Source organism: Lynx canadensis, chromosome B2, assembly GCF_007474595.2.
Source record: "Lynx canadensis isolate LIC74 chromosome B2, mLynCan4.pri.v2, whole genome shotgun sequence".
In the NCBI taxonomy this organism is placed as follows: domain Eukaryota; kingdom Metazoa; phylum Chordata; class Mammalia; order Carnivora; family Felidae; genus Lynx; species Lynx canadensis.
Genome location: NC_044307.1, coordinates 1,418,941 through 1,537,508, shown reverse-complemented (window position 1 = coordinate 1,537,508; position 118,568 = coordinate 1,418,941). Strand labels below are relative to the sequence as shown.

Sequence of the window (118,568 nt, the reverse complement as noted above, 5' to 3'; positions counted from 1 at the left end):
CTGGTCATATTTAATATAAAGACACTTGTGGTTGCCATCCACAAGCCAAGGGGAAAGGCTTTGGAGAACGACCCAACCAACACCCGATTGCAGACTACTTTCCTCAAGAACTGTGAGAAAAAAAATTCCTGTTATTTAAGCCATCGTGTCTGTGGGGCTTTGTGACGGCAGCCCTAGAAAGCTGACACAATTCTAAATGCGCCCAGGAGGCAGTGCTATTGTTACTGTCTTCACACCCCAGGGATAAAAGGAGAGTGTACATTTGTTGGATACGTATTGGCATTCAGCATGCATTCCTACTTTCTTCTGGTTGACAGTCTTTACTGGAGGGCTTGGAAAGCTACAAAGGATATGTCCCATCCCCCCTCGCACCTAGGGATCTTGATACAAATGATATTAAAACAACTATTAGGCACACTGCTCTGAGGTTTACAAAACAGGATATTATCCTGCTCATTTTGGCCATTTTCTGCTGGCAAGCCAGACTGTGGACACATGCTTTCTCTGTAGCAATGTTACAAGCCCGGCCTCTGTAGAACAGGAGAGAGAGCGGTGACAGAGCCAGTGCCATCATCCACGTTCCAATGTGCAGTCACAGCTCCTGAGTTTGGGAAGGGTTCTAGACAAGGCAGTCTCCTAAGCTTAACCTCATGGTTCGCAGACATGGTGGGACGTCCACGAGCTCAGCAATGTTATCACTAGCTTCCCTTGTAAAGCAGTTCTATAGATATGTGTATCCTTGTAATCAGGGGAAAGCACAAACACAGTCTTGTGGATATTTCTTGGACTCTTACTTGAAGGTCCAGTCTGAAGTCTGTCTCTCAATCACTTCTGCTGACTTTATACTAATCCAGTTTCCTGTTTTTAAATCCTTCCTGCTTAAGACATTTAGAGTGTTTCCTGTTTACTAAACTCAACTCTGAATTGTGCTTCAGGTTAAGAAATACCAAAATAAATACTGATAGTAATGGGCTATAACCTATTGGATACAATAACAACCTGTGAATCCGTACAAATAAATAAGTCAATGAAGAAGAAAGAAATCGTCTTCTTCTTACACTAAGAAGTCAAATTATAAATATAGAAAGAATGACGGGTTTAGAAAATCACCATTTGGAAATCATTACATTAATCATTGATTTAGGCAAGAATCATCGAGTGATAAATTAAATAGGTAAAAGTTGAATGAGAACAGTACCTTCACATAGCCTCAAAGCATGTCCTCAAAAGATACTTATTAATTGAAAAAAAAAAAAAAGAAAGTAGTTACGGAGAAATCTGGAAGACATCATCATAAGCAAGTGACCAGCATTAACATCAGCAAGAACGGGACAATATGGGACAGTTGACATTCTATGTCCACTGATGTGATGCACTGAAAAAGACACAACATCAGTTGTATTCCTGCCCAAAATACAGAGCCTAAATTAATTGTGAAGAGGCCGCAGACTAACCCCAATTATGCAGTATGTTACAACATAATTGCTCTGTACTCTTCGAAAATGGCCATGTCAGAAAAAGAAAGCCCACAGGTTAAAGATGAAAGAGAACGACAAACGAGTTCAGTACATAATCAAAGATTTTTGCTAAAAAGGGCATCGTGGGGGGAGGAGGACAGACATCCGCAACATGTCAGAGTTGGACCCTCCTTCCCCCAACAAGCGCACTATTCAGCAACAAGTCATCAATCTCTTCCCGAGAAATCAGGAACTATTGGAAAGGCTCCCGCACGCAGGACTGTAAACCAGATTAGAGCTCCAGACAGTAGATCTGAGATTGAGATTAGAGATGATTTCAGACTAAAAAATTGGAGTAAATGGCCAAAACCAAAAAGCTTTGCAGGCCCCGCTGGGAGTCGAACCCAGGATCTCCTGTTTACGAGACAGGCGCTTTAGCCAACTAAGCCACAGAGCCAGCTGCGCGGCGGGCGGAGGGACTTTGGTGATCAAATCGCGGTGCATTAGGGGGAAAGCCACTTCCGCCGGGTTCCCGCGCTCGCCCTAGCGGAGGAGGTCGCGCTCGCATGGGCGGGGGCTCGCGCGGGACACCCGGGAGCTCGGACTGGAACCGGCACGACAGCACGCATGCGCGCACCCTCCCCGTGCCGGGGAAAAAGCCTGGACCGGCCTCGCGGCGGGAAAGGCGGGAGCCGAGCGGGGTGTTGTGCGCGGGAAGGGGCTCGTCCGCGTGACGTCACACCGATCTTGGTCTTCGGGAACCTTCCGGTGAGAGGCCGGGTGAGGGGCCCGCTCCTCCCGCGAAGCAGGTGGGTGCGGCTTCCATCCCGGCGCGCAGAGGACCGCGCGCTGCGCTCGGACAACCGAGCCGAACCGAAACCAGCCGGGCGCCTAAAGGTTCCGGGCGGCTGTGCCCGAGCAAGTAGCGGACGGAGCAAGGCGGCTGCTCCGGGGTCGCCGCCCCGTCCCGCCCCGCCCCGCCCGGTGCCGCAGCCCCGCAGCCCCGCCCTCGCGGGCCCGAGCCCACCAGCGCCCCGCCGGCCGCGGCAGGTGCACAGGGGGAAGCGAAGCTTGCGGCGGCGGCGGAGGAAATTCCTCTTCGCTTTGGTGTTTCCAGAGGCTGCCCTTCTGTACTTTCCTCGTGGACTCTCGGCTCGTGGAGGCTAAACAAGCATCAGCTGACTGTGTAAATAAACATCACACAACCAAGCATTCATTCTTAAACCGTCAAGGACTGCACCCAGGTTTTCTGCCTTTAATTAGAAGAAAGTGCTACCAGGGAGGGGAGTGAAGTCGCCGGTTTAGAAGGTGACGCTGCGCGCCCGCCCGGCTCCCGCTGCCCGGTTAAAATGCAAGACCGAGGACTCCTGAATTCTGTATCCATCCAAGCAAGGCTAGAAGGAATTCTGCATGAGGAGGCCCTCGAATCGCAAAGTCGTTTTAAATTCCTTTCTTGAATCAAATGTTCTGGCCTTGCCATTTTCTATTCCACTCACAGTGCTTTGGTAGAGAGTGTAAACACATGTCTGCGAACCAGATGATCACTTTTAAACTTAGTCTGTTAGCAAACTTCTGTGGCTAGGACGGTGTTTACTGTATATTCCAGATACTGTGGGTTTACTGAGTGTGGAAACCAGCACCCCAAGTCATAATTGGGCCAGGGACCCGGGCATTTCTGAATTCTAATTAGCTGCATTGCTTATGATAAGGACTGAATAAATTTCAGTCACAAAAGTGCAATTGGGGGGCAGCTGGGTGGCTCAGTCGTTGAGCATCAGAGTCTTGATTTAGGCTCAGGTCATGATCCAGGGTCGTGGGTTTGAGCCCCCTCCGCCCCCTCCCCCCCACATGAGCTCTGTGCTGAGCGTGGAACCTGCTTAGGATCCTCTCTCTTTCTCTCTCTCTCTCCCTCTGCCCCTTCCCTGTTTGTGCCCCCCTTTCTAAAATAAAAAAATAAAAAAATAATTTTAAAAAAGTTCAATTGGAATGTCAACATTTTCAGTGAAGTATGGCCGACAAGAGTTGTACTACTGAGAACCTAGCATGTGTCAGGTGCTGAAATCACTTCTGTGGATACAACTAGGTACAAGATGGCCACAGATGGTAGGAAACGAAAGGAGAAATGTTACTGAACATTGTAAGTGTTACAATAAAAGAAATACAAGATAACAGATGAACGCCTAACAGGGCCGGCAACATAGTTAAGTACATAGTACTCCCTATGTACATGGCTCAGTACATTTTCTTGGTCATTGCTCTTTTTTAGATTTTTCTTCTAGAAAAAAAATATGTGTGTGTATAAATGATACAGGTAGCACTTAAAGACATCTGTAATACTTTCAAGTTAATCCCAGGCATTTAACCAAAATAGGAATCTGTGCTGAGGTGCAATGAAATAAACCTGACCAAGGTCCAGTGGTGGGAAGGTCTGGAAGGCACTTTAAATAAAATTATCATGAAAGCAAAAAGAGGCAGAAGCGGGGGAACCTATTCCAGCGAGGGTCTCCCAGAAGTAGACTTGCACAGGGAAAGGACTGTGAGTGAACTGAAAGAGCAAACACCATGAGACTATGGGCCAATTTGATGTAAAATCGCTTGACTAACATTAGACGCAAAACAGCTACATAAGGGAGCACGGATACTGGAGCCTGGAGATTTTTCGTGATTGCAGTGATTTCTCATGACCCTCTGAGTGCTTTCTCTGTTGAGAATAGGGTGAGTTGATGTACCACTAGCTAACAGGTGTTATCAGTGGAACTACGTCCCCCTAAACATCCATATGTTGACATTCTAACCCCCAGGCCTGCAGAATGGGATATAACTAGTGAAGATAAAGTCACCCTGGAGTAGGGTGGGGCTCTCTGATATATTATGTGTGTACTATGGATCCATATATACCCCTGTCCTTGTACAAGGGGAGATTTGGAGGCGGACATGCACACGTGTGAACATGAACACCAGCATCTGGGTGATGCATCCACAAGACAAAGAAGATTCCAGCAAACCACTAAACGCTGGGGGTGGGGGGAGCATAGAGCAGGAGAAACGACCCAGCCTGCACCTTGATCTTGGATGTGTAGCCTCTAGAACTGCCAGGTAATAGACTTCTATTGTTTCAGCCACATAGTTTGTGTTATTTGGTTATGGCTGTCCTAGGCATCCTCCTCTGAGGAAGAACTAAGTTTTTTCCTGTGTTTTGCCCCAAACTTAACTGAAATAAATTTATTTTAAAAGGGAACTACTGAATAAGGGGGAATGGGAGGAAAGTGCAAGAGGTTCCTATGTCCTAACTAAAAAGCTGGACAAAAATTCAAGTTCAAAAGCAAAAAGAAAAGGAAAGTAAAAAAGGAAGGAGAAAGGAAGGAAAGAAGCAAGGAAGAGGAAGGGAGGGAAGGAATAAAGGAAGGAAGGGAAGGAGGGAAGTAGGCGGGGAAGGAAGGAAGGAAGGAAAGAAGGAAGGAAAGAGGGAGGGAAGGAAGGGAAGAGGGAGGGAGGAAGAGGGAGGAATGAGAGAGGGAATGAAGGGAGGGAGGGAGGAAGGGAAGGGAGGGAGGAGGGAGGGATAGAGGAAAGGAGAAAGGAAGGAAAATGAAAGGAAAGAAGGAAGGAAGGAGGAGGAAGGAGGGAAAGGGTGGGAGGAAGGTAGGGAGGGGAGGAAAGAAGGAGGGAGGGAGGGAGGGAGAGAGAAAGAAAGGAAGGCAGTCAGGCAAGCACAAACAGAAATATATGTCTGATCAGTGATCAGGTCCAAAGTTCCAGAAAACAACCAGAGGTGGGGAGACATGGAAAGAAATATGGGGCACTCAGAATTGGAACCCCTGATGTGTTGGGAAGGGGACAGCTTCAGCCTGGGAAGGAAAAGTTAAGAACAGGGATACCATGGAGGCTTGGGGGAGAAGGATCAAATGGGGGTAACCAGGTAAGGGGCCATTACAAGGGGAGCAAAAGCAAAGACTGAGTGAGGAGCACACAGAGGCCAGAGCCTCCAAGGGGGGTTGAGGGGGGAGGCAAAAGAGCGGGGAATGTGGGCAGCATGGGTGAGTGAGATCTGGGACGGAGGTGGCGGGCAATCCGCACCAGGATACGTGGGGGTGCAGGAAAAGGCACTTTGAAGAAGACAGGAGAGGTGCAGGCAGTGCAGAGGGCAGAGTGGGCTGTTAGGGGGTCAGTACAACAGGCTTCTAGTGTAAGGTGTAGACTGCAAGGGTCCACATGGAGAGAGGAAGGGAAACGAAAAGGTAGGGGTCCATCATTTTCCTAGAAAAAGAAAGATTTGGATAATGAGTTTATGAGGTCTATTGTGACATTCTCTGTATTAATATCTTAAATATCTCATAATTAATTTTAATAACAGAATGTTTTGCATAAACTTGCACATGATCACATTAGAAGAAGAATATGGAAGCAGAGCTGGAGGCCAGCGCACCTGCAAACTCCGAGCATGAGCCTGGTTGCTTTACACGTAGTAGAGCCTCTTCCATAATCAAGTGTTGCTGCCATTTCTAGACTTCCAAGTCTATGAATCCAATGCCCGGGGAAAGTAGCAAAGGGTAGAGAAATGGTCTTTGTCCCTAAGTGGCTCCATTTAGATACAAAACAATGTATCGGTGGGCCACCATACTGTGGCTTTCCTAGAACACACGCCATTCTTCCTCAAAGTGATTCCTATTTCTTCACAAAGGTAGGGATCATTGCTTCCCTGGAGAATTGGCAGACTTTTGTTAGATAAAATTTTACACAAGAGAATGCCAGGACCTAAGAACAAAGTGTGACAGTTTAATTTTATGTGTCAACTCGGCTAGGCTGTGGTGCCCGGCTGTCCGGTCAGAACCCAGTCTCGTTGTGGCTGTGAACATGTTTTTTTTAGACGCGATTAACATTTATATTAGTAGACCTTGAGTAAAGCAGATTACCCTCCATAAGGTGGGTAGGCTTCATCCAAACACCTGATGGCCTTAAGAGTAGTTCCCCCAGGGAGGACACATTCAGCTTCTGGGTTGCCTCTGCACTCAAGACTGCCCCATCAGCTCTTGCCAGACTTTTCAGCCTGCCCGGCAGACTTCGGACTTGCCGGCTCCCCCAGCTGAGTGAGCCAGGTCCTTAAAGTAAGTCTCTCCCTCTCTCTGTCTCTGTCTCTGTCTCTCTGTCTCTACACACACACACACACACACACACACACACACACAGCACTGGTATATTTCTCTGGAGAACAGGGACTAGCTCACCCAGTAAGAAGATGTTCAATTGCTAAGAGAAAACACCTGTACAGCTCCCAGGAGACCAGCAAGACCTTCGGGCTCAAGGAACTCCTAGCTGTTAAACCTGACCCCAAGCTCTCCCAGATTTGCTGCATTCTGCTGACATCCTGGTGCCCAGAATGCAGTCTGGTTCTATGTAAATGTCTGCATGAGAAGTGCAGTTGGCTTGTCTCCTCATCTGGTGTGTCCTCTCTTCATACCTGAAGACCCAATACAGGCAGGAAAGAAAAGAGATTAGCCTTCTGTGCTATCTACATACCTGGACATACCTTATTTTCAATTACCAAGAGGCCCATGGTCACAATTTAAGATTAAACTGTGCGAGGATCGCCCAGTACTCCCATGCAGGTCAGCTATGTCTCATTCTCCTTGAAATGAAGAGGATAAGGTGTATTTCTTTTTCATGAAACGACCTAGGTGCGCCTCTAATTTTCTCTAGCCACAAGACTGTAGAAACTGCTAAATGGAGTCAAACTCAGTGTGGGCTCAGAGAAATTTCATTGTTCCTAAATAAAAGGAGTCCTTAGCCTTTTCAATGCTAAGGAATAAAGATCAGCAAATCGCATTTTCCCCAGATGTCAGCTCTGCTCCTTTCTGTGTTCTTAGAAAATAGCTGCATTGCTTTCTATCTTTGCTCCTCTTAATATTCTTTGGGGGAAAAAAACTACAAAAAAATGAGATCTGGCTTTATGCGATTAAAATAGTCATCTCCTGAGATATTGTTAAAGACATTATTATCTTCCTATCACATGACACAGTAAAACAAGCCCTCCTTTATGAAGACATAGCCCCAAGTTACCAATATCAACCCCCGCATTCCAGGAGTAATTTTATTTCAGGAAACTTGTAAGTCTATATCAGAGTCTCTTAGATCACGGAGAGATACCTCCAAATTTAAATCTGGGGAAGGAGAGTTTAGGGTATATGCCTTCTGTCCCAGATGGCCCTCAATGATTAGATGATCTCCTTTCTTCCCAATGACCAGCTTTGCAAACTAGGGACCTCAGGGGGAGAGAGGGGGAGAGGGGAGAGACAGAGAGAGAGGTGGAGGGGGGAAGAGGGAAAGAAGGAGAAAAAAAGAGAAGAAAGAGAGGGAGAGAGGAGAGAGAGAGGAGGGGAGAGGGAGAGAGTGACAGAGATGTGTGGAAGAGGGAGACAAAGGGAGGGGGAGAGAGAGGGAAGGAGGGTGAGGGAGAGGGGGAGAGAGCCCTCTTCTCTCTACTTAATGGAACTGAACGTGGAGAACTTAAGTTCCATCCAATTGGTGGCCTCCAGCTGCCCCTGACGTGGCCAGCCTGGGGACTGCTCAGATATCTGTGACAATCTGAGTGGCCAGTGGCGTCTCTAGATTAGTTTAGCCTAACTGAGAAAGGAAAAAACCTGCAGACGACCTGCCTTATCCCTCATCCCACCTTTGGGGGCATTTGGAGAGAATTTCAGTAGACACCGTTGGAGTCAGGGGGCCAGCCGTGGTGACAGATGGGTCTGACATAAAGGATGCTGGCCACGGTCACAGTTTAGGCCGGGCTCCTGCACCTGCTAGGAATCTGGGACGTTCAGGGTCGTGTCTGCGGTCCCTGGGACTCTAGGGAGGCCTGCCTGGGGGTGGGGGGAGCGAAGCCACAGAAAACCGTTCCCTAAACCCCCTGCTGGCAGAGGTGACAGAGGGTCCCTGGTGGAGAGGTGGAGGCTGAGGCACGAGGGACAGGACGCCGCGTTCGGAGACCCGGCAGACCCGGCGGTGGACGGTCCTCACCCGCAGGCGCCGCGTCTACGGGCATAGATTCTCCGGGTTGAGTCTGCAACCTGCACACCCGGTCCGCGCAGAGCACACTCGGACCCAGCCCTCCCGGGGTCGCACCCGGGGGCGAGAGGTCGGGCTGGGGAGGAGGGGGGAGGGCCTCCCACGCGCGTCCGCACCCCCACCCCGGGGAGGGAACCCCTCTCCCTGTCGCGCGTCCGCAAACCCCCACCCCGGGGAGGGACACCCCTCCCTGTCGCGCGTCCGCACCGCCCCACCTGGGGGAGGGACCCTCCTCCCTGTCGCGCGTCCGCACCCCACCCCCACCCCGGGGAGCCTCTGGCGGCCACGGCCTGGAAACTCAGCGAAGATACGGATTCATCCGCAAACCTTCTGGTGCAGACTTTGCACGGACAAACGTCACCAAGTCACCAAGGCTTTCTCCCTGCACGGGCGGGGGAGGGAGGGGGGAGCCGCTCCTGATTCGCTTTGTGGGTAAGCGCGGCCAGGCACGCAGTGGAGACGGTGGAGGGGTTCCGTGGACAGCCCCGCACACCGCTGCCGCGGGGGATGGGAGGGGGGTAAGATTAATCGGCTTCTGCGGGGATGGACCCGAGCCGGAAGCAAGAAGGAAGCCGTGTCCCCTGCGAGGGGACAAAAGGCTGGAGATGCTGGGGATCGAACCCGGGACCTCATGCATGCTAAGCATGCGCTCTACCACTGAGCTACATCCCCACCGCGAAGGAGCCGGCTTTTCCAAACTGTCTTCACAGAACGATACAAACTTACCCCCTTCACACTCTACATGCGTCTGTGGTTCGGGGAACTCGGGTTTCCATCTCTGTCTACGGGAACCCACTGCCCAGGAACCCTGACCTGCAAGCCGTCCCCGCAGTAACCGCGGGGACACGCGTATGGGGAACCTGTAAGAAACACGCTCCCACAGCTTCCCCCCGTCAGTGCCTCGCTCTTCCCTCTGGAGGCACGTGGGCCAAAGGCCAGGTGCTTCAGGGAAGGAAAAACCGCTTTGCCAACGGGACCCTCCAAACTGCCCCCAATTCTCCCCCCGCTTCTGCACCCCGCCCCCGGGCTCCAGAAACAGCCCTGCACCTCATTCCCGGGCTTCAGAAACTGCTCTGCACCCCGTCCGGGCTTCAAAAACCGCCCTGCACCCCATCCCGGGATCCAGAAACCTCCCTGCACCCGGTCCTGGGCTCCAGATCGCCCTGCACCCCATTCCGGGAGCTAGAAATCGCCCTGCTCTCCATTCCCGGGCTTCAGAAACTGCTCTGCACCCCGTCCCCGGGCTCCAGAAACCGCCTCGCACCCCGTCCCCGGGCTCCAGGAACTTCCCCGCACCCCATTCCCGGGATCCAGAAACAGCCCTGCACCCCATTCTCAGGCTTCAGAAACCTCCCTGCACCCCGTCCCCAGGGTCCAGGAACCGCCCTGCACCCCATTCCTGGGCTTCAGAAAGCGCTCTGCATCCTGTCCCAGGCTTCAGAAACCTCCCTGCACCCCATTCCCGGGCTCCAAAAACCGCCCTGCACCCCGTCCTGGGCTCCAGATCGCCCTGCACCCCATTCCGGGATCTAGAAATCGCCCTGCTCTCCATTCCCGGGATCCAGAAATAGCCCTGCACCCCGTCCCCGGGCTCCAGCAATCGCCCTGTACCCTATTCCCGGGATCCAGAAACAGCCCCCCCACCTTTCCTTAGAAAGCCGGGGCCGGTGGAGGGAACTCTGTCACAAGAACGATCTGCTTCCTCTCCCCTCGACTTGGGGAGCCAAAGGGCGGAGATATAGAGTGCTGCCCTCGGCTCATGGCCCCCATTTTATCCAAAGAATGCAACCCACATTCGGAGACTGGGAGTTCTGCGTCTTTGAAACAAAGGGCCTGGAAGGAGGTGAGAGAGGCGATACCGTGGAGGGCTTCCGTGGGGCTTTATTTGCTACACAGACGTGGTTCTCGGCCATCGGGGCCCCTTTCTCACCAAGGGTTGCGAGCCGAGGCTTGGCGCCCGAGTGCGCGCACCCGGTGACCCAAGAGCAAATCTGGAAGGACGGAGGTGACGCGGGGAGAAAGGAGCGCAGAGCTGAGGCTGCCGCGCTCAGAGGCGCGGACGTGTGAGCGGCTCGGAGGGGCCGGCAGCGCGCTGCTAGACCCCTGGCCCGCGCCCCGCGCCCTTCCTCCCGGCTGGGGGAGCCCCCGGCCCGCGCCCCACACCCCACACCCTTCCTCCCCGCTGGGGGGGGTGCCTAGCGTGTGTTCCCGCACTGAGGGTGGTGGGCCCACACAGTCTGCGCAAAACTGAGTCGTCTCGAGTTCAATGGCCCTTCCCTTCCCCGGGGCCAGTGATGGTTTTCAAGGAAGGTACCGGACCCTCTGGTGGACACACACACTAGCCAGTCCGCAAAAAGACCAGTTTTCTCAGGATAAAAAGAGAAACACGAGAGGGCAATCACGCGTCTTCGTTTAGCCTTGCAACTCGATTTTCCGGGAGTGTGGTTCCTGATAATAGTCTGCTATCTTAAAGGAAAGGATAAAAATTATTTTTTTGTGAGCCATTATTATTTACTAAAGAGAAAATGTGTTTAAGGCCTGCTGTGAGTATTAGTTATCTACTGTGTAACCTGGAGGTAGGCATCATTGCGCGCCTTCCTGAAGGTTGGCTAAGACACTGCTATCCCTAATCCTACAGTACCTGGCCCAAGTAATATCTGAGTCATTTTTTTTAAAAGAGTGAATGAGTGAATGGATAGACAGATGGATGCTTGCATAAATAAACCAACAGAATATTTCAGTGGCCACTTAGGAGATTTCAAATGGGAGAAATCATGAAATTTGCGTTCAGTCCCCTCAATTCCAACAGAGAAATGGAAAATGTATAAAAATGTACCAGTTATCAAAGCCAACCCAAGAAGTTACAGAAAATCTGATTCAACATACAGCCATTTAAAAAGCTGAATCGAGAGTTTGAGCAACATTTCCATAAAATATATTTTCTAGTCTGATATTATTTTATTGGCATGGGATATGAAATCTGAAAGGAAATGATAACCTCTGTTATACAAAATATTCCAGCAAACAGAAAAGCTTTATAAGTTATTCTAGGAGAGAAGTATAATATTGCCACCAAAACTCAATGGAGAAAACTTAAGAAAGAAAAATTACAGGACAATTTCACTAACAAACACAGAGGCAAAAACATAAATAAAAACCCCAGCCAACAGACTTCCAGTTTCTGATTCCATAGGTAAGGACTTTGGAAGTTACCACTGCATCCTACTAACCAGTAAAAAGCAAAACAGGCTGAAAAACCAGCAACTACTGCCCCCGAGTTTGGAAAGACAGATGGTAAGTACAGGGAGTAAACACACTCTGGACTTTTATCCAACACGGTGCTGGAAGTCCTAGCTCCTGCAGTCAGGCAAGAAGAGGAAATAAAAGGCATCAGGGGCCCTGGGTGACTCGGTCGGCTGAATGTCTGACTCTTGATTTCTGCCCGGGTCATGATCTCACAGTCGTGAGACCGAGCCCCACGCCAGGCTCCGGGCTGACAGCGCAGAGCCTGCTGGGATTTTCTCTGCCCCTCCCCCACCTGTGCTGGCTCATGCTCTCTCTCTAAATAAATAAATAAACATAAAAAAATAAAAGAGAAATAAAAGGCATACAAATTGGAAAAGAAGAAGTAAAACACTCACTATTTGCAGGTGACATGACACTATGTATAGAAAACCCTAAAGACACCACCAAAATCTAGGAAAACTAATAAATAAGTCAGTAAACTTGCAGCATATAAAATCAATGTACAAGAATCAGTCATGTTTCTAATAACAAACGATCTGAGAGAAATTAACAATCCCATTAAAATTTTTTTTTTTACATTTATTTATTTTTGAGAGACAGAGCACAAGTGGGGAGGGGCAGAGAGAGAAGGAGACAGAATCCGAAGCAGGCTCGAGGCTCTGAGGTGTCAGCACAGAGCCCCACCCCACGCGGGCTCGAGAGAGCCCCACGGGGCTCGAACTCACAAACCATGAGACCATGACCTGAGCCGAAGTTGGACGCTCAACCAACTGAGCCACCCAGGTGCCCCAACAATCCCATTTTAAAGAAGATGTGGTATATATAAACAATAGAATATTACTCAGCCATAAAAAAGGATGGAATCTTGTCATTTACAACAACATAGATGGAGCTAGAGAGTATTATGCTAAGTGAAATAAGTCAAAGAAAGACAAATGCCATATGATTTCACTCATATGGAATGTAAGAAACAAATGAGCAAAGGGAAAAAAGAGAGAGAGGCAAACCAAGAAACAGACTCTTAACTACAGAGAACACACTGGTGGTCAGCAGAGGGAAGGTGGGGGGAAGGGTGAACTAGGTGATGGGGATTAAGGAGGGCACTTGTGATGAGCACCGGGTGATGTATGGAAGTGTTGAATCACTAAACTGTACTCCTGAAACTAATATTACACTGTATATTAACTAACTGGAATTTGAATAAAAACTTAAAAAAAATTTTTACATGAAAAAAGAAACAAAACAATCCTACTTATAGCTGCATTGAAAAGAATAAAATACCTAGGAATAAACATAACCAAGGAAGAAAAGATCTATTTACTAAAAACTATAAGACATTGATGAAAGTAATTGAAGAAGACATTAAGAAAATGGAAAGATATATATCCATGTACATGGATTAGAAGAATTAATGTTGTTAAAATGTACCCATACTACCCAAAGCAATTTACAGGTTCAATGTAATCCCTATCAAAATCCCAATGACATTTTTTATAGTAAAAGAAAAAAATCCTAAAATTTGTATGGAATCACAAAAGAAATGGAAGAGCCAAACGATCCCAGAAAGAACAGAGCTGGAAGTTTCACACTTCCTGGCTTTAAACCGTACCACAAGGCTGTAGGAACCAACAGTATGATACTGTCGTGAAAACAGACACATAGATCAATGGAACAAAATAGCTCAGAAATAAGCCCTTGCGTATATGGCCAATGAATTATGACAAAGGACCCAAGAATATACAATAGGGAAAGGATAGTCTCTTCAGTCAATGGTGCTGGGAAAACTGGACAGACACATGCAAAATGAACCTGGACCCCCATCGTACTCTATACACAAAAATTAACTCAAAGTGGGTTACACACTTAAGTATAAGACCTAAACCATAAAACTCCTAGAAGAAAACACACAGGGTAAGCTCCTTGACACTGGTCTCAACAATGATTTTTTGGATTTGACAGCAAAAGCAGAGACATAAAAACAAAAATACAGAAGCAGGACGACATCAAACTAAAAAGCTTCTGCACAACAGAGAAAATCATTAACAAATGAAAAGATAACCTATAAAATAAGCAAAAATATTTGCAAATCATATATCTGGTTAGTTATCCGATAAGGGTTTACTATCCAAAATATATAAAGAACTCATACAACTCAATAGCAAAATCGAACAATCCAATTTAAAAATGAGCAGAGGAACTGAATAGACACTTTTCCAAAGAAGACCTACAAATGGCCAACAGGTACATGAAAAAGTGTTCAACGGCACTCATCATCAGAGAAATGCAAATAAATACCACAATAAGATATCACCTCACACCTGTTCCAATGGCTATTGGCAAAAAGTCAGGGCTGTAGGCAAGGATGTGGAGAAAAGTGGACCCGTCTACACTGTTGGTGGGAATTTGAGCAGCCACCACTAAAAATATAGAGCTCCTCAAAAATTAGAAACAGAGCTACTATATGATCCAGCAACTCTACTTCCGCGTGTGTATGTCTGTGATATTGTGCTTTATAATAAGAGAAAATTTGTATTTGGTTTTCATCCTGTTGCTGGCACACAGCTCCTAAAACCCACAGAATTTCCTAGGTCGTTAGGCTTCTGCCATTGGGGGCTGGGTGCCAGGAGAACCAGCCCGGCGGCAACGAAGGTTGGAACTTCTAGCCCCACCTCTCTAACTTTCAGGAAGGGGAGATGGGCTGAAGGTCAAATCAACTACCAATGGGCAACGATTTTATCGATCATGCCTGCGTAGTCGTGCCTAAGCACGGAGATTTCTCTGCACCGAAACCCTAAAGAACAGGATTTGGAACAAAGCTTCTGGGTTGGTGATCACGTAGAGACTGGGGGTGAGTGGCACACTTGGAGGGCAGAGAAACTCCATGCCCTTTCCCTAAGCAGTTCTTCCATCTGGCTGTTCTGAGTTATACCCTTTTAATCCAGTAAGTAAACTGTTTCTCTGAGCAGTGTGATCTGTTCTGGGAAATTAATCAAACCCAAGGAGGGAGGGTCATGGAAACCTCTGATTTATAGTCAGTCAGTGAGAAGTACAGGTGGTGTCCTGGACTTGTGACTGGTGTCTGAAGCAGAGGAGGGGAGAGGAGAGGCAGTTCTGTCGGACGGAGCCCTTAACCTATGGGATCCAATTCTATCTCCAGGTAGATAGCGTCAGAATACAGCTGAACGCTAGGACACTCAGCTGACACACAGAGCATTGCTTATTGGTTTGGGGAAATTCCCTGCACACACACACTGGAATTTGGCTATTAGAATCACCTTTTAATATTCAAAAGAAATTAAGATAGATATCGAAGAGATATCTATTCACCCATGTTCACTGCATCATTAATTGCAATAGTAATACATGGAAACAACCTAAGTGTCCACCAACAAATGAATGGGTAAAGAAGATGTGGCATATATATTCAGTGTAGTATTATCCAGCCACGAGAAAGAAAATTCTACCATTTGTGACAACATTGGTGGACCTTCAGGGCATTATGTTACATGAAATAAGCCAGACAGAGAAGATAAATATGGCAAGGTGTCACTTCTATGTGGAATCAGGGTGGGTGAAAGTCAAACTCATAAAAAACAGGGCAGAAAAGTGGTTGTCAGGGGCTGGAAAATGGGGGAAATAAAGAAGTTGGTCTGTCACCTTAACATGACTTCTGCCCCAGTTCCATGCGGAAGTCCCCATTGTGAAAGCCCCTTCATGAATATGGATGCACTCTTAGGCTAAAACTTCCCAGTTTTATTTTTGAGAAATATCCCTGGTGTTCTCCTTTATTTCTTGCAAATAAAACCCTTCCTTTTCCTACTCTTTGGCTTGGTTGTGTCTTTTGGCTGATGCCCCCCCTCCCCCGAGATAAACCCAGTGTCAGGTAACAGTGAGTCTGATGTGTTCCCCTCCCCACCCCCAACATCACCAAGCAATTCTCCAATTATCAGCGGACACTGACTGGGTGTCCTACAAATTTAATTCAGATCTGACTCTATGTACCTGGAGACACTATCAGATTCCATAGGTTAAGGGCTCAGTCCCACCAGACGGCCCCTGGGTGGCTCAGTTGGTTGAGCGTCCGACTCTTGGTTTCAGCTCAGGTCATGATCTCACAGGTTTGTGGGATTGGGCCCCTCATCAGGCTCTGTGCTGACAGTTTGGGATTCTCGCTGTCTCTCTTCCCACCCCTCCCCCACTTGCACACACACACTCTCCCTCTCAAAATAAATAAATAAACATTAAAAAAAAAAAAAGATGGCCCCAATTCAGATGCCAATCACAAGTCCAGGGTGTTACCTGTGTTTCTGACTGACTGGATATAAACTGGAGGTTCACACAATTGCCTCCTCAGATTCAATTAACTTGCTGAAGTAGCTCACAGAACTCTACTTACCAGGTTAGTACTTGATGTCAGGTTATCTACTTGACCAAGTCCTTATAAAAGATATAATAAAAGATGCAGGTGAACAGCCAGATGAAAAGACACACAGGGCAAGGTCTGGAAGGGTCCTGAGCATGGGAGCATCCGTCCCCATGGAAGTGGGTGCATCCCCCCCCCCCAGCATGTGGATGCTTCACCAAGACGGACAGTCATCAAATCTTGTTGTTCAATAGTTTTTATAGTGGTTAGTCTTCAGACCTTGTCTTCCCAGAGGCCAGTGGTTGAGGCTGAACATTGCAACACTGTAACCACTCAGATGCTCTGGGACCAGCGAATCCAAGGCCATGGAGGGGTCCCTTTCTAACCTACCACATTAGCATAAATTCAGGTGTGCTTAAAAGGGGCTCCTTATGGGTAACAAAAGACATTCCTATCATTTGGGAGAGTACAAGGGTTTTAGAAGCTCTATGCTAGGAACCTGGGACAAAAACGGAAGATATTTCTTGTTGTGCCACAAGGAAAAATAGCAATTATTAAGACAGGGAAAGCAAATGACTAGGGGACAATATTGGGATCACCAGGCAGCAGTGTCTACCCATTTAATATTTGTTTCTGTGAACTTAAAATGACTCCCATGAGCATGGTTAGGTGTTTTTCTTTGGAAAATTTTGGCTTCCCAGGCATTGGCATGGTTAGTTTTTTTTTTTTTTTTTTTAATTTTTTTTTTCAACGTTTATTTTATTTTTGGGACAGAGAGAGACAGAGCATGAACGGGGGAGGGGCAGAGAGAGAGGGAGACACAGAATCGGAAACAGGCTCCAGGCTCTGAGCCATCAGCCCAGAGCCCGACGCGGGGCTCGAACTCCCGGACCGCGAGATTGTGACCCGGCTGAAGTCGGACGCTTCACCGACTGCGCCACCCAGGCGCCCCTGGCATGGTTAGTTTTAACCTCGATTAAGGACCTTGCTAACAAAGCCCAGTGCAAGGAGGGAAGGGAAGTTGATCTGTGGGTGTTTAGGAGTTTGAAGAATGGCTGGAGATGCATACTAGAGTGAATGAGCAGGGAGGTAGCATATGGTTTTGAGAGGTAATAGAGAGTAGCACTGGGAGTCCTGGGTGATTGATTAGATACGTGTGGGCAAAACAGGGCACGGCACCCATGGGGCAGCTAAGTGGAGATGTGCTAGACTAAAGATATATTTTGAGAAGTGTCAGCTTATTGAGGGCGTTAGAGCCATCTAGTACACAAGAATGCTTAGGAAGGATGTGTAGTGTAGGAAGAAAGATCATCTAGGTCCAACCTTCGCCAAAATATGTCCATTAGATTTAGAGACAAAGGCCTCATTCGTGACTCTGGTAACCAACTCACTGGAGTTCTAGGGGTCAAGGCCATATTTGAGGGCTGAGAAGGGGGAGTGAGATGAGGGATAGAGACAGGGTGCAAAGACTGGCAATTCAAGAAATAGAGCTGGCGTCCAGAGAAGAGGAAGAGTGGGGACCATAAGAGAACATGCAGCTAGGGGAGAAACTTGAGCCCTTCTATTTTATTTTTTTAAATTTTTTTTAACGTTTATTTATTTTTGAGACAGAGAGAGAGACAGAGCATGAACAGGGGAGGGTCAGAGAGAGGGAGACACAGAATCTGAAACAGGCTCCAGGCTCTGAGCTGTCAGCACAGAGCCCGACACGGGGCTCGAACTCACGGACCGTGAGATAATGACCTGAGCCCCAGTCGGACGCTTAACCGACCAAGCCACCCAGGCACCCTGAGCCATTTTAGATAATAATGAGAAGAAGCCAGTGGAGAGGGAGAGATGTAAGAAAAAAGAAAGAGCGATTGACAGAACAGGGTCCCTGCAAACGCAGGACACGATGGCTTGAACAGTTGGAGGACTAGACCTGGGGGGGTTCAGTTCTTGCCACTAAAAGTGTAGTATGGAGACCAGTGACATTTGATAGGGTTTGGGGGTAATGGTGGGTTCTGGAGCCGACAGCCAAGAAAGAATTCTTGAAGATATCTTTGGTGCAAAGAGGTGATTTTATTAAAACACAGGGACAGGACCCATGGGCAGAAAGAGCTGAGGGTGACTCTTTATATGCTGTGGAGTTGGGGGAGAAAAAGTCAAGAGGAGGTTTCTTAAAGGGATTTCCATATGCTAATAGAAGACTCACAGATTACTGGAGGCTGAGCTGTTGTCAAGCAAAGGTTGTTTTTCCCTCTAGCAAAGCATCAACGTTAGGACAGTAGGAAGTTCCTGGAGATGAAGCTACCAAGAGATCACCCTTTTCTTGTAATTTACGAAGATATTTGTGAACTGATGGAGACTCAGGTCCTGTTGTCTCTGTCAGTTCAACCATAGTGTTCTGTCCTTTCCTTTGTCCTAGGGCAACCAGGAGACCCTGAAGAATATCACACATTATCCCACCTGGGGTAGGGGGGAGGGCATTCTTAGCTTTTGCTTGGCCCTCAGGCTGCCTTATGCTTCCTCATCAGCACTGACATCACTGGGAGCTGGTTATAAATGTAGAATCTCAGATCTCGCCCCAGACCCATGGAATTTTCTTTCTTTTTTTTTAATGTTTATTTATTTGAGAGAGAGAGAGAGAGAGAGAGAGAGAGAGAGAGCTGGAGTGGGGGGGAAGAATAGAGACAGAGGGAGACACAGAATCTGAAGCAGGCTCCAGGCTCCGAGCCATCAGCACAGAACCCAACGCGGGGCTCAAACTCACCAACCATGAACCACGAGATCATGACCTGCGCTGAAGTCGGACACTTAACCAACAGTTGCCCAGGTGCCCCTGGAATTTTCATTTTAACAAAATTCACAGGTGATTTTGTGTGGATAGTCAAGCTTGAGTAGCACTGAGACAAGGGATATTTCTTTCATTTTAGCAGACAGCAATTTAAAAAGGATGGGTACGCATGTTTTTTAAGGTAGTGAAGGAAGTTATGTGAACCTTCAGTTGATTGAATTTTTATGTTTAAAGTAGGAGGCAAAATTAGCAGAAGGGACAGAAAGTAGGGTTAGATGTTTCAAGGAACTGAAGCAACTACTGTAAATCTTACTAGGGAACTACAGAGGAAGAGTGGCATTGGCAAAGGTAACAGAAGTCACCTCTCTCTCTGCCTCAAAGATAGAAATTTGGACTGAAGTCCCCAACATCCTACTCGGACCCAAAGGGACAAACTTCATAATGATGCCATTGATCTTTGCTCCTTCTCTCCTCTCTGAAGATGACGCCAGCTTGAATCCTTACACAGGAGGGGACGGAGGTATGGACTGCCTCTCGGACCCCTGCAGAAGAGGGTCTGGCTTCTTTGTTTTTCTTCTGAGTGGGGGCGGGGGTGGGGGGACGCAACAGCAGCCGAGCTCCCCAGGCCTCATGCTGGGTGGGGACACAGGGGAGACTCTGGGTCCGGCCTTGGGGACCATGCACTGACGACCCACTCAATTCTCAGAGGGGCACTAACTTTCCTGATGGCATGTTCTCCAGCTGTACGCAGCCATCTTTGTGCAAACAATAAGAAGGTGTGTTTGGAGTCATCTACAGTCAGACTTCTGAGGGAGGGTGCTCATAGGAAACCAAGGAGTCTGCGGTCATTGTCAAAATGTGCTTGAAGGGGAGGGTCAAAGACTCTAGGCTGGGAGTGTGGCTTAGAGCGTGCAGGCTGCTGTAACAGAATACTGCAGATCGGCTGGTGTATGAGCAACAGAAATGCATTTCTCACAGTCCTAGAGGCTGGGAAGCCCAAGATCAAGGTGCAGGCAGATTCGGGATCTGCTGTGCCCTCACAGGGTGAAAGGGACGGGACAGCTCTGAGGCCTCCTCTACAAGGTCAGTAATCCTGTCATGAAGACTCCACCCTCAAGACCTAAGCACCTCTCAAGGGCTCCACCACCAAACACCATCACACGGAGGACCAGGTTTCAATCTGTGAATCTTGGGCAGTCACAAACATTCCTTCTATAGCCATAGGGAAAGAGGAAATTGTAGGAAGTGAAGATTCACAGGGAGAAAGAAAAGCTAGGGAACTGGGAGCTTCAATTCAGTAGAAAAACAGAAGTTGTGGAAGTAGCGGGATGAAATTGCCAGGAAGTAGATTAGAATTGGGTTGTAAGCTAGTGCAGTGCCTGGCGTAAGGGTCCCATACGACATACGAAGTGTGTCCCATACGAAGTGTCCTACTTCCTAAACCTGTGAATACTACTTGACACAGTAAATGGGACTTTGAAGATGGACTGCTTGAAGAAGCATCTTGAAATGGAGAGATTATTCTGGATGACCCATATGTACCCAGTGTAACCAGAAGGGTCCTTGTAAGGGAAAGAGGGAGTCAGGAGGATCAGACTCAGAGACCGATTGGAAGATTCTTTGAAGAGCGAGGGAGAAGCCACAAGCCAAGGAACACCGGCACCTCTAAGAGGTGGAAAAGCCCGGAGAACTGACCCTTCCTTGAAGCCTCCAGAAGGAACACAGCCCTGATGACAGCCTGGTATTAGCCCCATGGGACCCACTTCAGACTTCCGATCCTTAGAAATATAAAATAGTAAACGTGTGTTGTTTGAAGACACTACTCTCACAGCAGCTCTCAGGGACTAACGCAGATCTCAGTACTGTTAATAATAGCAGTTAATACTCTTGAGCACACACATTACTCCAGGGCATCATCACAAGTACTTTTACAAGATTTAACTCACTTAATCCTCATACTAGAGATTTAATATTCACTGAGTTTTTTTCCCATGAGTCAGTTATCACGCTAAGTACATTAAATATATTATCTTATTTAATATTTACTCAGCCCTGTGAGTTGGCATCATTATTCACCCCATTTTACAGATGATGGAACTGAGGCTTAAATCAGTTAAATGGTCTGCCTCAGATCCCACAGTAGCAGGGCAGCTGGGATCTAAACCTTAGCATTATGTTTCCAGAGGTCATGTTCTTAAAAAATCACTATATTCCACATGGACTTAGTATATATTTTTTACACTGGCTGGGACAGTCCTATTGGTCTTTTTAAAAAATGTTTATTTACTTATTTTGAGACAGAGAGAGAGAGGGAGGGAGGGGGAGAGAGAGAGAGAGAGAGAGAGAGAGAGAGAGAGAGAGAGAGAGAGAATCCCAAGTGGGTTCCATGCTCAATGCAGAGCCCGACATAAGACTCGATCTCAGGACCCTGAGATCATGACCTGACCCCAAATCAAGAGTCAGGTGCTTAGCTGACTGCACCACCCAGGTGTGCCCCTGGACTTAATATTTTAGCATAATCTTGATTCCTGCTCAGGTGCAGAGGATGGCCACGGAAGTGAGCTGCTAAAGACAGTAGAAGCAAAGGTGATTGGGAAAACAGAGATGGAAGGAGCCAGAAGCTGTTGATCTGGTGACCTGTCTACCTGGGCGCTGATATCACCAAGACCCAGTGGAAGAAGTGAGGCTCCAGTCTCAGTATCCATTCAACTAGGAAGAATCTTCTTGATGAGAAAAGTGAGATAATGGATAGACCATAGCTCCCAAGGGCCAGAGTGTTGTTGTTGTTTTAACGCAGATAGAAATGTAATGGTTCGGAAATTGGAAATGTGGCCTCAGGAAGGTCCCAACCCCTCCTGATTCTGAAGTTGAAGGATGTGCTGGATCTGCTTGAAGCAGCAATGTCATTAGGGTGAGCCAGTTTAAGTTAAAGCAAGAAGGTTTGGCTAGATGGGTTGTTAAGCATGGAGACTTGAGTTACAAAGAGTGGAGTCGAAGTATTCATGGGAGACAGACTGCACGTTTAAGTCATTAAACTGGAAGGACAGAGGGTATGTCTATCCTGGAAGGTACCAGATGGGGTAGAGAATTGGGGGGTTCTTGTCTTGAGTGGTGAACTGGGATAGCAAGAATGAGAGACAGTGGGTTAAGCGGTCAGATGGTTTCTAAGTCAATTAACTGTTCCCCACAGTCGAAAAGATTCCATTGGAAGTGACAACAATGGGTAAGAAGGCATGATCAATTAAGATATTAAAAGATTCAAACAGACAAGGCTCTTAGAATTTAGCTCCGTCCCAGAGATGGATCCCCTGCTGGACCTCAATCTTTGAGACAGCCAGCTGTGCCCACCGTCCAGGTCATTGGGAGCACACCAGCCTCTGGCTTTCTCACTCCTGGGTTCCTAAGGAATGGTCTCAGCACAGGTTTTGATGTCCTGAAGCTCACTCCTCAGTGCAGGTCCCCAGGCTCTCAGGACTTTTGCAATAATGACTGAGTTGTTTTCATCTTGTCTCACCTCCATTCCCAATCCATTTTCACATTTCAGAATTAACTTTGTACAATTAAAGTCCGATTGTGGCCATGTCTTGTTTATAAGGCTTCGTGGTCTCTGCATTGCCTACTGGCTCCTTTGGGAAGGCATCCATACATGGGGACGTGGTCATTGGAAACGTGGTGTGTGTGTGTGTGTGCGCTTCTTTATTATGTTCAGGGAACCTGACAGTTTTAGAGTCAGATGCTTGCTTCCAAGGCTGCTGGCATGGATCCAAACCTGGCCAAGCAGATATTCTTCTCCACTTAAGTGAACCATACGCAGTGTTTGCTTTTTGCAACCAAGAACACTGACTGACAGAGTCCAAAATCTCGCTGAGCCACACAGTCCTACATCTCCCACATTTCCCTGCTGAATCCTGTGATCCAGCCTCACATAACGACCCAAGTCTTCCCGCGTTTTCTGCCACGGCTTCATGCCGTGCACACGATGTTTGTCACGACTACAGTAACTCTATGATCCTCATTTCCCGCTGTGAACCTCGCACTGGTTCTCTAATACCCATCACCAGTCTCTGCTTTTGTGAAGCTTTGCCTGACCCACCTCCTCAAGAAGAATCGATCCGGCCCTCTGCTGTGTCCCAGTGTGTCTCCTACAAACCTCCGGTATGGTGCTTATAAGAGAGCTGCAAATCCGGCTTATAAATCGTCTCTTCCCCTCCTTTCGGTTCCATCCACTGATTCATAGTGCGGTTACACAGTAATAAACAAAAGCCACCCGACAAAGCCTCAATAAGTAAACTATTGGATTTCCTTATAATAAGGGCAGGCGAATACATGGTATCAGTTTACCGTATTTTTAAATGTGAACAGAAACGGTAGATTGTTGCTATTTATTATCAACAGTTCAAAGCACTGAGTTGAATCAAGGAATGAATGTAAGTGCAATCGGAAATCACATAAGCCTAAAAATCCATTTGATGAGAGATGCCAGATGGCAGCGCCACTTGGGCCCCCAGGACCGTCAGGCAATCTTTTATGGGTTTCTTCCCACCCGTGGGCTAATTCTAACCTTACTGCCTTCCCGAACCTCCTGCACTGACCAGACCTCCCCTGCCCAGAATCTTTAAGTAAAGCCAAAGAACCAGACAGAAATGAAATGGTAAGGACAGCATATGAAGAAATTATTCTAATGATGCTCGGGTGGACCCTTGAATACTGACACCCAATTCCCACCTCAACACCAGGAATCCTCCCCCCTCCCTCCCCTAAAATAATTACTAAAAGCTATTTTGCGTTTACTGATTATTTTCCAGGAGTAAATGGAATGGATGGGACCTCATTGAATGGAGCTAAATCACTCTGTCATACGCACCTGTATTCCCTCCTCGTGGACGCTTTCATAGGATGAACTTACTTTTAAGATGGCCCCTCTGGCTTTGCACCCCAGGAGAGTTTTCAGAAAGCAGGGAATGTTAGTTACTGTGGGTAGTTAATGAAATGGCAGTAAAATAAATAGGCAGACGGGAAATAGCTCGACCTAAAGAGAATGGCAACAGCAAAAATGAGAACAGGCTAAAAAAAAAAAAACTGTTTTCTCTGGCGATTCTAGAGCAGAGGCTGAACTGGAGAAGGATGGGGGTAAAATGCTACCGTGGAGATGCCGGGGATCGAACCCGGGGCCTCATACATGCGAAGCATGCGCTCTACCACTGAGCTACATCCCCTGGCGCAGGGCGCCGGCCGGGCAGCCTCCCTGTCCTGTTAAAAGCGCGGGTTATTCGGCGCTGGGCCTGCGCGCGGCGGTCGGCGAGGAGGAATCCCGTCTGCAGCCTCCTCGGGTGTCACCAAGGGCCTGCATCCCGCACGCGGCGCCAGCTTCCAGTTCTAGGCTGCAGCGAGCAGAGCTGCGGACGCCTGCTTCCCATCCCGCCGGCCTCACCGAGCACCGGGCAGGGCGCACGCGGGGGGCCTCGGGGACCCTGGCGAGAAGCCTCCACCAGCCAAGGACTTATGGAAAATGCGACCCACATGTTGGAAAGGTGAATGAATCTGGGGAGGTGCCGCCCCCGACCTGATCCCGCTCAGAGAAACACCTGTCCAGGTAGATGAAAACGTGGAAATCCTGCCCACATCTTCGTCCCCGGAGGCCACGGCTCGGCTCCGGCTGTCACCGCGGCGGACACCGCGAGCCTGGACTTCGTGAAGAGTCTTCCATTTGAGGAGCCGGCGATTCCTTGTTGCCCTCTTTTCTTGACCACGTGCCAGCTTCTGTTTGATCGCGTCCAGCTGAGACCCCGCAGGGCTGCGCGGAAGAGGGGGACCCGCACCAGCTCACCTGAGCCCCCCCCCCCACCGCAAGGCTGAGCGGAGGGAGCCCGCACCAGACCCCCTGAACTACCGCAGACCCCGCGGCAGCCACCCTCCAGGGTCTCCTCTCACCTCGGAAGTTAGACAGGAGAGAACAGCGACTGTTCAGAAGAAACTGTGACAGCAGCGAAGGCGCAGGACCCATAAAAAGAGTAAACTGACGAGTGGGACTTCACCAGACAAGCCGTAGACTGGGAGAAATACTTTCAAGGCACGGATTTGATAGCGGACCGGTATCCCAAGGGTACAAAAACTCTTAAAACTCAACAGTGAGAAAACAAACCTCTGATTAAAACCAAAGCAAACCAAACAGGCCCAATACATTAACACTCACCAAAGGAGACATGCGGAGTCCAGGTAAGCACCGGGAAGGATGTCCCACGTATGTCGTCAGGGAGGTGCAAGTGACAGCAGTAAGGAGACGCCAGGACACGCCTACTGGGTGGAATGGCCCAAACCCAGAACACCAGCACCACCTAGTGCTGGGGGCGTGTGGGATGAGGAAACTCGTTTCTTGGAGCCAGAAACCACTCTGAGTGATGCTGTGATGGTGCCATTAACCATTTGTCAAAACCCCTACCAGGCGCAACACTGAAAGGGAGCCCTAACACGCTTGGGGGGTAATGATGGACCAATGCAGGCCTTCCTTCCCTACACCCTTGACTTCTCTTTTTAGTGTCACTCTGTGAGCTGGTACTTCACGGATATTGGGGAGTGCTGAGGGGACCTCCTTGCCTTACTCTTGACTTTAGCCAGAAGCTTCGAGTGTCTCATGGTTAAGAATAACGTTAGCTACGGGATTTTTGTAGATACATACTCTTTATCAAGCTGAAGATTTCCCCTTCTATTCTGAGTTTGCTGAGAATTTTTATCATAAACGAAGTTGGATTTTTATCAAATGCTTTTCTGCATCTATTGATATGGTCATGTGATTTATCTTTAGCCTGTTGATGTGGTGGATTAGGTCATCTGATTTTCAAACGTCCAACTAGCTTTGCGTACCTGCAGTAAACCCCATGTGGGCATCATGTTTAATTCTTTTTTGCACATTGTTGGATTTGATTTGCTATTATTTATTTATTTATTTAATTTATTTTTCACACTGAGAGACAGAGCACGAGTGGGGGAGGGGCAGAGAGAGGGAGACACAGAATCTGAAGCAGGCTCCAGACTCTGAGCTGTCAGCACATAGCCCGATGCGGGGCTGGAACTTACGGATCCGTGAGATCAGGACCCGAGCCAAAGTCGGATGCTCAACCGACTGAGTCACCCAGGCGCCCCTGATTTGCTATTTTTTAAAGGATTTTTGCATTTGTGTTCATGAAAGATATTGATCTTAAGTTTCCTTTATAGGAATGCCTTTGTCTGGTTTTTCTGTTAGGGTGATGCTGGCCTCATAAAATGAATTAGTAAGTATTCCTGATGCTTCTATCTATTGGAAGAAATTGTTGAGAATTGGCATAACTTCTTCCTTAAATGTTTGGTATGATTCCCCAATGAACCCATCTGGCTCTGGTACTTTCTGTTTTGGAAGGTCATTGTTTATTGATTTAATTTCTGTAATATATATGCATGTATTTAGACTTTCTATTTCTTTTTGTGTGAATTAATTAGTGTAATTTTCCTTTCCTTTTTACTGAAGAACATTTTGACATAGATAAGAACAAAAAGGATGTTATAATGAATTTCCGCATATCCATTACTCAGTTTTATTAAATACCAACTCATAACCAACCCATTTGGTGCATAATCGGATTAGCTCTGGTGTCCAATTCTGTTCCGATGAGTTTGGGCATCTTTTCATAATTCATATATTTAAGACCCATTTCTATCTCCCTTCTGTGAACCATCTTTTTATATTCTTCGCCAAATTTTCTGCTAAATCTTGGATATCTTTCTAATTGATACATAGGCTCCTTTTATATGTATGGGGGCGTAGTAATTGGTATTTTCCCAAATACGTCTCTTCTCCTTTTCTGGGTGTACGTTCAGAACATGTTTCTCGGCTCCCTTGAAGTTAGGTGTGACCATTTTTTTCCCCCACCCAAATGAGTAAATGGATGCATGTGGCTTCTCTCTTGAACTTTAAAAGCAGGTGCCTAATTCTTCATAGCTCACTTTCCCTCCGAAATAGCAATGGACACTGTTCTAGATAGAAGCTGAAGTCTGCCACCCCAGAATATGCCATTTTGGCAAAACGATTATTTTTTAGTTGGCGGTAAATGAGAATCAGCAGATTTGAAAAGACGTTCCCACAACTTCCTTTATCTGAGTAAAAGCAGACACTTCTGAGAAATGAGGGCTGTCACAAATTCCCCCTCCTGGGGAAGTTTTCTGGCCGTGGAGAAGTAGACGGTTGGTGCTGCAATGCATGTGTACCAACAGACCTTCCCGCAGTTTGCTGCAGGAAAGTCCCAAACCCTTTTCCTCTATTTTGTCACTTCTCTACAGATGTGTTCTTCTCTGCTAAGATGCTGGATCAGCCCACGTTTTAGCTCCATCGTGAAATAGTGCCACATAACACAGGCTGCGTGCCTTAGCCCACGTCTGCTCACGTTCCCCTTGTTCGTGTGTTAGGTCAGTTTAATTTGCAGGGCCCCAGGCGGTGAATTTAAACTGGGTAGGAGAAAAAGACGTTTTTCCTCCCCTACACTGCTTTATCATCCTAATTCTCAATCCCAGACTGAGAATGCTGGTGAGGAGAGCCATCAGCCACCCACGGATGGGGGGGGGGATGGAATATGCCAGAAATAAGCTTTTATTGTGAAGTCACTGAGATTTTGCGCATGTTTTCTCTTACACCCTAATCAAGCCTACACTTAGTGACGTGTGGAAACTATCCTTTTTGCGATATGAAGGGCAATTCTATTTTCCCAGTGTGAGATTTCTCTTTGACTTTGCTTGTGGGTTTTCACTCTGTCCTACAGAAGGTTTTGTTTTGTTTGACTCCATGATTATTCTAATAGTACATATTTATTGTATAAAATTTGGAAAGTAGGAAAAGAGTAAATATACTGAAGAAAAACTACTATACTCTGACCAGTCTTTCAGATGCTCTCTTGAAATAAAATTTGTCAATATTTTTCTTTAAATAATTTTGGATTTTTGAATCACAACTGGAAACACTATTTGGAATTCATTCTGCTATACGCTGTGGAATATGGAATCAATTTTTTCTCCAGGTAACTACCCAAATTCTGTCTCTTCAATTATTAAATGGACCATCTTTACCCATAATGGAAGATTACAACTCACTGGCTTTGATGAGGGAGCGTGGGGCAAGCTGAGGGCAAAGTACAGGTTACAGCACCCGTTCCCCGCCCCCCCACCCCAGGTGGGACACGTGTGATATTCCTGGGACACTCCTGGCCACCCAAGAACTAAGGAAAGGGGTTTAAGTGCTGGCCATGGTGATGGGGGAAACTAAGGCAAATGAAAAATTAAATTCCCTTACTGCCTACAGCCATTGGCAAGTCCTTGAAACTGGCAGAGTGACCTCCCTCTAGGAGTTCAGCTGCCTCGATGATGGCACTTTGCTCTTTGCTGGGGGCAAAAGGGAACCTTAGCTTAACATTATCCTGACCGCCCCCCACCCCCAACCGAGAACCTGGTAAGTCTACCTTAACCTATAAAAATTCCTTTGGAAACTTCCTTTATTCCAACTGCCCCAAGATATATACTGTGAGTTGCTATCTTTTCAAATGTATGTCTAAGTGTCCTTTCAGATGTGAATTTCACCTTTTTTATGATAACTTTCCTTGTTGAAAGTACATATATCTGAATCTCTTTTCAAATATATATCTTATCTTTTTACTGTTACACATTTTGTTTTTAAAGCAAATACATACTCGAATAGCTTTTAAAAAGTATATTATCAACCTTCTGAATGTGTTTGTGTGTGTGTGTGTGTGTGTGTGTGTGTGTGTGTGTGAACCCAAGAATTTCTCTCCCCAGTGGATTGCAAAGTAATTTCTGGAATATTAGGGGATTCCGAGGGTTGTGGAAAATTTAAAGATGGGTTTCTGCCTGCAGGAAGTTATGGAGGGAATATGTACTGGCAGAAAGTCAGAAACCTCTTTTCAATCTTAACACACCCATTTTATGAGTGAATGATTTGGTTAGAAGACAATCTTAGATCATTCACAGAAAAAATGTATCAGCCTTTAGATATCAGAAAGAAAAAAGATTGTAGAAGAATATGAAATATGAAGCATCTTATCAGAAGGAATTCAGGAGTTCCTCTTCACTTCTGGAGGAAACACCACAACGTACCAACCAGCGGGAGAGGTGCTTTTCCTACAGCTTCGTAAAGGGGACCTCATCCGCCCCAGACGGGGCGCCACTCCTCGCCTTAATAAAGGGGACCCCATTTATCCCACACGGGGCACCTGAGTTCCGCGTGCAAGCGGCTGCTTTCGACACGTTGTCAACAAAAAAAACGGTCAACATCAGGCGACTGCCCTGACCTTTCCTAGGCGGTCAGAGGAGTCCCAGTACGGGAGCCCGAGTAGCTCAGCTGGTAGAGCATCAGACTTTTAATCTGAGGGTCCAGGGTTCAAGTCCCTGTTCGGGCGGAGAGGTTGACCTTTTTCCCCTCAATTCTCACATCCAATAAGTGTTTGAACAGTTCTCCCCTCCCGTGTCAAGCAGATTGGATCCAGGCGGGGGAGTGGTGCTCCGACTGGGGCGGATGAGGGCCCCTGCACCAAGGCGGAGAGTGGTGCCTCCTCTGAGGAGGGAGTGGGTTTGGAAAGGATCTCCCCGCCGCCGACGACCTCAAATCCCACAGTTTGGGTAAAAACGGGTGGATTTTCTCATGGGACAGAAGTGTCCGCCCCACCGGTCCTTCCTCGTACCTGGAGGGCAGAGAAAAGATGCGGAGCCGGCCGGGCCTCCCACCCACCTATCCACATCCTCCTCCCGTGTACAGATCCGCACGCAAACCCTCCGCGCCTTGTCGGGTGGCGGTTCCTTAGGCTCGAAGAGGAAGCCTGGAAGCCGGCGCGGAGGAGGCCGTGCCCAGCCGCGGGGGGGGGGGGGTGGCGGGAGCGGGGGTCAGAGGCGCGTCCGGGCCGCGCTCCCCGAGAAGCCCCGTCTCACGGACGGGCCCCGCGTGGCGGCGCCAGCACGGGAGGCTCCGAGCAAGAGAGGAGGAAACGTGGGAGACCAGGCCCGAGTCCTGAACATTCTGTCCCCCGGTTCCCAACCGGCGGTGAAACATGGGGGAGGGGAACCCAACCCCTCGGGGATGGCGGCTCGTCCTCGCGCGCTCACACACACACGCACACACACACCTGCTCTCACATCTGCAGACTGTACTATCCGCTTCAGTAAACGTTCCTGCTTGTGTCGCGTCTGTGCTGGATTCCTTCTCCTGAGACCCAGAACCTTCCCGGGCATCTTCGGATCCGGCTGGGTCGAGGCCCCCGGGCCCGGGTGTCCCCAGGTCACCGGGTGGCAGCCTCACCTCGCCTCCGCCCTCGTTCGCATCACCCACGCCTCACTCCTCTCTCCTTCCGCCTCCTCCCCCAGGAAGCCTTCCTAATTTCGCGGTCCACGGCTACCGGGTTCCGGGGTCCCAAGGTCTCGGAGTCGGGGCTTCCCGCAGCTCTGCTAGATTATCAGTCCGGGGAGCTTCTCAGTAGTGAATCTTTCTGTGCGGCCCCGCGGGGCTACGACACTCGGTGGCCTAAGGCGGAGAGCGTCCCCCGGGCGCCCGCGGGTCCGGCTGTGGCCGCGCCGCCCGCACGGGCCCTCACGTCAACCCCGCGCCCTGGACCCCGCTCCCGGATCCCCGCGCCCCACGCCTGGCTCCCCGAGCCCCGCGCCGTGCTCCCGGTTCTCCGCGCCCCGCCCCCCACGCCGCGCTCCCCCGCGCCCCGGGCCCTCTCCCTGCGTTCCACGCCCGGCTCCCCGATGGAACGGAAACGCTTTCTCGACGGATCAGTGGGACCCGGCGCCAGCCGACCGCCGCAGAAAGACCCTTGAAGCAGGAACCCCAGGCTCCAAAACCAGCTTCAAGCAGCCGTTCTTCTGTTTTCCAGAAATTCCTACCCCCCCGGTGCAGCGCTCAGGGCTCCGTCACTTCAGCGTCACCATTCTGCCTTCCCCTTACAGGTGGAAACCCGGTTCGCGACCCCAGCTCTCCGCGGACGCGGCCATCGCCCGCAGGTGGTGTTTCTTACCCGGTTCAAGTCCGTCGCGTTCCAGGACTGCCAGATACGTGGTCGTCCCCCCCACCCCCCGCCCCGTTTCCGTTAGTGGATGAAGATTTTCGGTCTTCTCTTCCCATCTGGACCCAGACTTCCAGAGACAACTGAGTTTTTCCCTTCGTACCCTTTCTTGCGCATTTTCTAGCGGGCCTCTGGGAGCCGGGAGCAGTGGGGCGTCAGGGGCCCCGCTATGACGGCGTGGAAACCCGCGGAACCACGGAGGTTGAGCCCGCAGGGACTGACCTGGAGGGCCATCTGCGTCACGTGGCCTGGCCGTGTGGGGGGGCCCAGCTGTCAGCCATTTCCCCAAAAGCGCGCCCAGCACGTGGATTCCCTCGGAGACGACACTGGCGGGGGTCCCAGCGCTGCAGGCGCTCTCGCGGCTCTGCCCCGGTGCCGAGCCTGAGGCCCTATAGAGCCTTCCTACTTAACCCCGGAGGTTACGAAAGTCACGGGAAGCACATAGGTGCTCCTGGAAGGGAAAACACCGAGTGCCAGCTCTCGTCCCTGCCAAGAATCACCAGAAGGAAAATTGAAGACAACAGCCAGGTCACTTGAAAAGGAATCTGAGAGCAGCCCTCGCGCCCTGACACAGACGCGGCGTCCGAAGAGTGTTTCTGAGCTGGGAGGGTCTGGGCGCCTGGGACGCCTGTGCTCTAGGCGGTGACAGTGACGGACACACAGGTGACAGCTGCTGTAACAACAGGGCCCCCTGAGCCCGTGTCTGTTCCATTTGCCTGTGAGCGGCCCAGCCTCACCCCTCCTGGCCCCGTAGCCTGGGAGAGGGGAGATTTTGTTTGTACTCAGGGGACAGCAAAGCTTGTTTTGAGACTCAGGTTTTGCAGAATTCCTACCCTGTGATACACCGACTAGCACCCGAAAGAAAATGAAAATGTAACGCATTGTGATACATCCACCCAACGTAGAATCATGTTTAGAAATGAAGGAATTCTGTAATTGTTACCCACACCTTGTTTGTTTCAGGAAACACAGGGAACTTACACATCTATCTATTCCCACCCTTCCCTCCGTGTGCCCACAACCACTCTTGCACACACACACACACAGCTCACACACACACACACACACACTGCCCCTCTGGGCTTCATCTCTCGCTCCGATCCTTGCTGGGACCTTAACACGTGTGTTCCCTTTTATGACTTTCCTTAGCGTTCTAGAAACAAGTGCTAGAAACGGTTGAAGAAGCCGGTTGAGGGGATGCAAACTTACTGAATCCGTCACGAGTGCGCGGTGACCTTCCAGAAGACCGCCAAGTGGGGCAGAAGGCAGGAAACTTCCAGGACAGCGACAGGTGGAAACTCTCGGATGGGCCGGGGCCGCGGGGACTTGGTCTGGGGCGGGAGGGCAGGGACCGCGGTTCGGGTCAAGCAGGTCACCCCGACAGGGACTCGCACCTGAGGAGCGAGAACCCCGTGCGCGGGTGGAGGCGGCGTGGAAGGGTTGCTCGCGGACACGCGAGGATTTTATGCCAGCTGCGCGCGTGCGCAGTTCGGGGGTTTCCGGCGCGAGGCCCAAGGAACCCCCCGCCCGGGGCCGAGACCCGAGGGAACCCCATCCCCCGGACGAGGCCTGAGGAAATCCGCCCCCCATTCCTAAGTGGGGCTTCTCCCGAGTCCGCGGCCCCCAGCGCAGCGGTTGGGTCGCGGGGTGTTTTCCGGGTCGCCCCCCAGCAGAATTGGGCTCCGGCCCCCGCACCCCAGCCATGCGGTGACGGGCGGTGGTCGCGCAGGGGTGCGCGCGCGGGGCACGCAGAGGCCTGGGGTCGCGGTGTGGGGTCAGACCCCCTGCTGTCACAGAACAGGACCTGAACGCGGGTTCAGGTTTCGTCTTCCCTGTCCTGTGTGCGTCCTGCCCTTTCCGGACGCCGTCCGTAATTAGACCCTGGAGGAGGTCGGATGGTGGGCGGGGTTCCTTCTTTCACCTGCTGCGGGCGCGGGGCGGGGGTGGTGCGTGACAATAAAAACAAACCTGCAGATTCCCTGATCCCGGAGAAAACTCGGGCTGGAGGTGCCGGGGATTGAACCCGGGGCCTCGTACATGCGAAGCACGCGCTCTACCGCTGAGCTACACCCCCCGGCCTGCGTCCCTCTCTCCTGCTTCATAAAATAGCACTTTTATTTTTCCTTTTTTTACCATCTAAGAACCGGCCGGCAGAGTCTACTGGGCTAAACTTCGCTGCTTCCAAACTCGCCAAACTGGAGAGCATTTAGCGGCTTGGTCGGAATAGCGCCCCTGCTGACCCGAGAGCCGCCCGCCCCCACCCGGGTACCTGCTCCGGGCCCGCTCCTCAGGGCAGGGTCTGCGTGGCCTCCGCCGGGAAAGCTCGCGTCTCCCACCCGGACCGCAGCGCCGACGTTCAGACGGAAGCGCCCCGCGCCCCGCGCCGCGGCGGCCGCAGGTGCACCTGCGTGTTCTGGCGCCGCGCGCTGGGAGACGTCCGCGTCCGCTCCGTTGTCCCTGTGGGTCCCCCCCCCGAGGGTCAGGTCCACAAAGGGTTGTACGAACAACAGACTCAGAACTGCCTCCACTTTAACTGAAGTGACTTCGTCCCGCACTGGAGGGAAGAACCGGGGCGCAGGGCAGGCAGGGGGCAGCCGAGCAAAGTTGGGGCACCGAGCGAAGCCGGCAAAGTCCTTCCCTGGGACACCCGCTGACCCAGCGGAAAGCCTGCTGTGGGTGCAGATATTCGAAAGAATAAAATCAAGGAACGCGGGGAGACCTCCAAGTGGTGCCCTGGGTGCTTGGGGGGGGGATCCTGGACCCCGAAGAGCAAGCGGGAGTGGTCTGTCCGGGAAAGACCGAGGAAGAGGCCGTTCGCTCGGCGGCCTGCTTACCGACTTGAGCCCCGTGGAGTGCTGACGGATGTCCTTCGGGGGGATCTGCGTTTAAAGACCCGAGGACGTTAAGTGTAATTGAAGGGCCCCGCCCCCCCCCCCTTGATTCTCTGCAAGATTTACCGGAGACACGAGCGCGTCTGGATGTTTGCAATCAGGTGACACGTAAGGAGACACCTGACCTTCCAAATGGGAGATCTGGGACTTTTAGACCATCATTCCCGGGCTCTCCCCGGGTATTTCGGCCACACCTCCACCTTCATGGACACTGATAGTTTCCGTGTTCAGAACAGTTCAGCAAGCACTGCGTTCCTCGAGAAATCCCTCCCTTGCTCCCTCTCTCAGAAGTTGGGGTCCATACCCTGTCACGATTGGTGATTGATCTGGACTAAGGAAAAGGAGGGGACGATCAGTGGGCACGTCTTCTGCGCCTCAAGCTTCACACAAGTGCAACTGAGAACCCAGAAGGAAATTTAACAAACATTGTGCGAGGGCCGTCCTCTTCTTTGGTCTTTGTTTTTCTCTCCGGTTCATTGGTGAGCTGCGCCGTGGGCAGGGGCATGAGCCTCTTCGTGGGGGCGATGGCACCCTTATTCCTCTCCTTTCTAGAGACCCCCGAGTGAGCGTGGTCTTTCTTCCTGCTCACTCCTTCTGGTCTTCCTTGTGCTGATGCTGCTTGGACGTGCACAACCTTGAAGGGGAAAGAGGGAAGCTGTGTTGAAGGAATCCAGGAACACACCCAGCCTCTCCTGCAGGTGAGCCCGAGCTGGGCACCTGGGTACACCCCACACTCCAGCAAACCCTCTACAATGGATGGTTGCCCTGCCTACCAGGTTATCCTAGGATCTCACAGTTGGTAGAACAAGGTGTGCTGTATTTAGCTTCGCTGGTTCACAAAATCTTAGCCTGAGTCTTTTTTGCGCCTCTGCAGTGAGAAGGGTATCTGAATGCTAGACCAAAGATCCCGCCGCTAAGATCCCCTGAGTGCAGCCGACTCCAAGGTCAGCCCAAGTACCAGGGGGAATCCCAGGTGGAATATTCACCTCTGTCTCCAGTTCCCTTTTCTTTCAACTTCTGTTGTGACTTCTAAGCGAGGAAGACCCTGTTAAAATTAAATACAAAATAGAGACCAGACTTGAAAATTGCCTGAGCAGACAGGACCACATAAGCCACATAAGCCACAGTGAATGCAGCCTATCTCATGAACACAAGTGTAATGTGGGTTGTCCCTTGTAAATGCCTGAAAAGAACCAAGTCATCTGCTTAAAAATGGGGTAAGCTAATCGCTTCTAACCAATCCCTGCCATCTGGAAATCACTGCAATACCCAATCCCTATAAAAATTAAACAGCTTCATCGGGGCACCTGGGCGGCTCAGTCGGTTAAGCGTCAGACTTCGGCTCAGGTCATGATCTCACCGTTAGTGAGTTCGAGCCCTGCTCAGGCTCTGTGCTGACAGCTTGGAGCCTGGAGCCTGTTTCGGATTCTGTGTCTGCCCCTCCCTCTGTCTCTCTTTCTCAAGAATAAATAAGCATTTTAAAAAATTAAAGAGCTTCCCCACTTTCATGTTAGAAGCCATCCTGTGATGTCATGCCTTGAGCTTTGTATCAGCTTTACATCTGAAAGCTCCCAGTTCATGAGCTATTATGTATGCACAATAAACTCATACTAAGTGTGATTTTATCGATTTGGTGGTTTTTAATTTTAATTTTCTGGTTTTTGATAACTGGTAAGATAGTGCAGAGGGGCAGATAGAAGATTAGCAGTGTGTCACCTCAGGGAAATTACATCCAGGTTGGAGAAAAGATACAAGTGGAATAAAGTAAGAACCTTGGAGAGAGACAAAGCATGGCGAGATGAGTGATGTAAACACAGATCTCAAAATCTAGGCTACTGTGGGGGAGATGAGACAGAAGAGAACTGAACTGGTCACAAAACTTGGTCCTAGGTGGAGAACAGTGTGTTATAATCACTGCTCTAGTAATCCCTGGTGTAGACCCAGTTAGTGGATGCTTCAGCTCTAGTTCAGGAGACCCCCATACAAAGACGAAGGAAGAGGAAAGGAAAAAAAGGCTACAATTTATCACAGAGCCTTGTTTGGACAGACTCTCGCCTAAATAAAGAAAGCACAGAGAGGCAAATACGTGAGCTGGGACACTAGGTTTTACAAAACGTTTGCAAAATCTAAGACCTTGGAAAACCTCCAGAGGCCTAGAGAAGTCTTCAGCTTCATCACATAGAACGCAGAGCCCTGATTGTGGATGAAGTGCTGGACACCATTGAGGAAAACCATCAGTAGTTTCCGTGACTTTGAAGTCTCCCCAGTGATTCTGGTAATCGGCCAGTTTGGGAACCATTAGCCTGGAAGGTCAAGCACCCAGAAATTGCATTCAGTTAACTTACTGGAAAAGTGCCATCATCCAAAAGGAGACGTGCCTACAGGTGGCCCACCACATCCTTCTCCCCATCTTCTGAATACAAAACAATGGGCAATGTCCCCTTTCTCCAGGAAAGAGAAGTGATGATGACGTTTGTCCCACAGGAAGACCCGACTTGTAGAGTCCAGAGCTGTCGTGGCTTGGGCAGTGCCAGGCTGCTCGTGCTGCTGCTGCTGGAGAACACTGTGAGCATGCGCGGGCTGGTGGGGGGGACCTCCTTGCAAGAGCCTCTGTTACAGGTAGCTCCTGCAAGAACCACACGAAGCCAGCTTTCCTGAAACCCCATGTGTCCCTGTGTGGGGAGCGTGTTGACTGCGGCATTCAGGCTTGAACGTCTCTGGTATAAGTGGGGGCAAAATCCACATGAAAACCTGGAATAAAGAAAAAGTACCAGGCAAAAATCCACTTGACTAGACATCAATGATCTCTTTGCCTAGGGAGTGGTATGGCTCTGTTGGTGAAGATTTAGTCTTTGGTGCGAGACTTCAGGATTTCAGGCCCTGTTCAAGCTACTCTTTCCTTTCCCCTACACATTTCTAAGTCTTAGAAGAAGCTAATTGAAACCTGGCTTTCTCTTAGGAAACTCACTATGGTGTTTATAGTGTGGGCATCTCTGTCCATACAGCCTCATCTCTTCTCAACTGGCTTCTGAAGTCAAGACTTTGAGGGGGCAAAGCCAGAGTTGCAGTAGAATGAGAATACCATTGTTCCAATGTAGGCAACCCACTAATCCTCTTTAGAGACTCTTACAAGATTTAGATGGGTGAACAAAAGAGTGGATGTAGGCGTGAAAATGGAAAGACAGATTTGAGAACAAGGAAGAGTGTAGACTGACACAGGATTTGCAGCCATGTTGGATTTGGGGAGTGAGGGATTCACTTAAAAGACCTCTAGGTGGCTTGACCAGACTTACAGTAAAACCTGGGTTTCTGAGCATAGGTCGTCCCGGAAACATGCTTGTAATCCAAAGCAAAGTGAATTTCCCCATAAGAAATAATGGAAACTCATGATTCGTTCCACAACCCGAAGATATTCATATAAAAATGATTACGGTGTTTAATGACAATACTGTAATATAATACAAAATGATAAAGAAAATACAAAATATAAAGAAAAACAAATTGACCTGCACTTACCTTTGAAAACCTTGGTGGCTGGTGTGAGGGAGACAAGAGAGGAGGATTATTGCATAGGACGACTTTCACTATCAGTAACGGAATCACTGCTATCTCTTGGTTCAATGGAACCTTTTCCTGCACGGGGGCCATTGTATATGCTTGCACGGATGTTGACTACAGCACAGTATTAATAATATAATACTTAAAATTAAATAATTAAAATACTCGTCACAGACTGTATTTAATGTAACTGGCAATAAGGCAGCAGAGGAAAGGGTCTACATCTGCAGGCAGCCTGACCTAAAATGAAGCAAAGGATTCCTAAGCTCACTCTTGGATGGAAAAGCAAAGGACTGTCCATAGGTGTTTGGAAGTAACAAAAAATACACTAGTGCCAGTTACGGGCACCTTCCAACGTGCTGAAAAATCACTGATTTCTGCCAAACACAGCAGCCTGAGACCCAGCATCTGAGCATGGGAGATGATCACCCACAATCCCAGAGAGAGAGAGAGAGAGAGAGAGAGAGAGCGAGCGCCATTGGCTCAGTTGTGATCACGTGATATTTGGTGTCACAGACGACTCATACTCCAGGACATCGCTTGTTTATCAAGTTAAAACGTATTAGAAATGTTTGCTTACCTTGCAGAACATTCACAGAACAAGTTACTCGCAATCCAAGGTTTTACTGTGTATTATGCTAGTAAGTACAGAGGCATGAACAGGATTTCTTCCAGGTTTTTGTTGTTTTTAGGTTAATTTGTTTCTGCATTAGAAGCAAGAAACAGAAAATTCTTGACACCGTTATGTGGCTTTAGGCTTTGTGTTAGCATCGAGAAACTTGGGCATGAATTAACAATGTAGCTTAGTGGATAAAATGTTTAATTCCAACTAGAAAATTAAGAGCTCACAATTGAAATTGGATCAATACCCTTATCTTCTGATACCAATGGATAATTTTGAGCCCTTCTTACCACCTAGTCTCCAAGGGCCCTCCTTTTCATGGAGGGCCTTAGGATCCTTAGGATAAGAGATATCTACAGAGTTCCCGACTCAGAGATTAGAGCCTTCTGAAACCTCTATAAATTGTTACTTAGATGTAGTAGGCTCTACAGTGAAAAGAAGTGTCATGCTTCCTGCCAGTAATGCCCACCTAAGTCACTAATATGGATGACCAACTCAGGGTTGAGATGTCTGACCCCAGCGATCAAGTCTGCAATGAAGTTTGTATAGATTATAATAGTAACAGCAAGGGGGCACCTGGGTGGCTCAGTCGGTTCCAGCCCCACGTCAGGCTCCGTGCTGACAGCTTGGAGCCTGGAGCCTGCTTCAGATTCTGTGTCTCCCTCTCTCTTTCCCCCCCTCACTCGTGCCCTGTCTCTCTCTCAAAAATAAATAAAAATGTAAAAAAAAAAATTAAAATAGTAACAGCAAGGACCCACAGGGAGTTCAGAAGTTCTTTTTCCTCTCTCAGGAAAGTTCTATGTTCCTTTCTCTTCAGCAATATTGCAAAATGGTAGCTCTGGTTGGAAAAGCTGATTAATCTGGTGGCTACTTGTGGGTTTACACTCATTTCTTTCTTATGTTGTGCCAATCACCCTGTGTAGGAACAACCCACTGGATCTTGTGACAAGACAGGGGGAGAAAGGAGACAATTCCCTATTTCCAGAGTCAGGGGAAGACAGAGCCGCCCTAGATCCATCAGGAACCCAAGCCAGAACTTTCACATATGCCAGAAACACAGCCTCCCATTGAACCATCTTTGACAGTGACAGGTTTTTTGTAGCATCCTGCAAAATATATGTATATTTCACTTATTTTCTGTGGTTCTTCGAAACCCTCACTTTTTAAACCAAAAGCCCATTCCGTTGGGGCATCTGGCTGGCTCAGCTGGTAGAGCATGTGACTCTTGATCTTGGGGTCATGAGTTCAAGCCCCGTGTTTGGGTATAGAGCTTACTTAAAAAAAATAAAAAATCAACTGGATTTAATAAGACTTTAACAAAAAGATGTTATTTTTTTAAGTCCGTTGTGTTAAACCCACTATATCTATAACCTCAACCTAGATCCATAAAGAAAGGATAATAAATTCTAGACTGTATGATACCATTCTGCTCTTACAACCTTACCTGCCTGGCCAGTCTCTCCCAGACACCCGTTCACTGGCCTAAAACCTCTTTTTTATATTATTTTCAAGCCACACCCACGAAACTCCCAAGATGGAACTTTCTCTTCCTCTCCACAGTTTCTTTCTCTCGTGCTACAAACCAGTTCCAATCCAGTCTCTCTTGACCATCTTGTCCACACCCACGTTCAAGTGTCATCTGTCTACAGTTGACTTGTGGCTTTATTTTCTATACCATGCCTGCCTTCTCCACCTGCAGTCAATAAAGCCCAGGAAATACCTCCTGGGAAAGAAGAACTTGAGCACCACCATATACAAAACAAAAATGTCTCCTATTTCCAGTGGTCTCTTTTCTCTCAACTTTGTAGTTATGAGATGGCTTCACGCTACAGCTGGTAAGACTGGAGAGTAGGTTACCAAGAATTCTTGTGGGTTTTGATGTAATTGCCTTCTAATCTTTTGTACTCCCAACCCCTTGAGGTCAGAGACTACTTCATTCACACTTTAAGTCAAGTGATTAACCCAATAATTGTTTCAATATAAGTAGCAGATACAAGACTTTGATTGAATTGTTGCGGCGTGTACTGGGGAGCCCCCTGGTCCTGGGGCCTCCAGCCAGCCCAACCCGAAGGAGTCCTCAAAGGTTCTGAGCCTTGTCAGGGGAATGAATTCAAGGACAGACATGCATCACGGTCAACAAGCCACACAGATGGGAAAGTTTATTAAAGCAAAAGGTACACACTGGAGATAGGTGAGCTAGTGAGAGCCCAAGCACCCCGGGGATGGAGTTTCTATCTGTTATTGACAGTTGTTAACAAGCAGGAGGAATATTCATTACCTGGGGGTGGGGATTTCTTGGAAGCAGGATCGTGTGCCTTCTCGTCCATACTTGCTCAGGGGCTTCCTGTCCTGGCTCCGCCATCTGGGGCCCGTCTGGTGTGCTGGGGCTTCTGGGGAGTGCGGCAGGACAGGCCTCTGACCCTCCCCACGACTGGGCACAGCCTCCTCCGTGCTGGCCTCCAGGCTTCCTCTTAGAACCTAATTAACTGCCCACTCTAACACAATGAGTGGAAGGTAATGGGTGCACAGCTGCTGTTTTTTGTTCTTCTTGGAGGGACACAATGAGTGCATAATATATTTTTTTCAAAATTCCACTAATCACCAATTTCTCTGGTCTGGGTTTATAATTCTCCTTTAGGGGCTGAGGAATGATGGCTTCAGACCTCGAACGTGCTGCGATAATTTAAGTACTGTCGAAGCCTCCACCACTAGAACTTAAGCAGCACAATCGGCTTCTTCTAAATCTAGTGTTGCCATTCCTTCTCTCGGTGCTAAAAAATCACCATTTGGATTGGAAGTTCTCCCTTTTCTTCCTCTTCCATTTGCTTCTCCTTTTCCTCTTTCTTCTCTCTTTTTTTAACTCCTGCTCCTCGTGAAGCCGCCTCAGCTCCTCCAGCCAACCAAATCGTCTTTAACTTTGAGCAAGTAGCCTTAGCCCATGTCATTGATGAACTTAAACATTTCCTTGTATCTTGATCAAGATCATGAATTCTTTCCTAAAAAGAACGGAGCCTCCTACCCATCACCAGGCTCTCCTGCACCACCCTGGGCACCAAGGAAGCAAACCCTCTTGCACAACCTTGAGCCCTGAGATAATGTCTGTAGCTGTCGCCATCAAAACTGTGCACGATCAAGAATTGCCACAGATCACTGCATCCCTTAACTGATTAACTAAGTCTCCTTAAAAACCCCATCCCTGGGCCAGGCAGAAACCTTGGAGGTGGCTTTTGGACAAGAGTCCACCTTCTCCCCAGGTTGCTGGGCTCCTGAATAAAGGTCATATTCCTTTCCAGTCAAATCTTGTCTCTTAAGTGTTAGCTTTTCAAACCAGGGGCAGATGAACTTGGGGTTCAGTGAAACATTCTCTCCAAACTAAAAAAGGTTTCTTTGTTTGGGTTTTGTTTTGTTTTGTTTTAATATTGGGTGAGTTTTGATGAAGGGAAGCCCTGTTTCTTAAACAATGTCGCAGCTTACCTGGCACCCTCACACACCTCTTTAAACCATATTTAACTTCCACACGAAGAAAACACAAAATCCCAGTCAGCCATCTTTTGGTGATGTTTCTATGTGTCCTAACAAATACTCCCTGGTATCCTGTTACTCAAATTCTGGGTCATAAAGATAACTACAGTGACTAGTCTTATGTTATGGGGTAGTTGTACTCAGTTGAAAGTTCCTCTTCCTCCAAATTCATGGGCGTCCTGGGACCTCAGAATGTCACTTCATTTGGAAATAGGGTCTTTGGGGGCGCCTGGGTGGCGCAGTCGGTTAAGCGTCCGACTTCAGCCAGGTCACGATCTCGCGGTGCGTGGGTTCGAGCCCCGCGTCAGGCTCTGGGCTGATGGCTCAGAGCCTGGAGCCTGTTTCCGATTCTGTGTCCCCCTCTCTCTCTGCCCCTCCCCCGTTCATGCTCTGTCTCTCTCTGTCCCAAAAATAAATAAACGTTGGAAATAGGGTCTTTGCAGATGTAGTCAGGTGCAGACGAGGCCATTAGGTGGGTGCTAACCCAATAGGACTGGTGTCCTCATAGGAAGAGGGAAATTTGAACACGGAACTCCAGAGACAGAGACTTGGACTGATAAGGCTGCAAATCCAGGAAGGCCAGGAGAGGGGGGTGCTTCTGGCCCTTCTAGTCCTTGTGTCTGCCGAGTATTGGTCATCATAGCCGTCCGCTCCACCTCTATTCCATATTTCCTTCCCATCAACAAGCACTCCAGCTGGCCGAGTGAGGTTCATCCACACTGCCAAAAGTTTGGTCACATTAGCAGTGCTCCCTATATCAGATTATTACAGTTTTCATTGACTTTTTAATCACAGTGCATGAGGTCATTGACAGGTACCCCTGGGAAATCTCCTTGAACTCTACACATATTCCCTATGTAACCCCATTGTATAGTAGTGCAACTCTCCTCTCTAGTGCGTCTGAAACAGCAGGGTTGTATGCAGTAGGTCCTGAATTGTCAGCTTAAATCTTGGCGCAACTGCAGATAATAGGCGCCACCAGTATGGTGGACACCACAGCACTCTACCAGGAGGGGGTGTAGCTCAGTGGTAGAGCGCGCGCTTAGCATGCGCGAGGCCCTGGGTTCAATCCCCAGCACCTCCACATGGCCATCCGTGAGGATAAGCTTTTGAACGAACTCCATGGGTTTGACTCCGGAAGGAGTTCCAACCTGACATCTCACTTTCTTTCCCTGGTGGCATTTTCATGCCGGGCACAGTGTGGAAGGATAGGGAAGAGCAGGGAATAGGAAAAAAGGGAAAGTTTCTTCTCTGTGTATTCACTTGAGGATAGTGAGAAAAAGAGAAGAAATTTGGTGCAATTTGTCCCAGGATTCTTACTCTTTTCTATCTTTCCTTTTCATGGTTGATAGTTTAATACTTAGTCATTTCAATTCCTAAGGGCTTGATTCCTCCAAACTGACTGCTTCAACACTGCGGTAATTATACCTGCACTAGGTAAAGACAACACGGCTATTCTTGTGTCAGTGGTATGCCTGTCCTGGCATTCAGATCAGTGTGGAGTTTGGTCAAAAGTGAACCTGCAGGAAGGAAGCATGGAGGTGCTGGGGATCGAACCCAGGGCCTCGTGCATGCTAAGCACGCGCTCTACCACTGAGCTACACCCCCTCCTGGTGGAATCCTGTTGTGTCCACCATACTGGTGGCCCCTATTATCTGCAGGTGCACCAAGATTTAAGCTGATAACTCGGGACCCACTGCATACAACCCTGCTGTTTCAGACGCACTCGAGAGAGGACACATTGCATTCCAACCTGCAAAGCCCTTAACACAATTAGCCTCATAACTGTCCGACCCTCAGAGGACTGCGGGCAGCCGACTTCCTGAGTGAAAGTTCCTGTCCACCACCAAGGAGAGTTTCAGGATGGAACATTCTCTTGGTTCTTCAGTTTCCTTCCCTCCTATCTGCAGAGCTCTCAGAAGAAAAGTGGTGCAGGGGATATACAAAAACAGTACCTGTATAGGATCAAGCGCTAAAAACAAACAAAACAAAACAGAACAGAACAAAAGAAAAGAAAAAAAGGACAAACCAGTAAAGGTGAGGCCACTCAGGAAAGTGAGGTCCAGGTTGGGAGACAATGTGGAGTAAGTACTTCACAATATTGGTGTGAAATGAGGAGCAGAGTGTATCTGTCACTTCTTCCCTAAATTGCTGTGCCAAACATCTGTGTCTAGGGAGGTGGGGTCCTCACTCTGTCTAGACGCTGCATCTCGTTCTGAGAGCCGGAAGGACAGAAGACAGGAAAGTAGACTAGAAAACACACTCCTGTGTACATAGAGCCTCTTTCAGAAGAAAATGCTCTCCAGGGGAACTGGAAGGAAGGAAACAAATGAATTTGCTCTTTATAAGCCCCTTCTTACAGAACTCATAGTGAAGTTGTTCAAGCCCAGAGTGTAGGTGGGTCGTCACTTGAACTCAGGGCCACTTCCACTGAAGACACATGAGGATCCGTGGTTCCACACGTAGTAACGCACAAACCATTATAAAGAAAGCTTTCTCTTCTCTCTCTTTCTTACCAGTATAGACTCAGGTTTTCTTATTGTATCCATTAGATTACATTCCTTCATTGTTCATTTTCCATTTTAATACTCAGGGCTTCCAACATTTCTCTAGAGGCCCCGTGTCCTTTTGAGCCTACCGTCATCTTTTGAGCACTTTCTTACATTCTGGCACAGAGACATGGTCTAGGGTCCCCTTGTGATTCCCCTGCCCCAGCCCTGGGGTGACAGCAACTTCCTCCAGCAGCCTTGGTTCCTGCTAGTGGGGATCTGTATTAAGAAATTAAGATAGAGCCAAATTATGGAAAGAGCCCAAATGTCCATGGACTGATGAATGGATAAAGACATGCATAAAGATGATATGTATACATATAAATAAGTCAGAGAAAAACAAATATCATATGATTTCACCCGTGGAATTGAAGAAATACAACAGACGAACATAGGGAAAGGGAAGGAAAAATAAGATAAAAACAGAGAAGGAGACAAACCATAAGACTCTTAAAGATAGAGAACAAACTGAGGGATGAGGGAGGGAGGTGGGTGGGGGATGGGCCAGATGGAGATGGACATTGAGGAGGGCGCTTGTTGGGACCAGCACTGGGTGTTGTGTGTGAGTGATGAATTCTTGGGTTCCATTCCTGAAGCCAAGACTACACCACATGTTAACTTACTTGAATTCAAATAAATAAATCTTCAAAGAAGAGAAATTAACATAGGAGACTAGCCCTCTTCGTTGTCACTAGGGCAGCACTGTTTCTGTGCTTCTGTGCTGGCAGACCTATGACCCGGCTCCCCATTGCCGTCTTCTCATGAAGCTTTGAGGGGCCCCAAGGTCAGGGCGGGCTGAGGAGCATGAGCGGGTCTCGGGAAGCACCATCACCTTCATCCTCACGCAGCTGCACAAGAGACGCCGTCTAGGCGGTTCCGAAATAAGGAGTCGTGTGTAAGGATGTCGGCGCTCAAAGCTTCGTGTCCTCAGGACGCCCAGCGGGTAGATGGCTGCGATGAAAATGCTTCTGAAAAAAGTGTGCCCACACCGGGGGTGTAGCTCAGTGGTAGAGCGCGTGCTTAGCATGCACGAGGCCCCGGGTTCAATCCCCGGCACCTCCATTCCCCAGGCTCCTACATCTCGAGGAGGGGTCTTTTGATCCTGGAGTGAAAAAAAATCCAGGTTTCTGTCTGCAAGTCTCCATCCTCCCAGGAGGAGGATGCTGTCTTGGCGACCTTCTAGCCACTTTGGAACACACGGTAGAAATTCGTGCTCCGTCACTCAAAGTCAGCCTTTTCATCCTCCACCCACCCTCGGCAACCAGTGCTGCATTCTCCAAGGTCTTCACTCCGCCATCACTAAGTTGGGAAAGTCAGAGTTCCAGAAGCAGGAAACCCTCTGACCGGAAAGGGCATCTGCGAAGACAGTGAAACCATACCCACCTGGTCTTTCCTGCACCTCGAACATCAGGAGCCAAGTCAACAGGGTTTTCCTGGATTTGAGGGAAAGTTTAAAATTAAAGGCCTAGAAAATCTGAAAAAGTCAACCTGCTTCGGTACCTTCAGAGGAAGGTTTCTGCTCTGTAACAAAGAACACGGGATTGCCCAGTGATGGAAGGTGGCCCGGCTGGCTGCATAATCTGCTGGGCCCTGGTCAGGGACTGCGGCTGGCCCTGATGACATGTCGGGTGACAGACCGGGGGGAGGCCAGCCTAGGCCGCTCCTTCCCTGAAAGACCGAGAGCGAGATGTTCAAGGACACCGAAGGTAGCCACTCATGGCAAGCACTTGCTCCTCTCCCTGCCCTGTCTGGATTCCAAAACATCCCCCTCGCACTGGTCCTGAGCTCAGACTCCGCGTAGCTGGCAGAGCACGGCCTCCTGGAAAGGCTGTAAGAGAAGACGGACGGCAGGTGCCATGAGCACTTACAGGAGAATCAGAGAAGCCACTCACCTTCTCCCCCGATTTAGGGCAATTGCTTTTGCTTGTGGGGCGACTGGACCTTTCTCCACAATTTTTCAATCCACGGTCCTGATAACATAGTAACTTTGGTGAATCCATATGAATTCGATCATACAACCCAGTTTATAAAGTAGAATAGTCTTTATGCCTGACCTAAACCAGGAGAAAATATTGCACGGAGAGACTTGAATGCGAAGCAAGAGATTTGAGGGAAAGAGCAGCTAACTTAGTTTTGAAGTTATCTCTACACCCAAGGTGGGGATTGAACTTACAGCCTGGGGATCAAGCAGCCCAGGCTGTACCGACTGAGCCAGGCAGGTGGCCCAAGAGCTTCTATCGTTGATCACGAAAGAGGTGATTGGTTTGCTGTGCGCTAATTCAGTGTTTGTCGCAGATAATGAACCACTCTCAGGAAACCAAACCACTGTATGAATCGAGAGGTGCTATGAAGGCTCTTCTTCAAGACTGTGGGAACCTTGTATCTCTTGCCCCGCCCCCCGGGGCCCCGTAAGTTCGGGCGACATTGGAGAGTCACGCAAAATCACCAGTTTTCTGTGTACTAACTCACATCGGCTCTAGCGGACATGCTCCACCCAAAGTAAACGCTCCTTTCCTGCAAGAAGGGCCCCCAAGCAATCCCATGCCTCCAGGTTGCACACAACATCCTCAACATCCAAGCCGCAGAAGACGTGCTGTCTGCTCTTCCCGAGACCTGAGGCCCGCTGAGTCCACCCATCCCGCACACCCGGCGATTCAGCCAAACATAGGTCCTAAGATCACGTGCATTTATTGATTCCTCCAAATGTCTTCATTAATTTTAATTCTGTACATATTATAAATGTGTAGTTATTCATAAGACAGAAATGTTTTTATGCCATACTACAGTCTGTAAATGCTGTGGATTTCTCAAATTGTTATAAATAATCGAAGGAATACTAAAGAAAATTCTAAATGACTTATATGTTTGTATCTATTGTGGAGTCCTGAGAAGATAATTTCCTTACGACAATGATTCTTAAACTTTAGCAAGACCACGTTCTTGAAATCTACAGTATAAATGAATTGTATGAAAGACTTTGTTTTCTTCTGATGGAGACGTCAGTTGCCGCTTACACATTCTTCCTGGAACATTCCTCCTGTGATCCTCACGTCTTCCTAATATCCTATCCCTGTCTCTCTCCCCTGTTCCTCTCATCTCTCAGGTCATTGTCTCCACCTTCATGGCAGAAGTTGGTCTCTGGCTCAGGTTTCTCCCCTCCAGATGCTTGAATACACACACACACACAATCATGAGAGTGCCATCAAAATCGGCTTGTCTCCCAGACTTTGTGATACGTCCCCCTTTCTAATAAAGAGCTTGTTACCAAAACTTGGTGATCCAAATGGGACAATCATACATCCTTGCACTGTGCTATGTTGCCTGATCTATTCTGATTGTGATTTCATTTAGAAATTAAAAAATAAAAATCTAAAGTGTAATTGGAAAAATCTCAAGAAGTGTGTGTGGGGGGATTCCAGTATGCTACTCAGCAACACCCTTTTTCATTCATTCCTACCTTGAATGTTATGTGCGTGTGCATGTGGGGTGATGGCCAATCATAGGCACAGTGAAAAGACCCAGAAGAATCTCTATAGTGTGTGTGTGTGTGCGTGTGTGTGTGTGTCACTGTGGTGTGCATGTTGTTATGAGAAACTACTTGGCATTAGGCCATCTTGGTTTCACTGGTGACATGGGGAAAATTGTTGAACATCACTGGCCATTTGCACAATGAACTGAGCCTTTTAATTCTCCCTCCTGCCAAACAGTCTTGCAGCGAACCTACCATTACTTGCAGCGAACTCTACCAGGTAGAGTTTTGTCCCTGTCTGGAATGTCTAACTTTTCAGGGCTCCAGGAAAGAACATTATGAAGCATTCTTAAATGAAGGATACGTTCACTACTGAGATTAGAATACTAAAAACGTTGACTAGAATTTAAATAAAAATTTGAGAAAATAATCAATAACTTAAAAATAAAAGTGGAAAGCAGATGACAACCAAGGTCATAAAGATTCAGATCTGAAAACCAATTTCATTCACTGACATCAATAACTTCCTTCTTGGTATTCCTTATTATGGATACTAAATCATTTTATTTTATTTTGCCATGTATTCATTCGACATTTCTAGGTCAATATCTTTGATGCAACATTTCGCTAATGTCTTGGCAATTACGGTTTTTAATAAAGTAGCATTTTATAAAAGTAGCCTGGATCACTAACGTTCTTATGTAAAATATTGAACATTCTGCTCCCATAGCTTTTTAATTCAGTCTTCTTTTCAAAGAGTTCTTTTTATTTTGAATTTATTTTATGTTTTGGTGTTAACATAACTTAAGTTCTAATGGCTTTGTTCCTTGATTAGCCAACACATTTCTGCAAATAACCCCATTAGCACCTCACCATCAATGAAAACCACAAAACCAAACTTAACCTATGAAAGATCACATTTCCACCTAAAACCAGAAGGACCAATTTTGGTCTGCATTTTTTGCAATCATTTCTATCCTCATCATATTGAGATACTACCACTTTTTTGACAAAAAAAAAAAAAAGAAAAAGAAAACCATCAAACGAACCTAATTTAGTCTTCAATAAATTAAATTTTGGGCGCCTGGGTGGCGCAGTCGGTTAAGCGTCCGACTGCAGCCAGGTCACGATCTCGCGGTCTGTGAGTTCGAGCCCCGCGTCGGGCTCTGGGCTGATGGCTCACAGCCTGGAGCCTGTTTCCGATTCTGTGTCTCCCTCTCTCTCTGCCCCTCCCCTGTTCATGCTCTGTCTCTCTCTGTCCCAAAAATAAATAAACGTTGAAAAAAAAATTTAAAAAAATAAATAAATAAAAATAAATTAAATTTTAAAAAATATATAATTTGGAGCCTGCTACGAATTCTGTGTCCCCCTCTCTCTCTGCCCCTCCCCCATTCACACACTGTCTCTCTCTCCCTCAAAAATAAATAAACATTAAAAAATTTTAAACATATGTATGTATAATTTTAAAATTCCAATTAGCTACTAATGTTAAACTATAAAATTTTTAAAGTTTTTAAAAAATGTTTAATTATTATTTTTGAGAGAGAGGGGGAGAGAAAACCCAAGCAAGGGAGGGGGCAGAGAATCCCAAGCAGGTGCTGCACTGTCAGTGCAGAGCTCAATGTGGGGCTCAAACCATGAACTGTGAGATCATGACCTGAGCCAAAGTCAGATGCTCAACCAACTGAGCCACCCAGACTCCCCTAAACTATAAATTTTTTAAAATAGACGTAAACACTTAAATATAACAAGATACGAAAAAAACATAATTTCTCAGGTTTTCATATGCTTTTGGGTTAGTTGACAGGTTAACCCTAAAATATCATGTGCCACAATATGGTCCCACTACACGTGACTAGTGAAGTAAACCAAAATATATCACCTAAAATATGCCACTTTGACATAAAAATTACTTTGACCAGAAGGCAGTTAAGAAGCAGCAAACACAAGAAAATCTCTCTCCACCCTTCCCCTTCCTGCCTGAAGTCAGGATCTAAAGTCTCTGTTTACAGAAGACGGACATGTACCAGCCTGGAGAGGCACCAGACGAAGCTGCAAACAGACCTTTTCCCCATTAGTTTCCTGCCATGTCTTTACCTTCCGCCTTGCTGCCCTTATCGCCTAAAACTGTCTTCCTCAGTCCCGTTGGTCCTGTTGTTTCTCTGAAAATTTCCTGCTCTTTGTAGAAGATGCTAAGAAATTCTAAGCTGATGTTTTCAGCAACTGTTTGTTGAGGTTAATCCCACACGATATATACTTCACATGTTAATAAACTGTTTTTTCTCTTATTCATCTACCTTTTGGTTAGAGTCCCAGTTGAGAACCTCGGATGGGTAGAGGTGAAGTTTTGCTCCCCTGTACTAGTCTGTTTCCCTCTCTTTGTTCTATTCACTGAGCAGGCGGACAGCCCCCATTAGACCCACACACTGTTAGGTGAGCCAGGTCCTCTGGGTATGCACGTAGGGGTCAAAGCCATCAAAAGATTCCCCAACATTTTTAAGTCCTTATTTCCACGTCTACACTCATTTCGCGAGGAACCAGTAACAACTAATGGAAGTCAGCGGAGACAGGTATGTCTCTGAACTTCTCGGATTATGAGGCAGTGTAGTTCAGCGGTCGAGTGCATTCCTGCCCTTCCCCTTCCGTCTCTTAAAGCACACACGGACAGCCTTTCCTCACTTTCCTCTCATTGAATTAATTTGCTCACTTTGTCCTGTTTACATCAGAGTTCGGTTCATACCCTGCATGGGTTGCCTTTGCTCCTGACCCATCTCAACGCCACGGGCCTCGTCGTTACTGATGATGTCTGTCTCCCCAAGGAATATTTGATTGAAGGAAACAAAAGAGAAGGATCTGGAACTGGGGACGGCAGAGTCACATCAAGCCTGAGGACTCGATTCCACTGGCAATATCTTGCAGAGGCATGAAAGAGAAAACAGAAAGAGAAAGAAAAAGTAACAGATGAGATTCTCAGTCAGTTATCTCTTAAAGGGCATTATTTTTTCAACTGTGCCTGGGTCAATGCACTAGCTGCAGGCCAAGGAGAAACAAACCTTCCCGGTGGCAGTCCCTTCCCCCTCCCTCCCCACCCTTCTGTCTTCAGCTGGAAACTATCCTGTACGGTCACCAGAAGGAGCAAGCAACGGGTCGTGACGCTTTCTAAACAAGTAAAGTGGGGTCCTCCACAGAAGAGAACTAATCACTCGGTGCTTCCAAAGGTGAGAAACGTGGGGGTGGGAGTCAGGGGGTTGGTGAATCCACAGTGTTCTGGTGCAACCAAAATAGGTCTCTTCTCCTTACTGGATGTAGGAGAAGTACTGTTTTTGTCCAAAAACATTCTCATCCCTCCGCTCTTTGTACACAACTTAACAGACCACGTTCTCCTTCACCGGTTCCTGAGGTGAATTCTTCAGAGCTCTGACATAGGGAACTTAGGGACTTCATGCCGTCAGGTTCTCCTCTGCATCCCTCACTAACCGCCCACCCCCACTGTTTTTAACTCTCTAAATAAGGTCATGCCTGTTATACAGAAGTTCCGATCACATAGAGAGCACTGGAAAAACATGTAAAGGCTCTGGAGTCAGAATGAAGGTCGTCAATGGCATAGACAGGAAGCAAAATGGTCCCTTGGCCATTAGCCATAAGAGCAAAAGGACTGAGTCCCATCTCCTCTCCCTGACTCCTGCAACCACGAATCCCGATGAGAGAGAGACAGTGCTACGTACTGGGTCAGAGCACCTAGCATATCCTGGATGTCATTACCCCAGCTCCCAGAAAACTGTTGTCACCTAGCCCGTACCATAACCAAGTACTTGGAAGGGCAGTCCACCATTCCAGTAGGCCAGCTGCTTCAGAGAGATGGCGAACTCCAGAACATTAGCCCACCGCCATACTCCATCTGCTCCTGAAATGGTTTCTTATCTCAGAAAGAATACTGTGCAATCACAGGACACTCAGCAAATTCATGGATGGTGGTTTGCCCAGAGCATTGTGAGAGGTAAAGGCAAATCTCCACCCAGGGTCAGTTTCTATTCCGGTGACAACATACGCCGACCCTGTAGTGTGAACTTGGTCAGGTGTAACGAACCCGACGCGAGGTGGGTAACTGGTTCCTCCGTGGAATGATAACATGTGAAGACTCAGGGTTTGTGATGTTGTGAGTTTGGTCACTCAGAAGAGGCTCGAACCAGATCTATTTTGCTGAGCCCATAGTGACCTCCCAGCTCCTTGAACAAGGACAGTGGTGGCAAGGACAGGAGAAGCTTACAGACTTAGCAGAATGGGTCATCTTGTCCACCTGCCCATTCAGATTCCCCTCTGAGGACAGTGCTCTTTGGAGAGCATTCACTTGGGGAAGAAATGCCCTTAGACTTTGTATTTTGGAGAAATCTAACCCTCGGCCTCCTCCCCAGACCTCTTTGTCACCACGTCCCCAATAATTTTCCCTCCAAGCCTCTCTGTAATCACCCAGCCAAACTGTGAGATGCTCTCAGTAATTACCGCGGACTATATATCACCTCTGTCCTTGCAGGCAGAGCCAGCAGGTGCCTGAGTGAAGCAATGCTCCCTGGGAAGATCTGCCTTCCCCACTGGCCATCAAGTACGCTGGAACCTGCTGGCTTTCGTGTGGTGCAGCAGAACCACCTGGAAGCCCGGCTGGTCTTTTCCCTTCTTCAGTTGTGGGAAACACCCCATGAGGCTGAGGGTGTGGGCTGAAAACGTAGAGAAAATGTCCCAAGTGTAAGAGCCAAGGGAACATAGCTGTTTTCTCTGCCTGTGGTCCGTGGTTGTCGGCCCTGCTCAGATACTCTGCTTCTACTTGTGATGAACTGATGCTGTCCACGCCCAGCGTTATGGCTGTGTGGACTAGAGAGACCTCCGTCATGACTGGAAGTCCCACTGTAACTTGGTGACTTGTGCTCGAGAATCCAAGCTCTCCTGGGCCCAGTAGCAAGCTACAAACTATTTTATTAAAGAGGATAACAATTTGTAGAGGATGCCATAGTCTTTCCTCTAAATCCCAAAGGTGCGTCCTGTGACTCACTTGTAGAAAAATGCATAAACTCCAAATACCATCTGCGTCTTCCACAGACACTCTGCTTTGCTGGGTCACAGAGGTCAGCTGTCACTGTGGCCTTCATACAGCCTGGAGCTGCTGCAGACTTCCTTTGTTCCGGGCTTCACACAAAATAGGTAGCTTTTCTAGACACAGAGAGGGGGCTGGTAGTTGCCAGAAGCAGGGGTGGGGGGCGAAATGGGTGAAAGGAGTGATTCCCATTCATAAAATAAATAGGTCCTAGGGATGTAAGGCACAGCACGGTGACTATGGTTGGTAATACCTTCCTGCATATTTGAAAGTTGCTAAGAGGTTACATCTTCTCATCATAAGAAAAAAAAACCATTTTGTAACAGTATACAACACGAGCAACGGTGCTGGTCATTTTACAAAGCATACAGATACCCATTATGCTGTACATCTGAAACTGATAGAATGTCATATGCCAATTATACCTCAATTTAAAAACAACTGGTTTAAAAAAAAAAACAAATCTGGTAGCTTTTCAAGTACAAATGACTCTGTATTGTCTCCGAAATTTAAGGAGGCTCACTGGACATTTTACTTCTTTTCTAGTGGGACGAGCCAGAAGCAACAGCTTGTTGGTCACCCCTGAAGGGTTATGTCAACATGGTCGACAGATAGGTCACAGAGATGACAGGCTCCTGAACTCTTGTGGGCTGTGCTTTCACACTGCGGCCTGCACGTATTAACCAAGGAGTCTACACCGGCGGCTACTTGTAATCAAGGACTCAAAACCAGGTCCAATAAGCGTGTTATTATCAATATAACGGACCAGCGCGGTATCCTGCACAATGGAGAGGTGAGCGGTGTCCCAGGACTCGATCGTTAAAGGCTAGGCACGCCCTGTGCTCCTAGGCGAGACTGGAAATAGCTCACCGGCCCTGCCCGTCGGAGGCGAACCATGCCTGATGGCTGTGTTACTCTGCCAGGGCTGCCGGAGCAAAACACCAGAGATTCAGTGGCTTCAACGACAGAAATTCATTTCCTCACGGTTCTGGAGGCTACATGTCCAACGTCAGGGCGTCAGCAGGTTTGGTTTCTTCTGACGCCTCTCTCCTGGAAGCGGCCCTCTCACCACGTCCTCACGTCTCTCCTCGGTGTGCGTGCTGTCTGCGTCCTCGTCTCCTCTTCTTGGAAGGACACGGTCCTTACCTGAGTCATACCGGATTAGCCCGCACTCATATGGCCTATCTTACCTTAATTATCTCTAAGTACAGTCACAGTCTAAGGTTGGGACTCAGTGGGTTGGGGCTTCAACACAGAATCTTGGAGAGACAGAAGTCAGCGCGGAGCAGTGGTCAGTTTCCATCGACGCGAAGAGTGAAATATTTTCTGCGGCAGTAGGTGCACACGAAGTACGAGTGGCCGCGACATTTGCTCCAGGAGGGAAATCCTACCGGACGTGGAAGTGACCACTTCGTTCGGCTCACGATACTATGCCATTTCTCACCATGACTCTGCTCTCTGCACAGGCCAGACAGGCAGCGGGATGGCCAAGTGCTAAGAATCACCGCCCTCTGCATCTTTCAAGTCCTTGCCGGTGGTTCTTGTATTTGGAATTCTTCCAGGACCGCAGTATCCTTCGCAAATATTATTTCAGCAAGTGGAGAGAACTCTGATGGCTCCCGACTGGCGTTTCCTAACTTAACATCTCACACGTCCGGAACCCGACCCAGATCTCCTCGAACCGAGAGGAGGCTGGCCCCACTTGAGCAGGGAACTTGGCACACAGCTAAAAATGTACACGGTAAGTATTACTTTTCTAGTCTTCCCCAAAGGAAGTCCACTCACCGAGGCAATTGTAAGAATGTTTGGAGATGACTGAACACGATTCTGAGCTGACGTTAGGTATTGGAACACATTAAAATGTCGCTGTGGTCTATGGTTGGTGGGGGGGGGGCTTATACAGGTCATGTGAACAGTAGAATCAGGTCTATTTTACTGCAGGCCTATTTGGATCCCTGAGTCTGCCCCATAGCTATTTCCAGACCCAGGATGCCTTGCTGCAGTAGACACAGCCACTCCTGTATCCCATCATCACAACTGGGTCCGGGAGCCATTGCAATTGTAGCGTCCATCTGTCCCTCCGGGCCTGCAGAGAGTAGACCCTGCAGACACTTTTACGAAGGATGCTGTTTTCTCCTCACCAACACATTCCTCAAGGACTCAGAGAAGAGAGTCCTCTAGACCAGGAGTTGGCAAACTTTGTGTAGATGGCCAAAAAGTAGATATTGTAGAATTTGCAGGTCACATGGCAAAATCAAGGCTGTAGATACTTATATAACGATTTTTAAGCATGACATTAAAGTATAGTAATATTTGAGTACAGTTATTATTACTACCAACAAAGAATGGAATTATCTTTGGGGGTGACATTTTGTTTAACTGGAGTTCCAAGTTAGTGTTCCTGATCACAGAAATTTCTCACCATTCTTGGAGATAATGAAACAACGGAAAGAAGAGAAAAATGAGAGACAAGATGTATTTCCTTCGGTTTCGTTTATTCTCTGAGTGGTGCTTGGGACACTTCACAGGACACAGAGGAGGGGGGAGGCCTCCAGGGTTTCCCTCATCCCCACCCCGTCCTGTCCCCTCCTCACTGACCACGCCGCCGGGACAAAGATATTGGGCAACTGGACAGTCGCACTTAGGGAATCCAAAAACACCCAAAGACACCCAAAAACTTGAAAACAGTCCAAGTACTGGCGAAAAAAAAGACAAGAAAACACTCCTAATAAGGAGCCGAAATAGCTCAGCTGGGAGAGCGTTAGACTGAAGATCTAAAGGTCCCTGGTTCGATCCCGGGTTTCGGCAGGCGCAGTTTTGGTTCCCGTGAATGAGCCACGTGGGTGTGTTCCAATAACACGTCACACGTGGACGCGGAGATCCGAATTTCTTACACGCGCCACGTGTCACCAAGCGCTGTTCTCCTTTTACTTTCCTTCCGCCTCTTACGACAGTAGCAGGTGCTCGCTGGGGTCGCACCTGCACGCGGTGCGCGTTGTCCACTGCGTGACCCGGGCTGGGGAGCCCTCCCTTCGCTCCCCTCTGCTCCCCTCGGCTAGGTTCTCATCCCCTCCGTTCCCCTCCCCTCCGCTCGCCTCTGCTCCCTCCGCTCCCTCCTCTCTGCTCCCAGCCGCTCTCCTCCCCTTCCCTCCCTTCTCCCTCCGCTCCCCTCGGCTCCCCTCGGCTCCCCTCGGCTCCCCTCGGCTCCCCTCCCCTACCCCCTCTGCCTCCGCTCCCCTCCCTTCCCCTCCTTACATCACAGTGACAGCGACACGTCGTCCACAACTTTGTCAGGGTCCCGCGTCCCTGTTCCTTCCTGTGACCAAGGTTCGCACAGCTGGGAACAACAAAAGTGCACTGCGAAAGCGACCCTGTTCCTGAGTGACAGCACAGCTTCTGTGCAATCGGCCCTTTTCAGTAGCCCAGTCGTCTGCATGAACACCTTGTTCACGAGAACCAAAACTGCGCCTGCCGAAACCCGGGATCGAACCAGGGACCTTCAGATCTTCAGCCTAACGCTCTCCCAGCTGAGCTATCCCGGCTCCTTAAGAGAGGCCTTTCCCCCCGCCCCCCCCCCCCATACTTAGACTGTTGAACTGTTGGTTTTTTGGGGGGTGTTTTTAGATTCCTTAAGTGCGACTGTGCAGTTGCCCAATATCTTTGTCCACCCAGAAAGACTCGGAGTCTGCGGTCTTCCTCCGTGCACGGTGCTGACTCTTGGCAGGGTGGTCGGTGAGGAGGGAACAGGAGGAGGGGAGCCCCAGCCCGGCTCTCGCAGTGGACAACGCGCACCGCGTGCAGGTGCGACCCCAGCGAGCACCTGCTACTGTCGTAAGAGGCGGAAAGTAAAAGGAGAACAGCGCTTGGTGACACGTGGCACGTGTAAGAAATTCGGATCTCCGCGTCCACGTGTGACGTGTTATTGGAACACACCCACGTGGCTCATTCACGGGAACCAAAACTGCGCCTGCCGAAACCCGGGATCGAACCAGGGACCTTTAGATCTTCAGTCTAACGCTCTCCCAGCTGAGCTATTTCGGCTCCTTATTAGGAGTGTTTTCTCGTCTTTTTTTCGCCAGTACTTGCTTGGACTGTTTTCAAGTTTTTGGGTGTCTTTGGGTGTTTTTGGATTCCCTAAGTGCGACTGTCCAGTTGCCCAATATCTTTGTCCCGGCGGCGTGGTCAGTGAGGAGGGGACAGGAGGGGCGTGGAGGGCGAGGAGAAGGACGGAGAGGACAAGCCGGCGCCCACCTCCCCGCGCTCCTCACTTGGTGACAGCCCCTGCTCACAGACTGCCGAGTCGGAGGGGAGGGTCTGCCCTGGGGCGGAGGCTTCGGGCATCCTCCCGCCTCGCCCCCGCCCCGCCGGGCTCCGTGCCTGGGTGCCTGGAGGTCCCCGCCTCCCCCACGTGCCTGATCCCGGGGCCTCTCCGCGCACCGGGTCCCTGCAGCCCCGCCGAGCGCAGGTCAGGTGGCCGCGGCCGGGATCCCAAGAGCAGAGCAGGGATCCGCGGCCCGCGGGACGCCTGGTGCGCAGGCACGCGGGGGGCCTGGGGACTGGGCGCCCACTCCCCCGAGGAGCTGAGACACCCCCGGGGCAGAGGCAGAGGGACAGGGAGAGGGCGTGAGGCCCCATGCGGCGTCGCGGGCCTGGTCCCCTGATAAAACGGGCGCACTGGGACCCGCGCCCCCCCCCCGCGGCCTCCCCTCCAGGGTCCCCGTGCTGCGGGAGGACGTCCGCGCGGAGCCCCTCCCGCCCCCTGCCCCAGTCCCCTGCTGACCCTCAGCGGTGAGCTGACCGCAGGCCCCTGCCCCAGTCCCCTGCTGACCCTCAGCGGTGAGCTGACCAGCACAAGGCAGCAGGAAGACCGACGAGCCCGTGTGCGGGTCCAGGTGGTCCGGGTGGCTCTGAGTGGGTCAAAGGCCGAGGGGACACAAGCCCAGGAAGGGGTGAGGCCCGCCCTGGACACCTGCTGGGCAAAAGCCTATTGGTGAGAGACCCAGGCTGGCCGGCAACGGGCCCCGTGGCTTAGCTGGTCAAAGCGCCTGTCTAGTAAACAGGAGATCCTGGGTTCGAGTCCCAGCGGGGCCTGGAGTGTCTGTGGGTTTGCCCCTTCCGCTGAGGGGTGCTGGCCCTTTCCCTTACACTGCGATTTCTGCAGCTTTTTTTTCTACCCCACCCCCCCCCCCACACACACACTTCCTGACCGTCTCCCCACCGCCCCAGACTTTGGACAAGGAGAATCCCAAGACTTTGGAAACAAAATGGAACAGACTTCAGAAACAGCCACACAACGCAGGAGTGTAAGAAAGCAAAGAGCTGTGCGACGATCTTAGCCTGCTACTCTGTTTTCTCGGGGTGCCTTTTCGTGAATGCAAGCACCATGCAGTGTATTCCAATCCTGATTTCGTATAAAGAGCTGTGCACGGATTAGCCTAAGTCCGGGGAGGGAATACAGACTGCGGGCATGAATCTTAATGTGGTGGCGGCCAGTGCCCTTGAGGTTATAATTCAACTGTGCTATAATTATAACATATTTATAGTCTACTATATAACTATGTTATAATTATATTTATAGTGTATTATATAACTATGTCATAATTATAACTATAACTGTATTATAATTCAACCCCTGGGGACCCTGGGGTGGCCGTGGAGGTGGGTGTACTGAATCCAAGACGTGGGTGAAAGCGTACTGTGAGTGTCGATTGAATGTCGGGCCCAGTGCAAGGAGACAATGGACAGGAAGCCCATCCTCGCTGCCAGCCTGGCCCTGAGCGTCTCTTCTCCACCTGCTGTACTCCAGCCATCAGAATTGCCCCCAACCTCGGCGGGCATCAAATCAGGGCTCATATCTGCTGTGCTCTAACAGAAATCCAGAATCTCTTCGTGCGTTTGAGATAAGAGTCTGGAGTATAATATGTGGTCATCCCAGGGGCAATGGTTTGTGGCTTTCTCCCCGACATGGATTCTTCCTCTTGACTGTACCCATCGTTCAGAAAATAAATAGATAAATAAATAAATACATTTTTTTAAGGAGAGGGAAAATACCATTAAAAGTGGTAATAAAATATAAACTTTTTTTCCTTTCTTCCTTCTCTCTCCATCTGTCAATGTATTTTTCGCTTGCTTTCTTAATGTCACTCTAATTAAGTAGAATTAACATTGTGAATTATCAGCATGAATTTTGTTGTTCAACTTTTTTTCCTACATCAGTTAACAAAATAGAAGTTTTAAGGTGTCATTATTATGGAGTTTCAAGATGGCCAGGGTGGATCTCGGGGTTACCGGAGTCGTCTGTGTTAGGATCAACAAAAGGCTGCACCTGCCGAAACCCGGGGTCGAACCAGGGACCTTTAGATCTTCAGTCTAACGCTCTCCCAGCTGAGCTATTTCGGCTGCCTGGAGGAGGGTTTCCTGATAATTGGTTTTGCAATACTTAGATTGTCTTCTACTTCCAATTTAGGAGATTTCAGATTCTTCAAGTGTTGCAGTCTAATCGTCCAATACATGTACCTATCCAGAAATCTGGGGGATCTCTTGTCTTCCGCCTGTATTAACATTGCATCCAATTCCTGGCAGGTGGGGAGGTGGGTGCGGGAGGAAGACAGAAAAGAGGCGTAGGGTTTCCTCCGAAAGCCTTTCTGCTCTTCTGCAACTTGGCTAATCCAGACACATCTCAGAAAATTAAGGAAACCAAAGAAGACACTTCGTGAGGTCCCTTACAGAGGAGAAAGTCTTTGTGACCCTGGGTCAGACAAATATTTTGTAGATACAGCAGCAAAAGCATAAAAGTTTGATAGATTTAACCTCATCAAAAAACCTTAAATCCTGCCCTGTGCAAAACTGCTTAAGAGAACAGCAAGGCCAGTCACAGACTGGGAGACAACCTTTGCAAACCACGTTTGCACCTTTATATCTTATAAAGGATTTGTATCTAGAATGTGTAAAGCGCTCTAAACAGCCAACAAAAAGAAAACACGATTTTAAATCAGACAAAATATTTAAGCAGATGCTTCTCCAAAGAAGCAATAAGGATTGCAAATAAACAAAAGGTGTTCCACATCGGTCATTAAGCAAAACATGAATTAAAACCATAATGATATACCCTTGCACTTATGACTTGCTAAAATTTAAAAATGCCAGGCATACTGAATGTTTGCAAGAATGCGGAGGAAATGAAACTCTCATATCCTGTTAGTGGCAAAGGAAAACAGCACTACTTTGAGACACTCTGTCAGTTTCTTAAAAAGTCAAAGATATACCTTCCCCGTGATGCAGCCACTCACATCCTAAGCATGTATCCAAAAGAAAAAAATAAAACTATTATGTCCATACAAATTCTGGGACACAAGTATTCATATGCTTGTAAGAGCCAATAACGGGAGAGAACCCAAATGCCTTTCCGTGGGTGAACTGATAAACAAATTGTGGTCTATTCATACCATGGAATATTCCTCGGCATAAAGTGGAATAAACTATTGATATGTACAACATGGATGAATCTCAAAATAATTATGATGAGTGAAAGAAAATCAAAAAAGTAAATATAGGATTCAATTTGTGTAAACCTTTAGAAGCAAACTAATGTATAGTGACAGGAATTAGATGACCGGTTTCTTGGGGTTGGAGAGGCAGGCAGGAGTATGACAGAAGGTGAACCCATAAACGTTTTCTTCCTCTCTCTCCCCTTCCCAGCCTCCCTCTCTCCTCCTCCCTCCTCCCTCCCTCCCTCCCTCTTTCCTTCTCTTTTCTAGACTTGCCAGAGAGCCGTGGGGTTAAGACCATTTCTCAAGATACAGAATGGAGGGAAGCAGCAGGATTGGAAATAAGTGATAATGATTTTCATTTTGCACGTAGGGTGTCAAAGTGCTTCCTTGATTTTCCAGAGCATGAAATCCCGGTCTTGAAAATGGCTGGTGAGAAAGGTAAGGTTCCATGTAGAGGGTGAGGGAGGAGAATGAGTACAGACCCTTGAAGAGGTGGGTGGGTGCAGACAAGATGGTCAGTGAAGATTAGGTACAATGATCTGTGGAGGAGGAAAAAAACGTGGAGAAAAAGAGAATGAAGTCAAGTGAAACTTCCAACTGGAGACTTTCTGTGGCAGTGGTTCTCAAAAACAAAACAAAATACAGGCATTAGGACGGTAAGATCTTAGAGAAGACTGACCCTGACAGGGAAGAACTGAGGAGCAGGAATAGTATCAATTTGGATTTAGAATTTACTATTCTTGAGTATAGCCAAAAAACAAATTCCAATTTAGAAATACAATTAGTGGAGTTAACAGAATGCATTTTCTGGTGTGCGTGCGCATGCACACACACACACACACACACACACACACACACACACACACAGCCTTGCCCAAGAATACAGAAAATAGCTGTATTTCCTAATATATCACAAAACAAGCAGCTCTCACCTGGGGGTGTAGCTCAGTGGTAGAGCGCATGCTTTGCATGTATGAGGTCCTGGGTTCGATGCCCAGCACCTCCAGGGGCACCTCCCTTTTTCCTATCCCCAGTCACCAACCAAATCTGCTTTTCTGCCTTTTGTTACTTTTTTTTTCTGCTCACATGAAAAGTAAACATGATTGGCGCAACATCAGAAGGAAGAAAGGGGGAATAAAGAGACTTATTCAACAACCCCGAATGCAGCCAGCTTTGTCACACAGAGTATCTTTTACAAAAGGAGGTAAGAAAGAGGAAGAGAGGGGGAGAGAGAAGGGAAGAGAGGAGGAGAGAAGGGGAGAGAGTGGGGGGTGAGGAAGAGGAGAGGGAGAGGGAGAGAGAGAGGAACCCAATTTCGTTAGCCTGAACAGCTAATCCTAAAGACCGAGGCATGGGAAAAATTAGGGTGACGCGAGCAGGATTCCAACTGTCTCTGGAAAAGTACTTTGGCCGGCAAACCAAAGCCTTGGACAAACCACTATTGGTGAAACTTCATCACATACCAGGAATAGAACACATGAATCCCAACAAGGACTTTTGTTTGTTTCTTCAGTAATAGCCTGAAAAATGACAGAGTAAGGAAAATCCCAACTCAAGCTGCATTAATTTTGGAGACAAAGTAATGTTCTTCCTCTGCAGCAGAGAATGCTTCACTTTCCGATAAATCCAGGGAATGGAGAGCTCTCGTCTTCTAAGAAGTCAACCATGCCCTTGTGTCCTTTCCATCTTCCCATCCCACTGCGTCTAAAGAAGGTGGAGGAGCCCTAGGTGTCCTGTGGAGGCAGGAGACCCTCCCTGTCAATAAACCGGCCCTGTGGACGGTATTTCTACTCAAAGAGTGTCCTTTGGGGACTGGTGGAACCGATGGCCTAAGTGACCTACACGTTCTGTGATTGCTTCTCTCAAAGTGGCCACTCCGGGAAGCCGCCCTGCAAGGCGTCCACGAAGGATCACCGTGCTATGAGGGAGCCCAAGCTAGAACCGTGAAGAGAGAAGGGAACAGGAAACCGCACAGGGTGGTGCCCCCTGGCACCTGTGAGGCCAGCCTTGCTACCAGCTCCGTGAAGAGCAGAGAATGGCCCAGCTGGTATTCCTCTGGGCCAGAGGAAGGCCCAGCAAAAATTTCTGACCCAGGGAATTGTGAGCAAATGTGATAGATGTCTGTTTAAAGTCACTCGATTTTGAGGAGTTTGATACACAGCATTGTATAACTAAAATCGTCCCAGACTGGCAACGATAGGCAAAGAAGACATCACCACCTTATCCGGAAGCTGATAGCAGGAGTGGGACTTTTACTGGTGTTCTCAGGAAAATGTAAGGCCATGATGAGAAGTATAAATGTTTTACAGATGAGACCAGTCTAGGAGCAATCTCATTTTTTTCCACAAATACCAATAAGTTCTTTACTAGTCTTTTAAAAACGTTTTAAGTTTATTTATTTAGAGAGGGGGCAGAGGGAGAGAGAGAGACAGAGAGAGAGAGAGAGAGAGAGAGAGAGAGAGAGAGAGAGGATTCCAAGCAGGCCCTGTGCTATCAGTGCAGAACTCAACTTGGGACTTGATTCCGCGACCCTGATCATGGCTTCAGCCGAAATCAAGAGTCGATGCTCAACCCACTGAGCCACCCGGGTGCCCAGGTGCCCCCTTTATCTTCTGGTCTTAAAGGACAACTTTAAGTCCTTACTCTACCCACTCCTAACCGGCACTCTCCTCCCAGACACAGGAATGTCTGAAATTCAGGTTCAGAGATGTCTAGAGAATTCCAGACTCCGCTTGTAATGTGTTTAAGAGACACCCTCAAGGGGCTATCCTGTAGATACTTGAAATATGCCTATCCAAACTCAAACTATTCGTTTCCCCCTTACCGCTGCACATACGCGCCCAAAGCAAAAGCAAATCAACAAACCAGTCACAACAAGGACAAAAAGAACAGAACTGTCTCCCCTCCTCCTATAGTTACTATTTTGTGCAGAAGGCGTCACTATCTGCACAATTCAAGCTGCAGGGCTCCCTAGGTGTAAGTATTTGCTCTAGGAAGAGCCCGAGCCCTGTGATTGGACCTCGTTCCTCGTTCCAGATTTCTCCCTTGCCTTTCATCCTTAAATTCTTGTTCAACTCGTCTGGATCCTCCAAGGAACCTCGGAAGTTGCGTGCCTAGATGAGGACAGAGTAGAAGTCGCTGGATTGTACACGTCTGGGCTGTCTCGTGCTCTCGCCCCCGCAGCGCCCTGCTTCTCAGAAGCCAGCTGAGCCCTCAGGCGGTGACAAGAGGAGGGACACGCTGGCGGTCGTTAGGCGGCGCCCTTTCCGTACAGAAGCTGGACATAATGCAGAGGAAACAGGAAACAACTCCTCCAGAGGCCGGAACTCCGACCCTCATTGAGAGGCTGAGACCCCCCTGAGCTGCAGACCTCGTTACAGCAGGTGCAGCCTGAACTCGCCGAGCTGGGCGCGTCTACTTTCTCCGACGGAAATACAACGTGAGCCGCGGATGCGGTTTTCACTTTACCGGTGATGCCGCCCCCTGCGGCTGGGGGTGTAGCTCAGTGGTAGAGCGCGTGCTTCGCATGTACGAGGCCCCGGGTTCGACCCCCGGCTCCTCCACCCGTGCTTTTGCCTCCACTATTACGTCGTTCCCGCTGCGTGGGATTTGGTGCCGCCCGGGACGCGGGCGTCCTCGAAGAAACGCGGGAGAAGAAGGCACGGCCGCAAGGCCGCCTGACGCCCCACGGGGACGTCTACCGCGGGGCTCACCCGGCAGAACCCCTGCAGAGCAGGGCAGGAAAGGGGAAGAATGCATCTGTGACGCTTCCTAGGTTTGAGGAGCACCAGGCGGTCCAAGGCGCGGGGGCCGGGCTCCTCTGCTTCCCCCCGCGCCCAGGGTGCCCCCCACCGCGCCCCCGCTTCCGGGGACGCCAGGGCCGCGGCGGTGCGAACCCCGCCAGGCTCCCGCGGGGCGGGCAGTGGGCGCCTCCCAGACCTGCGGGAGTTTAAGCCGTAATTTGGGAGCCGGGGCGAGCCGGTAAGGGACAGGTCCTGGGGTTGGCGGCTCGGTTATTTTCTATTTTATTCCGAATCGGCGCGACTCTCGCAAGTGTACCCAGAACACACCCTCGGAGACCCCAACTAACCCCACCACCCCCTCAACCAAAACGCCTCCTGGAGCTAAGTCTCGGGGACCCGGACATTTTGTTCTTAAATCTTTAGGTGGATTAACACCTCTCGGAGCACCACACCCACAGTCCCGCGGAGACGGGGCCGCCGGGGTCTTGGTGGGATGGGGCGGGTGTACCAAGGTCCTGTGTTCACGCAGACCAACACTTGTTACAGAGACGCGGACGGCGCGACCGGGAGCATCTCTGCGAGGCGCCCGTTTCCCGCGCGAGCCCCGTGGGTGAGCGCACCAGCCTTCGCCTGCTCCTTTTGTGTTTTCAGCCGGGGCGTCGAGAAATCTGAAAGACGGTGCCTAAATCCCCTCCTTTGGAAAAAACTAAAAGCACGTTCCTCATCGCTCCTCCAGGATCGCGAGAGGGAGCAGGGACCCGTCCCCCCCACCCCCAGCTGGGTTTCCTCCTGGGCTCGCGCCGCAGACGGACGGACCCTGTACCAGCGAGGCCACAGAACTTCCTGCCAGGGCCATCGCTGGGCTGTGGCCATCCAGGCGTGTTGGCGACACGCTGCTGGTGGAATTACCTGAGCAAAGGCTGAGCGAGCGAGCGTCCCTTGTGATTCTTCCTCCTGACTCCCGACTGGGCGCAGGAACCAGCAGGGGAAACCGCTGGGACCACCTTCCTCCATTTTGCCTGGCGCGGGTTCTCCGGGCACGATCCTCTCCTGCTCTTTATGGCCTTGGCCTCGCTGTGAGTGGTGTGGAGCCCTGGAACGGCCTCAGGGAAGCTCTCGGGCAGCTGCTAAACAAAAGTCAAGACAGACAGTAAGTCCCCCTCCGGCCATGTAATTCACGAGGGCATCCCTATTCGGGATACACTTTTTCCAGGGGGAGGGAGTAGCTGACCCCAGAACCTAGAAGCCGCAGACCCGGACATGCATGGCCCACCTCAACTCAGGTTGGAACCCCAAACGTGCAGCTCCTCCTCGGGGCAGTCTGGCTGTATCACACATTTCCCGCATCAGTACCCCAGGGCCTTTGCACCGCCAAAGCTTCTCGCTGTCACCCGGGCAGGAAATGCTACAAGAAGGGCACAAAAGGGCAGAACCCGAATCGTTGCCTCAGGGAACTTAGACCCAGATGGAAAGAGGGTACAGATCCCACATAAAAACCAGTATGTATATGCTGTCACATCGGGTCAGAACCCGGGCCTGGGCCTCACCTTCCGGAGACCCACAGCGAGGCACCTGGGAGGCGCTCTGGACGCAGAGCAAGGACCTCTTCTCGGCAGGTTCACAGTCACAACAGTCCCCCCCCCCCGGGGGTTGTGGACAAATATTCCAACCTCGATCACCACAGCGGCTTCCCTGCTGTTGTTGGAAGGGATCCCGGATGGTCGGTTCTCCTGTCACTTTCCATCGGGCTCTCTTGTCCCCGTGCGGAAACTGTACCTTCCTGACTCTCTCCATTAACTGCGTGTCGCTCTCCGGTTCACCCCTGCGCTCCTCTGCGCGGAATCGCCCGGCGAGGCTCCGTCGTCGCTGGGAAGTGGCCGGAGCGCGCGCCCAGAGGGAGACGACCTTGAGGAGGAAGGCGGTGAATAACCCCGTCGCCCCAGGTGACCTGTGGATCGGAGACAAGATGTTGGAGCAGGACTCAGCGGCTGCCGACCCCCTGGGGACCGTGCGGGGGGGGGGGGGGGACTTGGCGAAGGCGCGCATGCCTTTGTCCCCGGAAGGCTCCGGCGCGCGCTGAGCCCCCCCCCCCCACGGGCGGCGGGTGTAGGGAGGCGTCCATAGGATCGAAGCGCCTCCCCAGACCTCTTTGTCCACCGCGAAGGTTCCAGAACCGCCAGCCGGGAAAGCGCGGCCGCGGGAGCTGAAGGGAGCGGAGCTGCCCGAGGAGGCGGCACCGGGGCGAGCGCGGAAAGGAGGAGGGGGCGGCGGCGCAGGACTCGGAGAGGAAGAAAGGGGCAGAGGGGCCGCGGGGTGGGTCTCTGCACCCGCATCTCCACCAGAGCGCAGGCTGCGGTGCGGGAGGGGGGGGGTGCGGGGGGCGCCTCGTCTCTGTTCCCACCCGCAGGTCCCCGTCCTCCTGCGAAAAGTGGGCTCAACCCTGGGTGCCCTACGGGAACGCGTAGCCCCCTTTGCCCCGGCTGTCAGGGCTCTGGGGGCGGCTCGCTACCTCTGGGGGTAACGTTCCCGCTGCGGGTTCAGGGGGCCTCCGAGGCACCCGAGGCGCCCTCCCCTGGACGCAAGCCTAAACACCCGCCACAGGAACGAGCTGGGGTCCCAGCGCCCGGGGCTGCTGACCGGCCGACCTTTTGTTGCCCAATCAAGATTCTGGGGGGTGGGCGGGGGTGCAGGGGCGAGTGGGGACCGGACGACCGGCTGGACAGGTGTCTCCTGGGCCAGCAGTGTGTCCACGGAGGCAAGCACAGCTGAGGGAAACGGAGGGGGGGGGTGTCTGAGATAGTTTCTCCAAAGGCCTCCTTGGCTTTCTTCTTCCCACTTCTTAGTAATAATTACGAATAAATCTTAGTAATAACGAAAGCGGTCCCGTGCTCTCCCTTCGGGTGGATTCTGTACTGTGCGAAGCAGTCTGGTCGGGAGATCAAGGGACAACTAAAGTGCGCACTTTGCGGAGACGGAAAAGTACGGGGCCGAGCTACCAGGCTCCGAACGCTTGGAGGTGCCGGGGATCGAACCCGGGGCCTCGTGCATGCTAAGCACGCGCTCTCCCGCTGAGCTACACCCCCTCGGGGACGGGGGTTTCGGGAATGGCCACTGCACCGTCTGGATCGGTTGGCAGGTCCTTCCACCTCCGAAATCTTCGGACTGAATCCTGCCTCGCTGCTGCGCCCGGGGAGAAACGCGTCCGGAACCGAAGGCCCCCACCTTCCTCCCAAGGCGGCCTGCTGAACCTTCAGATCCCCCTTCTCAGAAAACGTCCTTCTCTGCCCACGAAGCCACCAGACAGACAAAAGGTAGCGCGGGGACACAAGGAGGCGCCCCGTGGGCCCCCTGGAGACGATCGGCTCCGGTGTGGACTTGGGACAAGAGGGAATTCATTCACAGCACGCGACCCGCCACACGCGACAAGGGTGTGTGTTGGCCACGTTCAGCACCGGCTTTGGAGACGCGACAGCGCCTCTGTTCGGGCGCCGCGGTGGCTCTGGTTTTGAGGACAACACACGAGAGGACACGGCCCTGCCCCGACCGCGTCCGCTGCACAAGCTTTCTGCGCACCGAGGGGAGCCTGGGGACGCTGGGAGCAAACTGCGACACAAACGCGCCCTCTGTGACCCCTCCCGAAGCCCGCGCGTCCCCCACTGTCCTCAGTCCCCGAGGCGCGGAGTCGTCACTTCCCACCTTTACGCAAAATTCGGTGCAAATGTTAACGCAGATGCGAGTTTTGGAGAAAATCCTAAACCTTCTGGCCGGAGAGGGGACGGGGAGGAGCGGACAGGTGCCCGCAGAGGTCACGTTGTTACTGCCCTGGAGAGGCCCAGGGCTTCGACCTGGACCGAGCTGAGGAGCGGACCCGCGGAGGGCTGGAGCAGGGCGAGCGCAGGGGAGATGAGGGAGGAGAGAAGAGGCCGCGAAGAGGAGAAAGGGGAGGAGGGAGGAGGAAGGAGAGGGGGAAGGGGAGGAGGGGAGAGGAGGCGGAGGGGAGCGGGAGGAAGAGGAGGGGAGGAGGAGGGGAAGGAGGAAGATGGGGGAGGAGTGGGAGGAGGGGGGAGGAGGAAGAAGATGAGGGGAGGAGGGGGAGGAGAAGGGGGAAGACTGAGGAGGGGTGGTTGGGGGATAGGCCTGGGGGTGGGGGGAGACCGGGAACATGTGCAGGTAGAAAATGACCGAGGCCCGGTCCCGCCGCGCGGTCTCCAGGCCCCGAGGAGGGAGGTTCGGAGAAGGGAAGTCCCTTCGCTGGTTTTGCCGAAGGTCTTGGGACCCTGAGAGTGTCCCGCGGCCTGTGTCGCAGGGCACGGAGGCCGCGCATTTCCAGGGCGCAGCCCGGGTCGAGGATCCGCTGGAGCCGGGGTCCTGGGATTTGGGGGGGGCGCCACGATGTACGCACCCCACGTGGAAGCAGCGCCGAGTCTAGAAACGCGTTGTAACCCGGTTTTCTGCTCGCGCATCTCACTGGCAGCGACGGGTTTTCAGCGCGTTTGGGTTTCAAACACAAGGACGAACGGGGGTGGGGGCGGGGTTCAGCAGTGGGGACGCGGTGCGGTTGGAACGAAGACTAGACACCGCCGCGCTCCCGAGCGTTGCCAGGTGCGCACAGGCCCTGAGCTGATACACTGCTAGCCTCGTGCGCTTTCTTTCGCTTCCCTCGACCTCTCGACCTCCCGAAACTCTTGTAGGCCGAGGGCTGAGCCCAGGGGCGGGGCGCTCTGGCACTTTTCCACCCACACAATCGCCGTTTTGTTTTACCCCGCGCTGGATGGAAGGACACCTGCACAGAAATCAGGGGCACCCGCGCCCCAAGTCACCCTCGTGTCAGTGTGGGCGCTGAGGGGGACAGAGCTCGGTTACGCGCGAGCATTCACCCTGCGGAGGAATCTTTGCTCTAAACCCTTTTAAACACTCTCTTCTCTTGGATGTCCCGACAGAAGTCATTTTTATTTTGTAAATGGCGTTTAATTTTAGAACAGTAATAGATTTTCAAGAAAAAACCCTTGAGAATGTTAGAGATTTCTTCTATCCCAGCATCCAGTGTCGCTTATGATTCTCTAACATTAAGATGATATATTTGCTAAATTAATAAACCAATTGATATATTTTATTAAATGAATTCCGTAGTCTATTCAGATTTCCTTAGTTTTTAGCCTAATAACCTTGGTCGGATCCACAATACACATTACATTTACTTGTATGTGTCTTCAGGGTTGTTGTTGTTGTTGTTGTTGTTTCTGTGACAGTTTCTTAGATTTTTCTTGGTTTTGATGACTGCATTAATCAGGGCTCTCCAGAGAAACAAAGCCAGTAGGATACATAGAGATTGTCAAAAATCCAGAAACAGTAAAAATCAAAGCCAAGCAGTGAAATCGTATTTAGTAAGGGCTTACTGTGCACCAGAAACAGTTCCTGAACTCAGTCTTCAGTTCCAACACTGATAAGAAGCTCAGGGGCATGGCATCACAAGATGGCTTATAGAGTGAAAAGGAGGACATTGTTTAACCTTTAAAATGACCGGTTATTACATCGGGGGATTCAAGACAGCAGGAGATGGTTAAAAGTGATGATCTTACACCATTTTAGGAAGATGACAAGCTTCTTTTACGATTATTAGAGACATTTACTGCAAATAACCTCCATTAAGTTTTACTTGTATTCATGAAATAAGCTAGATTTGGGTTCACTTATGTGGTTTGCAGGGTTTTGTTTGCTTGGGGGATTTTTGAGGGTATTCTCATTTTATTTTATTGTAACAAGACATATGTAAGAAGAGATTTCATGTGGGAATTGGCTCATGTAGTTGTGGAGGCTGAGAAGTCCTATAATCTGACATCTACATGCTGGAGAATCAGAAAACCCAGTGGCATCATCAGTCCCAGTTGGAAAGCCTTCCAACCAGGAGCTCAGGATGTCTGAAAATGTAGATTTTCAACATGTAGATTGAAATGTAGATTTCCCAGCTCAGGCCAGAGACAGTCTCCTCTCCTTTGCCCTTTTGTTCCTCTTGGGCCCTCATTGGTGGGGGCAGGTCTGTTCACTCAGTCTACTGAATCAAATGCTAACCTCTCCCGGAAACACTCTCAGACACACCCAGAAATAATGTTTTAGCACTTCTCCCGGCATCCCTTAGCCGGGTCAAGTGGACACACAAGATTGGCCATCACAATGACTTTGATACTTTAGAGGAACTCTGGTGAGGTATTCGGTAAGATGCTCTCTGCTGGAATTGTCTGCTCTTTTGGTCATGATTAGGCTGGGGCGCTGAGTTCTGGGGAGGAAGACCACAAGGTATAAATATTTATATATTTATAGATCTATCTATATATATTTTTCATCACATATTAAGGGTATATATGACCAGCATGACTTATCATTGTTGATGTTAAAGGAGAACTTTTAAGGGTGGCTCAGGTCATGATCTCACTGTTCACGAGTTCAAGCCCTGCGTCGGGCTCTGTGCTGACAGCTGGGAGCCTAGAGCCTGCTTCGGATTCTGTGTCTCCCTCTCTCTCTGCCCCTCTCCTGTTCTTGCTCTCTCTGTCTCTCAAAAATAAATATGTTTAAAAAGAGAGAACTTTTAAAAAATATTGTCTTTGGCATCTTCGAAGCAACTGCTGGACTACACCAAATATTTTTCCAACACTTTGTAGAGAAAAATCCCAAAAGTAATGAGCTGTATTTGCTGTGTCCCACATCGTTAGTTAGCAGAAAAATAATTGTGATGCTTTCTGTTACAAATTCCTTAGTTCAAAAGAGAACAAAAACCCAGCTAAGTTAATTATATAAATAATTGTATATAATTAATTATTACATATAATGGGTAAATGCTTTTTAATTTAAATACACTTTTTCTCGTAGGCTCCATGCCCAATGCAGGGCTTGAACTCACAACCCCAAGATCGTGAGTTGCATTCCCCACCCACTGGGCGAGCCAGCCCCCCCTAGGTGTTTTAATGTAAATATATTTGAGCTACTGTGTACAAATCTCATATTGGAGTGGGAAGTTTCTTGAATCAGAAATGCCAGAGAGGCTCTAGCTTAACGATTTCAAAATTAGTGAACTTTCTCTTGCCAATTGTTAGGTTTTTCAAAACTGCCCCAAAATGACACTGGTACTTTACGAAGGATGTCTGGCACAGGCTGATTTCTCTGAGCTTCAGTACCGACATACGACCCCAGTATCTCCATATGTGTTCTCTGCCATGTAACCAAACCTTTCTTGTACTTTTTCACTCGTGTTCTCATGACTCCCCTGCTCACCTCACAAGAAAAGCAATGATCCAATGTTCCTCCTTGTCTTTGCAGCCGCCTGGTCCTAGGTCCTACTCTGTAGTCTTTGCTACCACACAGGACGGTTGTTTTGCTAAAAGGAAGACAAGATAAGACAGAAAAAAAGGGCAGGGAGAACTCACCGTATTTCCATCAAGAAGCAAACACCTACCCAACACTTACAAGTTCACCTTGAGTTCTATTTTTCAGTAACATTGAAGAATGGAACAGAGAGGGAAAGATGAAAGGAGAGGAAAAATAAAGCGCCTAACAGACATAGTTGTTGAGTCTAATTTTGAGTCACGAAACGAAACAGACACTAAACAGAGAAGCAGAGATGTTCCAACGGAGCTCCCCCACCTCTCTCTTTTCTTCTGGCTCCCTCCCCCACCCTTCCATTCGGCACCACCAAAACCTGGATCCCAAATCTTTCTGGGTGAGTGGTAAGTGCGTGAGTGGGTGGTGGAAAACGGCAATGCTTAAGGGATAGGAAGTCGTCCAAAAGTGAAAGTTACAAATCATGTGAACGGTTGAAGAAGCAGTTGAAATATTGATCCCTCTGAGATTAGATCAGAAGGGACAGCCTGGGGCTGACTTGATCCCTGGTTCAGAACCAATTTTTGGTAAGATGACGCTGGTTTTGGTCAACATCAAGTCCGGTCCTTCACACCTTTTCCCGCAAATCACATGATGGAAAATACCAACACTGCGCTTGTAATAAAGACAAATAATGGAAAGATTAGAGAATAATTGACTTACTGGCTTTGACTAAATTCTCAGGGAAAGTTGGATCCCTGAGCCCGGATAGTTCAGTCTGAGAAGTAACAGACAGACACTCACTATGAGTGTTCAGATTTCAAGGGCCTCTTCTGGCCTCGGTATCCCCGACCCCTGGTATTTCTTACTCTTGCATAGAAGCCCTTTGAAACCCGGCTTTCCAGAGAAGCATTAACAGTTGGCTTTTCCACCCCTCGCCCCCTTTTCTGGGCCTTTATCAGCCAGTTCTAGTGAGGGGCTTTAAGCCGGGAGATCCAGGGCGAGACAATGTTGGTGACTATTCATTCACTAGCGCTTTACTGCTATCTTTACTGATTAGAGGTCGCTAGCAAAATGCAGGCTGTTGGTGACTCACTGGCACACAGGCTTGCCAGTTTCCAAAAGACTTCTTTATGTTTCTGAAGACTTTACAAAAAGCTTATAAAGACTAACTTTAGGTTTCTGAAGAAACTTTAGGTTTCCGAAGACTTTACAAAAAGCTCATAAAGACTAACTTTAACTTCTCAGGGGTCCGTCCCATTGCGAGTCAAATGAAAGAGTTACAGTTTCTTGTCCAGCAAGAAAGCAGCGACCACGAAGGGACTCGAACCCTCAATCTTCTGATCCGGAATCAGACGCCTTATCCATTAGGCCACGCGGCCAGCCCGTGGGGGGAGGGTTTCCAAACCCACAAGCTGAGAAGTCTCCCTTCTAAGATTTAATTTTGTAGCTGGAGGAGGATTTAATTATCAGCCTTCAAACTCCCCTCCCCCCCAAAAAAGGAACAAAACCCCATCCAGGATCCCTAACAACCATTACTTAGAACAGGTGCACGGAGGGGGACAGAGTGACGTGATTCCTCCAAGGTCTCTGCCTCAGTCGCTGGCAAAGACCACGCGTGGGGAGGGGGGATTTGCGGGGGGAGAAATAAGAGCCCCAGGGTCGCTGACCCCAGGGTGGGGGAGCGCCCAGGTTTGGTCGGCCCTGCCCTTCGGGCTTCCTCCGGGGAAAGGCGGCCGCCGCGTCCTGCTTTCGCGCGCTGGAGACACTTTACCACAACTCATTCGTGCCGGCGGCGTTAACAACCTGACCCTGCACCCTCAAGGGCAGGGTCGCCCCCAGTGGGGCGGGGTGCTGGTCCCCGATCTTGGTCGGAGGCTGGCTCAGGTGCCTTGGGCTGACTCCCGAAGTGCTCCAAGGTGGGGAGGGGGTAGGGCGCAAACCGTGTGCACGGGCGTCGGCCTCCTGGACCCTAACAGCCTAAGGGCTGCCCCGGTCCCGGCACCCCCGCGCATCGACCCCCCGGAACCCCCGGGGGCCACCTCGTGTGAAATGTGCGTGGCCCAGTTGTCGGGGTAGGACGAATAAGAACCCCCCACAGCCATTCCCCCCCCCCAAAGTAAAGAAATGACAGATCCTCCCCATCCCTTATCCTCTGGGTTTCTGGAAGAGTCCAGACAGACCACACTGCTCTTTCTTTTCCTGTGCCCAGCACCGTCTTTCCTCCACTAGTCCTCTGGCCTCTGCACCTGCCGGTCAGTTGCTGGATCCCCTGGGCAGGCAGGGTTAGGTCACGCTGAAGAACCACTTTAGGCCATGCTCGGGATGGGATGTTCTGTCTTACCGAACTTGCCAGGATGAGTCGCCATTTCTGAGACCAGAGGAGGCTAAGCGTTAAGGCCTGGCCCCAGTGGGTCTGGTTGGACCAAGGAGATGCTTCCAGATGTTTCCTATGCATCTGACTCAGTTGAACTCCTTTCTTTCTGGAGATGGGTTCAGTGAGAAGACTGCATGACGGTCCCTTGGATCCCCGTTTGGGGAGGCTCAGGGCACCGGCAGAAGGAACGGAACCACTTCACCTGCGGGAAGGAGGCCCGGCACCAAAGTTCCTGAACTCAGGCTCCTTCACAGGCTGGGAAGGGTCTCGGCCGCTGTTCCTCTAATTCTCCCTTGTGGATTTTGTGCTCAAGGAATAGCAGACAGAGACCTCAAAACGCCACCAAATTTTTAAAAACTGGAATTTTTTGTTGCTGTTCAGTTTGGGGGAAGAACAAATTCACGATCCGCATAAGCAGCAGAGTAAGGCTGGTGGGCTGGGCAAAACCGTCCACATTTCTTTCTTGCGGAGAAGGCGGCGACGTCAGGACACGAAGACTGCCACAGATGTTTTAAAAATGACACTAAACAGCCCGTAGGTAGCTTTTGAAAAACATCAGCTTTTCTTTCTAGGGATGACACAATTTCCCCCCAAAGCCATTCAGTGTTTCTTTCTCTGAGAGTTTTATCCAATGTGCTCCAGACAGCATTTCTCTAAAAATCTTAAATATTTTCCATGAACTATTTTGTGAGGAATCCAAGGAGGACTGGAGAGTGTGGAAGTCCTATTCTTGCTGTATCTGTCTGGATATTTTGCTCGAGGACGTGGGTGGCAGAGGGTGTCCCTAGTCAGAAGAGGCTTCTGTAGCTTTGGAAAAGGGTTCTTCCTTCCTCTTTATTTTTATTTTTACTAAATCAGAGGGCCTGCCAAACCCTGGGTCAAATATGAATTCACACCTTTAGAGCAAGAGTCTCCCAATTTGGTCATGTCAGCCACTTAATTTGGGGCCTATTCTTAAGTTCTGAATTCGGAATGCGCAGCATGCCCTGTGAGTTGTGATTCGAACCATAAGTTTGCTCACTCCCGCAGGAAGAACGTCTGTAGCCCTGGAGATCTGGGCACTGACCCCACGTGCTGTGTGCGCAGCGGGCCGACAATGAAGGAAGGGATAAAGAAATGTCAGGTTTTCTATGCTACCTGCCACCTGCTTGCTCGCTGGTGCAGACACAGCTGGGGAAACAGGGAGAGGAAGTCGCCTGTGGCTACCTTTTCTGAACCTGTCTCTTTTCTCTTTCTCTTTTTCTGATACCTTTTCTCTTTCCGCCTTGCTCTTTAATAAAGCTGAGACTGGAACCAAAGGTACAAGTGCTGGTTTACGTGGAGCTGGCCTGTTACTGCCTCCTGCTGGAGGGATCCTGAGTAAGCTGTATCTCTGTCCTCTCCTCAATCCAATACTCCCTGTGCTGGCTTCACCACAGTTCAGGGGTCCCAAGGCCCTTGGATACACCTTTATTTTCAATACGAGCAGCAGACAGTGAGAGAAGACTGAAGCAGGAAGAGATGGTGAATTTGGAGGGAGGAGAGGAGGAGGAGGAGGAAGAAGAGGGGGAGGAGGAGGAAGAAGAGGGGGAGGAGTGAGGAGGAGGGAGGGGGAGGAGAGGAGGGAGGAGGAGAGGAGGAAAGGGTAGGAGGAGAGGAGGAAAAGGGTAGGAGGAGGAGGGGGAGGGAGGGAGGAGGAGAAGGAGGGGGAGGGAGGGGGAAGAGGAGGGGGAGGAGAGAGGAAGGGGAGGAGGGGGAGGACAGGAGGGAGGAGGAGAGGAGGAAAAGGGTAGGAGGAGAGGAGGAAAAGGGTAGGAGGAGGAGGGGGAGGGAGGGAGGAGGAGAAGGAGGGGGAGGGAGGGAGGAGGAGAAGGAGGGGGAGGGAGGGGGAAGAGGAGGGGGAGGAGAGAGGAAGGGGAGGAGGGGGAGGACAGGAGGGAGGAGGAGACAGGGAAAAGTGGAGGAGGAGGAGGGGGAGGGAGGGAGGGGGAGGAGGAGGAAGGGGAAAATCACAGGAACGACAGGAAGGAGGACTTTGGTCCTGAAGGAAGGCCCCAGGTGCGGAGGATGCCCGCGAGGCCCCCTGCTTGCTGAGACACCCCCGCCTCCCCGCCCCCACTGAGGTGCACCGTCGCAGACACTCGGCGGTTGAGCGCGTGTCGGGACTGATCACCGCCCTTGTCTGTGGGTGTTTGGGGGAGGAACGAGGCAGGACGAGGTCGCTCTGTCAGCACTACTATTTCTGAAATCTTTGGGCCGCGACCACGCCAGGGATGAGGCGCTGCCTTCAGGCCGACCCCCGACAGCGCTCCGCGGCTGTCCCCGCTCTCTCAGCCCTGGGACTGCTCGCCCTGCGCGGGGGCGGCGGTCCCACCCAACAGCAGAGGGAGGGGTCCCTTGTGGAACATTGTCGTGCGCCTTCAAGCTCTTCCTCCTTCACGGTCGGCCCCTCCGACGTGTAAGGGTGCAAACAGGGGCCGTGTGAGCAGCGTGTGTGCAAATGGGAAACATTCAGGTGCCGGTGCTTGGCTAGAACCCAGAGCCTCCGCTCTGAAACCTGCCGGCTTCCTGGAGGAGACGGTGCATCTTTGGTTCTGAACAACTGGGGGGTGGGGGGACAGAGAGGAGAGAAAAAGAGGAAAAGGTCCTGGAGATTGTAACGTGTCTCTAAGGGCACTTTTTCCCAGTGAGGAGAATTCAAAGGATGTTATTTGAGAACCAGGACACGAAACGATAGGAAGTGCCCCAATGTGCAAACCAATATTAGATACGCACGGAGAGGAAGCAGCGTGTGAGCCTGGATAGCTCAGCTGGCAGAGCATCAGACTTTTAATCTGAGGGTCCAGGGTTCAAGTCCCTGTTCAGGCGTAGTCACTCTTGTTTTGCCCTGAGCACCCAAAGGGTGTAGGAGAGAAGGGTTTCGCTTGCACATTGACTGGAACTTTGTCTACTCTTTGATTTGTAGGCGCCACCTCTATGGAGATTGCTGGCCTGGAGACTCACACTTTTATGGGGTTTTTAGAGAAGAGTCATCAGGTGACTGGAAAGAGGAGCAACCAACACTTCTGAACCCTAAAAACAAGAAAAAAAATTGAAACAAAAATAATTTGAATGACAGTGGCAATTTCATCAGAAACCATAGAGGCCAGAAAGAGTGGCATATATATTTTTTTTAATTTTAGAGACAGAGTATGCAACAGAGTGTGCAAGCAGGGGAGGGTCAGAGAGAGAGGAGAGAGAGAATCTCCAGCAGGCTCCCCGCTCAGTGCAGATCTTGATGTGGGGCTTGATCCCACAACCCTGGGATCATGACCTGAGCTGAAAAAAAGAGTAGGGCACACTCAACCTCCAAGCCACAGGCATCCCAAGATGGCACTTTTTCAAGCGCTGAAAGAAAAGGACTGTCAAACCAAAATACTATATCCAGAGAAAATATCCTTCAGGAATGAAGGGGAAACAAGACACTCCAGGTCAAGGAAAACTAAGATAATTGCTCGCAGCAGAACTACCCTAAAACAGTGGCTCCAGTAAGTTCTCCAAACAGACAGAAAATGATAAAGAAAGCAATGTTGGGCATCAGGAAGGAAGAAAATACACTGTAAGCAAGAGACATGGCAAATATAATAAATTTTCATCATCTGGAGCTTTCTAAGTTAGTGTTTGACAGTTTGAAGGAAAAGGTATAACATTGTCTGACATGGTTCTAATGTATGTAAAAGAAATTGCTAAGACAAGTACATTACAAATGAGGAAGGGTAGAGTGACAAGAAGGGAGGTAAGGTTACTATAGTTCGGGCAAAATGGTGACACGAGGTGTCTGTGGGAAGGCAAATCCACATGATGTACGTCTTGGAGCAGCTGCTGAGACTCTATGCGAAGAGAGACAGTCCAAAATGCTATACATAAATGAATATGGAATCTGAAAGATGTACAAGTAGTCCATAAAAAAGCATAAAAAAAGGAACAAAAAGCGAAAATCACAGAACCAAGCAGAAGCAAAAAAATAAAATGCCAGACTTAAGCCCTAATGTATCAATAATTGCATTAGATATAAATAGTCTAGGTACACCAATCAAAACACAGATATTAAGAGGGTGGATTAGAAAACATGACCCTGCTGTCTGCAGGAAGCTCACGACAAATATAAATACAGAGGCAGGCTGAAATTACGAGGGGAAAACAGATATGTCACGAGGGACAGCCGGAGTAACTATGTCATCAGTAAAGTAAGCCTCAGGACAAAGATCATTAACAGAGACAAAAAAGGACATGATATAACGGTAAAAATTGTACATTTCCAAGATGGCAGAGTCATCCCTGATACGCACGCACCAAACCACAGAGCTGTGAAATATGCGAAGAAAAAACTAAGAACTGCTAGAATTGAAAAGAAAAATAGAGGGGCGCCTGCGTGGCTCAGTCTGTTGAGCTTCCGACTTCCGCTCAGGTCATGATCTAATGGACTGTGAGTTCGAGCCCCGCATCGGGATCTGTGCTGACAGCTCAGAGCCTGGAGCCTGCTTCAGATTCTGTGTCTCCCTCTCTCTCTGACCCTCCCCTGTTCATGCCCTGTCTCTCTCTGTATCAAAAATAAATAAACATTGGGGCGCCTGGGTGGCTCGGTCGGTTGAGCGTCCGACTTCGGCTCAGGTCACGATCTCGCGGTCGGTGGGTTCGAGCCCCGCGTTGGGCTCTGTGCTGACAGCTCAGAGCCTGGAGCCTGTTTCAGATTCTGTGTCTCCCTCTCTCTGTGACCCTCCCCCGTTCATGCTCTGTCTCTCTCTGTCTCAAAAATAAATAAACATTAAAAAAAATTTTTTTTTAAAATAAATAAACATTAAAAAAATTTTTTTAAAGAAAAGAAAAATAGACAAATCCACAATTATAGTTGAAAACTTCAAAACCTCTCTCAGAATAATTGATACAACTGAACAGGAAATGATCAAGCATAAAGAAGAACGCAAAAATACTATTGGCCAACAGAATCCATTTTTCTTTTTTCTCATTTTTTTTAAATGTTTATTTATTTTTAAGAGACAGAGCGTGAGTGGGGGAGGAGCAGAGAGAGAGGAAGACACAGAAGCCAAAGCAGGCTCTGGTTCCGAGCTGTCAGCACAGAAACCAATGCAGGGCTTGAACCCAGGAACTGTGAGATCAGGACCTGAGCCGAAGTCAGACACACAACCAAATAAGCCACCCAGGCACTCCCAAAACCCAGTTTTCTTATCCAGTTTTATTGAGATGTATGTGACATAGAGCACTGTATACGTTTAACGCATACAGCGTAACAACTTGAGTTACATGTATTGTGAAACGATTATCGCAGTGACTTTAGTTAACATTCATCATGTCATAGATAAAAAAAAAAAAGAAAATACGTGTTTCTCTTTGTGATAAGAACTCTTAGGATTTACACTCTTAATGACTTTTTTAAATATGAAATTTATTGTCAAATTGATTTCCAAACAACACCCAGTGCTCATCCCAACAGATGCCCTCCTCAATACCTATCACCTCTTAATGACTTTCGAAAATACCATACAGCAGAGTTGACTATAAATGACTTATTATATCCCAGTACTTATTTATTAGTAACTGGAAGTTTTTACCTTTTTTTAAAAAAAGTTTTTTTTTAAATATTTATTGGTTTTTGAGAGAGATAGAGAGCCTGTGAGGTGGAGGGGTAAAGAGGGAGCGAGACAGAATCTGAAGCAGGCTCCAGGCTCCGAGCTGTCAGCACAGAGCCCAACGTGGGGCTCGGGTCCAGGAACTGTGAGATCATGTCCTGAGCCTAAGTTGGCTGCTCAACTGACTGAGCCACCTAGGCACCGAAGAAGATTCTACCTCTTGACCACATTCATCAAATTCCCCCATTCTCCACCCCCCACTCCCTGCCTCTGGTGCCATAAGTCTGATCTCTTTCTGTTAGTGTCTTGGGTGCTTTACTTTTTATTCCACATATAAGTAACACCATACAGTATTTGTCTTTCTCTGACTTATTTCACTGAACACAATGCCTGCAGGGTCCATCCATGTTATCACAAATGGCAGCATTTCCTTGTTTATGGCTGAATAATATTCCTGTGTGTGTACCACAGCTTTATATATAAAATTTGAGGGGGGAGGGGCAGGAGAGAGAGAGAATCTTAAGCAGGCTCCATGCTCAGTGCAGAGCCTGACACCGGGCTCCGCCCCACAACCCCGGGATCATGACCTGAGCTGAAATCAAGAGTTGGAGGCTCAGCTTACTGAGCATATTTGTAAAAATACTATTGAGTCTATTTTGAAAATGACAGAAACTGATTCGTCTGGGAGAAATTCCCTTACCCGACTTACAGAGCTGCTAGAACAGGATGATAAGAAAGAAGGGATGGACTTCGCTGAGGAAGAATCTAGAAAAGTATCAAACACAAAGATCTTCGAGTTCTGACGTGTGAGTGTGTGTGCATGTGTGTAAAATGCTGGTGGTGGCAGGACAAGAAATGTACTGAGCTCTCTGGTCACATAAAAGCACAGTTAGGAAAGTCTCCAGAATTACCGAGTGATGTTTCTTTGCATTACACCAGGAAGAATCTGGATATTGGTTGGATTCACGATATTTATATTAAGGACGTGGGCTTTGTTTTTCCTGTTTGCCCCATGAACACCATAGGAACTGTTTATTGAATATCTATTACAGTAGCTGGACTGTGTACGCACAGTGCTATCGGAATGCCCGTGTTTGTAGAGGTATTGGACAGTTTCTCAATGGAGAATCTTTTAAAGATCTCAACATTGTGTTCAAGGCAAAGAGCACACTCATGCCCTGTTACATGTAATTCAGGAAGCCTACAGGTAACAAGACTGTATTGCACATATGAAACTTACTAACAGTAGATCCTAAAAATCCTCATCACGAGACAAAAAGCTGTAACTATGTATGGCGATGGATATAATAACTAGACTTCCTGCGATGATCATTTTGCAGTGCATACCAATATCAGATCATTATGTTGTGCACCTGAAACGAATATAGTTTTATAGGTCAATTATATATCAATTTAAAAAGAAATAAACGTGAAAGAATAGATTTAAACAATAGATCTAAAGTGTCACCATTGTGTCACCATCATGGTAATGATTGATTACCATAGAAAATTTATCCATCTATTTTGAAACTGTGGGTAAAAGGGGGCACCTGGGTGGCTCAGTGGGTTCAGTGTCTGACTTCAGCTCAGGTCATGATCTCACAGCTCTTGGTTCAAGCCCTGTGTTGGGCTCTGTGCTGACAGCTCAGAGCCTGGAGCTGCTTCGGATTCTGTGTCTCTCCCTCTCTCTCTGCCTCTCTCCCGCTCGTACTCTGTCTCTTTCTTTCTCTCTCTCTCAAAAATAAGTAAATATTTTTTTTAAGTGATGGATAAAATTTTGGTGAGGAATGAAGTACTTGTTTGACCTCAAATATTTCTGCCCATTTTACAAACTAACTGAATGAAGGGAAACATTACATTTAGTTAACCCCACTAATAAATGAAAAACCCTTATGTGATACACTGAGAACGAAATCGTTTGTATTTTTGCCAAAGTGTGTGACCCGAACCCAATCGTGAAGAAACACCAGATAAGCCCAAACTGAAGGGTCTACTCGACGACTGGCTTGAGTTTCTCAAAACCGCCAGCGTCGGGAAAGGAAGGAAGGGTCGAGGAGCCATCCCAGATTGAAGGACACAGAGAACAAGAAAGCCACCTGCCGCGCATGATCCTGAACCTGGCGGGGAAAGTCGCTCAGAAGGACCTTTTTTTCATGATTGGTGGAATTCAAGTACAGCTGGGTGTTACGTCGTAGTACGCTATTAATGCTAACATTTCAGAATTTTAACTATTAGAAATAAGACCTGACAATATGCAAGTTATTCTGAAATCAGAAAAAAATAGTAATTTGTGTGTTTCCATTTGGGGGGAAGAGAAAAAACAAGTGTGGCAAAACGACTGAAGTGGAGAAATCCGGGTTCGGTGGCGGTCGCTCCTGGCACAGGAAGCCGTGTCTGTGTCTGCAAAGCACCGACCCACCGACCACGGAGGTCGCGACCCGCGGGAGCGCTCCGCACGAGGGGCCCCGCGGGAAGTGGGAAGAAGGGAGTCACCGCTCCCGGCGCTGCCCGCGGACCGCAGGGGGGTCACCGGCCGTCCGGCCGCCGTCGCGGGTCGGGTCCCGGGTTCGCGCCGTCGCGGGTCCCGCCCGGGTTCGGGTTCGTGTAGGGGGCGCGACTCCGCGACGCGCGGAGGGCGAGACGGAGGGAGGGCGCCGGAGGGGGGCGGGGGGCGTCCCGGGCGGCCGCACCTGCTTCGGGAACCCGAGCCAAGGGCGCGCGCCCTTCCAGCCTCGCCCATAATGCGGTGCGACAGTCACTGGGTCTGTGGGGATCCCGGGTCCTGTGGGGTCGGGGGGTCGGGGACCCACACTGTTTAAAAGCCGCAGCTGATTCTGAAAACCAGAGGGTTTGCCAGGCCGAGGCCTGGAGACGTCGCCGCGGACTGAGGCCGGGCTGGGGGGGCGGGGAATGGGAGCTCGGCGCGGGAGGTAGGCGACGGGGCCCCGGGGGGCACCGGAAGCGGGCGGGCGGGGGTGACAACGGCGAGCGGAGGGTCGCGTGAGTGGGCACGACAGGCCGGGGGGGGGTGCGGGGGGAGAAGATCGGTTCCCGGTCCCGAAGGGAGCTGAGCGCGCGTTTTCCCCGGACGGTCGCGGCGTCGCACCGGAGAGGAGGCGCGCGGCGGAGTCGGCGGGGTCGGCGGGGTCGGCGGGTCCGCGCAGTCGGTGCGGTGGGTGCGCCCAGCGGGGTCCGCGGGGTCGGTGAGGTCGGCGGGGTCAGCGGGGTCGGTGGGGTCGGCGCCGTCGGTGCGCCCGGCGGGGTCAGCGGGGTCGGTGGGGTCGGTGCGCCCGGCCGGGCCGGCGGGTCGGCCGGGTCTGATCCCTGCGCGGTGACGGCCCGAGAGGAGCCGCAGGTGGGAGCGGGGTCTGCCGGCGTCCGCACGTCGGGCAGCGGGAGGAACGAGTGTTTCCTGGACGTTGAGTGTTGAGGTAGAAGCCGTGGCACGGACCCTAACTGGCGCCGGGACGGCGGGCACCTTGTGTGAACAGGTGCAGGGTGTCGGCTGGGTCCAAGGGCCGACGGCTCGGGACTGTACGTGAGCGGTGACATCTGTCGTGTAAGCAAGCCTCCGGAATCCAGGTGTCTGTCTCAGAATCTCACCCCCGCTTCTGCAGGGGCCCCGGCGTTGCCCGTGTCCGATTCTTGGGGGCACAGGGAGAGGGACCTGTCACGGCCCCCTCGTAACAGAAGCCTTGTAAGAGTTAAGGGGGACAAGCAGAGACTTAGGCTCAGTGGACAAGGGGCAGACGTGAGGGCAGCAGGGGGAGGAGGAGGTGCAGGATTTCTTCCATGGAGGGAGGAGTGGCCTGCGAGGCAACAAGTGTGGCCCGCTGCAGAAGCAGCCATACTGGAAGGAGATATTTTAATCACAATTCACTCATAGTATAGTTTTTAGCAACTTGATCCCAGACGAGAGAACTGGCCAAATTAGTTGGGACGGAGAGGACACTTCGGCGTTTGCCATAGGACTAGAAGTCCTCCAAGTCTAGCTTTCCGAGACCCCCAAATAGTTTGATAGAACCCCTGGCATTTTGGTAGATCAGGTCTCCCCGCGCCCACTGGAGCTCACCCACAGAAAACTCAGCGGCTGTGTGATGGGACCCACAAAGTCACCTAAATTATTGTCCGGGGGATTGGACCTGGAATCTGGAAGTCTGCTCAACAGCACCCTAATTCCACATGCCCTCTCCAGGTCCTTTCTCACTAACACCCCACGCTCCATGTGCTTAAATGCTAGAGAAAGCACTCAGACTAAAGAGAATGCATGGAATGACCACATTACCCCCCTCGAAAACGGCATCCTGGAACAAGTAATTGGCCCCAGGGAGCACCACCAATCAGCAGCCAGGCAGACTCCAGGCAGTCCCCCTCGGGAGTGCCCGCTGTAGATTTTGTCACTGGGGAAGGGAATCTGGAAATAAGGACATCCCAGCCTGGCGGAAAGTTAGACTTACAGACTGGAAACAAATTTAATTCCCTCCCAAAGACAAATGATCCAGCAGGAAATAAATCCACAGAGAGCAGCAGTTTTGAAACCATCCTGCATCGGAATTCTTGAAAAGGTGCCGTTAGGGACTGAATTGTGTGTCCCCCCTCCCCATCTCCAAATCCATATGATGTCCTCACCGCACAGTGCAACTGTATCTCAAGATGAGTCTTTAGGGAGGTAATAAAGGTTCAGTGAGATAAGGGTGCCTCTCATAGGAAGAGGAAGAGACACAAGGCGTGTGCACACGAAGGAAAAGCCACGCGATGGGACAGCAAACGGAGAGGGCCGCTGTCTGCTGCCTCCTGAAAAGGGCTCACCAGAAACCAGCCCTGCGGCACCTTGATCTTGGCCCCCAGAACTGTGAGGAAAGAAATTTCTGTTGCTCGAGTCTGTGGTATTCTGTTACGGTGACCCTAGCGACTAATGCAGGTGCCACCAGTGGGTCAGGAACTCCTAGGTGTTCCCTGGCCACACAGAGCAGAGGCGAAAGTGCAGAGGAAGTGGCCGCCCTTCACCCGCAGAAGCGGCCGACACACCTGTGTTCTTGTCACCTTTGCATCTCTTTCCCATTGTGACAGAAAAGCCTTTCCTACTTCCTCACCTGAGGGCCTTCTTTTGATGTTAACGGAGGCCTCCAGGCAATGTTTTGTTTCGAGATTTAAAACAATGGTGAAAACGGGGTGAGTGAAGAAGTGTAGGGAAGCAGATATTATGGAATATCGATTGAGAATGCGTTGATCCACCTTTATTTCTTTCATGTTTGGAAGGCCCCTATTGAGGTCCCTGGCCATCTCCACCCCCCCCAGTCGTCCAGCATCCTTCGGCTTGCTCACCCCGGAGGGCTTGGGGTCCGCAAGTGCTGGGGGTCTGTAAAGCAGCCAGAGGAGTAATGCTGCTCTCATTCTGCGTTTGGCCCAGAAAACAGAAAGAACCAAAGAAGATGTAGGTAGGGCGATGCTGTTTCTTCTCCGTTGTTGTATTTCCCTCTCTTTAATAATAGTGCACGGTGGGAACCACGGTGAACCGCTACCTCGTGTGCGCGCTTTTGTTCGGGTTCAAGGGATGTTGTTAGGGTCCCGTCCCCCTGGGTGGTGTGGGGGCTCACAGCAAGAGATGAGGGAGAATTCAAGACAACCCATTAGGTTTTTCCCTCCATGTGTGCAGGAATGGAACAAAAAGTTAGGAGTGCTAGATCAGTATTTCTTGAAGAATTAAAAAAAAAAAAAAAAAAAAAGCTATAGCTTGGAGGTGCCGGGGATCGAACCCGGGGCCTCATACATGCAAAGCATGCGCTCTACCACTGAGCTACACCCCCCTCCGCGAGGGCTCGTTGCTAACGGTTATCTGGAAATAAGTTTTGTTTTCTGAGGCCCTTGATTCCTGCCTGTTGTGGTGGTTCAGTGTTAACGAGGCTCCCGCGGCTGCTTTGAGCAGGAGGCCTTCAGGAACCAAAGAGGGGCACTGATTCTTCAGAGTGTAGAACTTGAGATGGAAAGGAAGACACTGGAAACGTGTCCGGTGATAGCCAAGAAGTGTCTCCTGTGGCTTCAACACGTGTTTACAGTTTCCTTCTCCCATTCCTGCCAAGGAAGTAACCAAGCCCCAGTTTTCAGCTCTTTCGCTTTCCTTCAGATGTATCTTACCCTGAGACACAAGGCTTTGGAAAGTCAGCATTTTCCAGCCTAAAATGGTTGATAATATTTCTTTTTGCTCCATTGGAATATTAAGTATCAGATTTAATAGGGAAAAGGCATCACGACCCTAAAAGGAAACCCTAGAGTGATGCATTCAGCATTTCACTTAAAGGGTCGTTTCTCTTCAAACTTAGGAGGCCCTGCCAATTGTCCAAAATCTCTTTTTCAAAAGGCATTCATTAGGCATGAAGGAAACAGCTTTGGGGATGGAGAGAAATGTTGGATTGTGAGAGTGAGACCAAAGGTAAAGAGACACAAGATTTAAGGGTCAAGGGAAAAATCATCTATTTATTTATAGGAAACATCATGCCATTATCAAACAGAAGAAGTGCAGAAAACAGGTTATAAAAATTCTTTTGGAGATGGAGGGAGGGGGGAGGATGGGAACATGAGGAACATGAGCTAGCTTTGCTCACATTAAATTCGAGATACATGCAGCGCACTTGTGAGGATGCCACACGGCCAACTCAGGATCACCTGGGCTTCGAGCCTTGGGTTTGTGAGTCACTGGGAGACCCAAGAATCAGAAGCCAGATAAAGACCAAAGAGTGTGCTCATTAGCGTTCACCGCTGGACATTTCTTGAACCCTGGGACTTATCCTGGTTAAGACTGTGTTCTTTGAACTACATGAGAAGATGCTGAGAAAACCAATTTCCTGGTACCGGATTTCTAGTGGTTAAGTGTTTCGCATTCTGGTTTCCCCATATATGAGCTTTTGCCAATATTCCTAAAATGACTGAGTCCTTTCTGAAATTGGAGGAATAAGATTTGTCTGGCAGACTAGTTCTCTCACTTGGCTCATGGAACTTTTATTTCCTTTATTTTCTTTTATTTCCAGTATGGTTGATAATGCAGTGTTAAATCAGTTTCGGGGGTACAATATAGGGATATGACATTTCTATGCATTACTCACTGCTCATCAGGACAGCTGTGCTCTTAATCCCCTTCACCTATTCTACCCGGCCCCCCACCCACCTCCCCTCTGGTGACCATCAAGTTCTTCTCTGTAGTTAAGAGTCTGTTTCTTGGTTTATCTTTCCCCCCCACTTTGTTCATTTGTTTTGTTTTCTTACATTCCACACTTGAGTGAAATCATATGGTATTTGTCTCCTCCAACTGACTTTGCCGTGCAATTCCTGGGTCGTAGGGTAGTTTTATTTTTCATTTTTTGAGGAGTCTCCATACTGTTTTCCGGAGTGGCTGCACCAGTTTGCTTTCCCACCAGCAGTGCGAGAGGGTTCCTCTTTCTCCACATCCTCGCCGCATCTGTAGTTGCCTGAGTTGTTAATGTTAGCCATTCTCATAGGGGTAAGGGGGTATCTCATTGTGGTTTTGATTTGTATTTCCCTGATGATGAGTGATGTTGAGCATTTTTTCATGTGTCGGTTGGCCATCTGGATGTCTTCCTTGGAGAAGTGTCTCCATGTCTTCTGCCCATTTTTTAATTGGATTATTTGGTTTTTCGGTGTTGCGTTGTATAAGTTCTTTATGCACACATATATCCACATAATAATGGATACTCTAGTTTTCTGGTTGCAGAGTTGTCCTTGCACATACACGAGCACACACCACACACATTCTACTACAACATTGCAGGGGTTCTTTCTCTGCAGATTCCCCCCTGCAATTGTTGTGTGGGTTAAAAACATCACACACACACCCATCAAGACAGAAATGAGTTGTAAGGGTAATGGCATGTAACATATTGGAATTTCTTAGGTTGTAAAACTTTAAATGAAATATTCGCTATGTCGGTTAACGTTTCATCCAAGACCTCAGTGAATAGGAACCAAGAGAGTGTGACAAAAATGCGCCCCCGCCCTCCCCCCACGTGCCGGGGCAAAAGCCAAGCTGCCGAAACCCGGGGTCGAACCAGGGACCTTTAGATCTTCAGTCTAACGCTCTCCCAGCTGAGCTATTTCGGCTGCTGAAAGGTTCTTTCTTTAGTCATTCTCCAATTGGTAAAGTCTGCATCGCGGGGCCAGGGTACCCCCCCCCAACGTGTCCGCTCCCACTTTGCTCGCAGGCATCCGCTTCCCCGAGAGTTGGGGGGGGGGAAGGGCTCCCAGAAACCCTGCGCGAGGAGAAGGCCTTCGGAGGCAGCGGGTGAGCTGGAGGAGGAGGGGCGGGTAGAAACGGGTCAGCAGGTGCTCCCTGCGTGGTCGCCTGGGGTTCCCCACGACGCGAACGCCGCTCGGGGATGCAGGGAATTCAACACGGAATTACCGAGTCTTCTCCGGTCCTTTCTCTGTCTTGCTCCTCAGGGGCGAGCAGCAGGAACTGGGCTAGTGGGCACGTGGGGGTGGTGACTGGCTTCTTGCACGGGGTTCAGGAAATCCGGACGAGCCGGTGTTTCCTCCCTGGCTTCCCGGAGCGGACACTGCGGGCGGCCGAGGGGAGACCCCAGGCGGGGACTCAGGTAGAGACGTTGGGCAGGGACCCAAGGGGACACCTTGGGCAGACACCTTGGGCGGAGACCCAGGGAAAGACCCCAGGGAGAGACCCTGGGCGGAGACCCCGAGCGGAGACCCCGGGCAGAGACCCAGGGAGAGACCCCGGGCGCGGACCCAGGGCGCAGGTTGAGGCCGATGAGGCCCTCCCTTGCGCCACAGCCTGCAAGACGAGTTGTTCAAAGGAGAGGAGTACTGGAGTGCCGGAGACAGACAGGTAGACGCGAGAGCGCGGGTACGAACCCGCTCACTAGGAAAGGGCGGAGCCCCCCTGAGCCACACCTCTCACCGCAGAAATGCCCTCACCCTCCGGAAACCTGAGCCACATTTCTGAGGAGTCTTCAAGGACAGAAAATCCACCGTGTCACACGCCGCCGTGCCCTAAACCTCTGAACGGGACCCCGTGCTAGAAGTGTAAGAGGAAGGCAGGCCAGATAACGGCGCTTCTGCTCGAGGACCACTCTCCCCATCAGTCCCTCCCAAGGCCCCCGCCCCGCCAAAGGCCCAGGGCATTTTTCCTGCACGGAAAAACCACAGAGATCTCCAGATGGAACTCTCTCCTGTGTCCTCAACCTCTCTCCCCTTCGTTTCTTCTTTCCCCTTCTTCGTAAGTTTGTCAAGCCCTCTCCGCGTTAGGAAGAGATGAGCCACAGTCTCAGAAGGCATTTCAATACTTACAAATTACAAATACTCTTACCTGGCATATGTGAAGCACTTCTACAAAACGCTAAGAAAAAGACTAAAATCTCGAAAAGAAAGAGCAAATTCAGACGCACTTCACAAAAGAGGATCCCCATATAGCCAGTAGGCGATTTAAAAGGTGCTCAACGTCTTTTGCTAGCAGGGAGATTCAAATTTAAAAACAGTGAAATACTCCTCCTCACCAGCATCAGGTTCTGCTGAGGGTTCGAAGCAGCTGCAAGTCTCAGGCATCTCTGACCAGGCTTTCCAGCCACCCGCACATCTGCGCTGGGAAACTGAAAAAATTTTTTTAAAGATTTTATTTCTAATCTCTACACCCAAAGTGGGGCCCAAGGTCACAACCCTGAGATCAAGAGTCGTGTGCTTCACCAACTGAGCCAGCCAGGCGCCCCCAGAAATATTGGCTGGAACTAAATATGCATATGACCTGTGACCCCGAGACCACACCTGTGCGTGTGCCCAAGAGAAATGCATGAGTATTTCCCTTGTGGAGGGGTGCAGAACTGCCACCCCGAAATCTGTCACGTTGGCCTCTTGATTACTTTGAACTAAAGGGACTTGAGAAACAGCTGGTGTGAGGACACTCTGATTCTCCTTGGTCCCTGAAAGCAGATGAGTGTCCCCTGTACCAAGAGGGCACAAAGCATCTCAGCACCAGAGACAGGGGATTTAGGGCAGAGAAAGTCAGATAAATGAACCTCGTTACTTGTCCACCGTTTACTACCCCAAGCCCAAACCCCTTTGTCTTGTCACTCCTTCGAGTTTCATGTTTCTATGGGGCTCTCACAAATAAAGAATTAAATTTGTTTTTCCCCTGTAATTTGTCTTACATTAATTTATGTTGTTAAATGCTGTTGCGTTTGCTCATGAACGCTAAAACTACATTTTTCTGTCATTTTCTGTCAGTGCACGACTCACATGTCCCACACCTGTTTTAAATCACAGAACATTAGCATAAACCCAGTTATTTGAGAAACTGAGAGAAGAACTTGAATTAAGAGTACAAATGTAGAATTTAGAAGCATTCCTAATTATCTTAGAAGTCTTACGTTAATTACTGGACCAGCAAAGAATCCAGAAGGGGAAAAGGGACAATTTTTCACCTACACTAGAACGACATGAACATGGACAGGAGTGCTTGTGCCCACGTTAGACGTTCAGCCAACACCCGGCGCCCTCCAAATGTGCTCCAGCAGTGAAGGGAATCAATACCTTGTGGTGTTATCTCATGATGTACAGTTTCCATCCGAAGGAACGCCTAGGGGGCGACGAAAACTTCCACGACCATCACTATGGATGAATCTAATTGTTTTAAAACTGGAGCGAAATACTCAAATGAGTACATATCATATGATTCTATTTCTGTTTCAGAACAGGAGAAAAACACATCTCTGGTGGTGGAGGTCAGAAAGCAGAGCGGATCGTGGTAAGAGGGGGAAGCTCTGGGAGCCTAAGAGTCTTGGGCCTTTGCCGGGGTGCTGGTTACTGTGGTGCTGGTTACCGTGGTGCTGGTTACCGGGGGTGCTGGTTATCGGGGTGCTGGTTACCGGGGGTGCTGGTTATCGGGGGCGGGGGTGCTGGTTACCGGGACGTCTGCATAGTCGCAGCCCATCAAGCTCGTTCATTAAGGTTTATGCATCTTACTTTATAATTAAGCCTCGATTTATGTAACAAGAGAAGAAGAAAGAAGGAAAGATGTCCTTGCGAACCTCCTTGCCTCCATTACCTCCTGTCTCCCCAGTGCTTTTCAACCTGCGGGCTCCGGGCTGCTGCCCTCTGTGAGCACTAGAAGCTCCCGCAACAACTCACAGAGCCAGGACCCGCACTCCTGTCAACCATCTCCGTGGTTTTCAGAATTTCGGGAACAGTTTTCTCTGGAACCAGGAAATACAGTGAAGGAGTGAATTTCAATAAAACCCTACGTGTCTGCATGGGTCCTCAAACGCCAGTCTCCACGTCCAGGCTTTTTTTTTTTTTTTTTTTTTTTTTTTTTTTTGCCTTTAGCCAAGAGTTGGTAGGAGCGTAAAATTTGGATGTAAGGTTTGGGATGATAATCTCCCCGACTATTTTGGTCCTTTTACCGATTGCTTCTCCCCAGCACAGAAAACATTACCTACTCAGGGTTTACCCGCAGCCCCGCACGTCGCCCCAACCAGGCCCGGGCTCGGCCTGAACTGGGAGCACAGGGAAGGAAGAAAAGTACAAAGCGATGTGGACGGGAGTCGGCACAGAGACTGAAGCGGGCGGGTAGGGACGCGGAGGGTTGAGGCAGGGAGGGGCCGGGCGCTGGGCAGGGCCGAAGGGGAGGAGCGCAAGGAAAAGCATCCTGGGAAGGAACAGCGTCTGCGGGCAGGTGCAGCGGCTAGTGGACGCCCGCACCTCTCCGCAGCTTCCTGCCGGTGTGAGGCCGCAGAGGCGCGCCTTCTCTCTCAAGCGACGCGGGCTTGTCCCAGAGGGGATGGGGCCCATTTTGCCTCGGACCTTGGTGGCTTCGGAGCCTCACCTCTCCTTGGGCCTCTGGCCGGACAGGTTGCGCGCTCTGAGGCCGCGCGAGGCCGACGTGTGGTCGCGGTTCGGGAGCTGCGGGGAGTCCGGGAGTCCGTGGACGCGGTGGGGGCAGGTCCCGCCCGCGCGCCTGGGATCGGCACAGCCAAGACGCTGCAAGCGTGGTGCTTTGTAAGGTTTTGCCTGACATGCAAAAGGTAAGAATGTTCTCGTTTGTTGGCCCGCTGATTTCCAACTCTCAGAAGCGTATTGGAACCCGGCTTTCTCCTGAAGAAAGGCTTCTGGCATTTGCGACGCGCTCCTTTCCTTCTCACACCGGGCCCTTGCCTCAGCAGGCGTCCCAAGAGCGGGGCTCGGCCTTGGGGAGCCCGGGGCCCCAACAGGGCTGATGCTCGCGGCCGCCACCCCGTCCTCGGGCCAGCACGCGGGCAGTGCGGGTGAGTCAGCTGAAGGTGGGTGACCACCCCGCGTAGACAGGTAGGAAAAGGTGAGGGAGTTTTCTGGAAGATCCCTGGTCTCTTGGCTTCTCTAGAGGGAGAAGGAGGATGCTTTTCTGCTCTCTGGATGCTTGGAACCTCGACTGCTTTTCCCTTCGGTGACTGATTTCCTTTTTTTTTTTTTTTTTTTAATTTTTTTATTTTTGAGAGAGGGAGGGACAGAGCATGAACGCGGGAGGGTCAAAGAGAGAGGGAGACACAGAATCTGAAACAGGCTCCAGGCTCCGAGCTGTCAGCACAGAGCCCGACGCGGGGCTCCAACTCACGGACCGCGAGATCGTGACCTGAGCCGAAGTTGGACGCTTAACCGACTGAGCCACCCAGGCGCCCCAGGTAACTGATTTTCTAAGACGGGATGGCGTGTCCTCCTGTGGGCTTCTGTTGAGGCGCCTTGACATCAGAATCCGGAACTCTGGAAAGTTCCAGAGACAGAGGGTGGCCCTGGAGACTCAGGAGATTGAGGCCGAAAAAGATGTATGGTGTTGCGGTGGGGAGAAGAGCTCCTAACTTCTGGGGGAACAAAGAACTGAGCGTCCCCTGACTGGTCCTGGCCCCAGGACCTCGGTGTCTGCCTTTTCAGACGGAAACGCCCTGGGGCGCCCCGATTTCAGCACAGGGGACCACTGTCGTGTCCACACTTATCATCCTTTGCAGTTTAACGGCTTTTCTGTCACTAAGCCCCAGAGTGTGAGAGTCTCTGACAGAAGCGGTGGCCACCTGCACGTCAGCCATCAACCGTTGGCCGTGAACCTAGGAAGGTTTGCGTGCAAGTTTCCAGGCCGTGTAGACTTGGCTTGTATAAGTCATCCGGGTTGGGGAGGAGGTAGGACTGTAAACCCACAGGACAGCGTGAGTGCTCAACTCTGATCCAGACCCACATGGCTCTTCCCTTGGGCCTCACAGACCCCATGCCGAGTGCTTCCAGCTCCCACAACCAGACGCCGTGCAGTTGGAAGGACTGCTGTTGTTAGACGAGGTTATTTAGGCCCTAAGAAGCCTGGAGGCCAGCCTGGAGGAGGCCATGGCTAGCCGTGGGGAGGGTCAGAGGCCTGTCCGGCCTCACTCCAGAGAAGCCCCATCACAGGTGGCAGAGCCAGGACAGAAAGGCCCTGGTCAAATAAGGAAGGGAGCCCCCAAACCCTACTTCTAAGAATCCCCGCCCCAACTAGTGGGTTCTCCACCCCCTTGTTAACAACTGGTAGTAACAGAAACCCCGACCCCTTGGGCTCACACGCTCTCACATCTCAAGACTGTACTCACCTCAATAAACATTCCTGCTCGTACCCCTCATCTACTGTGGTGTCTCCCCTTGAATGCGACATCTTTTCCATGGCTGGGTCAGGGCTCAGGGCCTGGGGTCTCCCAGGCTCACCTGACAACACTACCCTCTGGCTCCTGTAGCGCATTGATGGGGCCCAGGTGCTGGTGATCAGAATCAACAACAAATAACCTCAGTGAATGAGCTCGGCCACCTCCCTGCTTCCCAAAGGGGTTAAAAATGAGCGGCGGCAGCAAGTTGAGTTTCACGGAGATATTTGGAGCAGCGGTAGAGGTTAGAAGTACGGGTGGAACAAAACTGGAGGTGCTGGGGATTGAACCCAGGACCTCGTGCATGCTAAGCACGCGCTCTACCACTGAGCTACACCCCCTCGCTCTTACTTAGGCCCTGAAGCCCTTTCATGACCCTACTATAACCGCAGTTGCCTGAGTCTCAGGGTTAATCATCCAAGCCTTTATGTTTAGTTCCGTCCTTTCTATACTCCACACACTACATCCCCTCTGAGGCTCGGCTGCCCCGGAAAAAAGGCGTTTCGGTTCCTTGTTCACGGTCAGCTCATGAGCAGTCCTTCCCAGAGTCCACTCCCCCTGGGATCCCACTGCCCGCGCAGGCTCTTCCGGTCCACCACCTGGGTGCATCCTGGGACACGACGTTCTCTTGCGGGGTTTCCCAGTATTACTTTTGGTGTCCTTTGACTCTTGGATACATCAATGCCTTATATAGTAAAAAAAAAAAAAAAAAAAAAAAAAAATTAAACTCTCTCAAGTGTGTGTTCAAAGACTCTAAAGCTGAATACAAACAGAAACAAATTGAACATAGCATAACCACATAGAGGAAGAACAGATCCAAGTAAATGTTTTACACAGTATTTTGTTTTAATTGTAAAGACAGAAAAAGCGAATCTTAACCTTGATGTAGCAGGGTTATCATTATTATTTTTTGTAGTGGGTAAGAGTATAGCAATTGTGATATTTTGTGTGAATTTTATTAATTTTTATTTGTGTGTGTGAATTTGAGTGATTGGAAAAGTGAATACATATTTGGTGTTGGAAATCAAGGCTCTCTCGTTAGAGAAGGAAGAAAGGAAGGCATAGTCCTGTTGACTCTGGACAGGAATTAGAGCCATCAGTATGAAACTGTATATAAATCTGTCATTTCCCCCCAGATCTGTCTGCTAACAGGACCTAGAAGACATGATACTTCTGTAACAAAAAGCAATGCTAGCCCACTATCTTGTTTTTTAAATACCATTCCCCACTCAAAGGAACCATATACTTTTAGAAATCACTGACTCTAGGACTGGACCAGGGAAAGTACAAGATGAACCTGAGATATCTTTCTGTGCTATAATGTAGGTGCTTAAAAATGAAGGGGGCAGTTCAAAAGGATCCAGAGGCCAACTTGAAGGGCCTCTCACTGGTCAAATCAGAGACACTTCCAGCATGAATAATGACAAGTGATTATAATTCTTGGATACTTAAATCAATATGGAAGAAGGGAAAGTTTTCCTTACAGTAGGGTGTGAACTAATAATAGAAGTAATAACAAGGTTAGAAAATTACCACTTTGCCACCATCAGAACAATAATAGAGTCAGGCAAAATTCATAAGTCAGTTAAAAGCATAGGTAAAATTTTGATGATGATCAGAATATTTATATAGTCTCAGAGTATTTCCTTACAGGTTTATTAATTATAAGGGGGGGGAATGATCATCTTAAGGGGAAGAAACCTGGTAAACACAACCTTAACAAAGTGATCAAAGCAAACATGACTAATAAGCCTGGTGTGATGCAGAGAGACATCATTCCTGTGACATTCCCCCCAAATATTCACAACCCAAATCTAGTCTAATCACAACATTAACTGGGGAACATGTTGATCTCATGAAAAACAAGAAGTGTGAGAAACCATTCCAGATTTAAAAAAGACTAAAGGGTAAATTCATACATGATGCTGTAATGGACCCAAGTTTGGGACAGAAATTTCTATAAAGGAATTTATTAGCAAAATTAAAGCTAATAAGATTGCATATTAGACAATACTATTTAACCAGTGTTAAATTTCCTGACTTCAAAATTTGTGCTGTGGTAAGGAAATGTCCTTGCTCTTAAGAAATACATGCTGAAGTGTATAATAAAAAGATTATGACGGAGATTTACAATAAAAGGATTGTGGATAAAAAGACACAGTATCCAAAAAGGTTTTGAAATAGTTTAGAAAAGAATAGTCTCTTTCTCCCTTTGTCTCTCAATAGGATAGATAGATGATAGATAGATAGATAGATTATAGGTAGGTAGAAAGATAGATAGATAGATAGATAGATAGATAGATAGATAGATAGGGATTTATTGGTTGTTGAGGGAGAGGCAACACGGTGCTCTGAAATGATCCCAACACTTGGACAGTACGTGCTTCTCAGGCGGTTCCCATCGTATTGAAAAGACTGCTAAGCAGAGACAAAGTTGTGAATTTGCCAACTTAGAATGTTAGAATTTAGCAGGTGTTTTGCTCTGTTTCGCTTTCACACTCCTTGCTTGTGACTTACTCATCTAAGGACCTCTGAAAGGGATGAATTTCTTTCTCCAGAGCTGGGAAGCGAGCAGGGCCTGTCTGGCTGGGAAGAGAGTGTGAGGCTGGGAGACCCAACACTCCTCCCTCTATTATTCAGCGGCAGTGATGGGAGCGGGTAGTTTGGGACTGAAACCATAACAGCCCTTTGGTGGGGCCATCGGTGGTGCCTGGAAAACGCAGAGGAGAAGTCTGGACAAGAAGCAGTAGAAGAAACGGCTGCTCTTTGGCAGCAGCGAGAATGCCTTAGACACCTGCCAACTATGTGTTCTTGTTGTGGCTAATGATTTTGACACAAACAAAAAGGTTTTTTCTGCCACCTCTTCATAGTAGCACGGTGGGTGTTGACTGACATTTCTGGGTATACTTTTATGTAGAGATTTTACTTTATTATTTTTTATTTTACTGATTTTGAGAGAAACAGAGCGAGTGGGGGAGGGGCAGGGAGAGGGAGAAAACCCCAAGCAGGCTCCGTGCTGTCTGATGCGGGGCCTGAACCCATGAACCGTGAGATCATGACCTGAGCCCAAGTCAAAGGTCGAGCATTTAACCAACGAGGCCACCCAGCTGTCCGTAAGCAGGGATTTTAAAAGAAGGGACTGATCGGAGGGAAGGAAATAGGACGGTTTGAGCCAGCGGTCGGGCCCATGCAGGCTACGGAGTCATTTAAAGCAGATTTTTTTTTTTTTTTTTTTTTTTTTTTTAATGTTTGGCAGGACTCTGGCCTCTTTGTGCTGTCCTGTGACGGCAGCGGCCACCCACTTAGCACCCGCGTCAAACTTCGGGTGATGGAGACAGAAAAGACTTGCGGTTCCTCCTAAAAACTTCACACAAACAAAGGAACTACTTTGCCTCAGGCCTCTGGTTTTCTTCTCCTTTTTCCGTTTGCCCTGCTCTCAACAGTGGTGGGAGTAGGGGCGAACTGCCAACTTTGTTACTATGGGGGCAGGCTTCTTGTGTCGAGCGGAGGGGTCGTAGGCGGAACAGCGGCTCCCGGCGAGCCCAGGCGTCGTCCCCGCGGAGGGAAGCAAAGTCTTTGCGGGTGTGAGGACAGAAGCGTCTTGAAACGCGGAACGTGCCCTGGATTGTGCGGTAGGCCCCGCCGATCACAGGGGTCCTTACAGGAGGGAGGCGGAGGGGGGAGGCCAGCGGGACCTGGGGGCAGGGGTGGGGAGATGCGGCCGCAGGGCGAGCAGCGGGGCCGCTGCCAGAGCCGGATGCGCGCCGGGCCGCACACCTGTGCGTTCAGCCTGTGCGTGCGCAGTGACGCGCTACACCCGCCGGAGGGAACCGACCGCGCGCCTCTTCTCGTGGGGTCTAAACAGAGTAAAAATCAACGTCTTGGGTCACGTGTTGGTTTTCTGGTGAGCATTCTGCCAGGGAGTAAAGAAGCAGAAGGTCGGATAGTGCAACGTGCACCTCCTAAGGATGGGGGGTGGGGGCGGCGGCTGGAGGTGCCGGGGGTCGAACCCGGGGCCTCGTGCATGCGAAACACGCGCTCTCCCACTGAGCTACACCCCCCGGCCGCCGCGGGTCCCCCGCACCTGTCTGCATGGGGTGGAGGAGCCGCAGGTGTGGGGGGGGGGGGGGGGGGCGGAGGGACTAGCCTTTTAGCACACAGAGCTCGAAAGGGGGCACGGAATATTGGAAGCGCTTGTCAGAAAACTGGCCGGCTCTTCCCTGGCTTGAACACGTCTTGCTGTTTGCTGTCCGCTCCACGGGGAAGGGCAGGGCAGGGCATGATTTTCTTGGGGAACCCCGGGTGGGAATCCATACCACAGGCCTTTTGGAGTTTCAGAGTCGGATTTATCACAGCCTGAGGGCAACTGAGCAGGCCGGAGGGGGCGTCCAGGGTAATAACGCTTTCGGTGGCGGCACAGCGATAGGGACCTACTGGGTTTACAGAGCGAGACCCAGACGGAGACGCGCGAAGGGACCCGTCTTTCAACCCAGAGATTTGTGGGCCTTGATCTTCCGGAGAATGGGGGGTGGGGCGTGGAGAGGAAGGGGTGGGTGTGGTTCGGGGCACGTGGAAGGTAAGGGATCCGTCTCTAAGGTCGGCCTGGGGGTGCAGCACGGCGAAGCCCGCCCAGTGCCCAGACCTGACTGTGGGGGTGGGTGGGCGTGAGCAGAACAAGTATAATAGCAGAACGAGAGCTGAGTGTCCTGGGAGATGTGGACTCAGGACCTCGTTTACTGATGGTTCTGGGGGCGGGATTCTGAGGGGGAGACTTCTTCCCAGACTGACCCTGAACCCTACAATTCACACTGGTTAGCCCTGCGGCCTTGACACTTCCATGGGAGACCCAGAAAGACTCATTTCCTGGCACCAGGCTCCTAGTTGGTATTCTCTCTTCTTCGTTTTACATCTTTTTAAGTAAGTGTGTCACTGGGCCTCTTGAAATTGAAAGGACATTATTGGTTTGGCAGAATTTCTCTCTTGGCTGGTTCATGGGGCTGCTAGAATAGACAGAAGGAAACACAAGTGGCAGGTTTCACTGGACTCGAGTGCTTGAGAAGTGCCCCCCACCGAACTCTGCAAGCTCTGGTACGTGGTTGTATGTGCATGTGTGTGTGTGTGTGTGTAAGTGTAAGAGGATGGCTGGAATATTATCTAGGCTGTTCGATGCTGTGGAAACACAATTGTGAAAACTGCCAGGATCATCCAGTAATTATCCCTTAAATCGCTCCTGGAGAAACCTACATATCAGCAGGAGTACTACAAGTGATTCACAAAGAGGCCGGGGTTCTTTTTTCTGTTTGCCCCAAGGTACACTGAACAGCATAATTGTTAATCAATGTTCTTTGACAACATTCAGACTCTCCATCCACCGCATGATTGAAAATATCTATTCCGGGGGAGGCAGTAGGATGAGTTTCAAACATGGTTCTTCTAGTGAAATAACCATTTATCTCATAAAGTAGAACTCAGACCCTGAAGACACATGAAGCCTATTTCCAGTGCATCTAGGACAGGTGGAAACATTGTAACTGGTTGGGTGCCATTTTTAAAAAGGTGGCAGGCCAGCAGGAGTGGGATTTTTATGTGGGGAGCTTTAGTGCTCCAGAATTCCAATCCACACTTAGGATCCGTGTGTGTTTACAATGTCTCACCTTGTTAACATGGACAGGGAAGATTAGTTATACTGCTCTAATAAGTCTCCTACCTTGACTGAATGTGAAGAAACTTTCTACACTAGGTAGTAAATGATTAACTCATCCTTTTTCTCCAACTAAATGTGCCTGTGAAAAAAATAAAGCACTGCCTTTTCAGTTAGAGTGTCTACATGGCCTAAGGGATCATGTCTGCTCCCACATTCCTGTGTAGCCCATGGTCCTACCCAACTGCTGCCTCCTGAACGTTCACAGATGGTCCCACACATGGCCACATCGCCTTTCCTCTAAGAGTTTCTGAATCTGTAATTTCTCCCTGAGAAAGCTAAACAAAAGATAAGTTTGTTGAGATAGAACACCCAAATAAAACATGGTTGAAGTTCCAAAATTCATCTACAGTGTACTTTAAAATGAGTCAGTCTTATTCTGAGTCAAAGTTAGACACAACTTGCTCTCAAAGAAGTACCTCAGACAGCTCAGGCAGCACGTTATTTGTTTTTATTGTTTTATTTTTATAATGTTTTATTTTTATTTTATTTATTTTTATAATTTAAAATTTTTCCATCCAATATTTTCTAAAGCGTTCTCATACTAAGCTCTTGACCTTTTCACTATATTCTCTTCTCCTTTAAATCACAGAGGTGGGTTTCCATGGAGAAGTCTATGGTTGCATTATTTTCCCTTTTCCTTTTTTCTCCCCCTTCCCCCCGTCCCCACATTTGGGCTGAGCCCTAATATAATACAGAAAGGCAGTCGTGATAATTCAAGATATTCTTTCTCATGTTTTGTTTCTTTTTGTGACTTCTTTAATTCCCATAGTCTCCTGACATGGTGGGTACAAGTGGCAGAAAGACACTGTAAAATTGTACCTTGAAAACAAGAGGAGGGAAAACACGACAGCAGAACAGAAAGAGAACGATCGTTCGCTTCAAGAAAGTCTGGCTTCTGAGCACCGCTTCGGAATCTTTTATGGAGATGTAAATCCCAAAGCCAAGACATCTTAACTTGAGAAAGAATTGTCCTTGGAACTTATTTCTCCTTTGAAAATTCCCTAATCGCAAAAAATAAAGTAATGAAAAAGAAAAAGAAAAAATTTCCTCGTCACTTCACAGGGAAACTTTTGACATTATGTGTGTTCGGGGAACCAGGATTCCCAATACCTGAGCAGCCCATCAGCCCACACTTCCATTGTGGTAGCTAAGGGTTAGGGATCTTCAAAATCTATCACAGGGCTTAGTACACGAAAGGGGACTTTGGTATTAGCCAAATTATTAACTTTGGTGTTAATACCAAAGCTCTTAAAGATTTGATGAGGACGAGGCCGCTCTGAGTGTGGAAATGATTACAAGATACTATGCTATTTTAAATGTTGCAGAGCACAAAGACAGACACAAAGTTCCCAGTACATATTGGAAGTTAGCACAGTGTTGATTGCAAAACTTGCAAATGTTTATTAAAAGGAAAAAGAAACTTCACCTCGAATTCAATTATGTATGTTGATTCAGAAAATATTAATATTATATTACCATGGGAGAGAACAAGGTCCATTATCAGGCCGCACAAATGGTTCGACAATAGAAGTACATTTTTGCGATTGTATCTCCTACATTGGAATAGGAAATTGGGAAAAGATTAGAATACAGGCATGCACTTAAAATGTATACCCTCCCGAGCCACGTCCCAGCACCCAACCCGGCGCTTCCCAAAGCTTCCCAAATCACCCAACCCGGCGCTTCCCAAAGGAATCGGGTTGGGGATCCAGGTCGTGGTTGAGCGGGTCTGTGCGTTTCTCGTCAGCTCGCAGGGGCCACCACGGTTGGTGAGAGGACCGCACTGATGGGGGCGCACCTGCCTCGGGCCTGGTCGCTAGGGGTGCAGACGGAGCTCGGCTGGCACCCGTGTTGGGGCGCGGGGACCCTGCGCGGACGCCTGCGGGCGGCGCTGCACCCGCGCCGAGGGCTGTGGGCGCGGCCACCGCGGCCGGAAGCAGGAGAGCTAGGAAGACCGTGTGAGAGCCCGCGCCCTTCCCCCAGTCGGCTTCTCCGTCCTCGCCTCTCCTTTCCCGCGCGGTTAATACAGCTGCAAAATGGGGGCGGGGCCCCGCGCCCACCGTATCGGTGAGGAGGGACCCGGAGCAAAAGTGGAGGTGCCGGGGATTGAACCCGGGGCCTCGTGCATGCTAAGCACGCGCTCTACCACTGAGCTACACCCCCGCAGGAAAGGCGTTCTCCCGGGAGGCTATTCAAGGGCAGCGCAGGCGCCGGCGACGGGTTCCCGGAGGCTGCCTGGGCCGGGTCCGCGGCGCCTGATGCGGCGGCTCCGCAACCTCGCAGCCGGGACGGAGGCTCGCTCCGCGGGGAGACGAGCGAAGCGCGCTGCGGGCCAGAGCCCGTGGGAGCCCCGGATCCGCCCCGCGAGGCCCCGGCGAACGCGTTCTCTCGGGCCTCCGCGCTCTCGTTTTCCCGCTCTCCCGGCTGCCGGAAGTCGTGCGCAGGGAGGCGACCGAGGGGGACAGGTGCAAAAGGCGGGAGGCGCGCAGACGCCGCCCCGGGGCCGGTCCTCCCGGGAGACCGCGCGGGCGGTGCACCTGCCGCCCTCCCCCGCCTCACCACCCCCACCCCCCCCCCACCCCCGCCCGGGCGGCAGGCGCCGCGCCCCTCCCTCCAGCCCCAGGAGTGCACCTGCGAGGCTGACGGTGCGGACGAGGCTCTTTGGGTAGAGACAGTGTGGTTGTCCGGACTCTCCAATTAGAGGCTAGAAGGACGCTGGCAACAGTGAAAAAGCCACCCAAGTCTCGGCTCAAGACGTTAGAAGACGAACAGCGTGATAAACCAGAAGACTCGGAATAAACTAAAAGAAGGGAGCGCTGATAAAGACGAATGCAGAAAATAACGAGTTTTAAAAAGTGGAACTAATAAAGAACCTAGATATTTGAAAAGGCAACAGAAGAGTCAAACTTCCAGCTAACCTAATTAAGAAAAGAGAAAATCGGGACCGCAGCCAAGTCCCCATGGTAACAAGAGGGCTTTTAAATCGTGAGAAGCGTCGTAGCACAGTTCAGCAAATGATTTGAAAGCTTAGATGAAGTGGATTTTGTAAATATCATATCCAAGTCAATCCTTGTACAGACGGGAGGCAAGCAGGCTATTACTCTAGAAAAACAGAGAAAGCAGTTGAACAGGCACGCCCCCCAAAAGGGCATCAGGCAAAAATACATTCACAAGCAAATTCTACCAAACTGTTAAAAATATCAGAAAGTCATGATGCTACTTAGATTATTCAAAGCATAGAAAAAGAAGAAAAGCTTCCTATTCGGTGCATAAAGTGAGTATACTATTAACCACTTTTTTCAGTTTGCACCAAAAATTAAAACTAGAAGCCTATTTCACATAATGCAGGATGTCCAACTGGGGGCTATTCCAGAAATGCACAGAGCACTCATTATTAAGAAAGATACCGGCAAAGATTCCCTTCTCCACACAAGTCTATGCAGGGCCCCCTGCTCTCCTTTTCAACTAGGCTTTGGCTTTGGGTCTTTGATTTTCATCTCTGTGTTGTCCAGTTTCTGCGAGAGTCCTTAGTTGGGTTAGCTAGCTGTCCCCCATCCTCCGTATCCGATCACCTTCCATGTCTGATTGGGCCCCTTATCCTCCGCCATCCCCCAGGTGACGTAGGGTCACCGTGGCCCACTTCCGGCAAGAATCCTGTTAGGACCATTCAGCCACAATCCCTCCTTACCCCTGATGTTTCCTCTTGGGAACTTCCTAACCACTGATGAACCCCCGCCCCACTCTTGGCTAGAAATTCCCACTTGCCAAACACTGTATTTGGAATTGATAGTTCTATACTGAGGCCTCTTCCCCCCTATTACGATATTCCTGAATAAAGTCTGTTTTTCCTGCTATTATAGCTACTAATCAGCTCTGGCTTCTCTTTAACAACATTAATACAGACCATCATGTTGATAGAGAAAAGGAGGGAAAAAACATACATGAGTATCTCTATAGGTTCAGAAAAAGCATTTGACAAAAGACAACGTATGTTTAATATTTCACTGGATTGAATGGTGTCCTCCAAAAGTTCGTGTCCATTTGGAACCCGAAAATGTGACCTTATTTAGAAATAGCGTCTTTGTAGATGCATTTAGCAAGGAGGAGATCGTATTGAAATATGATGAGCCCTAAATCTGCTGACTCATGTCCTTCTGGAAGAGGAAAACATGTCAGAGACAGACACACACAGAGAAAAGGAGGCCATGCCACGATGCAGGCAGAGGTCGGAAGTGGAGGGGTACGGGAGCTGCCGGAAAGGACGATGAGGCAAAGAAGGAGACTCAGAGGAAGCACAACCCAGCTGACACCTGATTTTGTACCTCCAGCCTAGATAACTGTGAGAGAATCAATTCCTGTTGTTTTAAGCTACCAAGTTTGTGGTAATTTGTTACAGCAGCTCTAATAAACTAATACAAACAGGGTGCCTGGGTGGCTCCGTTGGTTAAGTGTCTGACTTTGGCTCAGGTCATGATCTCACAGCACGTGGGTTCAAGTCCCGTGTCAGGCTCTGTACTGACAGCTCGAGCCTGGAGCCTGCTTTGGCTTCTGTGTCTCTGTCTCCCTATCAGCCCCTCCCCAACCCATGCTCTGGCTCTCGCTCTCTCTCTCAAAAATAAATAAGCTTTAAGAAAAAACCTAATACAAATCTACTAAAAGCACTCAGTAAAATAAGAATTGACAGACACTTCTCAGCATAATATTTCTTGTCCCATTTTTTGGTGTCACAATCCTCCTGTATTCTAAAGCGCCCCTCCCATTCCGCTTTACTTTGACTCTCTTGGCTGTAGGGGACTCTGGAGTTATGAGAAATGAAGTCGTGATATGGAACAAGTAAGACTTTGATAATACGGAGGACAGAAATCCGGGGCCTGTTTCTCTGGGCATTTACTGAAAATCAGGAATGAGAGTAGAGGGTGAAATAGTTTGAGAAAGAGCAAATCGTTGATTCTATATAGTTTACTTGGTTCTATGCAGCTGTTTTAACCAAAAAGTCAAAAAAAAAAATCACAGATGACAAGAGTTCTGTTGCCTTTCAATTTTCCTGTAAACCACTACGAGCAGATTCTGATTTAAATCCCAGCTGGTCCTCTAGGCTTGTGGCCTGAGGCATGGTTCAAAGGAGACGAGGAACCGCCTTGCTGCACAAGGTTCAGTTGGTGGGGCAGAAGACTCTTGGTCTCGGGGTGGTGAGCTTGAGTCCCACGTTAGGGGAAAGCTAATTGTTGCTCTCCCGCTGGTGCATTTGCTGGTCTCCTCAGTTGTCCTCTGGGCTGCAGCCCCCGGGCTCCATGGTGAGGACAGTGTACTTGGTGGCTGTCCCAGGGGAAAGCTTAGAACTATACACAGTTCAGAGGAGAGGGGGAGGGACGCACTGAGAGAAAAACCTTCCTCTGATTCACCAGTGTCTGTAAGCTACGAAAACGTGGATCGTATGAGCAAGAATATACAAAAGTGGAAGTTCTGACATAGAATCCTATTAGGACCCATGGCAAGGGGGCTGTCGACGGTGCTGACGGCCAAAGCTTTTCAGAAGCGAAAGGTCTAGTGAGGTCAGGCATGAGTGTATTTACAAGCTGGTGAAGGAGACTGAGGTGACCAGAATTATCTAATAGGAGTCTACTAAGGAGCCTCCTTGATCTCTTTGTCAGGCAGAGAAAGGGGGATATGTCCTGACTGCCATGTGCTGATAGCCCCCCTGCACAACTGTGATTCATATCCTTAAAGATTCAAGGTGTACTTTGTGCTGGATGTGCTGTAACTTTTTCAAACTGGGTAAAAGAAGCTACCTACCCCTTTGCCCAACATCCACCCAGATGGCTGGACTAATGTTCTAACCTGCTAAAGGTTTAAGAGTTCACATCTATCCTGACAGTACATGTGACTTCAGACTGTGATTTTGAAATGCTATGATATGGAAACATATGTTTTTTTAAGTTGATGTATGGTTTGCACACACTGTTATGTTAGTTTCAGGTGCACAACAAATAATTCGACAACTCTGTACATTATGCTATGCTCACCACTATAGAAACACAGAGATTTTTAACTGTCTTGGGAAACTTAATTAAAAATTGGAGAATGTTAATGATTTATTAGAGGAAAATGCACATCTGAAAAAAAGCTCAATTATGAGCGTTGAAGCATATTGGGGAGTTAGACTTTTGAAGCTAGAGGAAATGCCCTAGAAAACTACTACCCAGGGGCCCCTGGGTGGCTCAGTCGGGTAAACTTCCAACTTCGGCTCAGGTCATGATCTCACGGTTTGTGAATTCAAGTCCCGCGTCGGGCTCTGTGCTGACCGCTCGGAGCCTGGAGCCTGTTTCAGATTCTGTGTCTCCCTCTCTCTCTGACCCTCCCCCGTTCATGCTCTGTCTCTCTCTGTCTCAAAAATGAATAAACGTTAAAAAAAAAAAAAAAGAAAACTACTATCCACATTGTAAAAACGGTTTCTTGATGTGATTTTGAGAATCCAGAAGGACATAATCAAAAAGCACAATCTACCATTAAAGAAAGCTATTGCCGTCTGAGAACTCTCATGCACAGCAAAGGACTCTGATGTTCCCAAGATGGCCATTTGGTGGTGCCCACGCCATTCTCCAGAACGTGGATGTGCACATTACCTGAAAGTGCTCACAAGGTCAGGGACAGATTCCTCCAAGCTCTTCACTTTATTTTTAGAAAAGTACACCCAAGAAGCTCCTTGGGTGGCCGAATCTTTTCTATGTCTATTTATCATAAGCTCCTTCCCCAAACAACAACAGTGCTAAAGCTCTGATGAATCTTAAGGTTCTCCCATTAAAACGTACATTTCATTGTCTTCATTCTCCAGCCTAAGAAAGCAGTACAAATGAAATTCATGTTTTTTTTTAAATCAATATTTTCAGAAGAGCTTTCTTTACCCTAAAATTCTACCTATTAAAAGATAAACTGAGGCATATGAAAATTGTTTAGTTTATTTGAGCAAAAATCAACTCGGATCTGCTAGGGGCAAGCTTGTGGTGGTTAGAGATGCCCCTCTGACAGCAGGTATAAACACAGAGCAGAAGACAAAGAAGGGAAGTCATTCGACTGGCTAGAGCTTAAAGCCTCGTTGGCTGTTTGTGATTTATTGTCCTTATTGTTTCTATTTCTGAACCTTCGAGCATATACAGGCTTAGTTTTAATCTGCTTAAGCAGGCATTAGAGCCCCCTCGTCTACTGGCCTCTCTGTTTAATTGATTTAACAGTCCTAAGGTAATACAACCTATGCCACAAAATCCTCACAAACTTTTACTGTATAACATCGCTGGAGAACTCTATAAAGTTTAGATTATTTCTTCCCTGACAAATTCTATCCTATTACCGATGGAGTTCAGGACATGCTACTCCAACATATGGCACTTCGGCATATTACATATTTTAAGCTGAAGGGACCTGAGAAAACAGCAAAAGGTCACTCTGGCCTCCCTCTATTGCCCTTCTTCCCTGAAACAGGTCACAAAAGGTGACCTGTGACAGATGCCCGCCCTGTGACTGAAAGAAGCATCCTTATTTCCAAAGACAAAGGGACGCCCCTGAAAAACAACCTTGCTAAGTTTCCCCCAATTTGCCAGATTACCTCAGCCTCCTTAACCTATCACATCCCTCCACGGGTGACCACTGTGCACCCAACCCAACCCAAACATACTCACATCTGTTTCCTTGGGCCATCCTTTCCTTAGGAAGGCTCTCGTGTCACGGTGTCATGTAAAACTTATGTTAAGTAAATTTGTATGTTTTTCTCCTGTTAATCTGCCTTTGTCTTTTTAATGTTCAGACCCAGCCAGGGACCCTGAGAGGGTTGAGGAAATCTTTTGCGTCCCCTACATAACCTTCTAATCTTGCAGGTATTATCACAATCTAATGTTAAGCACACGGTTCTGTGGTTCAGGTACAAGTCGTATTTTCAAAAGAGATGCTACAGGACACACACATACATGAGTCAGGAAACTGGTTAATTTGGAAAAGATAGCCTGTAACGTTAACCTTAGACCTACATTGGAAAAGTCTGATTAAACACAAATATCCCCTTAAACTCTGGGGCATCCACTCGGTTTCATGTTTAACCATGGGCAAGAGATGATTATGTCCTGGGGCCCTTCCTGGCCATGTCTCTTCCTGTGGATATTGGGTCCACACTCTATGTATGGGGGCTCCCAGAATTCTCTATCAAAACAGCCCAGACCCTCCCCTCTTCCAGGGCCTGAACAGACGTCACCCACCCCCCCCCCTTTCGGAGGCCATCCTTCTGAGGGCAGACCATGCCCTTAGCATGCATGCTTCTAGGCCTAGGAGGTGGCCCTGGACTGGCTCTTTGCCAAGTGGAGTGTTTGTAGCTTGGAAGTGTGTGCTGAGGTGTTCACACGTTGAATGTACAAAGCCCTTCAAAATGTGGGATGGAACCGGGGGTGCTAAGAAAGGGGATGGGGCTGTCTCTTTATTTTCTGATTCCCCTCTTAACTCATCTATGAGTATTAGCCAAGCAGGTGCTTCTTCAAGTCAGTCAGATAAGAAGGATAGAGTTTATTTAACACAATAAAGAATTTCTGTCTAGATGATAAGTTTACGTGATACTTGAGAAGTTTCTTCAAAGTCAGGAACGACTTTAAAGGTGTAACAGCAGAGAGAGGGGATGGGAGGAGAGGGCGGAAGGAGGAAGGAGGGCTGCGACTGGGGGAAGGTGCTGGGAATGCACAATTTCGTCCGCCCCGCCCCAGCAGCTCCGCGAAGGAGGGCATCGAAGGACAGGGTCCAGTGCGCTGCGCCTCCGTGCGTCTTGCTCTCCGACGGTACCGCGAGGCGAAGCCGCTGCAGGTGCGCCGGGTCGTCGCTGCTGCGGTGGTTCTCGGGTGGAGAACCCGTCAGCAGGTGGCTGCGGACTCGGCCACGCCCAGTCCCGGAGCAGAGATGCGCGCGCACCGCAAGCAGAGTGGGGTCGGGTGGTTCTCGTTGTTTTTCACGGGAGTTCGGAGGACTGCAAGAAAACAAAGAGACGAGAGAGAGGCGCAGACACGTTTTAATAAATGGTGAGGCGGCCGGAGAGCTGTTGGGGCAAAACCTGCGTCTTCAAAAGTGGAGGTGCCGGGGATTGAACCCGGGGCCTCGTGCATGCTAAGCACGCGCTCTACCACTGAGCTACACCCCCTCGCACGCAGAGAGGCCCGGAAATGCGCCTATGAATGTTCGCTGCGGGTTTCGGTGGCGGCTCACAACCCTTCGCGGCGCCGAGGCGGGTGCACGGGCCCAGTACCAGACCGCCCCGAGGACGCGCTGGGAGGAGAATCCGGGCCGCACCGCGGTCCCGTGTAGGACCTCACTGCGCGCCCAGGCGGAGGTCTGGGAGGAGCCCTGTGTCCGGAGAGGCGGCCGAGGGCCGAGGGGGAGGAGCAATGAGGGGACCAGGACCCCCAGGACCCGAGGGGCCCGGAGATGCGCCGGGGACGCGGGCAGAGCGGGCGGAGCTCAGCGCCCTGTCGGGCCCGAGCCGCACCGACTGCGAGGAGCGCGGGGCCGGCGCGTCCAGGGGGCTCGGTCTGCAAACCCGGCTCCCTGAATCGGCCCTTGGACCGGCGGTGTGCACGCTCCCGCCGTGTGGGTCCTGGTGCGCCGCCCGGCGGGTGGATTATTTCCCGCTGGGGACACTCGAGGCGCTGCCGACTCGGGGGGGCTCTTGACCTTCCCGGTCACGAGCTGCACGAAGGGTTTGGACGGGGGCCCCTACCGCGAAGAGCGCTGCCACTCTTGGTAAGAAAGACGTCTCTGCACAGCCGGGCGAACGTGTTCGCCGAGCGTGCCTGTCCCTATGTTTGGTGAATTTGCTTCCCCTCCAAGTCCCCTAAGTCTGCGCTTCCGGAGAACGGCTCCTCCCCCCCTCCCCTGCACTTGCTTGCTCGGTCACCACACTTGGGCGTCTTTCCCGAGCGAGGCAGGGAAGCCAACCGTGTGTCTGCGCTGCCGCGACGTGGGTCCTGGGGTGGGGGTGCACCTGCCTCGGCCCGGGCCGCTGGGGCAGCGGGGAATACCGACCCCGGGAGCTCGCGTGTCTTCAGCGTGTTGAGCTGGGGACCTGGGGCAGAGGATGAGGAGAGACAAGTGTAGATAAGTGCGTATGCTTTACAGGGTTCTCAGGAAACAAAACAAAACAAAACAAAACACGAAGTTTCTGAATGTAAGCATCTAAGCATATTTTATTGCAGGAGCCGAGATTCAGGTTCTATCCGTGGACATGCAAATTATCTTTCTCCTCCAGGCGTAAAGCTACGAAATCGGGCTTGGCCCTGGAGACTCTACATTTATGGCTGGCCCGGGGTACTCGCACCTGCCGGCTAACAACAAATCCGAACAGCAGAACTGGGGGGACGAGGGAGAGCCACGGTTGCCGTTCAACCCTGCTCTGGCCTGCTCTACAGAAGGAGGTTGTCCGGCGGTTGTTGGGCGGAGCAGTGTTCAAGGCCTAAACCAGCAGAGGCGAGGGATGGGAAGGATGGGACTTTTTGACAAGGAGAGTGAATGGACAGGAATTAGAGTCTTGGTGGGCTTGAGAAGATAGCGTGCACTTAGAAACACACACACATAGCTTGACTGATGTGGGCGTCTTTGTCCACATCAAAAGAAAAAGAATTCTGTCCAAAGAAAAAAATATTTCTTTGATAATTTTCCCCCTTTTGTTCTTCCTTCTTCTTTTCTTCTTTTTTCTCATTCCCTTTCTTCTCTTGTTTAGAATTCCTATTAGTTGGCTGTTGAACTACCTGGAATCATCTCTGAATTTATTCGCTTTCCATTTCTGTGTCTTTTTGTTTTACTGTAAGAGAAATTTCCTCAGCTTGAGAGAGCCAACCCCACGTAGACGTTGCTCATGGAAAGGTCCTTGCAGAGGCTGGAAGGAGGAAACTAGGCTGAAATGATTACCCATACCTGTGCCTCCATTACTCCAGCTCCATGTTAAGGGAAGAGAGAAGGGAATTCTTACCAATCCCTGTCCAGATAATTAGGTATTTTTAGTTCTTTTTAAAAATTTATTTATTTTTTTTTTAAATTTACATCCAAGTTAGTTAGCATGTAGTGCAATGATGATTTCAGGAGTAGAACCCAGTGATTCATCCCCTACATGTAATACCCAGTGCTCATCCCAACAAGTGTCCTTCTTAATGCCCCTTGCCCATTTAGCCCATCCCCCCACAGGTATTTTTATTCCTGATTTTATTTATTTGGACTCTTTTTCTGCATCTCTACAACTATCAGCAAATATTGAAGGTACTGAGAGGATTCAGGTCATCCTGGAATTCTTCCAAGTAACTTCTCTATTATTTCCTTCTTACATAAACACTTGTTGAAATAGCTTTCCAGGCCCATGTTGGAGCCACTCCTGCTGGTGGGGGGCTGGGGGCGAGGCACATCTGTAAACGTCTGCAAAACATAGGTAACTTCCGTGTCCCTGTGAATGATCTGCTTGACCAGAACCGCAGAGTATCCAGTCTGCCACTCCCCAGCGCCCAGTCAACTGGGCCTTCTCTCTCCAGACAAGGTCCATGCGGCCCCAGCCAACCAGAAATGTTTTGTTTTCTCTTCCTTGTTCTTTATTCTTTATGTTATAAAAGCTTCCTCCACCTTTAACCCCATTTTGCAGTTCTCTGAAAGGAGACTGTCCACTTCATGAAGCACTGAAGTTTGTTTGTATCACCTAACTCGTCTTCTTTAATCATTTTTCAAACACCAGAAAAGCCAGGATGAGCCATGATCTCGAAGCAGCAAGAGTTGGAGGTCTTGGCTGACAGGCTCCTGGGAGCTTCTGGTACCTCAGCCCTAACTCACCAAGGACTTCCCTCTCTTCCCATGCTGCGTGGGAGAGTGGGAAGGGCAGTTCATTGTGAAAAAGCTTCAGGGACTTCCCAATGTGAACAACAATTCAACAAATAAGTATGCTTGGCCTTGCTAACAATCAGTTGTGAGGCTGAAAACATCCTTTTCCAAATTATGTCTTACAAAATAATCCAACCATGTTAGAGGAAAGGCTGAGTTATCTACTTCCACCTATAGAAAATAATATGACACAATTGTTGTTATATGAAAGGTAATAAAAATAATGCAGCGAAGCAATGTAGGAGAAACATATTATAGAGGTATATCAGTAAGCTAACTCTGTGATTGTGGAATCCATCAGTTTTTTAAAGTTTGTAATCTGTTTCTGTTTATGCTCTTATTCTAAATAAATATTTACTTTCACCGTTGACTTTGTATTCATCATTTTGAGTACAAATTTTTTTTTCTTTTTTTTTTTTTTAAATTTTTTTTTCAACGTTTATTTATTTTTGGGACAGAGAGAGACAGAGCATGAACGGGGGAGGGGCAGAGAGAGAGGGAGACACAGAACCGGAAACAGGCTCCAGGCTCTGAGCCGTCAGCCTGACGCGGGGCTCGAACTCCCGGACCGCGAGATCGCGAGATCCCGCAAGATCGCGAGATCGCGACCTGGCCGAAGTCGGACGCTCAACCGACTGCGCCACCCAGGCGCCCCAACTTTTTTTTTTCTTAAAGGTGATCCCTGATATTATATATGAGCTTTAGGTCTCATAACACATGGATCTGCCCCTGCCAATGAATTTTAAAAATCACACCTGTTTACCTAAAACATCGTGATGTTGAAGCAAAATGTTATGATTGATATAGATACATAAGGAATTGAGACGTCGGATGCTGTGATGACCACACGGCTAAGGTGTTGGGCTCGGACCCGGCCGGGGCTTCCCTCTACAAGCTCCAGTCCTGCTCACAACACCTTTGCCTTCTAACCTAGCCTGCTGTTAAGAGTTATTTGTGGCCGAGATACACTAATTGTTAGACTGTGTTAGAGAAGACAGTATTAGGACCACACCCCTTCCTGGTGCCCAGTACTGCTTAGCAAGATAAGGTCCTGAGGCCAATTTGAATGTCAGCATCCTGACCTCAGTTGTGACTTTCTTTTCCTGCTAGAGATGGACTTTCTCAAAGCCGAGGTAGTCCAACATGAAACAATTTCTTATTGGACAAATTCTGTAACCCAGAAAGAAAATAAGTTTGAAATTGCGTGTTTTCAGGGAAACTGGGCTGATCCTAAATATCCCCAGCTCATTCTGGCAGGAGCCTCAGACAGCTCCAAATCCTGCACAAAACCCCAAACATATTCAGGACATACTAACAGTTTTCAGAAATCCTTGAGGAGCTGGTGAAGGAAAAGCAGTGTGGTCACCTAAAACGAGGGCAGGCTTTGGAACAATGTTATGCACACTTCTAATACCGTTTAAGCTTTTTTGCAGTGTACTAAAAAAAATGTAAGAAAAAAAAGTAAGGTTTTCAATTCATTTACGGTAGCTAGGGTAACCCTTACTCCAAAACTTTCCAAAGCTGAATGAAAAGGAAATCAAAGACCAATCTCATTCATGTGTATTGTTGCAAAAATTATGAATAAAATACAGGCATGTTAACACAAACACCATGTTGACCCAAACAAATTATTTTTCCAGGAACACAAGAATGATTTATCATCGGGGGAAAAAAAAACAATTACTAAGATGAATTAATAGCTTGAAGGAGAAAAAATGACATGATCTCAATAGGTAACAAAAGGAATTTGGAAAAATTCAAAACCCACATTAGTGCAGCTACTCTGGAAAGCAGTATGGAGGTTCCTCAAAATATTAAAAATAGAACTACCCTGTGATCCAGCAATTGCACTTCTGGGTATGTGTCCAAGAAAGCACAAACACTAATAGAAAAGATATCTGCGCCCCCTATGTTTACTGCAGCAATATTTACAATAATACAAGATATGGAAAAAAACCTATGTGTCCATCAGTGGATGAATGGATAAAGAAAATGTGATACACACACACACACACACACACACAGAATGCAGTATTGCTCAGCCATAAAGAGAGAATAAAATCCTGCCATTGTGACAACATGGATGGACCTCGAGGGCATTATGCTAAGTAGAGTAAGTCAGACACAGCGACACAAATACCGTATGACCTAATTTACATGTAGAATCTAAAACAAAACAAAACAAATGAAAAACCTCATACATGCAGAGAACAGATCAGTAGTTGCCAGAACGGGAGCCAAATGGGTGAAGGGAGAGAAAGATATAAACTTCCAGTTATAAGATCAGTAAGTCCTGGCATGTGATGTGCAGCACGGTGACTAAAAAGGAAAAAAAAAAAAAATCAGAAATCTAAAGCTATCCCAGGCAGGTTGGAGAAGATTGCTTCTATGCTCCTACTGTATCCTGAAACTAAACAGCAAATGTTTTCTTAATGGAAACAAGATCATCCATATGCATCCAAAGCCAACATCATATTTAAGGAAAACTGTGGTCGGTCTAGTCTAACCAAGTACAAGAATAATGGAAGGAAGAAGGAAATAAAAAATACAAAATTGGGGAAGGGATGATGTATGTCATGATGTCTAGATAAAAATCCAGACGAATCCCCTGAAGAGTTTAGACTTCCGAAATGTAATGTTATCTCCTCTGGACGGCGACCACCTGTTTCCAAAGAGTGCTACCTAACTGTCTTGCAAAACTTATTTCCAGCTGGGATCTGCAGTCCACCTTCAAATTTGTAAATGTGTTTGCCAGGGGTGGTAAGATTCCTTCCGTCTGTATTCTCACTCTTTGACCCAAACATTTTTACTAGAATCATGAATTCTAGCACGTCCTTGGTCATAGAATATTGTGTCAGATGGCTTCGTCTCTGCCATTTGGGCCATAACAGAACTGGCAGGGCTATAGGCTGTCCCCAACCTGCCCCCCCCCATCACCCCTTCAGACTAAAGCTCTGACTTGAAACCAGGTTTCTGTTTTGGTGGAAAGCAGCATTCCCCTGCCTACCTAAGGACTAATGGGTACGTCATGGCCAGAAAAAAGCCGGAAATTTGTGCAGCCATGTGACTTATCAAATTGGGATCAGACAGAAAGAAAGATACTATAGACGTAAATACTATTATGTAGGAATGTTTTCCCTTTTTTTCCCCTTTTCGTTCCTCCTTTTCCCCCTCTGTAGAGTGTAAACACCAAGGCCCTGCAAATACGTTGATTTCTAATTATGGATGGGGGACAGGAAATTTGTTAATGAGGCAAAGGAGGGGAAAGGAAGAGAGACAGAAATTAGGGTCCAGTAGATTTAGAGAGAACGTGTGAAGATTTTTTTCAGGGAGGTTTGTGGCAAATGGGCCCAACTATTACTTCGGCGTATGAAAACAAAGGATGCATTCATTCTTCTCGGTCTATGCGGCCTTCCCCAGGGCTCGGCCAGCTTTCCCTGATCATGACTAGCCCACTCGGAAGCCCATCGACACAAAGATCACCTTACTTGCGCAAAGCGTCCATACGATGTTCTTAGTAACTGAAGCAGTTCAGTTGGCAGAGCACACTGGACTGGTTTGGAGTTCTGTGGTTAGATCTTGAGAGTCGCGGCAATTATTTTCTTGTGGCCCTGCTCCCAGAGTAACTGACTGAGGGCCCCCACCCCTTGCGGAAATACATATTTTCGAGTGACAATGCTTGGTGAACAGGAACTATAACTCTTTCACACCATGGGGTTCAGGGCCTTACCCCAAAATGAGGCATCCTCGCATGTTGGGTATCTTCAGCTGAAGGAGTTTGAGAAAATGGCAGAAGCAGGAAGGTCACTCTGACCCCCACCCTCCAAACAGGTAAAGACCCCATCAAGTGAGAGGCGCCTTCTCTGTGCTGAGAGGAGCGCCCTCGCCTGAGGAGACAGAGGGACTCAGGAAGGAGCCGAACAAGCGGGCCTGGCTGAGTTTCCCCAACTTGCCACTCCGACCTCCTGCCTTCTGCCTGTCCTACTCCCACCCCACCTCGCCCCCTTTTCGTCCAACCCGGCATAGAAACACTCAGGTTTCGCGGTTTCTTCCTCTCCCTGTGAAGGCTCCCAGGTGACCCCAAACTGACACTAAAGACATGTGTGTCCCTCCTGTCCACCTACTGGTCCGTTCCGTGTCCAGACTGAGGCCCGAAGGGGGTCACGTTTTCGTCCCCTCACCCCCTGCCTGAAATGAACGGGGTGTGGTGTCTGCGTTTCTACAGCGCCGTGTGCTAGGGACAGCGAGGGGCCCGAGCCCCCTCGGGCCATCCCCCCCCCACCTCCGCCCCGCCGCGCACCTGCCGCGGGTCGCGTCCCCAGGTCCGGCCCCCACAGGGGGCGCGCCGAAGATGGTGACTGAAGGCCTGGGCGACCAGGGGCACCGCGCCCACCTGCAGGGGAGACGCGGCGGAGAAACCGGAGACCCGGGAGACGCCGGCGGGAGACCCTCCCCCCCTTCCCTCCCGGTGACCGCGAGCTTCCTCCCGAGCCCTGACCGTGGATGAGGCCGCAGACGGAGCGGGGACATCGCGCGTCCGGGACCAGCCACACGCGCCAGTCCCCCAGGCCCGCTCCTTTCTCCGGAGCGCGCGGAAACCCAGCGGCCGGCCTTCCTGGGGGCCCCCAGGCCGCGCCCCGGGCGGGTCCCGGCAGGTGACGGCCGCACCCGTCTGCGCCATCAAGCCGCCCGCATCCCCGCGGTCCCCGCGGTCAGGTGTGCGCCCTGCGGTCGTACCCTCACCCCCCCCACCCCCCCGCAGCATCCTCAGAGCTCGCGTCCGCCAAGGACCCCTCCCCACCGCGCCACTTACTCTTTGTGTCGAACGTGGCGGGGGCGACCTGTCAGCTGGCCGCGTGGCCTAATGGATAAGGCGTCTGATTCCGGATCAGAAGATTGAGGGTTCGAGTCCCTTCGTGGTCGCTGTTTTCCTCCGCGGGTGATGCTTCAAGCCCGGCGGGCAGACTTTTCCTCCTCATTTAACCGGCGGGTGTCCGCGGGGTGACAGGGCAGTGTCCTCTGGGGTGACAGTTGCAGATGTTTGCTGGGTGACAGGTGCCTCAGAAAGAACCGGGCGGAGGTAGCAGGTGCGTCCTCGGAGCTTTCTTTCCAGTAGACCCGACACGTGGCATCAGGTGAACAGAAACACAGTGACCACAACTACTTGCAAGCCCTGGGAAGGGATGAGCGTCAGGCTGAGATCAAGAGTAGGACGGGGCTTCCTCAGGCGGGATGTTCCTGGAGGGACCTGGTCTTCCCCAAGCTGACATTACTGGACATTTTTGTTGGGGGAGGAGGAGGGGTTCACTAAAGTATCAATGAAAAGGGGTAAGGTTGAGTTGCCCTTCTGGGAACAAGATCTCTGACTAGGGTTCCCTATGACCGTGGCTCCAAACGTGGTTTGAAATCGGGGTTCTCCAGATTGTCATTAGCTGCCAGGCACATAACTCCACCATCTCCCAAACAATGATCTCAGAGAGAAGCCACCAAAGGCTTTTATCCCAGACCCAACTGTCCTCCAGATCAACTCCTGCTAGTGTAGCCGAGATGGCTTCAGTTTCAACAGGTGAACAAATGCCGCAAATGGGTCTGAACAGCCCGGAGTTTCCTCAAAACACTTAAAAACAGAAGCTTTAAAAATATGACCCAGCAATTCCAGTCCTGGGTGTATATCCAGGAGGAGTGAACGCAGGGTGTCAAAGAGATGTTTGCACTATTCGCAACAGCCAGGAGGTGAAAGAAACCCAAGTGTCCTTGGAAGGATAAATGAATAAACAAAATGCGATACTTACAGTGGAGTATCACCTAGTCTTAGGAAGGGAATCCTGTCACAGGCCAGACATACATCAACCTTGAGGATGCTTTGTTAAGCGAAATAAGCTAGTCACCAAAAAAGACAAATGTGGTATCACTCCACTTACAGAAAGTATTTAAAATAGTCAAATTCAGGGGACACCTGGGTGGCTCAGTCGATTGAGCGTCTGACTCTTGATTTTGGCTCAGGTCATGAGATTGGTGAGTTTGAGCCCCAGGTTGGGCTCAGCGATGACAGCATGGAGCCTGCTTGGGATTCTCTCTCTCTGCCTCTTTATTTGTCTGCGCCTCCTATGCTCTCTCTGTCTCTCTCAAAATAAATAAATAAACGTCAAAAAATAAATAAGATAGTCAAATTCATAGAAACAGAAAATAGAACGGCAGTTACCATTCTGTGGGGGAAAGAGGAGTTGTTTAATGGTTGTAGAGTTTCAATTATCAAGATAAAAAGAGTTCCGGTGATCTGTTCCACAACAATATGGGTATACTTAACTCTACTGAACAACAGTAACGGTTAAGATGGTAAATTTTATGGGCTTTAAATTCACAATTGAAAAAATAATGGGTGCCCGGGTGGCTCAGTAGGTTAAGTGTGGGACTTCGGCTCACGGTTCATGAGTTTGAGCCCTGCGTTGGGCTATGTGCTGAGAGCTCAGAGCCCGGGGCCTGCTTTGGATTTTGTGTCTCTCTCTCTCTCTGCTCCTCCCCACTTGCATTCTCTCTCTCAAAAATAAATAAACATTAAAATATATACATATGTAAATATTCATCCTAAAAAAATCATTTGGCCATAAACCTAGAGGTTGGATCCTGGACTCTCAGTTCTTTTTTTTTTTTAATGTTTATTTTTGAGAGAGAGGCAGGGTGGGGGGTGAAGCACGAGTGGGGAGGGGCAGAGCAGGGGAGGCGCAAACCGTGAGATCATGACCTGAGCCGAAGTCGGACGCTCAACCGACTGAGCCACCTAGGTGCCCCTGGACTCTCAGTTCTTTTTTAATTAACATTTTTATTTTAATTGCAGCAGAGTTAACATGTAGTGTTACATTAGTTTCAGGTACAGCTTAGCGATTCAACAATTCTATATATACTCAGTGCTCATCATAAGTGTACTCTTGATCGCCATCACCCACGTCCCCTCTGGTAACCATCAGTTTGTTCTCTATATTAAGAGTCTGTTTCTTGGTTTCTCTCTCTCTCTCCCTGTTTTTTGCCTTTGTTCATCTGTTTTATTTCTTAAATTCCACATATGAGTAAAATCATATGCTATTTTTCACTTAGTGTAATACATTGTAGCTCCATCCAGGTCCTTGCAAATGGCAAGATTTCATTGTTTTTGATGGCTGAGTAATATTCCATTGTACATACATATGACATATCCTCTATCCATTCATCTATCGGCAGACACTTGGGCCGCTTCCATACTTTGGCTATAATAATGCTGCAACAAATATAGGGGTGCAAATATCCCTTTGATTTAGGGGTTTTGTATTTTTTTGGTAGATACCCAGTAGTGTGATTACTGGATCCTAGGGTAGTTCTATTTCTAACTTTTTGAGGAACCTCCATGCTGTTTTCCAGAGTGGCTGCACCAGCTTGCATTCCCACCAACAATGCAAAAGAGATCCTGTTTCTCCACATCCTCGCCAACATCTGTTGTTGCCTGAGTTGTTAATGTCAGCCATTCTGATAGGTATAAGGTGGTGTTTCATTGTGGCTTTGATTTGTATTTCCCTGATGATGAGTGGCGTTGAGCATCTTTTCGTGTGTCTGTTGGCCATCTGGATGTCTCTGGAGAAGTGTCTGTTCATGTCTTCTGCCCATTTTTTACTTGGATTATTTGGTTTTTAGTCTGGATTCTCAATCCCGTTCCATTGGTCTGTATGTCTGTCCTTATGCCAGTACCACATACTGGCATGTATTGGTTGCCCTAGCCTTGCTGAGCCTTGAAATCAGGAAGTGTGAGTCCTCCACCTTTGTTCTTCTTTTTCAAGATTGCTTCAGCAATTCACGTTGAAATTTAATATGAATTTGAGGAATAGCTTTTTCTTTTCTGTAAAAAAAAAGCTGTTGGAATTTTGATAGAGATTATATTGATCTGTAGATCACTTTGGGTAGTATTAACATCTTGACAATATTGTCTTCCTATTTAGGAACACAGGACATCCTCTTTGGATCCTAATTTCAGGAATGTTTTATAGAATTCAATGTGCGTATCTTTCACCTCCTTGGTTGAATTCATTCCCAGGTATTTTATTCTTTAATGCTATTATAAATGGGATTGCTTTCTTAGCTTTCTTTATG

At 49.3% G+C, this 118,568-nt stretch overlaps 25 non-coding genes across 25 annotated transcripts; 9 read left to right on the top strand and 16 right to left on the bottom strand.

Annotated features, from left to right (window-relative positions):
* Positions 1-1,840: 1,840 nt before the first annotated feature.
* Positions 1,841-1,914, bottom strand: TRNAT-CGU. The gene has a single exon. It is a non-coding gene; the product is annotated as a tRNA-Thr (tRNA).
* Positions 1,915-9,119: 7,205 nt separating this feature from the next.
* TRNAA-AGC lies at positions 9,120-9,191 on the bottom strand. Its single transcript has one exon. It is a non-coding gene; the product is annotated as a tRNA-Ala (tRNA).
* Positions 9,192-24,048: 14,857 nt separating this feature from the next.
* TRNAA-CGC lies at positions 24,049-24,120 on the bottom strand. The gene has a single exon. It is a non-coding gene; the product is annotated as a tRNA-Ala (tRNA).
* A 5,144-nt stretch (positions 24,121-29,264) lies between these two features.
* On the top strand, positions 29,265-29,337 carry TRNAK-UUU. The gene has a single exon. It is a non-coding gene; the product is annotated as a tRNA-Lys (tRNA).
* Positions 29,338-32,998: 3,661 nt separating this feature from the next.
* Positions 32,999-33,070, bottom strand: TRNAA-CGC. The gene has a single exon. It is a non-coding gene; the product is annotated as a tRNA-Ala (tRNA).
* A 9,531-nt stretch (positions 33,071-42,601) lies between these two features.
* TRNAA-AGC lies at positions 42,602-42,673 on the top strand. The gene has a single exon. It is a non-coding gene; the product is annotated as a tRNA-Ala (tRNA).
* Positions 42,674-43,125: 452 nt separating this feature from the next.
* Positions 43,126-43,197, bottom strand: TRNAA-AGC. The gene has a single exon. It is a non-coding gene; the product is annotated as a tRNA-Ala (tRNA).
* A 1,931-nt stretch (positions 43,198-45,128) lies between these two features.
* TRNAA-AGC lies at positions 45,129-45,200 on the top strand. The gene has a single exon. It is a non-coding gene; the product is annotated as a tRNA-Ala (tRNA).
* A 10,228-nt stretch (positions 45,201-55,428) lies between these two features.
* On the top strand, positions 55,429-55,501 carry TRNAF-GAA. The gene has a single exon. It is a non-coding gene; the product is annotated as a tRNA-Phe (tRNA).
* A 661-nt stretch (positions 55,502-56,162) lies between these two features.
* Positions 56,163-56,235, bottom strand: TRNAF-GAA. The gene has a single exon. It is a non-coding gene; the product is annotated as a tRNA-Phe (tRNA).
* Positions 56,236-56,661: 426 nt separating this feature from the next.
* TRNAF-GAA lies at positions 56,662-56,734 on the bottom strand. Its single transcript has one exon. It is a non-coding gene; the product is annotated as a tRNA-Phe (tRNA).
* Positions 56,735-57,710: 976 nt separating this feature from the next.
* Positions 57,711-57,784, top strand: TRNAT-AGU. Its single transcript has one exon. It is a non-coding gene; the product is annotated as a tRNA-Thr (tRNA).
* A 1,235-nt stretch (positions 57,785-59,019) lies between these two features.
* TRNAF-GAA lies at positions 59,020-59,092 on the bottom strand. The gene has a single exon. It is a non-coding gene; the product is annotated as a tRNA-Phe (tRNA).
* Positions 59,093-61,117: 2,025 nt separating this feature from the next.
* Positions 61,118-61,189, top strand: TRNAA-UGC. The gene has a single exon. It is a non-coding gene; the product is annotated as a tRNA-Ala (tRNA).
* A 2,485-nt stretch (positions 61,190-63,674) lies between these two features.
* On the top strand, positions 63,675-63,746 carry TRNAA-CGC. The gene has a single exon. It is a non-coding gene; the product is annotated as a tRNA-Ala (tRNA).
* Positions 63,747-66,937: 3,191 nt separating this feature from the next.
* TRNAA-AGC lies at positions 66,938-67,009 on the bottom strand. Its single transcript has one exon. It is a non-coding gene; the product is annotated as a tRNA-Ala (tRNA).
* A 5,537-nt stretch (positions 67,010-72,546) lies between these two features.
* Positions 72,547-72,619, bottom strand: TRNAR-CCG. Its single transcript has one exon. It is a non-coding gene; the product is annotated as a tRNA-Arg (tRNA).
* A 3,769-nt stretch (positions 72,620-76,388) lies between these two features.
* On the top strand, positions 76,389-76,461 carry TRNAK-UUU. The gene has a single exon. It is a non-coding gene; the product is annotated as a tRNA-Lys (tRNA).
* An 8,494-nt stretch (positions 76,462-84,955) lies between these two features.
* Positions 84,956-85,027, bottom strand: TRNAA-UGC. The gene has a single exon. It is a non-coding gene; the product is annotated as a tRNA-Ala (tRNA).
* A 2,232-nt stretch (positions 85,028-87,259) lies between these two features.
* On the bottom strand, positions 87,260-87,332 carry TRNAF-GAA. Its single transcript has one exon. It is a non-coding gene; the product is annotated as a tRNA-Phe (tRNA).
* Positions 87,333-93,138: 5,806 nt separating this feature from the next.
* On the bottom strand, positions 93,139-93,210 carry TRNAA-AGC. Its single transcript has one exon. It is a non-coding gene; the product is annotated as a tRNA-Ala (tRNA).
* Positions 93,211-96,858: 3,648 nt separating this feature from the next.
* TRNAA-CGC lies at positions 96,859-96,930 on the bottom strand. The gene has a single exon. It is a non-coding gene; the product is annotated as a tRNA-Ala (tRNA).
* Positions 96,931-100,664: 3,734 nt separating this feature from the next.
* TRNAA-AGC lies at positions 100,665-100,736 on the bottom strand. Its single transcript has one exon. It is a non-coding gene; the product is annotated as a tRNA-Ala (tRNA).
* Positions 100,737-107,667: 6,931 nt separating this feature from the next.
* On the bottom strand, positions 107,668-107,739 carry TRNAA-AGC. The gene has a single exon. It is a non-coding gene; the product is annotated as a tRNA-Ala (tRNA).
* A 7,564-nt stretch (positions 107,740-115,303) lies between these two features.
* Positions 115,304-115,376, top strand: TRNAR-CCG. The gene has a single exon. It is a non-coding gene; the product is annotated as a tRNA-Arg (tRNA).
* The last annotated feature ends 3,192 nt before the right edge of the window (positions 115,377-118,568 follow it).